Source organism: Sorex araneus, chromosome 4 (assembly GCF_027595985.1).
Source record: "Sorex araneus isolate mSorAra2 chromosome 4, mSorAra2.pri, whole genome shotgun sequence".
NCBI classification, from domain to species: domain Eukaryota; kingdom Metazoa; phylum Chordata; class Mammalia; order Eulipotyphla; family Soricidae; genus Sorex; species Sorex araneus.
In genome coordinates this window covers 204,158,861-204,290,749 of record NC_073305.1, presented here as the reverse complement: position 1 = coordinate 204,290,749, position 131,889 = coordinate 204,158,861, and the positions used below count along the sequence as shown (strand labels likewise).

At 41.9% G+C, this 131,889-nt stretch overlaps 4 protein-coding genes and 1 non-coding gene across 5 annotated transcripts; 3 read left to right on the top strand and 2 right to left on the bottom strand.

Annotated features, from left to right (window-relative positions):
- Positions 1-10,558: 10,558 nt before the first annotated feature.
- On the top strand, positions 10,559-48,507 carry SEPTIN14 (septin 14). The gene is made up of 8 exons (XM_004615970.2): positions 10,559-10,673; positions 11,291-11,486; positions 21,524-21,710; positions 30,548-30,709; positions 38,589-38,685; positions 40,827-40,995; positions 42,865-42,997; positions 48,328-48,507. The coding sequence occupies exons 1-8, from the start codon at positions 10,583-10,585 to the stop codon at positions 48,505-48,507; spliced, it is 1,215 nt and encodes a 404-aa protein (XP_004616027.2). The 5' UTR covers positions 10,559-10,582.
- Positions 48,508-58,014: 9,507 nt separating this feature from the next.
- MRPS17 (mitochondrial ribosomal protein S17) lies at positions 58,015-62,677 on the top strand. Its single transcript, XM_004615909.2, has 3 exons — positions 58,015-58,109; positions 59,521-59,660; positions 62,023-62,677. Exons 2-3 carry the CDS (start codon positions 59,538-59,540, stop codon positions 62,284-62,286), a joined length of 387 nt encoding a protein of 128 aa, XP_004615966.1. The 5' UTR covers positions 58,015-58,109; positions 59,521-59,537; the 3' UTR covers positions 62,287-62,677.
- Positions 62,678-62,992: 315 nt separating this feature from the next.
- LOC129404535 (U6 spliceosomal RNA) lies at positions 62,993-63,099 on the bottom strand. Its single transcript, XR_008629933.1, has one exon. It is a non-coding gene; the product is annotated as a U6 spliceosomal RNA (small nuclear RNA).
- Positions 63,100-67,502: 4,403 nt separating this feature from the next.
- On the top strand, positions 67,503-89,955 carry NIPSNAP2 (nipsnap homolog 2). Its single transcript, XM_055135984.1, has 10 exons — positions 67,503-67,641; positions 76,515-76,654; positions 76,745-76,790; positions 79,757-79,851; positions 80,135-80,205; positions 81,148-81,288; positions 82,766-82,797; positions 85,550-85,644; positions 86,560-86,643; positions 88,824-89,955. The coding sequence occupies exons 1-10, from the start codon at positions 67,556-67,558 to the stop codon at positions 88,886-88,888; spliced, it is 855 nt and encodes a 284-aa protein (XP_054991959.1). The 5' UTR covers positions 67,503-67,555; the 3' UTR covers positions 88,889-89,955.
- A 12,430-nt stretch (positions 89,956-102,385) lies between these two features.
- Positions 102,386-123,747, bottom strand: PSPH (phosphoserine phosphatase). The gene is made up of 7 exons (XM_055136073.1): positions 123,515-123,747; positions 120,850-120,971; positions 110,751-110,909; positions 109,365-109,499; positions 108,792-108,937; positions 105,949-106,097; positions 102,386-102,855 (listed from the first exon to the last, which is right to left on the bottom strand). The coding sequence occupies exons 3-7, from the start codon at positions 110,888-110,890 to the stop codon at positions 102,748-102,750; spliced, it is 678 nt and encodes a 225-aa protein (XP_054992048.1). The 5' UTR covers positions 110,891-110,909; positions 120,850-120,971; positions 123,515-123,747; the 3' UTR covers positions 102,386-102,747.
- Between the last annotated feature and the right edge of the window lie 8,142 nt (positions 123,748-131,889).

The window sequence follows — 131,889 nt, the reverse complement described above, 5'->3', positions numbered from 1 at the left end:
CCCCATCCTGCCGCCTTACACACATAACAAATTTACTTTGTATAGTTTTGTATTGTTCCAACAAAACTTTGTATTGTTCCAACAAAACTTAAAGAAATGGCAAATAGAAAATAAATCAGGGGGTAGGGCATTTGCCTTGCACGCGGCCAACCCAGGTTCAATTCCCAGCATCCCATATGGTCCTCTGAGCACTGCCAGGGGTGATTCCTGAGTGCAGAGCCAGGAGTAACCCCTGCACATTGCCAGGTGTGACGCAAAAAGAAAGAAAGGAAGAAAGAAGGAAGGAAAGAAAGAAAGAAAGAAAGAAAGAAAGAAAGAAAGAAAGAAGAAGAAAGAAAGAAAGAAAGAAAGAAAGAAAGAAAGAAAGAAAGAAAGAAAGAAAGAAAGAAAGAAAGAAAAGAAAGAAAGAAAGAAAGAAAGAAGAGAGAAGAAGAGAAGAGAAAGAAAGAAAGAAAGAAAGAAAGAAAGAAAGAAAGAAAGAAAGAAAGAAAGAAAGAAAGAAAGAAAGAAAGAAAGAGAAAGAAAGAAAGAAAGGAAGGGAAGAAAGAAAGAAAGAAAGAAAGAAAGAAAGAAAGAAAGAAAGAAAGAAAGGAAGGAAGGAAGGAAGGAAGGAAGGAAGGAAGGAAGGAAGGAAGGAAGGAAGGAAGGAAGGAAGGAAGGAAGGAAGGAAGGAAGGAAGAAAGGAAGAAAGGAAGAAAGAAAGAAAGAAAGAAAGAAAGAAAGAAAGAAAGAAAGAAAGAAAGAAAGAAAGAAAGAAAGAAAGAAAGAAAGAAAGAAAGAAAGAAAGAAAGAAAGAAAGAAAGAAAGAAAGAAAGAAAGAAATCAGTAAAAGCCAATTTGTGATTTCTATGTGATTTTAACTGGTGTTGTTGTGCCCGAATTTCAGACCCCCAGTTGTGGAGAGACCAAGTCCACACACGATAACACAAAAGCAAAGGAACTTTGTTACTAGCCTCAGCTATTGCTAGCTCGAGCTAGGGCCCAAGTTTCATCCAACACAGTGGAGTCTTTTTATTTATTTATTTATTTATATATTTATATTTTTGCTTTTTGGGTCACACCCAGTGATACTCAGGGCTTATTCCTTGCTCTGCTCTCAGGAATTACTCCTGGCAGTGCTTGGGGGGCCATATGAAATGTCAGGGATTGAACCTTTGTTGGCCTCGTGCAAGGCAAATGCCCTCCCCGGTGAACTATCACTCCGGGAGTCTTGACAAGGACCCCAACTCCAAATCACAAGCAGTTTATGTAGGGTTCAGGCTAAGACCAGTTTATATACTGGTCTATTTTTAGCATTGCCCTATTACAATAGTGGTCAGCAATTAAAATGGCTAGTAACAGTTTCTAAGGAGGGTACAGTGACCCCCTCATGACCGTCCAGACCCAACTGCCCAATTCCTTATCTTGGCAAATTACTCAACTGGGAGTTTACCAGAAACTGCAAGTCCTGCTCCGGGGAAACAGAAACTGAGGCCTCGTTGAGACTTAGTGTTAGCTGCAGCTTGTCATGGCATCAGTTTGGCCCTCAGTATCCTCCCCCCATACCACCCCCTCCCCCTGCCTCTATGGCAGACAATCTCCCCCATACTCTCTTTTATATTGTTTGTTATGACTAGAATAAGATGGTGCATGGCCACTCGGCCGTGTGCTCCTGGAATTCTAAGATTTTAGATCGTTAGGGTTTGACAACATCTCTGCAATGAGCTGCTCGGTTCAGAGATTCCTTTGTGTATCTCTAGATCATGGCCATGTAGGAGCTTAAGTAGCAGCCAGAGGCAATTTGTGAGCATGACATCCATGTGGACCATGATGTCTCATGTGGACCAGGGGATGAGAAGGACCAGCCCATCCCCTATCCCTTGAGGCCTGGAGTTTGCCGTCAATTGTATTATTGAAGCCCAGGAACCTGCGTACCTGCACTTCTCATTGGGTTTTGGAAGTTGGTGGCCACCAGGGTTTTTAGGGAACAGGTGGAGGGATAACGTCTGTCCCCTCTGAGGCACCCCAGTGGGGTCGGCCTGGCTTAAAGTCTGGAGGCATCTCTGCAATGAGCTGCTCGGTTCAGAAGTTCTTTTGTGTGTATCTGGATCATGGTCCTTTTTCCCATCTTTTTCAGAGAAACTATTGCCATATGCCCTGCAGGGAATGTCCACTTGCCCTCATTGTGCCGGGGGACCGGCCCTAACTGTGGCCTTTGATCTCTATTGAGATATATGAGTCTCTGAAATAAGCTCAATAAATGGCTTGTGGGGGCTGGAGTGATAGCACAGCGGGTAGGGCATTCGCCTTCATGCAGCCAACCTGGGTTCGATTCCCAGCATCCCATATGGTCCCCTGAGCACCTCCAGGAGCAATTCCTGAGTGTAGAGCCAGGAGTAACCCCTGTGCATCGCTGGGTGTGACACAAAAAGCAAAAAGCAAAAAAAAAAAAAAAAAGCTGTGTAGCTGATCTAGAGATGCTTTGTGGGTGTGGCTCCCACATAACTAATTTTTGACCATTTAATTTCTTGCTAAACTTGGCCTCAAAGTATGGGGTTTGGACAAAGGCACAGTGGCAATTTGGTGGTATCAGGTTGACCTGCTGGCGGCACCATACCTTCCCCTTGATTTCCTTTTAGATCCAGCTGTTATGTAGCAGCATGTTGTTCAGTCTCCAAATATCACAGTTTCTCCTTATCTTCCTTTTATGGTTCCTTTTACATTTCCATGACATTGTGGTCTGATAGGATGCTTGGTATTATCCTTATGTTTGTGAATTTATGTAAGTTAGACTTATGTCCTAAAATGTGATCTTTCCTGGAGAATGTTCTGTGTGCACTAGTGAACATGTTTTTGACTTTTTGAGGATGGAAGGCTCTATATAAATCCATTAGTCCTCAGCTCTTCTAATTCCTCATTTAAGGCTTTCATTTTTTACTTATATTCTTCCGAGTGGTGGCAATGGTGTATTAAGTCTCCATCTACTATTATATTTTCCTGAATGTGTTTCTCTAGATTTGTGAGCAAAAGCCTTAAAAACTTTGCTAACCTAACATTTGGTGTATAGATGTTGATAGTTATCATTTCTTAGTCTTTTGTCCCCTTGATCAATAAGTAGTGTCCATTCATGCCTCTATTTACTTGTTATTATAGAGTGAATGCAGTTTGGTCTGATATAAATTCCACCACTCTGCTCCCTTAGAGGGGAGAGAAGGGAAGCACTGTGCTATCATTTCACTGTGTAGGGTTGTGGCTTCTATGGTTGGTTATTTGATTTATACAAGTGGCCTTTCAGAAGTTCATTCAGGGTTGGTTTTGTAATCACAAATGTCGCCAGCTCTAATTTGTCTGAGAGTGTTATTATCCTTAATTCCCATCTGAATGAGAGCTTGTTGGGTAATGGATTCTAGGCTGAAAGTTTCTTTCATTTAGTAATTTGAGTCTCTTCCCTGAGCACCTGGCTGTCTTCCCCGGGGCCCCTCGGAGGGGATGGGCTCCAGCTTCCCTCCCTGCCCCGAGCAAAGTTCCCGGCGGCTGAAGACCTCTGGAACTTAGCCACAGGCCATGCTCAAGGCCCCTCTCCACACGTTCGGACAAATCTCATGCATGAAGGTACCAGCAGAGGAACCCATGTGTGTGTAACCCCATCAATGGTCAACATCCAGAGACTTAAAAACGAGCTCCCAGCAGCGTGCAGCCGCAAAGCGGCCGTGCAATATCTTATAAGCTACTTCTCCCTCTGGGAGAAATTGGCAAGCTACTTCCCACATGGGAGAGCCTCACAAGCTTCCCATGGTGTATTCATATGCCAAAGCCAGTAACAAGCTGGGTCTCACTCCCCTGACCCTAAAAGAGCCTCCAATGCCGCATCATTGAGAAGGCCAAGTAGAGAGAGGCTTCTAAAATCTCAGGGATAGAATGAATGGAGAGGTTACTGAGACCACTCAAGAAACTCGACGATCAACGGGATGATGATGGTGATGATGATGATGATGATGATGATGATTGATGATGATGATAGTAATTTGAATATGTCCTCCAACTCTTTTCTTACCTGTACCATTTTGTATGGGAGATCTGTCGTGATTCTTATCTTATTTCCTTCATATTTAAGGTTTGTCTTCTCTCTTGATGCATTAAGAAGTTCATCTCTGTTGGTTTTTGTCATTTTAATAACTGTGTATCTTGGTGTTGTTCTGTTTGGGTTTATGTTGCTTGGTACCCTTTGGACCTCTTGAATCTGCACAGCTTTCTCCTTGCAGAGAGTGGGGGAAATTCTTAGCTATTATCCCTCCCACCTCTCTTTCATCTCCTTTCCCTTTTTCTTCACTTTCTATTATTCCTATTATTTGGAGATTATTCTTCCTGTCTCTGTTCATTAAGTATTTTATTTCATTTATTTCATTTTCTTTCATTCTTTCATTTTTTTTTCCCTTTATGACTTTTTTCCAATGCTAGCTTTATCAAAACTTTGTTTTTGAGTTTGTGTAAATGGTTCTCCCCCTGTAAAATTCTGTTACTATGACTCACTAGTGTATTCTGCTTCGTTTCCATTTCCATGGAATCTCTCATCTTCTGAAAAAGTCCTTCATGTTGGTTGAATTTCTCATCTTTGGAATGCTTAATTTCAGTGGCAAGTGCTTGTTTAATTTCTGCTGCCAGTTCAGTGACTGTTGGGTTTAGGACTTCAATCAGGCGCAAGAATTTGATGTGTTTGGGGACTTACCTGGGTTTCTATCCCTATCTGCTACTGCTGCTGAGTTTCTTTTTTTTCATATTATCATATTTTTTAAAAAATTTATTAGTGAATCACTGTGAGGTACAGTTACAAACTTATGAACTTTCATGTTTGCATTTGGTTTACATCCCTCCACCAGTGCCCATTCTCCTCCACCAATGTTCCCAGTATCCCTTCCACCACCCCCACCCCAACCCTCACCACCCTACCCTACCTCTGTGGCAGGGCATTCCCTTTTGTTCTCTCTCCTTTTGGGTGTTGTAGTCTGCAATAGAGGTTTTGAGCGGCCATCATGTTCGGTCTATAGTCTACTTTTGGTATGCAGCTTTCAACCTGAGTGGGTCCTCCCAACATTCTCTACTAGGTGTTCCCTTCTCTATCTCTGCTGCCTTTTTCCCCAGCATCTTAGGCCAGTTTCCAAGCTGTGGGGCAGACCTCCTGGTTTTTATCTCTACTACTCTTGGGTGTTAGTCTCCCATTCTGCTACTTTATATTCCACATATGAGTGTGATCTTTCTATGTCTGTCTCTCTCTTTCTAACTCATTTCACTCAACCTGATACTTTCCATGTTGATCCACTTATATGCAAATTTCATGGCTTCATCTTTTCTAACAACTGCATAGTGTTCCATTGTGTAGATGTACCAAAGTTTCTTTAACCAGTCATCTGTTTTTGAGCACTCCAGTTTTTTCCAGATTTTGGCTATTGTAAACAGTGTTGCAATGAACATACAAATGCAGATGTCATTTCTACTATACCTTTTTGCCTCTCCGGGATATATTCTCAGGAGTGGTATTGCTGGGTCAAATGGGAGCTCAATTTCTAATTTTTTGAGACTCGTCCATATTGTTTTCCAAAAGGGCTAAACCAGTCGGCATTCCCACCAGCAGTGAAGGAGAGTCCCTTTCTCCCCACATCTGCGCCAACACCGGTTGCTTTTGTTTCTTTGGATGGGGGCCAGTCTCTGTGGTGTGAGATGATATCTCATTGTTGTTTTGATCTGCATCTCCCTGATGATTAGTGATGTAGAACATTTTCTCATGTGCCTCTCAGACTTTTGGATTTTTTCTTTGGGAAAGTTTCTGTTCATTTCATCACCCCATTTTTTGATTGGGTCAGCAGTTTCTTCTTGTGGAGTTCAACCAGTGCCTTGTATATCCTTGATATCAACCCCTTATCGGATGGGTATTGGGTAAATATCCTTTTCCATTCTGTAGACTGTCTTTGTACTTTGGTCACTGTTTCTTTTGAGGTGCAGAAGCTTCTTAGTTTAAGATAGTCTCATTTGTGATGCAGATCAAAACAACCATGAGATACCACCTCACACCACAGAGACTAGCACACATCCAAAAGAACAAAAGCAACCGCTGTTGGAGAGGATGTGGGGAGAAAGGGACCCTTCTTCACTGCTGGTGGGAATGCCGACTGGTTCAGCCCTTCTGGAAAACAATTTGGACGACTCTCAAAAAATTAGATATTGAATTCCCATTTGACCCAGCAATACCACTGCTGGGAATATATCCCAGAGAGGCAAAAAAGTACAATCGAAACAACATCTGCACATGTATGTTCATCGCAGCACTGTTTACAATAGCCAGAATCTGGAAAAAACCCGAATGCCCCAGAACGGATGACTGGTTGAGGAAACTTTGGTACATCTATACAATGGAATACTATGCAGCTGTTAGAAAAAAGGAGGTCAAGAATTTTGTAGTTAAGTGGATGGGCATGAAAAGTTTCATGCTGAGTGAAATGAGTCAGAAAGAGAGAGACAGACATAGAAAGATTGCACTCATCTATGGTATATAGAATAACAGAGTGGGAGACTAACACCCAAGAACTGTAGAAATAAGTACCAGGAGGTTGACTCCATGGCTTCGAGGCTGGCCTCACGTTCCGGGGAAAGGTCAACTCAGAGAAGCGATCACCAACTACATTGTAGTCGAAGGCCATGTGGGGGAAGGGAGTTGCGGGCTGAATGAGGGCTAGAGACTGAGCACAGCGGCCACTCAACACCTTTATTGCAAACCACAACAGCTAATTAGAGAGAGAAAACAGAAGGGAATGCCCTGCCACAGTGGCAGGGTGGGGTGGGGGGGAGATGGGATTGGGGAGGGTGGGAGGGACACTGGGTTTACAGGTGGTGGAGAATGGGCACTGGTGAAGGGATGGGTTCCCGAACTTTGTATGAGGGAAGTATAAGCACAAAAGTGTATAAATCTGTAACTGTACCCTCACGGTGATTCTCTAATTAAAAATAAATTAATTAAAAAAAAAAAGATAGTCTCATTTGTTTATCTCTGTTTTCACTTGCTTGGCCAGTGGCATGTCTTTGAAGATACCATTGGATTCAATGTCATGGAGGGTTTTACCGACCTTGTCTTCAATGTACCTTAGGGATTCTGGTCTGATGTTGAGGTCTTTAATCCATTTTGATCTGACTTTTGCACTTTTGCTGTTGAGTTTCTTAGTTTCCTCACTGTTCTTTGAGTTTTCTAGCATGGTTACTGTCATCCCATTGTTCAGCGATTTGCTTGAGAAGGCACCAATAATGTCTCCATTGTGAGACTTGTTGTTACTGTTTTTGGCATATTGAATACACCACAGGTAGCTTGCCAGGCTCTGCCGTGCGGGCAAGATACTCTCGGTAGCTTGCCAGGCTCTCTGAGAGGGGCAGAGGGGCAGAACCCGGGTCGGCCGCATGCAAGGCAAAACATCCTACCCACTGTGCTATCTTCAGATCGAATCCTAGAGTCCTTCAGCTAAAACTGCAGTCTTTTATTATTCGCCTTACTTATCTCTATAGCCCTTAACTTCCTCCTACTTTGCAGTGATATTTGTTACTGTGCATTGGTCTCTAAACGGAATACAGCTTCCATTAGGGTTAGGACTCAGTGTTTGTTCACCATAACACCCATAGTATCTAGAACACACCTAGGGAATGAATATAAAATACGAACAAGGGGCAGGAGCGATAGTTCAGTGGGTAGGGTTGTTTGCCTTGCATGCGGCTGACCCAGGTTTGATCACCGGCATCCCACAGGTCCCCCCCAACACCGCCAGGAATAATTCCTGAGTACAGAGCCAGGAGTAACCCCTGAGCACTGCTGGGTGTGACCCAAAAAGCAAAATAAAATAAAATAAAATAAAATAAAATAAAATAAAATAAAATAAACTCCCCCCTCCACAAAGAACCACCATCATCCTTGGTGTTGCATGATCCCTGGCTGGTCACATGCCAAACTCAAAGGGATCCTTTAAGGAGGCCGGAGAGATAGTACAGCAGGTAGGGTGCCTGCTTGCCTATGGCCAACCCAGGATCCATCCCTGGCATCCCATATGGTCCCCCAAAGCACCGTCAGGAGTAATTCCTGAGTGCAGAGTCAGGAGAAACCCCTGAGCACCACTAGTGTGGCCCAAAAACCAAAATTAAAAAGATAACCTTTAATTTTAAGCTCAGTATTCTTGCTTCTAAGATATTTCTCTTACATCATCAGAGAGGCTGAGTTTTTTTTAACAAGTGACATTTAAACCCACTTGACTTAACTGACTTTTATGTCAGTAGAGAGTCTCTGAAATAGGAATGCCACTCCCCACCCCCCACCCCCCAATATAAGGTATATATGTGAAGTAATTTCTTCACGCGGAACACTAGTGCATTCACATATTTGGGGGTTTAGAGGTTAGAATGATGCTAAGCGGGGCCAGTGCTTTGTATGGAGGTGGGGTCTGACTGCAGGGCTGCAGGATCAGGTCCCTGGGATTCCTTTTGTGTGGGTATGCAAAACTTCAGGCTGGGAGGGTGCAGGTCTGGGTTCTCTGTGTTGGTTTTTGTTTTTTTAAATTTTTATTAGTGTATCATTGTGAGGTACAGTTACAAACTTATGAACTTTCATGTTTGCATTTCAGTCATACAGAGTTCGTTTACCCATTCTCCTCCACCAATGTTCCCAGTATCCTTCTCACCACCCCCACCCCATCCCCCACCACCCCACCCTGCTTCTGTGGCAGGGCATTCCCTTTTGTTCTCTCTCCTTTTGGGTGTTGTAGTTTGCAATAGAGGTATTGAGTGGCTCTGTGTTGGTTTTCTTGCAGGTTCTATTTTCAGTTTTGCAGCTACCCTTGGCTGCACTCATCATCTACTCCTGGTTCTGTGCTCAAGGATCACCCCTGGCTGTGCTTAGGGGATCACATGAGGTGCTGGATATTGAACTAGAATTTTCTGCATGAATAACAAGTAATTTAACCCCTGTATGATCCCTCTGGCCCCATGAGCATTGTTGTTGTTGTTGTTTTAAGTCCCTTCCCTTTCTCTGTCACCATCAGATTCCAACTGGTTGAATGCTCCAGATTCTTCAATGTTGACATAAGATGACACCCAGTTTAGGGCCTCCCATAATATGACTATCAATATTCTGATATTTTGCCAATTCTAATACCTTACCTTGGAATTCCTAGAAAAGTATCATCACTCTGGCTATGCTCTGCTTCACAAACACCTCATTTTCTGAGTAGTAGTTTATTAGACTGTATGGTTTATCCAGCATGCTACTCTTATGACCATGCTTTGATTTCTTAATACTTATGCATATTTCTATTTTCACTCATCAACTTCAGACTGCTGTTTCTGATAGTTAGTGTAAGGAGACATCGAGTGCAATGTTACTTTGTTTTGTCTTTTGGGCCACACCCACCAGTGTTCAGAGCTTACTCATGGTTCTGCACTCAGGGATCACTTCTGGCAGGGCTCGGAGGACCACGTGTGGTGCCGGGAACTGGACCCAGGTTGGACACATGCAAGACTCTCCATACCCACTGTACTATTGCTTCAGCTCAATCAAGTGCTAAGTACTTTGATATCACTGTAAGCTAAGAATGTATACATCAAATTGTATTACTTCTTTTTGTTTTTGAGTTTTTGAGTCACATCCAGCAATGTTCAGGGTTACTCTTGGCTCTGCACTCAGGAATTACCACTGGCAATGCTCTGGGGACCATATGGGATGCCAGAGATCAAACCCAGGTAGGCCATGTGCAAGGCAAATGCTCCACCCACTGTACATAGCTCCGGTCCCTGTATTACTTCTCTTACTTAATATTTTGTAATTTTTGAAAGCCTTTTCTGTTATCCAGTATATTCTTTAATGACTTAAGAATGCCCTGACATATAGCACTCTGAAAATGAACATAATAATGGGGTTTTCCCCCCTATTTCTTCAGACAGTGATTTGGGATTTGAGTAGTACAGTGAAACCTTTGACAGGTCTTTAATTTGCTATTTAAAATTTGGTAAAGCAGTGTCATTGAGTATTATAAGAAGTATTATAAGAAGAAGAGAGAACAAGAAGTAATGGGTTAAGAGGCTTCAGGGCTTCAGTTATATCAGTAATATGAGTGAGAGGCATAGCCATAAACCCAAAACACTGATTCAATAGAACTGAAACAGGAGATGTAAGTGACAACCACTGAAATTTTGTAATGTGTCCGTCAAGTTGACTAGCAGGGGTTGATGGGGTTGGGATGGGGAGGGAATTGGGAACGCTGGTGGAGGGAAGTTGATACTGGTGGAGGGATTGGCATTGAATTATTGTATGCCTAAAATATAACCATCAACAACTGTGTAAATCATGGCTCTTTAATAAAAATTCTGAAAAAGAAAAAATTTTTCTATTTATATCAATAACAGAAAAATCTCTGTCTGGACAAATACCATGAATTTGAATTTTACGGAAGATAAGATGATCAAGTAAATGATAAACAACCATAACTCCCTTAACATATTAAAATTACATTTCAAATGGTGTAATTTTCTACTCTAATTTTTTTTCTTTAAGAAAAAAGAAGATAGTGTTCGTAGCTTGACTATGTTTGGTCATTTTGGTTTTGAATGTTTGCCTCATCAGTTGGTAAACAAGGCTATTCAACAAGGATTTTCTTTAAATATTCTTTGTGTAGGTAAGTGTCAAGTTCCTCATATGAATTATGCTTTAATTATCCCAAAACATATTTAAACTTTTCTTAAGAAATGTAACTTAAGTTACATTTACTTGTGTACTTGTGCTGTACAAGTACATGTTTTCATGTTTGTACTGGTTTCCACCTCCTTAGTCAAATTACTCAGATTTTTTTCTTGAAATAATTTTATTGCTATTTAAAATATAATGGTGTCTATATTTTGCTAATGACTAAGGGAGTAAAGACCAATCTGTATATATATATTTTTATTTTATTTCTTATTTATTTTATTTTATTAATTTTTTTTGCTTTTTGGGTCACACCTGGTGATGCACAGGGATTACTTCTGGCTCTGCACTCAGGAATTATTCCTGGCAGTGCTCGGGGGACCATATGGGATGCTGGGAATCGAACCCGGGTCAGCTGCATGCAAGGCAAACGCCCTACCCGCTGTGCTATTGCTTCAGCCCCTATATATCTATATATCTATATACATGTATATATATATAAATTCTATTCTAATTTTTGGAGTATTTGGGATTCTTTAAACCTATAATAGGAATTCAAAGTACTGCTACTTCTTTGCCATCTTATGCCCTGTAATATGTCTATTTTAGGGGAAACTGGAATTGGAAAATCAACACTGATTGATACATTATTTAATACAAATTTGAAAGATAAAAAGTCCTCACATTTTTACTCAACGGTTGGACTTAAAATACAGACGTATGAACTTCAAGAAAGTAATGTTCAACTGAAATTGACAGTTGTCAAAACAGTGGGATATGGAGATCAAATGAATAAAGAAGCCAGGTTAGTGCTTTCTATTTTATTTAAAAGATTTTATGTCTCAAGGAAATTGTTTTATTCCCCATGAACTAAATTTTAATATTATAAAAAAAAGGAATTGAGACATTTTCTCCAGGTTTTTCATCATTTCCTAATTAATGTTCTCTTAAGTCTTTTGATTTCCTTACAAGACTTTTGAATATTTTTTATGTAGACTTTACTACTTTTAGTTTGTTCCCTTTTTTAAATTTTTTTTTGTGCTTTTTTGGGTCACACCCAGCGATGCACAGGGGTTACTCCTGGCTCTCCACTCAGGAATCACCCCTGGCGGTGCTCAGGGGACCATATGGGATGCTGGGCTGGCCGAACTCGGGTCGGCCACGTGCAAGGCAAACTTCCTACCCGCTGTGCTATTGCTCCAGCCCCCTAATTTGTTCCCTTTTTAACTCTTCTGGTTTTAGGAAGGCTTTTATGGCCACTCTACCATATTTAAATTTAATGAAAAATTAAAATAAGCTGTGCCTTATCAACGGTCCTTTTGAAATGTGTGCATATGCTTTAGAGCAAACATGTTTTTCCTATGCAGCTTCTTTGATATGTCTTATGTTAGATGCAGTGGTGTGCACTTAACATTAGATGGTTCATACAAGCCTGTAAAAGCAGAATGTATTAATTTTGTCATAATTATGCATTAAAAGATATAATGTGTGGCTTGAAATCAGCTAATGTGGAATTATTCACACCAGAGAAGTTAGAAAACATTGGGGCTGGAGCAATAGCACAGCGGGTAAGGCGTTTACCTTCCCTTTCTCTCTCTCTCTCTCTCTCTCTATATATATATATATATATATATATTCTACAAATAAGTACAATCTTTCTATGTCTGTCCCTCTCTTTCTGACTCATTTCACTTAACATGATACTCTCCATATTGATCCACTTATACGCAAATTTTATGACTTCATCCCTCCTAACATCTACATAGTATTCCATTGTGTAACATCTGCCCCTTTAGTAGGCACAAAATAATCTTTTCTATTGCTTGTTACAACTAAATTCCTAACGGAATAAGAGAAAAATACTTCAGTAAAAATAAATATGTGAAAATTGTTGCACTTCACCACCGAGTCATTAAGTCCTTGTCTGAAGGTTTACAAAATTGTCATTAATTAAGCCTTCTGTGCTATTGTTTTTGTTTATTGAATTTAGGCGGCCTCTATGTTACTTTCCCATCTGTTTTGGTTTGCTCCTACTGGGATGTCAGTATTGTGGAGTTTGGAGGTGTTGCATGGCTTCGCACTCGAGAAATTCTAGGATCTGTAAAACTGAGCTAATGAGTCTATGTGACGGTGGCCGGGGGACGTGGGTATGGCTTCTGGAAGTACAGGGACATGGGGGGAGGTTGCTCATCCCCACTTCGAGAAGACCCCAGAGTTAGTCTGAGAATCAGGGGCCTGGAACTTTCATCGGTTTGCTGTCTCTGCAGAGATTAGTCGAGAAGCAGTGGCGCTGGGCTGTTGACAGAGTGGCAGCTATGCGGTGGGTGCGGCTGCAGGGCTTCTGTCGGGTGGGGACTCAGCCTGGTGCCCCCCCCACCGAGGGCGTCCCAGAGATTATGAAAGCATTTTACCACATAGACTTCTCAATTCTATAATCCAGGGACCAGGATAATTTAAGAAAGATTGATAAAAGGGGCTAGAGTGATAGCACAGCGGGTAGGGTGTTTGCCTTGCACGAGGCCAACCCGGGTTTGATTCCCAGCATCCCATGTGGTCCCCTGAGCACTGCCAGGAGTAATTCCTGAGTGCGTAAGCCAGGAGTAACCCCTGAGTATCGCCGGGTGTGACGCAAAAAAAAAAAAAAGATCGAGAAGAAAAGAAATTGAGGGGGAAATTAAGTAGAAGTGAAAGGGAGGTAACAGGGAGGGGGCAGGGGCCTTGGGCACATTGGCAATGTCAAGGTGAGGTATATATAGTTCAGATCCATATGTATATGGATCTGAACTACAGAGATAACAGAACTGAAGCACGAGCTCCAAACTACAAACAGCCAAACAAACCAAATGTGCCTGTCAAGAGGTCAGACTGGGCGTTTCGGGGAAATGGAACATTGGTGGAGGGAAGTTGACACTGTTGGTGGTATTGGCACTAGAACATCGTATGCCTGAAACTCAACTATGACTAATTCTGTAAGTCAATGCACCCTAATTAAAAAAATTGAAAATAAGTAAACAATTACGGACCTTACTTATTTATAGCTACAAGAAATTTTTCAGGGACCAAGAAAGGAGTAAAGTTGACTGAACCCAGATACTATCCCTGGCACCACAGGGAAGTCATGAGCCCAAGAAGCCTGAGTATCACTAGCTGATGCTGGAGGCCTCTGAGTCGACATAGGGGTCTCTGAGCACCATAGCGCCATACTAGTCCTGGGGTCCTAGTACTGGACTGTTGACCTCGTTTACCAGTATTACCAGTGGTGGCCCTAGATCCTTCCCATCACTTGGGATGCCTCCACCATCCACAAAAAGACTATTCCCCCCCCCAAGCAAGATTTCATTTTGCAGGTTCTAGATAAGATATTAAATGCATAGGCAGGCTTTTGGGAATCACCATTTCAACCCACTATGTGTCCTTTATATAATAGTGTTGTTTCTGAAATATTTGTAAAATTTACTTTTCTGTATATTTACTTGTTTTATTTCTTTTCTGGACTGGAGCGATAGCACAGCAGGTAGGGCATTTGTTTTGCACGCGGCCAACCCGAGTTCAATTCCTCCGTCCCTCTCGGAGAGCCCAGCAAGCTACCGAGAGTATCCCCGCTCGCACAGCAGAGCCTGGCAAGATACCCATAGCATATTCGATATGACAAAAACAGTTACAAGTCTCACAATGAAGACGTTACTGGTGCCCGCTTGAGCAAATCGATGAACAACGAGACGACAGTACTATAGTGCTATTTCTTTTCTATCATACATGTTCAATATTTTATGTTATGTTCATAAATGAAACTTCTTGTGGACAATTTTAATTGAGGTGATGATCCAGACAGATTACCTTGGCCAATCTTTTTTTTTTAACTGAATTACTGTGTAATACACAGTTACAAAGATTTCATGATTGGCTTTCAGTCATACAGTGTTCCATTACCCAACCCTCAGCAGTACACATTTTCCACCACCAATGTCCCCAGTATTCTTCCCACCATCTCCTCGCCAGCAGCAGCCTCTATGGGATTCTGCCAGTCCCTGTGCCTCCCCCAGTCAAGCCACCTCATGGAACAAGTTCATCCTGGGACTCAGAAGATCTTGCTAGCATTTATGTTTATTCCACCTCCACCCCTAGGGATCTGAAATACCACTGGGAACAACTACTCCCTCTCCCTCAGTCCTAATTGCCATTAGCATTTGGGCCAAAGTATAATTGCATCCACCTCTCATACTGGAGGAAGGAGAGACACAATAGAGTCACAGTACAGGGGAAGAATACCTCCATACATCTTGGGAAACTAAGCAGAGTCCTGTAATATTCAAATACCATTACCTTTTAAGGAAAACAGCCTGATAAACAGAGTTGTAAGCAGTAGCCTGCTGGTATAAACAACTGAGTAGATATAAATACTCAGGTAATTTAGAATCTAAATTCCACCACTTGCATGCATAAAACTTGAAGTACAACAGGGGAAAAAAAGTACCCAGCTATGGTGGGAGACAGGGACAGAAGTCCAGGCAAGTCCCCAAGTTCAACAAGACTCTAGTATGTGGTCAGTGAGGACCTCAGATTAACACTGCAGTGACAATGGAAATTAAGCAAGTATTCTGAACAAAAATTAAGCCATCACTGGAAGAGAAATTTAACCAATTCAAAGAATTGATTCAGAGAATGAAAGATTCCATAAAAATTGAATTGAAGCAGCCAAAAAATAGAATAGCAATCAATAGTAACAGAATCGCATGTGCAGAGAATTGTGTAGATGAACTTGAAGACAAAATACAAGTCAGCATTAATAATAAAGTGGCTAAAGAAAAGAGAACTCATTTGCAAGACATAAAGAAGCATAGTAGGAGAAAAATACCCAGAGACAATAGAAATGAAGGTAAAGAGACTGGTCCTTAGTAGAAAGCTCACCACAATGGGGGAGAGCTGTTAGGTCAGAGAAGGGACCACTATGACAATGATAGCGGGAAGTGATCACCTTGGACAAGAACTGGGTGCTGTATGGAGGTAAAGTGATATGCATGATACTCTTTGAGCAATGGTATTGCAAGCCACAGTGTATAAAAGTTAAAAAGAAAAGTGTCTGCCGTAGAGGCAGACTGGAGGGCAGAAGGGACACTGGGACATCGGTGGAGGGAAGTGGACACTGGTGAAGTGATAATTGCTCAAATATTGTATGGCTAAAACTTAACCATGAACAGCTTTGTAACTTTGTATCTCATGGTGATTCAATAAATAAAATAATTTAAAACAACCAAAAGAAAGAGAGAGAGAGGTAAAAGAACGGAAGAAAATTTAGATACTTAATGAAAGACAGCAAGAAAAAAATAATGTTCACTGTCACTGTCATCCCATTGTTCATCGATTTGTTCAAGCGGGCACCAGTAATGTCTCTCGATTGTGAGACTTATTTGTTAATGTTTTTGGCACATCCAATACGCCACGGGTAGCTTGCCAGGCTCTGTCGTGCAGGCGGGATACTCTCAGTAGCTTGCTGGGCTCTCCGAGAGGGGTGGAGGAATCGAACACGGGTCGGCCGAGTGAAAGGCGAACACCCTACCACGGTGCTATCACTCCAGCCCAATAATGTTCAAATTACATAAAAAAAAGCAAAACAAAACAAAACTGGAAACAATGTGTGGAGGGACTGTGGAGAGAAAGAAATCCTCATTCACTGCTTGATTCACTCTCTGTGGAAAACAACATGAACAATTCTCAGAAAAAGTAAGAATAGGGTTACTAATGACCCAACAAGTCCACTTCTGGGTAGATACCCCCAGGACACAAAAACATTCATTCACAAGAGCATATGTTGGATCATTGTATACCTGGAACTCAACTATGAATAACTTTGTAAATGACGATGCTTAAATTAAAAATTAATTATAAAATTTTAAAATAAATTCCATAAATCTTAACAATTATGCTGTTTTCTTATCACAATTTTTTTCTTTTTGGGTCACACCCAGCAATGCACAGGGGTTACTCCTGGTTCATGCACTCAGGAATTACTCCTGATGGTGCTCGGGGGATCAAATGGGATTCTGGGAATCAAACCCGGGTCAGCGGCATTTGAGGCAAACGCCCTACCTGCTGTGCTATTGCTCCAGATCTTCTTATCATAATTTTAAATTCATAATTTTAAAAAGAATACTGTTTAGATATTGCTCAGAAGGAAGTTTGGGGTCCATTTTACTTCGACTGCCAAATTTTATTTTTTGAAAGCACCATCATTTTATTCTATAAAAGAACTGTGATTTTGGGGTTGGAGTGATGGTACAGTGGGGAGGGCATTTGCCTTGCACGCAGCCAACCCGGGCTCGATTCCCAGCATCCCATATGGTCCCTGAGCACCACCAAGAGTAATTCCTGAGTGCAGAGCCAGGAGTAGCCCCTGAGCATTGCCAGTAAGAACCCTCCCCCCAAAAAAAAGTGATTTTATTTTATGAAAACACCATTATTCATAGTTGTGTTGTAAACATACAATGTTCTCTCACTGATCCCACCCCCAGGTTCATCTTCCATTCACTAATGTTCACAGGCTCTCTTCCCGATTCTCAGCAGGCATCTTTGTAAGTTTGCTTATTGAAGCTTGGGTCGCATGATTTTAGTGTTGTTGACTCTGTGATCTGGATATTCAGCAAAGGTTAAGTAGAGGCTGAGGGGAATGTCTCTACTGCACCAATGAGCAGATTGTGAGAGGAGATAGGATAATGTCATGAATAAGCGCTGCTGGAGCACTGACCTTGATGCTCTAAGGTAGAGACAAGGTTGAAGTATTGCTGGTACCCAAAGATGTCTGTTTCTCATTTGCATCCAGCAATCAAGGCAATTGATCTTTGTTATTCTAAGAAACATCCGGTTTCCATGGCAACAGCCTAGTTCTCAGAGAAGTCAGACTTGGGGCATTCATTCCCTAGAGGCCCAGCGACCTCCAGTGGTCAAGGGGTTGTGCTAAGGAGTGAGCCAACAGTTGGGTTTCAGACAGAAAATGTTTTATCATAAATCCCACCTCCAGTTTCGTCTTTCATCCCCTAGTGTTCACAGCTTGTTGAGCCTTCCATGTGATTTTTGTTTGTTTGTTGAATTTGGTTGGCACCTCTATGTTATTTTCCCACCTAATTTGGTGTGCTCCGACTGGAATTTCAATATTAGGGAATTTGGCAGTGTCACATGACCACACATGTAGTCATGCAGTTCAGAGACTTCAGGATTTGTAATTTGGGCCAATGAATTGACATGGTGGTGGCTGTGGGAGGTGTACGTGACTGTCAGGGCTTCCAGAAGCCTGGGGCAGGGGGTTGTGTTGGGAGGAGGCTGCCTGCCACCACTCTGAGGAGATCTCGGAGTTCTCAGCCTAGACACCGGAGTACCTGCAATTCCTCATGGGTTGGTGACTCTGCGGAGATTATTAGTCAAGTGGCGGAATTGAGACGTGGTGTGGCTGCTGTGGTGGGGTGTGGTATGACTGCTAGGACTTTGGCAGAATGGAGACTTAGCCTACCCCCTCTTGAGGGTGTCCCTGAGAGACGGTGTGTCCAGCTATTTTAGCTGCTTGGTTTGCAGCTTCTCAGAGATTTAGGTGTGAATCAGTAGAGGAGGGCTTGTGCATGAATCAACATAGTGGCAGGTGTGGAAGGTGTGGTTGCTGGGGCTTCAGGAAGCACAGGGGGCAGGGTGGGGAGAAGGCTGCTCACTTCCACTTGGAGAAGACCCCAGGGTTCTGACCCTGGACACCAAAGTACCTGAATTTGCGGTTTGGTTTCTCTGTAGAAATTATTAGTGGAGTGGCGGAGTTGAGCCCTTCGCTTGGCTGCAGCAGTGGGGCTGGGTGCCGTCCTCAGGGTTTTGGCAGGCCAGGGATTCAGCTTGTCCCCATCCTGAGGGGGTCCCAGCATTTTCAACCTGGGAGGCATTGAAGAAGGAGGCAACCAATATTAGAGGGAAATATTTTTTTCACAGACACACACACACACACACACACACACACGCACCTATGCAAACAAGGCTCAATCTTTAACAATATTTTAGTGATCTCATATAGAAGGGCTTAATGGTCCCTGGGTGAAATACAATTTTCACACACTTTCCTCTATGGAAACTTTTTGGGAGCATTTTCAAAGGTTTTTCATAACAAAAAATACAAAAGAAATTATTTAGGTTTCTATTTGGTGCTTGGGTTGGGGTTTGGGATGAAAACATTCAAAATATGGTGGTGGGAAGGTGAAATGGTGGTGAGATTGGTGTTCAAACATTAAATGTAATCAAATATTGAAAGAAAAAGAAAGAAGACAAGAAAAAGGAAAGAAGATAAAAAACCTCAAATGCAAGGTAAATAACAAGAGTCACAACAGATATCTTATATGAAACTGTAAAAGTGAGGAAAGGGTGAGAAAGAACATTCAAAGCACTGAATAAAAACAACTTTGAACTTAGCATTTACAGCCTTTAGAACTCTCATTTAGATTTTAGGCAGCGTTGAAAAAAATGTTCTCAGATAAACAAGATCTGGCAGCATATCCTATAATTAAACCAACTGTCCTGAAACAATTAATGAAAGGTAACTTACATAAATCAAATAGCTAGTTGTAGAAGCAACAAGCATACACAGAAAATGACGATAGGACCGGAGCAATAGTACAGCAGGTAGGGCATTGCCTTGCATTTGGCTGCCCTGGGTTAGATCTCTGGCATCTTATGTGGTCCCCCGAGAACTGGTAGGAGTAATTCTTGAGTGCAGAGCCAGAAGTAACCACTGAGCATGGTTGTGTGTGGCTCAAAAAAAAGAAACAGGAAAAGAAAAAGAAAAATAACCACACAGCTTCTTATATCATTAATATATTTGAATGTCAGTAGATTAAAATCTCCCATAAAAGTATATGGTAACTGGGAAGATCATGAACCAAAATCCATCTACTTGCTGCATACAGGAAACACATCTAAAATCTAAAACACATCTGAAGTTCCCACTCAGAATGATAAGATGGGAAAAAGTCATACAAATCAATGGTGGGCAGAAAGGCTGGGACAACCATGTTTAAATAGAATCAAATAGCATCCAATATTAAGAAAATAATTAGAGATAGGGAGGGACACTACTTATTGATTAAGGAAACCGTCATTTAAGCAAGGTATTAAAGGGGGATGTCTTAATCACCCATGGCTCTAGATTATAGAAAGGAGAATCACAGGAAGGAAAGTAATTGAGGGGGAGGTTAAGAGGTGAATAGGAGGTAACAAAGTTAGGGGTCTTGGACATATTGACAGTGTAGAGGTGTGGCATGTGTGTATGTCTAAAACACACACAGGCCTTCTCCCACTGCACTTGCTCGCTGTAGATGACCTACTTCTTTGCTCTGATATTATATACTTCAGGACACATTTGTTTGTAGTGCCCTGTAGTATCCGTGTGCCACCTGGACCTCCTTGTCCTTGCAGATGAGCATGGAATAGACATTGTATTTCTGTGGCAGATTCTTGGACATCAGGTAAAACCTAATCTTTCTGTGCACATGAGAATTGGGAGTTTCTATATTCTCACTGGGGTATGACCAGTTGGATTCTCCCTATTTTTTTTTTTGTGATGCACAGGGGTTACTCCTAGCTCTGCACTCAGGAATTACTCCTGGCAGTGCTCAGGGGACCATATGGGATGCTAGGAATCGAATTCATGCAGGGCAAATGCCCTACCTGCTGTGCTATCGCTCCAGCCCCCTATCCCTATGTTCTTTGTGAAGTCCTGTTGAAGTGATGATTTTTGCTAGCAGGGACAATGTGCCTTTTGTACACTTTGATATTATTTTCTTCCTCTTTTAATTTCTCATTTCCAACTTTTCCTTAACATGGAATTCTTGCCCTGGGTGTTTCTAGAGAGAAATAAATCTTGTTAGCATAAGTCTGCACCCTGGGTGACTTAGAACTCATAGCCACTCTATTAACTAAGAGAGAAGTGACCAGTTATTCCAGTCCCATTGTGTTACTTTGAGGGAGGGTTGTCAATGACAAAGTTTCTGTAAGCCTGTTCAATACGTTTTTTGTTTGTTTCGGAACACACTAAGTTATAGTTTAGTCTTAGTCCTGGCTCTGTGCTTAGGCATCATCACTCCTGGAGATGCTGGGGCATCATAATTGGTGCTAGGGATTGAACTTGGGTTGGATACATGCAAGGCCAGCACGTTACTCACTGTACTATCTCTCTGGTCCTAATACATTAAAATTTGATTTTTTCCTCCAGTGGGTTTCTGAAATCGGTGTTGAAATTCTACAGATGTCTTACATGTGGTTATCTTCCCAAGTTAGGACTCTCTAGGTTGACACAACTGTCAAGAGAAGGATTGGGGCAGTTTTATTGAATTCTCTTGGTGTCATATCTTATATGGAGATTTGTCTGTCTTTGACATATGCACACAACTGGGGAACACTCCTTCTGCCTCCTGGATAATGAAACTACGTTCTACAAACCATAGAAATAATTTTGTTTTATAAAGGGATGAAGGTGTTTGGTATTTTAAAAGGGGGCAAAAAGTAGAGACATATTTAATTTCACAATACTGACCTCAGTCTTTTTACATGTAGAATGCACCTTTTGACTGGGTTTGGCAGTTCTTAGAGTGGTGGTCATAAGGCCTCAGTGGTAATTAGAGCCACAGCTGTACATGGTGTACCAGGGATGTAATTCAGAGTCTTATACACACAAGGGATGTGCTCTAGCACATGATCTATAAATTGGTTTACATTCATTACCTGTATAAGATCACTATGACATACTAAATAATATCAAATTTTTTATGAAATGTTAAAATTTCAAAGTTCAATGCTATTAATCTGCAATGATAATTTTTTCAGCTACCAACCAATAGTTGACTATATCGATGCTCAATTTGAAGCCTATCTTCAAGAAGAATTGAAAATTCAGCGTTCCTTCTCAGACTGCCATGATACTCGTATCCATGTGTGCCTTTACTTCATTTCTCCTACAGGACATTCTCTGAAATCCATTGATCTATTAACCTTGAAGAACATCGACAGCAAGGTATGTGTCATAAATACAAATATTTTTTCAAAATTATTTTGAGGTATTTTTGAAGGTAGCTGCATATAAGAACTTGCTGGTTTTGAAATGTGGAACCTATTATAAACTTCCTAGTAATCTTTAAGACTTTTATATTAGTGTCATAATTGTGTCACAGCAAATTCCCACACCTAAACATTTCAACACTCCAAATTAATTTTTGCAGACTTCTGGAGCTACTAACCTAAGGTAGGATGTTGGCAAATCTTATTTCTTCTGAAACTTTTCTTTTTGGGTGACAGATAGATGTATACTCACTATTTTGGCACATGATCTTTTCCCTGAGCACATGTGTGTCTCTGTGTTCAAAATTTCCCCTCTAAAATAAATTATTTTTTTATAGTTTAAGTAACATAGTTGCAATACAGTTCATATCAATGGTTTTGGTGGTAGTTACTGCACCTTCACCATCATAAACATGCCCAACTCTGTCCTTATGCCACTTCCAGTCTTCCTGTTATTGTTATTTATTTATTTATTTATTTATTTATTTATTTATTGCTTTTTGGGTCACACCCGGCGATGCACAGGGGTTACTCCTGCCAGTGCTCAGGGGACCATATGGGATGCTGGGAATCGAACCTGGGTTGACTGTGTGCAAGGCAAACTCACTATCCACTGTGCTCCAGCCCCCAGTCTTCCTGTTATTTACTGCTCCATCATCACCTTGCACTTCTTGGAAACCTTAGTTCCACAGAGCAAGACTAAGGATTTGTCATCATTCAATAATGTCTATTCTCTTGGTTTTTATGCAGACATGAATATGATTGTCTGATATTTGTCTTCCTTTTAACTTATTTTGCTTCCCATGATATACTACAGTTATATCCAAGTCAGTGAAAGATGAGAAGCATGTTATTAAAAAAAAAATCACATCCTCACCTACACTGGTTGGTTCCAGTCTTTTGGATATATGCCATTCTTAGCAGTGTGAGGTGATATCTTTTTTAAAAAATTGCATTTACCTAATAAGTGATGCACTTTTTTCATTCCATAGTCATGAACTGGAAGAACTAATATTTGTTTAAAAGACCATCCTACTCAAAGCAATGTCAATCAAAATTCCAACAACATTCTTCAAGGACCTAGAACAAACCCTATGAAAAAGTTTGAAATCATAAAACTTCCCCAAATAGCAATAAAGTTTCTTGAAAAAAGAAGATGGGAAGTACTGCATTTCCTGATTTTCAAATGTACCATAATGTTATGGCAGTCAAAAACTGAGTTAACTTAGTCAGGAGAGAGACAGATACAAAATGATCTTTCTCATATTTGGGATACAAAGAAAAATAGTAAGGGAATATCAAGGGGCTAAAGGTTACAGAACCTGAGAGCCATTCCATAGAACTGAGTTTACTACGGTGGTCGTGGGGTCTGGGGTGAGTGAGGTTTGAGAGGGGAGCTCTAGTAAACCGTGTGGTACTGAAAACCCTTTAACTAACAGTATTGTAAATTCTAATGCTGAAAAACAGTGTGATAACCAGATCAAAAGAGACTCAGACCAATGGAAGAGAATTGAGATCCCAAAGATAAATCCTCAGATTTATGGACAGTTAATCTATGAGAAAGCATATAGGCATATAAAATAGTGTTTAAAAAATATCTCTTTAACAAATGGGGCTAGGAAAATGGCACACATATAAAAATATGATACAAATAAAGAAACTGGACACATATAAAGGTGAAACTGCATCATATCTCACACTATTCATTTTTTTAAAAAATTGAATCACCGTGTGATACACAGTTACAAAATTATTCATAACAGTTTCAGTCATACAATGTAAACACCAGTCCCTTCAGCTATTCCCATTTCCCACCACCAGTGTCCCCATGTCCCCATTTTTCCTCCAGCACAACCCAGCCTGCCTTTATGGACATGGACGCTCTCGCTCTCTCTCTCTCTCCTTATTTTTCTCTCTCTCGTTATTTTCTTTTAGGCACTGTGTTATGAAATATTATTACCAACATAATATCATGCATATCATTTTGCTTCCTTTCAGCACCCAGTTCTTGTCCATAATAAGGATTTCCAACTATCATTGTCATAATTGTCCTTTCTCCATTCAAACTGCACCCTCCACACATACTTGTGATAACAGTATTAGCATCAATTAGTCTCCTGGCCCTCCTTTCTATTGTCTTCGGGTATTATTCTCATATTACGTTTTTTAAAGATATGAGTCCAATTATTCTATGTCTGTCCCTCTCCCTCTGATTCATTTCACTCAGTATGATACTATCCATGTCCATCTGTGTATGAACAAGTTTTATTACTTCATTTTCCCTAACAGCTGCATAATATTCCACTGGGTAGATATATCATAACTTCTTTAACCACTCATCTCTCTCGGGCACTTGAGTTGTCCCCAAATTCTGGCTGCATGAGATGATGTCTCTTTTTATAATTTATAGTGGATAATGCTGCAATGCACATAAGAGTGCAGATGCCTTTTCTGTATTGTCTTTTGGGCCCCTAGGATATATTCTTAGGAGCAGTTTTGCTGGGTGATATGGAAGTTCAATTTCTAGGTTTTTTCTGAGAAATGCTCATATATTTTTCCAAGAAAGCTGAACCAATTGCCATTCCTACCATCAGAGAGTAAAAGCCCCTTTCTCCCCCCACCCATGCCAGTGCTGGTTGTTCTTGTTATTTTTGACATGTGCCAGACTGTGTAACATGATATCTCATTGCTGTTTTGATTTTATTTCATCACTCCCTAATGATTAGGGATATAGAACAGTTTTTATGTGCTTTATGGCCATTTGTACTTGCCTTTTAAGGAAGTTTCAAGTCATTTCTTCTCCCCATTTTTTTAATGGGTTGGATGTTTTGTTCTGGAAAGTTTTACCAGTGCCTTATATATCTTGGATACTAACCACTGAGCAGATGAGTGTTAAGTAAATAGTTTCTACCATTCAGTGGGCTGTCTTTGTATCCTGGTCATTGTTTTCCTTTGAGATGCAGAAGCTTCTTAATTGAATGTAGACCTATTTGTTTATCTCTGCTTCCACTTCCTTGATGTCTGCTTGATTCCTAAGTATTTTATATTTTTGGACAAAATTTTATTTTATTTATGTATTTATTTATTTATTTATTTTGCTTTTTGGGTCACACCTGGTGATGCACAGGAGTTATTCCTGGCTCATGCACTCAGGAATTACTCCTGGCGGTGCTCAGGGGACCATATGGGATGCTGGGAATGAAACCTGGGTCAGCGGCATGCAAGGCAAATGCCCTACCCACTGTATTACCGCTCCAGCCCCCTTCTTTCTCTTTTAGTTTATTTGAATATAGAAATACAACAGACTTGGGCTGGAGCAATATGCAGTGTATAGGGCATTTGTCTTGCAAGTAGCTAACCGGGGTTCTATCCCCAGCATCCCATGTGTTCCCCCAAGCACCGCCAGGAGTAATTTCTGAATGCAGAATCAGGAGAAACCCGTGTGCACCATCAGGTGTGACTCAAGAGGAGAAAAAAAAAAGAAAGAAAGAAATACAATAGACTTTTGTGTGTTGATTTGTAGCCTGCTGCTTTACTATATTGCTTATTGTTTCTAAGAGTTTTTAAGTAGAGAGTTTAGGGTCTCCTATGTATATAATTATTTCATTTTAAGTTAGTTATAGTTTAACTTAGTTTTATATTTAATCCCTTTGATGTATTTTTCTTATCCAATTGTTGTGAATAGGGCTTCTAAAATTATAATAGTGAAGAAAAAAGACATCCTTGTCTGGTCTCAGAGGTTCATCATCGTGTATGATGTTGGTAGTGGGCCAGTCCCCATCTCAAAAGAACATCAATTGGGCCGGAGCGATAGCACAGCGAGTAGGGCGTTTGCCTTGCACGAGGTCGACCCAGGTTCAATTCCCAGCATCCCATATGGTTCCCTGACCATCGCCAGGGGTAATTCCTGAGTGCAGAGCCAATAATAACCCCTGTGCATCACTGGATGTGACCTAAAAAGCAAAAAAAAAAAAAATCAACTACATTGAGTTGAAGATCTGCTCAAAGGCCTTATTTTAATTTTTTTAATATTCTATATATAAATTCAATTGCACTCTAAAATATTGGGATTCAGACCCCAACACACATTGGTTAGAGCAAAGAAACAACTAGTTCTTAATAGTATTTGATAAGTTTCAACTGTATCTGCTTTCAAGAGAAATTAAAATATAAAATGTGTGGCTGGAGTGATAGCACAGCGGGTAGGGCGTTTGCTTTGCACGCGGCCGACCCGGGTTCGATCCCCGGCATCCCATATGGTCCCCCCAAGCACTGCCAGGAGTAATTCCTGAGTGCAAAGCCAGGAGTAACCCCTGAGCATCGCTGGGTGTGACCCAAAAAGCAAAATAAATAAATAAATAAATAAATAAAATATAAAATGTATTATTTAGGAAATGAGATGAAAATAAAAACATTAAAAGTCAGTTATTTTTTTCTTTGTTTTATATTTTTCTTATTAAATAATTTAGATCATGATCCTTAGCTCAAAGTTAAAAAAATTAAACATAGTACTATAATTTAATTAATGTTTATTGGTATTACCTAGTGTGAAACAAAGATTGTACAATCCCAGCTACTTAACCTATCAGAAATTATGCATAATGTAAATACAACTAAATTAAATATTTATTGAATGCAAATTATATATCTACATTAATACACATTTTAAATATGGAAGAAGCTGTTACTAGATTGTTTTCTGTGCTCAGTCTGATAAAATACATGTAGTAAATTTTATTCAATTAAAGAGATGAAAACTCACAAAATACGTTTACGCAAAGAAGGCACTGAAGGTATTTTGCTATGCATTATTTGAACTGAAAGAAACTTTGGCTTAATGTTATGCCATCAGGTAGATTTTTTTCAAATTTTTTTATTTTAGGCACTGTGTTTTACAATACTGATAGCCATAGGTTTTCATGCATAGCACAAAATGCAACCCACCCTCCCCCGGAGTGTCCATTTCCCATCGCCATTGCCCCCAAGTTACCCCTTACTCTAATGCACCCCCACATCCTTCCTTGTGATAAGCTTCCTACCAAAACCCAGTTCTCAGTTGGGTGTTTTTTATTCTCCTATGTCTCATATATCCCATACATGTGAGATCACTCCGTGTCTGTTGCTCTTCTCTTTAACTTCATTCAGCATGATGCTCTCCAGATCTATCTACATAGCAGCACGTTGCTTGATCTCATCTATTCTTACAGCTGAATGGCATTCCATTCCAAATCTTGACTATTGTGGACAATTCTGCAATGAGTATCAGGGTGTAAATGTCTTTTTGAATAGAGTTTTTGGACTCTTTGGGTAGATACCAAGAAGTGGAATTTCTGGATCATATGACAGATGGATCCCTAGTTTTTTGAAAATCGTTCATATTGTTTTTCAAAAAGGCTGGTCAGTTGACTCAGCAGTGAATGAGGGTCCCATTCCCCTACATCCATACCAACACTTTTTGGTTTTGATTTTTTTTTTTTTTTTGCTTTTTGGGTCACACCTGGTGATGCACAGGGGTCACTCCTGGCTCTGCACTCAGGAATTACCCCTGGCGGTGCTCAGGGGACCATGTGGGATGCTGGGAATCCAACCCAGGTCAGCCGCGTGCAAGGCAAACGCCCTACCCGAGCTGTGCTATCGCTCCAGCCCAACACTTGTTGTTTTTGTTCTTTGTGATGAATCTCACTGGTGTTAAATGATGTCTTGTTGGGACTGGAGTGATAGCACAGCGGACAGGGCATTTGCCTTGCACGCGGCCGATCCGGGTTCGAATCCCAGCATCCCATACGGTCCCTGGAGCACCGCCTGGGATAGTTCCTGAGTGCATGAGCCAGGAATGACTCCTGTGCATTGCCAGGTGTGACCCAAAAAGCAAAAAAAAAAATGATGTCTTGTTATTTTGACTTATATTTCATTAATGATAAGTGATATAGAACATTCTTTCATGTAACTTTTGGTCATCTCTATGTCTTCTTTTTAATGAATGTGTGCATTGCTATGAGCTTCCTCTGAACACAGATTTATTATGTCCCTTATATTCTGGTAGTTCATATCTTTATTCTCATTTGTTTCTGGAAATCTTTTTTATTTCCTCTTTGACCCATTGAGTATTCAGTAGTGAGTTTCATTTCCAAGTGTTTGAGATTAAGATTTATTTTTACAGTTTCTATTTATGATTAACTTCCATTTTCAGCACATTGTGGTCTAAAAAGGTAGTTAATATAATTTTTATACTCCTTCATTTTATGGGGGTATCAATGTTTTGTGAGCCAGCATGTGGTCTATTTGGGAGAATACTCCAGGTGCACTGGGGAAGAATATGTATTCAACTTTTGGGGGAATGAGAAAGATATTTTTGTTAGGCCAATCTTCCATTTCTCCCTTTAAATTCAGTGTTTCTTTGTTTAGTTTTAGTCTAGTTGATTTATGTAGGGATGATAAAGTGTTGCTCAAGTCTATCATTACTGTGTTGCTATCAATATCTTTCTTCAGGTCTATTAGCAGTTGTTTTAAGTATTCTGATGGTCCATCACTAGGTCTAAAAACATTTTGGAGTAAGTTCTTCCTGATGTGTATATCCATGATTATTAAAAAAAAAAAATCCTTAATGTAGGAACACTGGTGGAGGGAAGTTGACACTGGTCATGGGATTGGTGCTGAAATATTATATGCCTAAACCACAACTATTAATAACTTTGTAAAACATGTTTTTAATAAAATTGTAAGAATTACGAAAAAGAACCCCATGACTGTACTTCTGAGGCAGATCTAGACACAGTGACACTGTGTCACTGTATACCTTATGTCTAGATTATACACTGTGACAGTGTATAACTTGTGTCACTCTCCCCAGTGCTCAGACCTGTCCAGGTTCTGCTTTATCTGACCTGTGGACAGGAAGAGATGGTGAGTCCCCGGGTCGTATGTTACTCTCTGCAATAATCAGGATGACTAGGCACTGGTGGGTATGGCATGCTGCTGAATTTTTGGAAAAAGTGAGATTTTAATGTAAAACTAAGAGCTATCTAAATTTCTTACTAAGCACTACATTTAGCAGTCAGAAAAATACAGATCGAATGTTAATTTTATTGGTAAATGTTTTTAATGAGTTATTTCCAAGTAGATGAAACATTACATAAAGGGTTGGGCAAAACTGTGTTTTCACTATCCCCACTTCCATTTTGCTATTTTTCCATAGGTGACTTTTGATTCTGATGTGAGCATTTCAGGAATTGTGGGGAATGAAGCTTACATGTCTTATAATAATTCTTTTGTTGATTATAAATTAATGATTATTTTTATCACTAGAGGATCTGTTTCCCAAAGTTTGCACCAGTATGACTCATTGCATTTATGCTATATACTTTAGTCTACTTTCAATATTATCTGCCTTTTATTTAAGCAATTATTTAAGATTTAAGATTTTAAAAGAAAAGGTTTGAGAAGCTAGATTCAAGTAATGAAGTCTTAGATTTTCAAAAGAAATTCAAGCATAATTTAAGTAATCTAAAAAAAAAAGCATCAAAGTACTGATTTGTACTCATCTGAACTCTACCACTAAAATTAATGATCACTGGTCGGAGGCGTGAAAGGCGAACGCCCTACCAATGTGCTATCGCTCCAGCCCAAAATTGATGATCAATAGATATAATTTAATATGATCTATTAGTTTGATAGTAATAAAACAATTTTATATTTTTAATTGGTATACAATAAGGCTGGAGTGATAGCCCAGCAAGTAGGGCGTTTGCCTTGCACGCGGCAGACCCGGGTTTGATTCCTCTGTCCCTCTCGGAGAGCCTGGCAAGCTACCAAGAGTTATCTCGCCCACATGGCAGAGCCTGGCAAGCTACCCATGGTGTAATCGATATGCCAAAAACAGTAACAAGTCTCACAATGGAGACGTTACTGGTGCCCGCTCGAGCAAATCGATGAGCAACGGGATGACAGAGACAGTGACAGTGATTTCCTACAAGGTTTAATTATTAATATATAAAATCATGGAGATGGGATAGGATCATACTGTTACTGGAAAAAATGTTTATGAGTATAATTTTAACCCAAATATGCAATATGGAAATGACTTTTATAGGGAAATTACTAATTGAATTTGTGATGGATGTGCTAAATACACAAGCACAATTTTAGGAAATGTTAAAAATGTACATGTTGGGCTGGAGCGATAGCACAGTGGGTAGGGCATTTGCCTTGCATGTGGCTGATCCAAGTTCGATTCCCAGCTTCCCATATGGTCCCCTGAGCACCACCAGGAGTAATTCCTGAGTGCATGAACCAGGAGTAACCCCTGTGCATCACCAAAAAAAAAAAAAAGCACGTTATTTAAAGTGTTTTTTGTAAGCTGAGGCAAATATATATGCAAAAACATTGAATTAGAGCAAAGGTTTACGAAAATCAATTAAGGTATCTGATGGCAAAAGTGATACAGAAATATTGGTAGTTGAAGAAAATTTGCTCTATAATTTAGATGAAATAAATCCTCTGACTTTTAATAAGTTAAATTAGTAATAAATTAAGTTCGTTTTCTACTAATATTTTTACTACCTCAAGATATGTAACAACATTTTAAGTGAGAAAAATTTGAGATTCTAAATACAAATTCCTATAAATTAATTAATCTTCAAAGTACTGGTGATTTGGGAAACAATTTTGTAAGGAAGACATGATTACAAGTGTTTAATATACTTATACAATTTTATAGTCAGAAAGTATAAAATTCTGACTAAAAATTTCAGGATTAACAAGTTCTAAATGGTGAGATTTTTTTCTTCTTTATAGGTGAACATTATACCGCTTATTGCCAAAGCAGATACACTTTCTAAAAATGATTTGCAGAAATTTAAGTGCAAGATAATGAGTGAATTAATTAATAATGACATTCAGATATACCAATTCCCTATAGACGATGAAAGTACTGCTCAATTGAACTCCTCTATGAATGTAAGTCTTTACTGAATATCAATTATAGTTCAACATGGGAATAAAATGTAATTTTGTAAGCAACAGTATTAATAACATATTGATACTTGTATCTTTCAGAAATACTAGGTAGCTTACCAAAATCCAGCTGGGGTATGTTTTGTTTTGAAATGTGTTTGCTGAAAATCAAATGTTTTTAAACATTTTGTTAATACAGTTTAAAGATAAATCTGAAGATACTGTATAATTCACCCATTAGATTAGTTTATTTACTTGTAAAACTGAATTTTAGAACATTTTTGTTTAAAAAAAATTCATGCAACCTTTGTTTTTTTTTCTGTCAATGTGTCAACTGTTTTCTTGTTCTAGACATCTCAGTTCCTTAAGATTTTTTTTTGTTAATTAGCTAATTTTTTTTAATTTATTTTTTATTGAGTCACTGTGAGATACATAATATACATAGAAAACACTAATAACTATTGAACGGCTTTAAAAATTAAGTATCAAAAAATAAAAAGTAAATAAATAAAATAATAAAAATTAAGTATCAAGCTCCTTGCTTGAACAAAAGTAGCAAAATCACACAAAATATATTGCACATGCAAACTGGTCAGATGAGAAAGAAATAAAAATCTCATTTACATTGATGACTAAACATCAAATGACTAAGTTCAATCCCCAGCACTGCATATGCTCTCTCCAGCAGCGGTAGGAATGATCCATGAGCACAGAGCCTGGAGTAAGCTCTAAGCTCTGCGCAGTGTTAGGTGTGCCTCCAAGTCAAAAATCCCCCCAAAAAAAGATATTATCTGTGGCTTGGGCCTATAATGAATCTAGGTTTTATCAACTGGTTTGTGCTTATAATATCGAGGTAGTTATTCGGTTCCCATCACTGAATGGTGTTGAATACTTTCTCTGCATATATAGAGATGATCATAAGATTTTTGTATGATTTTTAACATGGTACATCACATTGACTGATTTGTGAATATTTAATCACTCTTGAATTGCTTGGATAAGTCCCACTCAAGGGTTTTTTGAAGGCTCCCTTAGGGTGCAATACTTCCACACTCCTGTTTCTCTGCTCTTGCTAGATATTTTTTTAATTATTATTTATTCCTTTCTTCACCCTTTATTTTACTAGCTAACGTTATTACCTTAATTCAAAAGTTATTTGAATTATTTGAATTATTTTTCTGAGTTTTCTCTTGATTCTGAGTTTCTTCATGAACGTCTTTTGAGTTTTCTATTCGGCCATAATCTTTTATGTCTTTATGTTGGCTTTTGTTGATATTATCATCTTTATGTTGATATTATCATCTTTGGATACTATAGTGCTTAGAGTATAAATTGTCCTGTTAGTATGTTATTCTATCTGGCTTGTTGTATACTCAGAATTATAAACTGTTTTTCATTTTTTAAAAAATAGGTCAGTAATCTAGTTATAACTTTTTCCAGTATATGGTTATGTGGGTTTATTTTTTGGCTATCCAGGGTTGGTGGATGTGATGCTTATTTCTTGGTGACACAGCTTTATTTTTGGCTACCCAGTATTGGTGGGGGAGGAGATGCTTCTTGGAAGGGATATTTAACTGTCAATAATGTGCTTGGAGAGATCTCATTTGTATGCATGACCCTGGTGCATATCTGTCTTCTCTGGGGTTCTGGATCAGAGTTATCTATTGACCCTTATAAACTTAAAAGCTCAAGAAGTGGGGCCGGAGCGATAGCACGGCGGGTAGGGCATTTGCCTTGCACGCGGCCGACCCGGGTTCGATCCCCGGCATCCCATATGGTCCCCCAAGCACTGCCAGGAGTAATTCTTGAGTGCAAAGCCAGGAGTAACCCCTGAGCATCGCTGGGTGTGACCCAAAAAGCAAAAAAAAAAAAAAAAAAAAAAAAAAAAGCTCAAGAAGTTAATCCTTGCTGAAATCTTAGCTTGGGTTGCACCTCTCTTTCTTGATTTAACATTAATTTGAGCTAAGAATGTGAACCGGTGAAACATTTCTTCTATTCCATCTCCACAGTCTTGTCATCACCCCCAGAAAGCCCATCAATGGGTCTTCTCCTAACTTTCATCACGTAGTGTGTGCCCCTGCACAATGTCTAATTAATGTAGTCAGTGTTGATCTTCAAGGTCAGGATCTGTTTCAATTTCATCACTGGCTTGTAAAATTCTCTTAGTGGAGCCTTACTCTTAAATAATTGCTAATTATTCTTATGTGGAGAGCAAAGTAAGGAAAGAGCTACGTTGTCGTGTTGATGACATTACTATCCCCATGTAGTATTCTATAAGGTAAATACATTTTAAATGAGCTTATTCCTGCCATTTTTCAAAAAAATGAAAATACAAACTATTCTCAGGGGATTTTTCTTTTCTCTCTCATTAAAGTCAGGTATAATATGAGAAATACATAGTCTATATAATGTGGTCTTGGGGAAGAAGTTGATATGACTAGCTGTGCCTTTGCCTGTGGTAATGACCTCCAGATTAATTCTACCAGCATCTGAGAGCATAAGGTTTTTTCAAAAGAACTAAGTATGTTTCCTAGATATTTCCAATGTTTATGAGAATATCTCCAGGACACTTTTATCCTGCATACCTATTACCAAGACATTATGCTTTTCTGCCCTGAATTTGATTGTAGAATAACGTATTGTTTCTGTGTGACTGACTTATTTTCATTTTGAATAATGTCAAGGTCTAGCATAATAGAATTTCTGTTTTTAAAGAATAATATTCCATTGTACGTATATACCACATTTTATCCATTTATCCAATGTTTATCCATTTACTCACTGATTAACATTTAAATTTATTGCATGCCTTAAATATTGTACTAATGTTGCAGTTAACAGGAGTGTAGAAATGTTTTTCAAAGAGCTTACCTCAAATGTTTCAATACTTCAAAATAAAATCCTGGAAGGAGGATTGTTATATCATATTTCATTTAAAAATGTTGATTCAAAATCAGTGTAATGGTGAAGATATTTCTATATTTTGTACACCTCTCTGAGGATGAGTAGAAAAGGAATCACTGTATGATCTTTGTGCAAATGTAAATTGATGTGGTCTCTATGAAAAATAGTTAATTGAGCCTCCAGACAATTCTATAAAAATAAAATTACATGACCAAACAAGCCCACTTCTGGGAATATAGCAAAAGGAACCAAGACACTCAAAATTTTAAATTTTATCAGCATCTTCAATGTTCACTGCCGCATTATTTACAATAGTCACAATATGGAAACAACCTTAGTGTTGTCTTTATCAAATGATGAATAAAATGTGATATAGAAATCTTATATGATAAAGATATTTGTCTATATGTATGTCTCTGCTGTTTATCTGTAGTTATACACTATATTATTCAACCATAGGAAGGAAGGAAATCTTGTGATTTGTGTCAGGGTGGATAGCTGTTCTATGTGAAATTAGTCAGATAACAAATGATAAATATAATATCATGTAACATATGTGAAATGTAAAAGAAACTAAAAATGGGCTAGAGAGAAAACTCAAAGGGTTTTGCATGCATATGGGAATCCCGGGTTTGATCCCTAGCACCACACGGTCCCTTACGCACAGCCTCAAGCAATCTTTAAGGCTAGAGCTGGGTTTGGCTCCAAAAATAAAAAACCAACGTAAACCAAAATAAAACATTTGATTTTTTTTTCTTTTTTGGGTGACACCCGGCAATGCACAGGGGTTACTCATGGCTCATACACTCAGGAATTACTCCTGGCAGTGCTCAAGGGACCATAAGGGATGCTGAAAATCGAACACCGGTGTGCCAGGTGCAAGGTGAACGCCCTACCCACTGTGCTAACACTCCAGCCCCCAAAATAAAACATTTGAAGCTCTGAACAAGAGTACCCTGGCATGAATTTAAGAGGAACAACATAAGAATCATCAGAAACCCAGGAAAGTAATTTTGATGAAGAGACATTAATTAAAGAAATCATCACTGAAAAGTTTCCAGAATTGGAGAGCGCATGCACCCAGATTCAAGTGGTCCTAAGTAGCTAAAAGGGATTTAAATAAAAAGACTCAAAGACACATCTGAATCAGAATAACAAAAGCCATATAAAGAGATAAAATACTGAAAGCTGCATGATGAGCAAAGGAAATTACTTAAAAAGGAGTGCCCTTAAAATTTATCAAATGAGACACTGCAGGCCTGAAGACACTTCTAAAGAAATAGATCAGACACTTCTGAAATTTGTATGAAAATTTTCCCACCCCTCATAGACAAAGCAACCCTTGAAAATAGATCAGAGGCATCATTTTCTCCACTTCAAGCTATACTATAAAGTGGCAGTAGAAACAGTGTGGTACTGAATAAGGATAGGCACTCAAATCAATGAAAAATAATTGAAAATCCAGAAAAGAAAAGATATGTGATCAGTTAATCTTTGATAAAGAATAAAAAAATATGAAGTGGAGCAAAGAATGTCTTTTCAAGTGGTGTTGGGAAAACTAGTAGGCTACATGCAAAAACTGAACTCAGATCTCTTTCTAATACCATCATAAAAGTCAAATAAAAATTGATTAAAGACTTTGATATAAAACTTTAATACATAAGATATACATAGAAAAATATAGGGACTGGAGTGATAGAACAGCGGGTAGGGTGTTTGCCTTGCATGTGGTCAACCCAGGTTCGATTCCCAGCATATCATATGGTCCCCTGAGCACTGCCAGGAGTAATTCCTGAGTGGAGAATCAGGAGTAACCCCTGTGCATTGCCAGGAGTGACCCAAAAAGCAAAACATATATATATATATGTTTTATATATATAAATATATATACACACATATATACATATATAAATATATGTACATATATATACATATATATACATACAGGCAGAACTCTTGCTTGACATTGAAGCTAGAGTCATCTTTAAGAATAAAATGCCCCTGGGGCTGGAGCGATAGCACAGCAGGTAGGGCATTTGCCTTGCACTCGGCCGACCCGGGTTCGATTCCCAGCATCCCATATGGTCCCCTGAGCACTGCCAGGGGTGATTCCTGAGTGCAGAGGCAGGAGTAACCCCTGTGCATCGCCAGGTGTGACCCAAAAAGCAAAAAAAAAAAAAAAGAATAAAATGCCCCTGACCAGGCAAGTAGAGGCAAAGATAAACAAATGGGACTGCAATAAATTAAGAAGCTTCTGCACCTCAAAGGAAGCAATGACCAGAGTACAAAAAATGCTCACAGTTTAGAAGAAATTATTTACCCACTTATCTGATAAAGGGCTAATTAATGCCCAAAGTACATAAAGCACTGATACAAGAAATTTAAAAAGTCCAAACCAATTCAAAAATGGGGAGAAGAGATGAACAGAAATTCTCCAAAGAAGAAATACAAATGGCCAAAAGGCATATAAAAGTGCTCTGTATCACTAATCACTATGGAAAGGCAAATCAAAACACCAGTGAGATAACATCACACCCAGAGAGACTAGCAGTCATCACAAAGATCAACAACAAACAACCACTCATGGGGAAGACCAGATCTTTATTCACTACTAGTTGGGGTGTGGACTGGTTCAGCCTTTTTTTGGAAGACAACATGGAATACCCATCCAAATTCAGATGACACTCTTCAAGGACCTAGAAAATCCAGTAATAAATTTTTTGAGGGATCAGAAAAGGCCAAAAATAACCAGTCATATTGAAAAATAATAAATTAGGAGATATTGCATTACCAAATTTGGAACTGTATTATAAATTTATAGTGTGTATTATAAAGCATGGTACTAGAATAAAAATAGGCTCTCCAGGGAACTGGAGTGATAGCACGGCAGGTAGGGCATTCGCTTTGTGCACGGCTGACCTGGGTTCGATTCTCAGCATCCCATATGGTCCCCTGAGCACCGCCAGTAGTAATTTCTGAGTGCAGAACCAGGAGTAACCCTATGCATTGCCAGCTGTGACCCAAAAAGCAAAAAAATAAATAAATAGGCTCTCTGATCTTTGGGTCATAATCAAATAACCAAGGATAAAACCCTATCTATATGGATAGTTAATTTTCAATAAGGTAGCTGAAAACATGAAATGGAGTAGAGATAGCCTCTTCAACGAATGGGGCTGGGAAAACTTCACTGCACTGTAGCACTGTTGTCCTGTTGTTCATTGATTTGCTCTAGTGGACACCAGTAACGTCTCCATTGTGAGACTTGTTACTGTTTTTGGCATATCGAATATGCCATGGGTAGCTTGCCAGGATGGGAAAACTAGAAATTAAAAATTAAATAAAACATTAAGAAAATAAAGGAAAGTAAAATAAATTAAAAGAAAGTAAGAAATTAAAACTGGATCCTTATCTCACAGTTTACACAAAAGTCAATTCGAAGTGGATCAAAAACCTTGAGATTGACTGGAAACTATAAAGTACATTGAGAAAAATATAGGCAGAATTTTCCAATATTTGTGCCTCAAAGGCATCTTCAATAATCTGATACTACTGACAAAAGCGACAAAATTAAACAAATGGGACTATATTAAATTAAAGAGGTTGTGTGTGGCAAAAGAATATATAAAATACTCACAAAGATCAGCAAAAAAATTTTAAAACCCTATTTAATTTTTTTAATTCCCTTTTAAATACCCTATCAAAAATGGGGAGAGGAAATGAATAGACATTTCTCAGAGGGAGACAGGTGATTGGCTAGTAGATATATCACTTACCGCTAAAGGAAATCAAAATCAAGATGACAATGAGATAAAATCACACACCAGTGAGAATGACACATATCAAAAATAGTAGGAACAATCTTTGTTGGTGGGGATGTAGTGAAAAAGGAAATCTCACCCACTGCTGGTGGGAAAGTTGTCTGGTTCAACCCCTGTGGAAACAGTGTATGGAGAGTCCTCAATAAGCTTAGAATTGAGCAGCAATTCCACTTTGGGGCGTGTGCCCGAGGACAAGAAATCATTCCTGCAAAATAATGCACACCACTAGTCATTGCAGCGCTTTGAACGATAACTAAGATATGGAATAAACCTAGGTGTCCAATGACAGGTGAATGGATTATGAAGATGTGGTGTATATATGCACAGTGGAATACTATGCAACTTCAGAGAATGATGAAATCATGCAATTTACTGCAACCTGGTTAGAACTCGAAGACATCATGTTGCATGTAGTAAGATAGAAGAAAAAAGACAAACAAAGGATTGTTTTACCCATCTGTGGTATGTAGAATGATTGGATAAGGAAATGTAAGGTAGTAAGGAGATGACGGCCAGCTCACCCTAGACCCCACAGTTTAGGGAGAAGGAAGAAAACGAAAGAAATCAAAGAAAGAAGAGAGAGGGAAGTATTTGAGGAAAAGGGATCAGGACTTCAGTTACACTGATGATGTGGGAGAGAGATATATATCCAAAGCACAGACTCAACAACACTGAAAACTTGAGATCTAAACTGCAATCACCAAAGTTTGTAAAGTGCCTGTGAACATGGCAGGTGGGGTAGGGAGGGGGGCAATGTAAACTGTGTCCTCTGTCTCTAGTTCTTCCTATGCTGTTGTCACAAGTATAGTGGAACTTGCAGTGGGTTGGTGCCAAAGACATGAAGGACTGTATACAGGCAGGATCCAAAGGCCGTTCAGGAAGTCAGGAATGTAGGTGCAAAGGGATATGCAGAAGGTTGGGACCACAGCCACTGTGACACAACTGGGATTGGCATCACTGGGTGTTGAGGCTGCAGACATGCCGGCCTTATTAAGAACAAGTCTTGATTAGAGTCAAGACATGCCATAGAAAGCTGTATGCATTGAAGATACAGGATAAGTGTATTATGATATTTGCATTATGATACTCTTATCTGAAGATTGAATAATGAGCTGTATTTTTTACAAGGAAAAATGATTGATACTGTTCTTATTTTATAGGGGTACTTACCTTTTGCTGTAGTCGGGAGTATGGATGAAGTGAAAGTTGGAAAAAGAATAGTCAGAGGTCGTCAGTACCCTTGGGGAGTTTTACAAGGTAAATACAATGAAACTGTGCAGGGTTGTTTTGAAATTATTTTAATGTACATATTAATATTTATTTTAGCAATAACTAACTTGGGTAACTTGATAAATAGTAAAATCACATATCCTATTGTATTTAAACGGTGTACATTCTATGATTTATTCTTATAGTTTTCTGGATGATACTTTTTTTTTTTTTTGCTTTTTGGGTCACACCCGGTGATGCACAGGGGTTACTCCTGGCTCTTCACTATGGAATTACTCCTGGCGGTGCTCAGGGGACCATATGGGATGCTGGGATTCGAACCCGGGTCAGCCGCGTGCAAGGCACACGCCCTCCCCGCTGTGCTATTGCTCCAGCCCCTCTGGATGATACTTTTGAAAGAAAAATCCATAGAGCTTCCTCATTTATTCTATTATGTCTCCCGCATACTTTTTATGCATAAACTATCATATTTAGAATGCTGGTAAATGCTTTGAGTAAAGTACTTTTTAAAAAACAGATGGATTAAAAAGTATTGTTTTAATCACATTACATGAATGTTTGTAAAATATATTTAACATGTTTCTAGAAAAAGAAGGATGTCAAATAAGGATAGTTATGGATAAATTATATCTGGGTATTAATATTACTTAATTTCTACATGGGTCTGGTTCATCTGTTCAAATGAGTTATTAAGGATTAGATTCTCTCTGCCTGTAACAGTTTAAAAATTTTTATAGTTATTTTTCTCTTCTTTGGGGGGCATCATATTAGCAGGTTTTAGGGGCTACTCTTGATTCTGTACATCGAAGCCACTGTAAGTGGTGCTTGGGATAGAATTGGGGTCAGACATATGTCAGCAGGACACTTCTACTATTTCTCTGGCCCCAGATATTTTTAACAACAGTTTTACATATCACTGTTTTATACTTAAAATGCATTAGAGGGGCTGGAGCGAGAGCACAGCAGGAAAGGCATTTGCCTTCCATGAAGCCGACCCAGGTTCAATTCCCAGCATCCCATATGGTCCCTCAAGCACTGCCAGGAGTAATTCCTGAGTGCAGAGCCAGGAGTAACCCCTGAGCATCACTGGGTGTGACCCAAAAAGAAAAAAAAATGCATTAGAAATTTGGCTTGTCCTAGAGCTGTACTGGGAGTGCTAGTACATGATGACTACTACTGGCTTGGTGCTTGGAGGTCATTACCAGCACTGCTTGGGGTGACCATGTGGTGTCAGGGATTGAATCCAGGCTCTGAATGCAGATTATGCACCCTATAATCCTTTGAGTTATCTCCCCTACAACAATATATTAGAAAACTTTTTAATTCATGGAACATAATTTAAACTATACATTTTAATGAATATTAAATTTAGTTACAATATCAGACATAGCACTGTATAACACTGTTATCCCATTGTTCACCCATTTGCTCGAGCAAGCACCGATAACGTCTCCATTGTGAGACTTGTTACTGTTTTTGGCATATCAAATACACCACGGGTAGCTTGCCAGGCTCTGCCGTACGGGCGGGATACTCTCAGTAGCTTGCCTGGCTCTCCAAGAGGGATGGAGCAATCGAACCCACGGCCGCGTGCAAGGCAAATGCCCTACCTGATGTGCTATATGCATAACATATTGTGCATAATATATGACAGGCACAGGAGAGAACCATGTGAGATTTTTAATTGACTTTAAATATTCACTAATTTAGTTTTAGGAATGTGATATATACATAAAATTTGATAACAAAGCTATCCATAATTATTAAGACTTTATATTTACAAGTTTTATGGAATTGTTTACTTCAGTGAAATTCTATTGCATATTTGATCTATATCTGTGAAATGTGCTGAAATAATTTTATAAAATGCTAACATAATTATCTGTGTCATATGTTATCCCAACATGTTATTTCACTTTTGTCTATTATTAAAGCAAATTTTCTAGTCTATCAATATTCTATTTAAAATTGATTTTACCATGTAACCTTATTTTCATGGTGAAAAGAATTATAGCTACTCATCAGAATAATACTTTGTTATTATATAATAGCCAAATTATATACTTATACATTTATATAAATTATTCTTCTCACATTAATTTAATTTGAAAATACTTATTGAATGCTAGAACTTACTAATAAGTTCTCTGGTTTAATTTTCTGCCTAGTGGAAAACGAAAATCACTGTGACTTTGTTAAGCTTCGGGATATGCTTCTTTGTACAAATATGGAAGACTTGAAGGAACAGACTCACATTAGACATTATGAACTCTATCGGTACTACAAATTGCAGGAAATGGGTTTTGCTGAAGTGGGCCCAGACAACCAGCCAGTTAGGTAAGTGGTGATCTTGCAAGCATCCATTTCTCTGCATTTGTAAACACTATGGAAGCAAATAGAAAAGTCCCCTTAGTCGTTTGGAAGTGAGAATAACTATACTTCTTAAATAATAAGTGGGAAATCTTAAATTTTGGGTTCTTAAAATTATCTTCAGACTTATATGGAAAAAGTTAGTAATATGAATATAAGACAACATAATGTTTATTATATGCTGAAATACGTGTGTCAAACAAATGAATATGCTAAATTGTGTACTGTGAAGAAATATGTTTAACATTTTGTATATTCTTATTTTTATCTTGTTTCCAATCAATGCTCATAGGACCAGTGGTGGTTTTTTTTTCTTTTTTGGGTCATACCCAGCGATGCTCAGGGGTTACTCCTAGCTCTGCACTCAGGAACTACTCCTGGTGGTGTTTGGGGGACCATATGGGATGCCGGGGATCGAACCCCTAGGTCTGCCGCATGAAGGCAAATGCCCTACCGCTGTACTACCAGCCCCCAGTGGTGATTTTTGGTGTTATTCAGCTCAGTAGGAGAGATGGCTCAATGTTTAATGAAGCATCTCATAATCTATGATTTTTAAAGTCTGTTAGGATCACAGCAGGCAGTGATGAGGGTGCAGAGATCAAACTCTGGCTCAGGCACTCGCAAGGCATGTGCTCTAGCATGTTGGGCTACCTCCCTGGTTACTTTTATTATATTGTAAATGGATATGTATGTATCAGAAAGTGATGAGAAAATATTAGCAGATAGAAAAAAGTTGGAAGGTATCTTAAGAACCATTATTTGGTAGGAGAAAAGTAAAAGTTTCAGTGCAACGTATGGTCGCTGTATTAAAATGGAATGAAGGTGGGGGTGGCAGGAGGGAAACTGGGGACACTGGTGCTGGGAAATGTACACTGGTAGAGGGATGGGTGCTGGAACACTGTATGGCTGAAACCTAATCATGAACAGCTTTGTAGGGGTCTATCTTACAGTGATTCGATTAAAAACTCTATTTAAAAAAATAAATAGTGTAATGATTTGTATTGCAAAAGTGTGACAGTTCCTGTATCCAGTTATATCAGCTATGATTCTTTGAAGTCAATCTAAAATGAATCTGTCTTACTTAAATCATATATTGCAGGAATAGGAAATCACTGAGGGTTAGAGCAATAGCACAGTGGGTAGGGCATTTGTTTGCTTTGCACACGCCCGACCCGGGTTTGATTCCTCTGCCCCCTCTTGGAGAGCCCAGCAAGCTACCGAGAGTATCTCACCCGCATGGCAGAGCCTGGCAAACTACCCGTGGCATATTCGATATGCCAAAAACAGTAACAACAAGTCTCACAATGGAGATGTTACTGGTGCCCACGCAAGCAAATTAATGAGCAACTGGATGACAGTAATACAGGAATCACTGATAAAAGTGCTTCAAGAGTGGGGCTGGAGTGATAGTACAGTGGGTAGGGCATTTGCCTTGCACATGGCCAACCCGGGTTCGATTCCCAGCATCCCATATGGTCCCACAAGCACTGCCAGGAGTGATTCCTGAGTGCAGAGCCAGGTGTTAGCCCTGAGCATCCCTGGGTGTAACCCAAAAAGCCAAAAAAAAAAAGTGCTTCAAGAGTCTAGAACTCATAATACGTACACATATTAATTATTGTGCTCTAATTTTATACTTTTGTGTAGAATTTCTAATTTTGTACATACGAAAATATTGTAAGTGTACTTATATTGTATCACTTGTCATCCCATTGATCCTAGATTTGTTCGAGCAAGTGCCACTTATTTGTACTTAACAGAAATGCTTAACAGAAATGCTTATTTGTACATTCTTATTTATGAGGCTTTTAATGTGAAAATAACAAAATTCCTTCTTAGTTTTCAAGAAATATATGAAGCCAAAAGGCAGGAGTTCTTGGATCAATGTATGAGCGAAGAAGATGAGTTGAAACAAAAGTTCATGCAGAGAATAAAGGAAAAAGAAACAACTTTTAAAGAAGCTGAAAAAGAGGCAAGTACTGCTGCTTTGCTATATTTTTTAGTATAAGCCCACACTCCACAGAGATAGAGGATGTTAGACTATTTCTAGTGATGTTGGGCCTGGTGCTTTGGACCTTATGAAACAGGTACTTTTGGACCCAGGAATGTTTGCCACATCCAGTGATGCTTAGAGGACCACAAAGTTACATTGTATAGTGCATGATGGATGGAGTAGGGAGGAGGGGGTATGTGTCACTTGGGACAAAAGTCAAGAGTTGCACATCTTCTCCCCAGTGCCCAATTTTAATTCAATTTTAGGTGTTCTATTAATTTATGGGTTTACTTTCAAAGTTTAGTTACTAGTTTTAGATAATGTTTCTTACTCTTCCAAAATCATTGCATTCACATAGGTTTTTGGAAAAAGCTATCATTGAAAAATTAAAAACCCTATCAAGTATGAAAAGATATTTTTACATCATTGTATGACAAACAATTGTTTTTCAAAATATATGAAGACTTATAAACCTCAACAGCAAAAATTAAGAGCATGATCAAATGGGCAGATAATGTATGTATTCAATTTGTGTATTGAATGCAAATATGTATTAAAATAAAATAGGCACATGATAAGAGGCCCAGAGAAAGAGTACAGAAGTTGGGGCTGGAGTGATAGCACAGAAGGTAGAGCATTTGCCTTGCATGTGGCCGGCCCAGGTTCAATTCCCAGCATCCCATATGGTCCCCTGAGCACCGCCAGGAGTAATTCCTGAGTGTATGAGCCAGGAGTAACTCCTGAGCATCGCTTGGTACGACCCAAAAAACAAACAAACAAAAAAAGAGTACAGAAGTTACCGTTGGATCCCAGGCATGCTTACGGGCTCCTGAAGACCAACATAAGTGACACCTGAGCAAAGAGCTGGAAGAAAACCCTGAAAGTCACTGTGTGAGGTGCACCCCCAACCAAATTGATTATTTTTAAAAAAGGAATTTTTCATCTCTATTATAAGATAGATTTCATGTAGATGAAAACAAAATGATATATCATCTAGGACCTGAAAAAATGACCTTTATCCCAAACACAGAAACAAAAAAGTGTTGAAAAGGTAACCTTAGTACACTATTTACACTAAAAATGAAAATTCTTCATCATCATCATTGTCATCATCCTGTTGATCATTGATTTTCTTGAGCAGTCTCAGTAATGTCTCCATTCATCCTAGCCCTGAGACTTTAGAAGCCTCTCTTTACTCATCCTTCCCAATGGTGCCGCATTGGAGGCTCTTTCAGGGTCAGAGAAATGAGACCCATCATTGTTACTGGTTTTGGCATATGAATATACCACGGGGAGTTTGCCAGGCTCTCCTATGCGGGCAGGAAACTCTTGGTAGCTTGCCAGGTTCTCCGAGAGGGAGAAAAATGCAAATTGCTGTAACTAATATAGAGATCTTAGAACAAGTGTGTGACACCTCTTCCCAGGGTGGGGTGGGGTGAAGGTAGTGGTTGTAGGTTCAGGTGCAATGGGGTCAGTGAATAAAACTCAGAGATAAGTGGAAGCATAAAGAAAAAGAAGAAAACAATTTTTTGGAATACTTCATATTTGTTTCATCCTATTGTATAACATAGAATTAAAGTCACTGAAGAAGATATAATTCCAGAGGACACACAGTAAAGTTTTATCTGAAAAAGATGGTAGGTCAAGTAAGTTTGGGAATCTCTGTTTTAGACTATAAGACAAAGTTAGTGGTTAACAGAATACTGGGGGAAGTTAATTGAGGATATTGGGTCAATTGTATGGTTAAATTTCAATTAGACATTTACATTTTTATTTTTAAAATTTATTTATTTTTTTAATTAATGAGTCACCATGAGGGTATAGTTACAAATTTACCCATCTTCGTGCTTGTTTCCGTCATACAATGTTCGAGAACCCATCCTTTCACCAGTGTCCTTTCTCCACCACCAGTGAACCCAGTATCCCTCCCACCCTCCAATCCCGTTCCCCCCAGTTAGACATTTATTGTGGATATAATAGAATATATCATCATCATCATCATCATCATCCTGTTGATCGTTGATTTTCTTGAATGGTCTCAGTATCGTCTCCATTCGTCCGAGCCCTGAGATTTTAGCAGCCTCTCTTTACTCATCCTTCCCAACAGTGCCGCATTGGAGGCTCTTTCAGGGTCAGGGAATGAGACCCACCATTGTCACTGGTTTTGGCATGTGAATACACCATGGGGAGCTTACCAGGCTCTTCCATGCAGGCAGGAAACTCTCGGTAGCTTGCCAGGTTCTCCAAAGGGGAGAATTAGGCTATAAAATGTTGCGTGGCCACTTTGCTTTTGGGAGCTTGGTTTTATAGTCTCTGGATGTTGGCCATTGATGGGATTACACGGTGCCAGGAGGAGTTTCTGAGTGTGACCCCGTAGCTACTGGAAAATGGGGGATCTGGGCGAAAGAGGCCCAGTCCAGATCCGAGCAGGCTTGGAGAACTCAGCTCTGGGTCCCACACACCTGGTTTCCTCTGCCAGTTCCTTCATGCATGAGGCTCGTCCAAACATGTGGAGAGGGGCCTTGAGCATGGCTGTGGCTGGGTTCCAGAGGTTTTCGGCTTCCAGTGCGCTGTTCGGGGTGGGGAGGGAAACTCAACCCACACCCTCTGAGGGGCCCCGGTGAAGACAGCCAGGCGCGGGGGCAAGAGACTCTGCAACAGAATATACACAGATGTTAATATTTAGTGATTCCTAACTAAAACATATTATAATCAGTGCAACTTCAATAATTCATTGTGTTCTCTTCAGAGAATTATCTACCTGCATAGCTTATCCTTTTACCAATTTATAATTATTTATATACTAAAGAGAAAACTAGTTTGTTTTTTAAATACTTGAAGTACATATAGTGTTTATCAATATTATAGTGTTTATCAAGACCTTAATTGTTTTGCACACACACATGTTCCCTGGGGGTCATCTGCTGGCTGAGAGTGCTTAGTTTGTTGTTTTAACACCAGAAGTTCCAAGGAAGAGAACTGTAGAGAGTATACTCCACACATCTTGGTAGCTTTGATGTTTTTTGTTGCACTTGAGTCATTATCCCTGGATCCTGGTTCAGACTTCCATCCTGAGATTCTGTATATGTAATATAAAATTCTCATACGCATTGTCTAGATGGGCACTATTAAGATAGAACTGGAAGATGTGGCACTGTAGCACTGTCATCCTGTTGTTCATCAATTTGCTTGAGTGGGCACCAGTAATGTCTCCATTGTGAGACTTGTTGTTATTATTTTTGGCATATTGAATATGCCATGGGTAGCTTGCCAGGCTCTGCCATGTGGACAGGATACTCTCGGTAGCTTGCTGGGCTCTCTGAGAGGGGCAGAGAATCAAACCTGGGCCGGCCACATGCAAGGCAAACGCCCTACCCGCTGTGCTATCGCTCCATTCCAGAACTGGAAAATATCATGTTAAATTAAGTAAGCCAGAAGAAGAAGGATAAATGGGATGATATCACTTATATGTGGTATTTATAATAACTGAGTGAGGAAATGCAAAGGTATAAAGGGAGGATGTCCAGATCACCCTTAGCCCCAGAGTATAGGAAAAAGGAAAGAAATAGAGTGGAGGGGAGGGGCTGGAGTGATAGCACAGCGGGTAGGGTGACCTGGGTTCGATTCCCAGCATCCCATATGGTCCCCTGAGCGCCTCAGGAGTGATTCCTGAGTGCAGAGCCAGGAGTCAACCCTGAGCATCGCCAGGTGTGATCCAAAAAGCAAAAAAAAAAAAAAAAAAATAGAGTGGAGGGGAGAAGGAGAAGAGGCAGATGAGAAACAGCGAGGGGGGCAGGAGTCAACCACTTGATATATATTCAGGTACACTGGTAGTGTTAAGGAATGAGAGAACTAAATATCGAAATCACAGAGTCATCAACACTGAAGTAATGAAACCCAAACTTTAACAACTGAGCTTTAAAAGATGCCTGCGGGGAAGGGAGGCTATGAGGGCAGGATGGGGGAATATTGGTGGAGGGAAGTTGACGCCGGTAGTAGGCTCAAGTGCTGGAGCATCGTCCAGCTAAAACTCAGCTATGAATAACTTTGCAAGTGATGGTTCTTTAATCATCAATGACTATAAATATATAGTCATTCACTCTATTTTTTAGATTGGTAAATTCAGCCTATTATTATTTATGCTAATTATTAACATATAGAAATTGCAATCTATTGGTTGTAGATTAGCTTGTATTTCCTTTTTTTCCCCATGTTTTTGTTGCTATTTGCTTCTATGTCCATTTTCATTTAAATATATCTTCCTCGGGGCTGGAGCAATAGCACAGCGGGTAGGGCGCTTGCCTTGCACACAGCCTACCCAGGCTGACCCAGGTACAATTCCCAGCATCCCATATGGTCCCCTGAGCACCGCCAGGAGTAATTCCTGAGTGCAGAGCCAGGAGTAACCCCTGTGCATCGCCAGGTGTGACCCAAAAAGCAAAAAATAAATAAATATATATATATATATATATATATATATCTTCCTGGGGCTAGAGGGATAGCACAGCGGGTAGGGCCTTTGCCCTGCACGTGCCCAACCTGGGTTTAATTCTCAGCATTCCGTATAGTCCCCCAGCAGAGCATTGCCAGGAGTAATTCCTGAATGCAGAGCCAGGAGTAACCCTTGTGCATCACCAGGTGTGACCCATAAAGCAAATATATATATATACATATATATATATATATATTTCCTATTTACCTTAGTCTCTCCATTGATCATTATTTAATTTAAATGTTACTTATCAAGATTTTTTATTGCAATGCTGGGAATGCAAAACTGGTAATGCTTGAGGATCACCTGTGGTACTGATTGGGGACAGCACCGATCACCACTTGGGGGTTGCACAGTGCTCTTACACCCAGTGTCTTTTGTTACTGTAGCATCAGTACTGGTGGTGCTGAGAATTGAACCCAGGACTCACACATGCAAAACTTATGCTTTACCACTTGAACTATATTCCCAGCTCAGATTTTTTTGTTTTGTGATTACCTTCATCATTGTATAAAACGGTATTAAAGAGGTATTTTTTAGAACTAGTATTTTGACTCATAATTATTTAACTATATTAATTCTGACCTTTGCTTTCTATCCATTATGTTCTATTATTTCATATCACTATTTTTTCTGTTTCTGCATTACTATTTATCCCTTATAAAATTTTTTGTTCTTTTGTTGTTTTACATATAGAAGAACTCCATTCAGTATTTCTTATTTGATAGTCCATGTCGGTTGGCTAAATAAAAACCAACATATTCCTAGGGATGTGTCATTTCATTGTTTTTGAGTCACAATCACATTTGTTTTATAGCTACAGGATAAGTTTGAACATCTTAGAAAAATCCAACAAGAGAAGACAATGAAACTTGAAGAAGAGAGAAGACAATTGGAAGAAGAAATAATAGAATTTTATAAAATGAAGACAGCCTCTGAAACACTGCAAACTCAGATCGGCGTCAATATGAAAAAGGACAAAGATCGTAAGAAATAGTCTTCTTTTATCAATTTCCATGTAAAGCCCTATAACTCTTGGATGTATCTTCCTGAAAACTCATCTTTATAGCACTTAATTTTCTTGAGCTTTACAAAATTTAAGTATTATTATCATTTATTTAGCCTAATTGGAATAGTAAATTCCCTGTAAGAGTACCTTGTTAATCTAACTAATGGTATAGTCTCAATATTTACCAAAAAATCTGCTCTCAATCACTGTATCACTGTCATCCCATTGTTCATCGATTTACTCGAGCGGGCACCAGTAACATCTCTATTATACTCAGCCCTGAGATTTTAGCAGCCTCTCCTTACTCATCTTTCCCAACAATTGGAGGCTCTTACAGGGTCAGGGGAATGAGACCTATTGTTACTGTTTTGGGCATATCGAATACACCACGGGTAGCTTGCTAGGCTCTGCCGTGCAGGCGGGATACTCTCGGTAGCTTGGCGGGCTCTCCGAGTGGTATGTATACCTGTTATGTATTTTGGATATGAATATGCCACGGGGAGTTTACCAGACTCTCCCAAGTGGGAAATAGACTTTCGGTAGCTTGCCAGATTCTCTAAGAGGGAGAACTAGGCTATTAGATATTAGATGTGGCCTCGTGCTTCCGGGAACTTAGTTTTATAGTCTCTGGATGTTGGCCATTGATGGGATTACATGGCACCAGGGGCAGTCTCTGGGTGTGACTGCCTAGCTACTGGAAAATGGGGGATCTGGGTGGAAGAGGCCCAGTCCCGATTCAAGCACCCTTGGAGATCTCAGCCCCGGGTCCCACACACCTGGGTTCCTCTGCCGGCTCCCCCATGCGTGAGGCTCGTCCAAATGTGTGGAGAGTGGCCTGAGCATGGCCATGGCTCTCAATATTTTTCCAACAGAAAAAAACAAACATACAGAGTAGTAAGATGTGTTTATTATCAATGGTAATTATTTATAATCTTCCTTGTGGTTCCAGTGCACAAGTATGATTATTTATTTTCATATATAAATAGATGCTGGGGCTTTGTTTGGGAAGTTTAGGAATAAAATATTGTTACAAAAAGCTATTTTAAAGCCAATTTTTTATATCAAACTTGACATAATTTTTTAGAAATATTTTTACAATAAATTATCAAGTTCTTAATTAGAATGACTGTTTTTATGCCAGGCTTTGCAAATCTAATAAAATAAAAGTGTCAGAAGCTAGAAGAGAGAACAGAGGGAAAAGATGTGGTAGTGTGGGAAACAGTCCCCGTAATAAAAACCCCAAGGTTGGGTAGGTTTTTTAAGTGCAACAAGCTTAGTTTAGTGTAGACCATGAGGCTGCAAATGTTCATCCAGGCAGGAATAGAACAAAACAAGTTTAAGCTAGTTTAGACAATGAAGGCTACAAATGTGTGCCCAGGCAAGGATAGAATAGGGATTTATCTTGCTTTTATAGCATGTCCTTATTATTATTATTTATTATAAAATGATTCTTTGTGCAATATTAACATTAAGTAATTTAAGAACTCTTTATTTAAACTATTAGTTAAGAGTAGAATGTAAATAATAGACTTTATGATACTTGGAACACTGTCACTGTCACTGTCATTCGTTGCTCATCGATTTGTTCGAGTGGGCACCAGTAATGTCTCTCATTGTGAGACTTATTGTTACTGTTTTTGGCATATCCAATATGCCACGGGTAGCTTGCCAGGCTCTGCCGTGCCGGCTCGATACTCTCGGTAGCTTGCCGGGCTCTCCGAGAGGGACGGAGGAATCAAACACAGGTCAGCTGCTTGAAAGGCCAACACCCTACCTCTGTGCTATCACTCCAGCCCACTTGGAACACTTGGAACACAATAGAAATAAATCAATTTCTATCTTAACTGTATAAAGAACATTTTATAATCAATGACCCAACAAACTATTAGAACAATGAAAATAATTAGAATTAATTCCTTTACAGAGGAGGAAATGCAAAGTATTATTATTGATAATAATGAATAAGTACTCAGTCACAGTAATAACTAAGGGAATACAAATTAAAATACAATAATATTTTTATGTTCACTAGGCTAGGAAATTATTCAAGCTTGAACAAAAAAATTTTCAATAATCAAAGCAATGAGGAGTTGATATATGTTTATTTAAATGTAAATTAAACTAACCAGTCTAAAATATAGCTACCAGAATATAAATAAGACTTATGATAGCGACTTTGTACTTTGTTTCTAGTTCTGACTAGAAACCTCCAAGTATCCATAAACAAAGGAATCAATGAATTTTGATCTATGACATATTAAAAAACAGTTTAATAAAATTAATTATAACTATATAAAAAGTAAGAATAATTTCAATATAATTCCATTTCTATGGGTTGGAGCAATAGCACAGTGGGTAGGACGTTTGCCTTGCACACGGCTGACCCAGGTACAATTCCTCTGCCTCTCTCAGAGAGCCCAGAAAGCTACCGAGAGTATCTCACCCACATGGCAGAGCCTGGCAAGCTACCCGTGGTGTATTCAATATGCCAAAAATAGTAACAAATCTCACAATGGAGATGTTACTGGTGCCCGCTCAAGCAAAACAATGAGCAACAAGATTGCAGTGATAATTCCATTTCTATATGGTTAAACTATAAAGGTACTTGCTGATTGTTTATCACCCTTTGGTCATAGCCATGTAACTATCCCAGCCTTTGCTTTTAATGTACCTGTTAACTTTTGATGTATGTATTAAAATCTTTATTTATTTATTTTTGCTATACCTGGCTGTACACAGGGCTTACTCTTGGCTCTACTCCTGACTAGGGGTCAGGCTCAGGGGAATATTTTGGTGCCAGGATCAATTGATTTAAACTGTCTTTAATATACCTGTCAACTTCAAGGCACACATGTCGGGAGCCAGGGCGGGAAGCTATATTATACTGAGTAAATGGCCAGCCTGTAATCTCACCCCTGGATGTTCAGGCGACCCTAACACTTGGACAATCCTCGTGTGTTGTTTGATTTATTCTCTGTGACTCCTATATATTTGGGGCTGTATTTGGTAGCAACGATGACGTCAACATGATCAAAGAACATGAAACAAACAAAACAGAGAAGCAACCCATCAAATTGTTTAAAAGGGCAAAGTTCAAGGCTAACCACCTCATAGAAGACATCTCTTGGTGAGAAAGCAAAACTACTTATTACAAAATTTGTACCTAGTGGGAGCAAGAAATTAGAAAAGTAGCAAAACAATTATATTTTAGTGCGACTGGAGCGATAGCACTGTGGGTAGGGCATTCGCCTTGCACGCGGCCAACCTGGGTTAGATTCCTCCGCCCCTCTCTGAGAGCCAGGCAAGCTACCGAGAGTATCTCGCCTGCATAGCAGGGCCTGGCAAGCTCCCAGTGGCATATTCGATATGCCAAAAACAGTAACAACAAGTCTCAAGATGGAGACGTTACTGGTGCCCACTCGAGCAAATCGATGAGCAATGGGATGACAGTGACAGTGATTTTAGTGTGTCAGACTCTTGGCACCACTGCCAGTGCCAATATTCAGACTATAGACATACTAAAGTTACCATCATCTGTTCAACAGCACTTCCCTTGGTTTTCAGATTATGGAAACTTTGATATTCAAATATGGGAAAGAAGTGGGTGTGTTTTAAATGAAAGACATTTTCCACACAGGAGAAGTTCCCCTGAAGTTGTACTAATTTGGTCCATAGTATGTTCAATAGATGGGTCAAACAGGTGAAAGTGAGGAAGCCATGATAATGAGTGCCCGAGAACAGATGACTGGCTAAAGAAACTTTGGTACATCTACACAATGGAATACTATGCAGCTGTTAGAAAAGATGAAGTCATGAAATTTGCATATAGGTGGATCAACATGGAAAGTATCATGTTAAGTGAAACGAGTCAGAAAGAGAGGGACAGACATAGAAATATTGCACTCATTTGTGGAGTATAAAGTAACAGAATGGGAGACTAACACCCAAGAATAATAGAGATAAGGACCAGGAGAACTACTCCACAGCTTAGAAGCAGGCCTCGAATGCTGGGAGAAAAGACAGCTCAGAAAGAGAAGGGACCACCAAGTAAAGGGTACTAGAAGGGCCTGCTCGGAATGGGAGATGTGGGCTGAAAGTAGACTATAGACCGAACGTGATGGCCACTCAATACCTCTATTGCAAACCACAACGCCCAAAAGGAGAGAGAGAGAGAGAGAGAGAGAGAGAGAGAGAGAGAGAGAGAGAGAGAGAGAGAGAGAGCGCAAAACGGAATGCCCTGCCACAGAGGCGGAGCGGGGTGGAGGGTGGGGGTGGCGGAAGTGATGATGGGACCATTGGTGGTGAAGAATGGGCACTGGTGGAGGGATGGGTACTCCCATCATTGTCTGACTGAAATGCAAGCACAAAAGTTTGTAAATCTGTAACTGTACCTCACGGTGATTCACTAATAAAAAAAAAAAACCAACAACAGTGTCTTGAGCAAATGGTGCCAGTAAAATTGGAAAATAGCGTATAAAAATTAAAGTTGGGTCCACATCTCACTTACACAAAAGTCAATTCAAAGTGGGTCAAAGACTTTGAGATCAGGCAAAAATCTATAGAGTACACTGATAGGCAAATCCAGAGACTATAAAACAACACTCCTGAAAGAGAGCGATGCAGAGTCTCTTGTCCCCGCGCCTGGCTATCTTCACTGGGGCCCCTTGGAGCAGAGCGAGTTGAGTTTCCCTCCCTGCCCCAAGCAGATCCCCGGCAGCCGAAGACCTCTGGAACCCAGCCACAGCCATGCTCAAGGCCACTCTCCACACGTTCGGATGAGCCTCACGCATGAAGGAACCGGCAGAGAAACCCAGGTGAGCGGGACCCAGAGCTGAGATCTCTAAGCCTGCTCGGACCGGGACTAGGCCTCCTGCACCCAGACCCCCCATTTTCCAGTAGTTTTGCAGCCATACCTACAAACTGCACCCCCCCCCAAATGCCATGTAATCCCATCAATAGCCAAGACCCAGAGACTAAAACAACGCTTCCGGAAGTGCCTCTTATAACCTAGTTCTCCCTCTCAGAGAACCTGGCAAGTTACCGAGAGCATCCTGCCCGCACACAGAGCCTGGCAAGCTCTTTGTGGCATATTCGATATGCCAAATACAGTAACAATGATGGGTCTCATTTCCCTTACCCTGGAAGAGCCTCCAATGCGGCACCACTGGGAAGAGCGAGTAAAGAGAGGCTGCTAAAATCTCAGGGCTAGGACGAATGGAGACATTACTGGTGCCCGTTCAAGAAAATTGATGATCAGCGGGATGACACTGATGACAGTGATACAGTGATACACTGATAGGCATATAAAGGCAAAATGTTCCAAGATTTGGACCTCAAAAGTGTATCCAATGATAGGGTGCCACTGATAAAGGTGACAGAATCAAAAAATAACTAAATGGGAGTGCATCAAATTAAAGAGTTTCTACATGGCAAAAGAAATGGTAGCTGAAACTAAAAGACAATTAACTGGATGGGAAGAAAATATTCACATTCAACACACATGGAATATTTAATTGGGCAGTTCAGCCAGAGGCATGGCGGTGGTTGTTGGGATGTTAGTGCAGCTGGCTTTGGGAGGGAGGGAAATTGCCCCACCTCCCACCCCCAGATCACCCCAGAGGTCTCAGCTAGGACTGGGTATAAAGTAAGTAGTTATAGATAGGTATGGAGACTACTTATTGGTTAGGGGAACATTCAACACATCAGATAAAGGGTTGAAATCCAGGACATATAAAATACTCACAAAGAGAACTATCAAAATCCCTATCAAAAAGTAGGGGGAGGAATTTAAAAATAGGAAGAGGAAATAAACACACACAGCTCAAAAAAAGAGAGACAGATGAGCAGAAAGCCAGGAGTAAGCCTTTAACACCACTGGGTATGGCCCACAACCAAACAAAAAATTACAAGTCCTCATCAGTAACTGACCCATATAGCAACTGAATCTAAGGTTTGTAGTCTCCAAAACTGTGAGGAAGCAGATTTTTTTGTTTTAAGATATGCTGCCTGTGGAATTTTATCATGGGAAACTACTACAATATTAATTCTAGTACTGGTGTTATTATCTGCATGGACACATTTACCCCCTCCTCTGCCCCTTTGACTAACTGGGTCAATTTCCCTGTCACCTCTCCACCCCTCCTGCTCTTTCATTCCCACTGCAGTTACCTTCCACTTTCTCCCACCTCTATTCTTCCTCCCCAGCCCTTACCAGAATGATTGTGAAAACTATAAATAGCAAAACTATTCTCCCTGTGATATATGGGGGAAGTCAGGGGTGTGGGTGGGGGTGGGATGGAGAGTGGGGAGGTGTTCAGTGCTGGGGACAGAATCCACGACCTTACCTGCAAGACTGCAAGGCCAGCACTCTACCACTGAGCTGTGCTCCGGCCCCAAAAGTCAGGTTCATAATGAGAAATGCTTCCTGGGTGTAGGTATATCCTTCACTAACCTCAGTCCCTGCCACTATTCCTTTACTCCTTTATTCTGTCATACTAGACTCTTACTCCATCATACTACACTCTCTTGTGCCCCTGGCATCCCTATGAATGCTCTCGCTCTGCCTTAAAAGCCCTCACCACATCCATGGCCCTGTCTTCTTAGCCCATTAACCCTGAACAGGACTTCTATATTGATCAAACCTATTTCTCCCCAAAATTAGGCTCTCCTTTCTCAAGGTTCCCATTAGTCATCATCACATCATCACTGTTATCCCATTGTTCATCAATTTGCTCTAGCAGGCGCCAGTAACATCTCCATACATTCCTGTCAAGTGCTAGTATAGCCCGATGGCATATTGGGGGCTCTTTCAGGATCAGGGGAATGAGGACCGTCGTTGTTACTGTTTTTGGCATATCGAGTATGCCATGGGTAGCTTGCCAGGCTCTGCCATGCAGGCGGGATACTCTTAATAGCTTGCTGGGCTCTCTGAGAGGTTTTTCCCCCCCTATTTACCTATTCTTACTAGACTGGACTTTTGGAGAATGGGGATCCTCTTTGATATTTTCACCCTCAGTGCTTCCCACTACCTGAGACTAAATGATCTGTAATTTTTTTTTTGCTATGAAAGGAGAATTGGGGACTAGAATGATAATTCTAGTAAGGTGCTTGCTTTGCATGAGACCAACCCCGGTTCAATCCCTAGCATCCCATATGTCCCCCATGCACTGCCAGGAGGGATTCCTGAGTGCAGAGCCAGGAGTAATTCCTGGGTACTGTCAATGTGGCACTAAAAGCAAGAGGAGGAGGAGGAGGAGAAGGGGGAGGAGGAAGAGGAGAAAGAAGGAAAAGGAAAAAAATTTAAAGGAGTATTGGGAAAATTAAGGTTTGGATAAATTCTTATTTTCTTAACCTTCTTTCACCAGTTGCTAAAGTGTTTCTCAGTTGTCTTCAAATTATGCTACTGTGCCAACTGATAGCCAACTATTTTATTTTCCTTTTGAGAATTTTCAAACAATCTTCCTGTTACCCTAGAAGGCGTTGTTAAGCAGCGGACTCATTGCCCATCTAATTCCTTTATAACCAGCACATTTAGATATAATGAACCACACCAGACTTTTCTCAGAGTCACTAATACTGAGAAAGAACTTCTAAAATCACAGTTCCCCAAGCACCTAAAGATTCTCTCACCCTTCTTTCTCACCTTGTAACTATAATTTGGACAAATTATTAGTACTACTTTCCCTGCAGCATTGTATCCTAAGCTTGTTAAAATAGAAACCAAATATAACTGAAACGGATTTCCTTCTGCAACCTGCCTCTGAGTCTTTTCTTAGGAAATAAATGTAGCGACTGTGATCCTTGAACCAAAGACAGGACAATGGGCTCTCCCATTCCCAGGGCAGGAGATACAAAAAACAACTTTCAAGATGCCACAAAGTTTGATGAACCAAAATCCTGTGACCAATGACCCCCCCCCCTTCACAACTTGTTCATGAAGTGGTGAAAAATAATTTGCAGTTCCTTGTACCTACTTTAAAACAACCTGCAAAACAGATAGTACAGGGTTTACGGTACATGCTTTGTAAGCTGCTACACTATTTTCAATGCAGCAGGACCCAGAAAGTAAGAATCCTCTGGAACTCTCACCACACGCCCCCCCCTTCCTGAACTCCTCTTGAGAGTCCAAAAAAGAAAAAAATTTTCCAGGGGGCTAAGTTTTAACATCTTTTATTATTTTGTATGTGAGAAGCAAGCTAGTATTTTATATTTAACAAAATGTACTTAGAAAGATGCGGGGGGGGGGGTGGGGGCTGGCGGGGAGAGTTGCAGGTGAAGGAAAAAAATTATGGTCCCTCTTGAACCAGAGCTTGAAAGAGCGAGCAAGCAAAGACAAACAAAGCTAGTGAGATAAGAGACAAGCATGTAAGAACAGTCCCTTGAAGAGCAAACAGATTGGACATTTTATTTTTTATTTATTAAAAAATATTTATTGAATCACTGTGCGATAGTTACAAAGCTGTTCATGACTGGGTTTTTAGTCATACAGTGTTCCAACACCCATCCTTCCAGCAGTGTACATTTCCCAGCACTAGTGTCCCTAGTTGACCTCCCATCACCCCCCTCCCCCAATCTCTCCCTTGGTACTATTTGCTGTAGAACAAATAAACCCTTCCCCATGCTCCAGAAATTCCCCATGCTCTGCAATTGGCTTTGTGAGGCTGAAGTGGAGCCATGACAGCTTCCTGGGCAGATAAGTCAAGCTGCTCAGAATTTGGAGCCGGGATCCTTGTCAAGACTCCACTGCGTTGGATGAGACTCAGACCCTAGCTTGAGCTAAATTTAATAAAGGGGCCCCGCATTTTCATCCTAGCTTCTGGTCTGGTCAATGTGCCAGCGAAACTCCCTTCCCGGGACATAACGGCTTCAGAACACAAAGTGGTAGAGTTCAGATACCAAAATCATTGTGGATATTTAAAATCTATAGAAATTCATTTATTTGTTTTTGCGTTTTGGGTCACACCCAGCAATGCTCAGGATTACTCCTGGCTCTGCACTCAGGAATCACTCCTGACGGTGCTGGGGTGGGGGAGAGTATATGAAATGCTGGGAATTGAACCCGGGTCGGCCGCGTGCAAGGCAAACGCCCTATCCGCTGTGCTATCGCTCCAGCCCCCAGAAATTTATTTTATGACCACTTCAATCCCCGCCCCGTGAGATTAACAACGATTCAAGTGCTTCCCTTTGAGTTAAGTTGCAGATTTGATGTCTTTATTTAATGAAATAAAGTTCTTTTAACTTGGAAAGCTCAGTGCCTAGACTAGGAATGGTTAATGAAGAAAACGAAACGAAACGGAAAGGAAAAGGGAAGGCGGCGCCGTCCCAAACCTGGGATACCCCAGAGAAAGGAGACCACCCTTGCCTCGGAGGAACCATCCGCTCCTGGAACACGCCTTTCTCGGCGGAGGGGGCGGGGCCTTCACGTTAGCCCCGCCCAGGCAAAGGAGCCCGTCCCCGCCCCGGCGCCTTTCAAGGCGGAAGGGGCGGGGCCTTCACGTTAGCCCCGCCCAGGCGAGGAAAACGGTTCGCTCCGCGGTGCGCCGTGACGCCATCACACTGGCCGGCTGCGAGGCGGAGAAGGGGCGCTGGAGGTGAGCGGGGGTAACGGGGGCTCAGGATTGGGGGCCGGCGATAAGTGAGAGCTGCAGATGGACGAGGCGAAGCGAACCGCTTCTGGGCAAAGCGACTCTCCGGGCCCGGCGCTGTGAATTAAAGCGCCGGCGGGTTCGAGGGCGTGGGAGGCGGCGGCGCCAGGGCCGGAGATTCGTGGTTTGCCTCTGACCCACTTTGAATTGACTTTTGTATAAGTGAGATATGGACCCAATTTTAATATTTACACGTCATTTTCCAATTTTCCCAGCACCATTTGCTGGAGACACTGTTTTTATTGCATTTCTTTTCACGCTCCCATTATTTGTAAATAATGAGCTGACCGTGTATGCAGAGGTTTGTCTTTGGGGATTTGATTCTGACCCGTTGGTCAGAGACTTTATCCTTATTCCCTACTGGAATATGCTATTTTGATCCCTAGAGCATTGTAGTATAGTTTCAAGTTTCATAATGAGATACCTTCCAATTTCCTGTTGTTCAGTGTGGTTTTTGCTATTCGGGGTCTTTTATGATTCCAAAAAACTTTATTCCTGAAAACACTGCTTTCGGGTATGGTTTGTTCCCGTTTGGAAAAAGGAAAATGAGCTTTAGAGAAGTTAAAATTAGAGCTTTGTGAGCTATGAAAGTGGACTCTGAGCCGGGAATAGCCCAGAGCACTGGTTGTGCCCATCCCTAGAGGGGGAAAAAAAAGGTGAAATCTTGTAGTTTGCAGTGACGTGGATAGAACTGGTGGATAACGTATTAGGTGGAATAAGTGAAGGAAAGAGGACAAATAAAAGATGTTCTCATTCACCTGTGGGATATATAGAAACAAAACAAGGGAATAGTATCAAATAATGACAAAACACTGAACTACAAAACTCAGATTACGGCACAGCATGAGGAAAGGTGGGAGAAAGTAAGAAAGAGAAGCAACTTAAGGGTGCTATGTTGGTGCTCGTGCAGTAAACGTGTACATGTAGCACTGTCGTCCCTACAGCAAAGCCCCATCGATTTGCTTGAGCGGGCACCAGTAATGTCTTCATTGTGAGACTTGTTACTGTTTTTGGCATTTTGACTACGCCACAGGTAGCTTGCCAGGCTCTGCCGTGGAGGCGAGTTATTCTCAGTAGCTTGCCGGGCTCTCTGAGAGGGACGCAGGTATCGAACCCGGGTTGGCTGCGTGCAAGGCAAACACCCTACCCGCCGTGCTATCACTCCAGTCCAAACGTGGATGTCAGAACCATAAATGTTAATAGTATTACAAACATGGTACCTAAACTATAAAAATAGGACCCTCCCCCCCAAAGAAAGGTATTTCCAGAAAGCCAACAAAACTGGATTTGAGGAGCTGTAGTGACATTTATTGAGCCATAACTGCCAGAATATTAAACTCCGAAATTTGTTTCTCAGATTTTCAAAGCCACATTATGTCAGTAGCTCGTTCATCCGTCCATGCCAAATGGATAGTGGGGAAGGTGATTGGGACGGCAATGCAAAGAACAGCGAAAGTGAGAGTGACCAGGCTTGTTCTGGATCCCTATTTATTAAAGGTAAGGAATGTCTCCTATATTTCCAAATGACCTTGATAAATCAGTGTGTTCTATATTATGGGCAGAAAAACACTTTACTGTCAAGATGTTTTGAACATCTGTGTGAACCAGGTACAAAGGTATATAGCAAAGTAAATTAATCACGATGTACAAATACAATTGATTTCAGTTCCATGTAATAGCCTTAACCGTGTTTCTGTGTGCAATGTCCCAGGTCATGAAAAAGAGCATTGTAGAGTAAAAGAGATTCAATTAATTTATTTTGGTTTGCAGTGCACACCCAGCAATGCTCATGGGTTATTCCTAGCTGTGCGCTCAGGGATCACTCCTACTAGCAATGTTTGGGGCGTCATATGGGATGCAGAGATTGAACCCAGGTGGACATGTGTTGCACACGCCCTACTCACTGTACTATCTCAGCTGGATTAAAGAGAGATGTGAGTTGAATACCTAAAAGAATTTTATCCAGAGGAGTGAGTGGAGAGACGTTATTTTAGCCCTGAGTAGTTTAGGGGAATTGAACTCAGAGTTTGCCACTTAATAGGGACTTTTATTGAATGACTACAGGATCAGATGGACTGAGAAGTCTTTTATCATTTTAGATTTCTTCCTAGAAGAAAGGAAAGACAAATTTGAAGACATAGGGGTAGGAATGGATGTATGAAACTGGTAAAGGATATTATTGCAAAAGTTTTTAACAATAGGGAAATGAGCAGTTCTTTGTGCGGTGTTAGTGGATGAGGAAAGATTTTTTTAAAGAAGTCATTTGTTAAGGAGAAGGATGTGTGCCAGGGATGTTTCTGCATTTAGGATTGAGTGTTTAGGAAAGTAGAATACCTTCTGTCATTGAAGGTCAAAAACATAGGTGCACCCTGAAGAATGAGAGCATGATCTTAGACTTTATTTTGAACACTAACTCTGTTTACTAGTGTTAACATTACCTAACTTACCTGAATCTGTTTCTTTCTGTAAAATGAAAATACCTGCTATAGCAGTTTATTAGGGGATTCTGGCTATTATCTGTGACTCAGTTGCAAAACCTGAGCAGAACATCTATGTGCTTTATTTACATTGTAAAAAGATATATTGTGTGTACACACATATGTTTATATGTGTATATGTGTGTGTGTGTGTATATATATATATATATATTCATATATATATATAAAACTTTGAAGTGCCGGTGTTGGTGCCTGGTTTTATGTTATTGAAAAATTGGGCTTGAAATGGTTAAGTGCCCAGCCATACAGCTCATGGTGGGAGTGGCACCTGTAGGCTATAAAAAAAGCCAGTGGGAAGGAAGTGTAGGTAAAGGGACAAACATAGTAACCTTTCAGTACCTGTGTTGCAAACCATAATACCCAAAAGGGGTGGGGGGCAGTGAAGAGGACTAGAGGGGCAGAAAGGAAACCGGGGACATTGATGGTGAGAAATGTACACTGGTGAAGGAACATTGTATGATTGAAACCCAATCATGAACAACTTTGAAGCTGTTTACCTCACAGTGATCAGTTAAAACATACATACATACATAAATAAATAAATAAATAAATAAATAAATAAATAAGCCAAGATAGTGATGGAGGACTGTGGGTACTTAGTGGGGGTAGATGTAGTTTGTATATCAATGCCATAAATTTTGACACTATTGTAACTTCCCAAACTATAATAAAATAATGTTTTTCAATTAAGAAAACATTTAAATAGCCTAGAGAAGTGTTGATCAATAAAGGCTAGGGGATTGAAGGAAATAGACTAGAGCAAGACTTTTAAAACTTTTCCCACTCACAGCCCTTTTTCACTCAAGAAATGCAACGTTGGCAGGTGTTGCCAGAAATACCTCAGATTCATCATGCAGTTGATTTTGAATTAACTCTTGGTAATTGTATATCCAGAAACCATTTGCTTTAGCAAATTTTTGTTATCTCACATTCAGTTCTGTAACGCTATCTGGGGCCATGATTCACTTTAGTAAGCTGGAGAGGGGCCGGGGAGATAGTGCAGCAGGTGAGGTGTTTGCATGCACAATTCCCCACACCCCATATGGTCCCCTGAGCCCGACAGCAGAGCCAGGAGTAAGCCCTGAGCACCACTGGGTGCGGCCCCAAAACAACAACCAATAAATAAATAGATAAATAAATAAATAAATGCTAGAGAGCTTGGAGACAGGAGCAGCTCTAGAACAGCCATTGCAATATACCGGAAATAGAATAGCTGACTTTTAAATATACTGCCATTTCTCAAGACTTAGCTTTTTCCCATGCATTACTTTTTTGAATATTTTGTATAGCCATGCCAGATCATGGATGGGATCAACTGGTTGGTTTCTCCTCTCAACAGTGTATTTTTTTTTCCCCCACAGTATTTTAATAAACGGAAAACCTACTTTGCCCATGATGCTCTTCAGCAATGCAGCATCGGAGATATCGTGCTACTCAAAGCTTTGCCTGTTCCTCGCACAAAGCATGTGAAACATGAACTAGCTGAGATTGTTTTCAAAGTTGGACAAGTCATAGATCCAGTGACTGGAAAACCCTGTGCAGGTACTGCCTACTTGGAAAATCCAGTCAGCTTGGAAACCACCGAAGCCAAAAACCTGAAAGAACTTTCCAGCTCTTCACAATAAAGGAGTAGAAAGAGACGGGTGGTTTATTTTTTTAAGGGAGAAAGTATCACCTCCAGCTATTTCTTCTGTTATTTATGAGATAGATAAAAGCATATGATTAAATACTTGTTGTCATTTTTCATAAAAGTTTCTGGTCATCTTTCAGAATTTCTCAGTCAACATTCTTATTGTACATTCTTATTGTATTCCTCACAGTCTCCTACATTATTTTGTCCATTCACTGTATCTGTATATTTTACTTCATTTTTAAGAATTTACAATATTAGGAATATCAGGGATTTAGCTCCATTGGTTTGTTATCATTCAAAGAATTGTGTATATCTTAAAACCTTTACTTGAAGGAAAAAAACCTTTTTAGATTAAACAGACCAAACCACATTAAATCATTAAATATATTTTTTGTGTTATATGTTCAAAGGTAATTTTTTTTTTCTGCCTTTTGGGTCACACCTGGCAATCCACAGGGGTTACTTCTGGCTCATACACTCAGAAATTACTCTTGGTGGTGCTTGGGGGACCATTTGGGATGCTGGGAATCGATCCTGAGTTGGCCGCATGCAAGGCAAATGCCCTACCCGCTGTGCTATCGCTCCAGCCCCAATTTCTTTTAAAAAAAATTTAACCAGTATCAAACAAATAATCCACATATTTGGGATTTTACCTTACTAAAAATAAAGACCTTATCAGATTTCTTTTAATTTTTTTTTTTAATATGGAATGCTTCATGAATTTGTGTGTCATCCCTATGCAGGGGCCATGCTGATTTTCTCTGTATCATTCCAATTTTAGTATATGTGCTGCCAAAGCGAGCACAGTTTGTCTTTATTTTATCTTGGGAAAGCCACACATATGCTTGGGGAACTGCATGGTGCTTGGGATCAAACCAGACGCGCATGCTGTGCATCAAAACCGCATGTAAAGCCAGTTTTCAACCCCTTGAGGCATCTCTGTGGCCTCATAATTGTCTTTAATAATATGAATGTTGACACATAGGAAATAGAACTTCGAGTTTGTTTTGCTTTTATCGTAGGCTCTAAGTTAAACAGGAGTGAGTCTTGCTTTGTATGGAGCTCACCCAGGTTGATCCCTGGTACCACATGGTTCCCTGAGCACCACAGCTGTGACCCATAAACCAAAAAAACCAAAAATCGCTTAAAGCGGTGGTAGGTTCTAGTAGACCAGAGGTGACAAACTATTTTGCCTCCCACCCTATTGCAGCAACACTGCCCCAAACCTGGAGTCTACCTTCTTCAAGGAAACAGAAAGCACCCTCACCAGTTACACCTGAGGTCTTTACTTCCTCCATCCTCCCCCATCATTTCATCACCTACTTTGGGAAAGCATTGGTTATTTTAAAATGTTTTTTACTGGAAATCATGGTGTAAAAATGAGGGCCAGGGCCAGAGCAGTAGTATAGCAGGTAGGGCACTTGCATGGGGCCAACCTTGGTCAATCCCCGACACCACATGTCCCCAGAGCCCACCAGGAGTGGTCCCTCGGCACCCCCAGAGGTGCCTAAAAAATGAACTCCCAGAAGTTACCCCACATTCATTCTAAGGCACTGAGTATTCTAAGCCACACTGTGAAAGAACCCCTCACCTTTCATTCCCTTCCCTCCCTCAGTAAAAAGCAATGAGCTAACGAACTCCAGAGCAAGGTAATAGCAGAGGCAGAGAAATGCAGAATAAATCACTGTCACTGTCATCCCATTGCTCATCGATTTGTTCGAGCGGGCACCAGTAACGTCTCTCATTGAGAGACTTGTTACTGTTTTTGGCATATCCAATACACACGGGTAGCTTGCCAGGCTCTGCCATGCGGGCTCCATACTCTCAGTAGCTTGCCGGGCTCTCCGAGAGGGGCAGAGGAATCGAACATGGGTCAGCTGCGTGAAAGGCCAAAGCCCAACCGCTGTGCTATTGCTCCAGCCCGGAGAATAAATAAGAATAAAAAGCAATGTCAGCAAAGATGTGGATAAACATTACATTTCAGAACAGATTTTAAAGCATTTGTTCCAGAACTACGCCTGAGAAATCCTTAGACTTAAGAAATTCAGAGGGTTCATTGTCACGACTGGCAAGGAGACCTCCCTCCGCTGTGCAGAACAAGGACCCTGCTTTCCTTTGGGGCAGAGTCTCCCTTCAGGTCACCAGCGTCTCCACTCTATAGCAAACCACAATCAGAAACTCCCCCAGCCTCTTATGTCCTGTCCTTGTGCTTCTTGTGTTCCTTTCCACTGGCCTCCAAAAATCAACACTTTACATCCCCCCATTCCTCTGCAGGATCCACTTCTGTCATCCCCTGTTATCAGTCCATATTTAAGTATTGCCCCAGTGGAAACTGAGTCAGTGAAAACTTCTGCCCCGGGCTTCCTCTGTCTAGAGATCACTTAGGTAAACTAGCTTCAAAGAACCTCTCAGTCCACAAACTGAGTTCCTGACCCCACCCCTCCTGATGGCCAGGAAAGCCAGCACACCCCCCGGATGGCATTGTCCTCCTAGCTTCAGCCCTCCTTTCTTCCATTTCTCATTTTCTGGCTCCCTTTCTGCTTTTATTTGGTCAAAAGTTTTGGGGCTGGAGTGATAGCACAGCGGGTAGGGCATTTGCCTTGCACACAGCTGACCCAGGTTCGGTTCCCAGCATCCCATATAGTCCCCTGAGCACTGACAGGGGTAATTCCTGAGTGCCGAGCCAGGAGTGACCCCTGTGCATTGCCAGGTGTGACCCAAAAAAAAAAAGTTTTAATGGTTAATTCCTAGCTTTCAGGAACCTCTTTGAAGAATACCGTCCTGCCCAGACCTTCATTTCCTTGGCCAAAAATGTCCTTTCTACTTCCTATCTTCCACTCTCCTTGGGTTGAGCTGTCACTTGCAGTTAGTTACTTGCTCTGCTGCCTTATCCCTCTCCCATCTCATGACCAGCAACCGTAGCCTCACAGCACAATACTTGACTCCAACAGTTTCACCTTCTGCCAGCTTGAAGGTAAGAGAGGGGCAGGCTAGTGCCACCATGTTAAAATGAACGGGAATTGTGCAGCGCAAGTTCCCGTTCATAAGAATGGGATTCTCGTCATAAAGAGAATGCCTTTGCAGGGCTGGAGCAACAGCACAGCGGGTAGGGCGTTTGTTTTGCACACGGCCGACCTGGGTCCGATTCCCAGCATCCCATATGGTCCCCTGAGCACCGCCAGGAGTAATCCCTGAGTGCAGAGCCAGGAGTAACCCGTGTGCATCACTGGGTGTGATCTAAAATGCCAAAAAAAAAAAAAAAAAGAATGCCTTTGCTCCCACCACGAACACTTTTATTAATGAACTTTATTTTTCCAGAAAAACATAAGTATATGATGTCATGGGGGTCCCAGGTTACCAGGTTACCTCCTGTAGGGAGGAGTGAGGTGGCAGCCTGGAGAAGAGACTACACGGAGAAGAAAGCAGGGAGACAGGGAAGCCCCCACCCACCCCTCCATGGCAGTGAATTCCTGGGAAGAAAACCGATAGCCCCAAGGCTGTGAAAACCCACCTTGTGAGCTCGGGAACTAAGGCCTGATGAGATGTTTACCTGCAGCAACACAGACCCCAGGAAAGCTGGACCCCCACCGCCACCAGAGAGAAGCTCCAGCTGGAACAAAGGCCAGAAAGAATTGTGCATATCTTTCCCCCAGCCCGTGTGCCACCTGTGCCCATATGTTGCTGCTGAGCACATGTGGTGCCCGAGCACATGTGTCGCTCACATCACCTCGAGATGTGGACTTTCATCTCATATTTAACACTGGAATCTGGGATGTGTGCTGGGGCTCTCTTTAGCCTTTGGAAAAGCCTCTGATCTCTCGAGCACCTGCCTCTCTCTCTCTCTCTCTCTCTCTCTCTCTCTCTCTCTCTCTCTCTCTCTCTCTCTCTCTCTCCACCCTCCCCCCCTTAAAACCTCCAAATAAAATCTGGTGTTTTCCTTGGTTGTTTGTTTTGAACTTTACTGCTCGTTTCCTCCTGAAATTCTTTCCTCAAAGAAAGATGAAGGACCACAAAGCACAAAGGCTTGGGTCAGGTAGAGGACTGATTTGCCTGTCTTGCCAAGAGTAACCCTCACTTTTTTTTTCTTGGGGAGCCTGCGTCCACGGCTCCCCAAGAAATCAGGCGGTGGGGCGGTGGGGATTAACTCCAGTGCCTCAAAGAACAAGTGGACGTCAGGTGTGACTTGGCGGCTGCCTAGGGAGGGTGGTGGGAGGGTGGTGTAGGGGCTGATCACAGACCTGATCAGTCTTAGATTTCTCAGCCGTTCTCAGGGTGGCAGAGGTACACTGGGGAGAAAGCTGCAGGCTGCCTTCTTGAGGCGTCGTCTCTCTCCACTTCACATAAGTCACCTGCAGCCCCCACTGGCCTCACTGCTTTCCCTCTATCCACCTTCGCCACCCCAGGAACGGCTGGGGAAACGTCGGGCTGGTAAGAGTCCGCAGCGGGTCTTGCTCCCCGCGGGGCAGTCAGTCCTAGAGCTTCCCCAGTCTGAGACCTCACAGAGGGCGTGAGATCTAGGACTGGGTTCCCTGGAGTAGAAAGCCCAGGACCCATCTCAGGAGGGGGAGAACCAGATACATGGGCTGGCCACACCTGTGCACGAGCAGCACGTGGACTCTGGCCGCTCCTGGGTGCCTGCCCCGCTCACGTCGGCTTTTACAGGGTTTCGCAAACGCGGGGGCAGCCCTGCGAGGGTGGCCGCTAAGGGACTGAGCTGGGAGCAGCTCATGGTCCCTTCCTGGTCTTTTTCCAGCTGGAGCTTCTCTCAGAAGTGGGGGTCCCTCCTTCTGGGGGTGCCCGCAGTGGGCCAGGTCAAGGTCTCATCAGTTCCCGGGTCCACAGATGGGTCCTGGCAGCCTTCGGGCGAGCGGGTTTCATTCATTACTTCCCAAGAACCCACTGGCCCGGGAAGTCTCCGTCTGCTGCCAGCGGCTTCATGCATCTGCATGGCCCAATGCCAAGGGTCTCCTTGCCCAAGCCTTGCCCACTCCCCCGGGACGCCCGGCATCCCCGCGCTCCAGCGCGACGCTTTTCAGAAGCGTCCGTTCCCGCCACGCTCCCAGCGCTGCCCCGGAGCCCCGCGCCGACAGGCCGCTCCCCTGGGTTCCGGGCTCCCGTCCCCGCGGCGGCCGCGCGCCCCGCTCCCCCTGGCGGCGGCGCCCCCGTCTGCAGGCCCCGAGCCCCGCCCCAGGCCCGCGGCCGCCCGGGTCGGGGAGGGGGCGCGGCGGCGGCGGCGGCGGCGGCGGCGGCGGCGGAGCAAGATGGCGGCGCTGGTGCGGTGCGGCCACCGAGCGGCCCGCGGCCTCCTGCAGCGAGCCGGGCCCTGCAGCCCGCCGGCCGGGCTCCGGTGAGCAGCGCCGCCTTCCCGGGAGCGGCGTTGGCGGGCGCGGGGCGCGGGCGCGGGGCTGTGTCCCGTGGGGGCCGGGCCTGCGGGGCGGCCGAGGGGCCGCGCTGAGGCGGCGGCGGCGGCGGCGGCGGCGGCGCTTCCGGCGGGCGCGGCTCAAGGTCGCGGGGAGGACGGCGCCCCGGGGCCCGCGGACCTTGACCTTGGTGGGGCCGCAGCGGCCCGGAGCCGGGGCCGGGGCTCCCGGCGCGCACCGAGCGGTTCCTCCGCCTGGCGGGGTGAAGAGGCTGGGAAACCTGCGGGGGCCGCGGGGGGCATCGATGCCCTCGGGCTCGTGCCCTCGGGCTCGTGAGGCGTGGTCGGAAGTCGGGGTCCGCGCGAGTCCGGACCCCCGTGTTTTAGATCGCCTTGGGTTCAGGGTTCGATTTCCCGATTCTGTCACTTGGCAGACACACAGCGGTTTTCCTTACAGGAGGTCATTGCACTGGCTCCCCCCCTCCCCATTCCTCCATTCCCCCCCTTTCTTTTTTTGGGGGGGTTCACACCAGTGGTGCTCAGAGGTTACTCCTGGCTCTGCACTCGCTGGCGGTGCTCAGGGCACCATATGGGATGCCGGGGATCGAACCCCGGTCGGCTGCGTGCAAGGCAAACGCCCTGCCTGCTGTGCTATCGCTCCAGCCCCTCATTGCAGTGTTTTTTTTACGCTGGCTTATTTTCAGTGAAGTAATTAGCCTTTAAGAAATGCAGGTGGCCCTTGAAAATGAAGAAAGTTGCAGTGGTAGTGCAAGGATCCAGCCCACGACCTCCCTGGTTGTGAAACTCCTAAGATGGCCCAGGCCTTGTACTATGACATGGTGTTTGAATGCAATCCAGACGGGATCTTAAGCAATGGGATCTGCAGAAAGATGAGGGGGAACCTCAGGAAGAACAGGCGACACACGGACTTCTCAAGCAGTTTGAAGGCTTCAGGCCCAGTGCCCTTCCTGCTATTTATAAGTTTTGTTATTTCCAAATTTCGTCTGTTTCCAAGTGCATTAATAAATTATTTTCATTTTTTAAAATTCTGTTGAATTCTGCAGGTCATTTGTGTCTAGACATGAAAAACAAACTCATAAAATTTCTATTTTCTTCTTTCCAAGAAAGCTGAATTGAAGATAATGAACATGAGCTAACATGTTCGACCAAATTGCCCAATGTCAGGAAAGCTGGTGATTGGAGATTTGAGCTGGCTGAGCCCAAATACTCCTGACACAGGAGACTGTCTCTGTTCAACCTGGGGGTTCTTAGCTTACCCCTGCAGTCCCCTCTACCTTTTGACTACTTCCTCCCGCACCCTAGTCTGCCTTAACAGTAGATATTCTCTGAGAACTAGTGATAACTTCATTGACACATTCCAAGTACAAGATAATTTTTCGTTAGTTGGGGGTATTTTTTGTTTCAATGTTGAAGATAGATGGAGTACTTTATATTTGCAGGATCATTTCTGCTTTTTCACACCTTACAGTTTATGGAGTTCATGGATCCAGAATACCGTCGGTATTTGTAATTTCTTATACAAAATATTTGTTTCATACCCGTGCCGTATTGGGTATGCTAAAAACAGTGACAATAAGTCTCACCATGGAGACGTTATTGGTGCCCGCTCGAGCAAATCGACAAACAATGGGATGACAGTGCAACCTTTAAGTATTTGTTTCCTTTGATTGAAATTTCCTAAGCCTACCTAAACAATTCCTACTATTTTGTTCAGAGTCAACTCAGCATCTTTATCTCCAAAAATGCTTGGGAATCCTTCTTCTATACATTGTAAGCATTTTCACATGCTATTAAGCCTCTCTGTGTTTCATCTTAAAAAAAAAAGTAGATATTCTCTAGGGCGTGATGCAGACCTAGTGTATTGACTAATTTGGTGAAATATTGAATGTAAACAATGTATTAGAAAATCTGTAGAATAGAGCATAATAGCCATAGTCTACCACTGAGCAGTTATGAATCTGGTAAAGCTTGGTGAAATCTGGTAAAATCTGGTGGCTGTGAACTATTCAAATAGAAACGCCAAATAGGCAATTTCCTGCTTGACCGGTTACTTCCTACCTTAAAGGAAATATCTGAATTCCAGGTAACACTGGAAGTTATCCCAGCAGATGGGAATGTTGACTGTTCATTGTTGGCCGAAACATAAATTTCTTGAATTCTTGTATTTGGTTGAAAGCTCTCATAATAAAACTTTTTAAACTATAGAAATATATGAGATTGCTTAAAAGGGACTAGAGAAAGAGAAGAGACTGGGAAACAGACCTGTGATGTGTGAACATTTGCACACTGTATAGGACAGAGAGGTGGCACAGTGACTGGGGAAGGGCCCGTGAGGTCAGTGTGACTGCCTGGTGGGGCGTGGGGGGGTCTTGCAGAGAAGGAGTGGTCAGCTGTGCCAGATGATGGGAAAACGAGACTTGCAGTAGGGAGGTTGTCAGTGACCTTGCAAGAGGGTTTTCGGAGAAGTGGGAACTCTTCCTGGAAGACGAACTCGCCAGAATTTCTCGCTCAGCATTCTGTGCCAGGGACAGTAGTTCAGCTGCTCGGACATTGTGTCCTTGAGGTGCTCTGTATCTAGAATTTAGCTCCCCTTTACCTTTTTAGCTTGCTTACTCCTACTGGCACCTCTCCCGATGGTCCCACTGGGACATCTCACATTCATTGGTGCCAGCCAGAAACAAGGGCTTCCCCCAAGTGCATGTCCCCTGCTGTGTCCCTTCTGGTCTGTTGCCAGCTCTGCCAGTTCTGTCTCTAGCAGGTCCGGGTCTCCATTGCCATGGGCATCACATCCGGATTCCTGTGAAGAAAGTGGACTAGAGCTCACTGGTGAAGGGGGCAGCTAAGGACTTCTAAGCATGGGGCCGGAGCGATAGTACAATGGGGAGGGCGTTTGCCTTGCACACAGCAGACCCAGGATTGATCCCTGGCATCCCATATGGTTCCCCCAGCAGGCGGAATTTTTGAGTGCAGAGCCAGGAGTAACCCCTGAGCATCGCCGGTATGACCCAAAAAGAAAAAGAAGGAAAAAAAAGAAAAAGAATTCTGAGCATTATTTTTAATTAATTAATTTATTTTTGTGGGAGGGGTTTAGGCCTCTCCTGGGCTCTCTGCTGGGGAAGGAGGGTATATCCCACAGTGCTGGGGGCCTGTGGCGCTGGGAATAAATGACCCCTACACTTAGGGCAGAGCGTTCACTCCTGTACTCTCTCTCTAGCCCCAACTTCGGCATTAGGAAGATCCTCTGTGATTAGCCCTGATCTCTGTCCTTTGACACTACCCCCTTCAGAAAAATAAAATGTACAAAAGAAATTTGGTTTTCTTTTTTCTTTTCCCCTTCCCTTTGTTTTCTGCAATAACCAAGGTTCGTATTCTTCATTATGCTACACCAGAGGCAGCAGGCTTAGCTGTAGCCCCCTGTATACCAAACAGGATTGTACTTTAGCATTGACGCAGTACTAGGAATTGAACTCTCAACCTGATAGCGTGTAAGGCAGATACTCTCCCTCTAAGCTATCCACGGGCCCTAGAAATTTGATTATAGTGTGGGACATTTTAATATGGAGTAACGATTGGATAACTGTAAAATTATTTTTCTTCGATGTAAGAATGGTATCATGGTTTTGCCTCTGTTTTTAGGAAATGCATGCTCATTTAATGAAGTAAATGGTGTCTGCATTCTGCTTTAAAATGGTTTGGTAGGGGGTGGGCAAAGAGATAGTAGAGGAATTATGGTACTTGTCATGCATGTGACTATCCACAGTTCAATCTCCAGCACCATATGGTCCCCCAAGCACCATCAGGAGTGACCCCTGAGCATAATCGGGTATGTCCTTCTCCATTAAGAAATGGTTTGGGGGCGGAGGGGGGAAGCACAAAAAAAAAAAGAAAGAAAGAAATGGTTTGGGGGGTTGGAGTGATAGCACAGCAGATAGGGCGTTTGCCTCGCACATGGCCAACCTGGGTTCGATTCCCAGCATCCCATATGGTCCCCTGAGCACAGCTAGGAGTAATTCCTGAGTGCATGAGCCAGGAGTGACCCCTATGCATTGCCAGATATGACCCAAAAATTGAAAGAAAAAAAATGGCTTGGTCAGGCCCAAGGATAACTCTAATGGTTGAGCCACATATTTGGCATACGAGAGTTCCAGGTTCAGTCCCCAGCACCCATGATCCCCCGGGCACTGCTGGGCATGACCCCAAGAGACAAAAAAAGATGAATTTAAAGTCAATTAAAGAAAAATAATTTGATCAAAGAGTAACACAATATAGAGAGATGATTAAAAATGATAATTATTTAATCAGTTGCTGTGCTGGTGGATCATCATATTCATTGAATTAAGATGAGGGGCTGGAGTGATAGCACAGCAGGTAGGGTTCGATTTCCAGCATCCGATGTGGTCCCGTGAGCACCGCCAGGGGTGCAAGAGCCGTGCTCCCTGATGTTTATTGCTGTGGTCCACTCGCATTCCTGCCAGGCTTCCTTTTACACTTAGGTCTTTTATTTGGGAGGTGCGCGGGGCTGGACAGCTGGCGCTGCTTAGGGGTTCTTCTGCCTCTGCACATGGGAATCACTTCAGGAACCTTGTCAGGTGGGGCTCTCACTGGGTCGACTGAGTACAGGGTAAGTGCCCTACCTCCTGTACTATCGCTCTGCCCGCCCCACGGCCCCCCACTGTCTTAGCATTTCACTCCGTACCTGATAAAGTGCAGTTGATAGCCTGGTACACAAGAGCCTGGCGACCCTGCCTCCCTCTGCATTCTGTTTTCTCTCCTCCGTTCGTTATCTCTCCTGGGCCCTGTTCTCTTGCCTAAATAGATTCTTTGCGGTTCCAGAAATGCGCCATGTATTTCCATGACTCCATGCCCCTGGATGTTTTCCTTTTGACTGGAATTATTACTTGCCTTGTCCACCTCTCTTTCTTCTCTTCCAAAACAGAATCAGACTGTCTCCACCGAAATCCCTCTTGCTCCTTCCTTGGCCAGGCCAGTGGGGTTTTCCCTAATTTATCCCCCACTGTGTGTATAAGGCATCGTATCTGTGACCCCTCTTTTAACCGATTCCTTTTTCTCCCATAACACTAAATAGACTAGACGCCTGGTTCATCTGTGTATTCATAGAGCCCGGAACAATGCTGCTGCTCTCTAAGGTCTACTGTAACGGAATGTGATTTTATCCATCCTTTGCAAAAGTATCATAAAACCTAAGTACAGTCTGACCATGATTTGATCAGAATTTGTAAAGAATTACTTCCCAGTTCGTATCACCATGCTAGGTGGATCTGGCACTATAGGCAGTTTCAGTTATACAATTTATACTCAGCAGATTTTATTTTATTTATTTTTTATTTTATTTATTTTTTTATTTATTTATTTTTATTAATTTATTCTTTTATTGAATCACCATGTGGAAAGTTACAAAGCTTTCAGGTTTAAGTCTCAGTTATACAATGCTCAAACACCCATCCCTTCACCAGTGCACATATTCCACCACCACAGTATACCTCCCCCCCGCAGCAGATTTTAGAGTTTAATGGTCCATTGGGAGTGATGCCAGATTTCTCCGTTTGTCAAGACAGTTGTGAACAGTGCTGTGGCTTAGCGCACCTTCTGTGCAAGCGAATGATCACAAGTTCAAATCCCTGGTGTTCCTCATGCACAGAACTCGATCCTGGCAACTCTGAGGTACCACACACTATTTCCACAGCCAGGTGTTTGAACGCACCACAGAAAGGTGAGCCCCATAACTAAACAGACGCATAAGGAACACAGGCAGGAAATGCACCTCATGAGCACTTCTGTGACTACCGCAGTCTGCACTCCTTGCAAGCACCACAACCATAAGCATGACTCAGCTGTCCCGAGAGTCCCATGATCACATGTGCAAGCACTGCACCTCGAGGAGGGCTTAGTAACCCCAGTGAGCACTGTGGCCATGATGTGCAGTCGCTACTGAGCACCCAAGCTAAAAATATATTAGCACCTCAACCTGGCCTATGTATAAATAACCCAGTCATGTCAACAGTAAACTCAGCAGAGGAGGGAGTGGCGGTGGCGGGGAGGGGGGAAAGGAGGGGAGTTAAAAAAAAAAGCTAAGACTTTGTATTATAGAGTCCACGTTTATCTTGTGGGACAGTTGGAAATTTGCATCACACGAGAGGCTTTTTTTCCTTCCCTCTTACTTAAATTCCAAATCTCTTCTTTCGTACCAGAGGTGGTTCTTTTCCTTGGCTCTGTGTGTTTGAGTAGGCCTGCTTAGCAGATTTGAAATAGTATACAAAATCATCTGTGTTTAGAACTGTTTCCTCTGGGCCTCCTCTATATCCGCATCCTGACCTTATTTTGAAAAGATTCTGCACATTTATAGTGGCTACTTGGGAAAAGTCAGAAAAGGTTATTTATGTGCGGAGCAAAGATCAGAACTATAAAAAGCATGTTCTCAGAAACCTGAATGGAGATCACAGCTATCATTTGCAAAGGGGATTGCTCAGAGGAATGGGTGCTGACAGCAGGCTGTGTTGTGTGCAGTTCCATATGTAAGACGTTCTGGGAAGGGCAAAACTTTAGCTACATACAGCAGATTTATGGGTGCTAGTAACTAGAAGGAAGAAGAGCGACTATGAGTTTTTGGTTTTGCGGGGCCATATCTGGTGGTATTCAGGACTTAGTATTTGGGACACCGTATGTAGTGCCACAGATGAAACCAGGTTTGGCTGGATGTAAGGCAAATGTTTTACCCTCTATACTGTCTCACTCGAAAAGGACTGAATATGAATGAAGGAATTTGGGTGCAGTAGAAGAACTTCCATATCTTCTATTAGTCTAAATGGTCTTCCACCCCAAAGTGAATTTTACTGTATATGTTTGAATTAAAATATAAAAAAAATCCACCCTTTGACAACAGAACGGTGATTAGCAGAGGAGAAGGATAAAGGGAGATGGAACAGATGAGTAGAGGGGATAGTATGAATGGTTGGATGGTCTGGTAACTAGAACTTTAGTGGTGAATGCAGTGTGGTGTGCTATACAGTTAAGAAGCTATATTCTTTTTTTTTTTCTTTTTGGGTCACACCCGGCGATGCACAGGGGTTACTCCTGGCTCTGCACTCAGAAATTACCCTTGGCGGTGCTCAGGGGACCATAGGGGATGCTGGGATTCGAACCCGGGTTGGCCACGTGCAAGGCAAACGCCCTACCCGCTGTGCTATCGCTCCAGCCCCAAGAAGCTATATTCTTGAAACTGATAGAGTATTTGAATAGACTAATGGTCTGTCAACATTTTAAGAGGTGAAATGGCTGTTATTGATTATCGTGATATACAGTTAAGAAGAGAATGATTTATTTATTTATTTGTTTATTTTTGGGCTTTCTGGGCCACACGCAGCAATGTTCAGGAGTTACCCCTGGCTCTGCACTCAGGAATTACTCCTAGTGATGCTTGGGGGACTGTATGGGATGCCGAGGATCAAAACCGGGTTGGTCGCATGCACGGAAAGTGCCCTACCTGCCTTGGCCTCCCCCTAAAGTTCATGATTTCTTAGCATTCACTTTTATTGTGTTTGGGGGCTAACCCAACCGTGATCAGGGTTTACTCCTAACTTTGTACTCAGGGATCACTCCTGGTGGCTTTGATGGGCCATATGAACTTCCAGGGATTGAACCTGGCCCACTTTTAAATATTTTAACTAATGTAAGTATGAGTATATGGGGCGAGAAAGATAGTACACAGGCTAAGATGTTTGTCTTGCATCTTGCGCGGCCACCACCAGGGAGCACACTTGAGCACAGAAACAGGACTAGGCTCCAGTAGCCCACTGAAACAAAATAAATACTCCATGCAGAGAGAAATAGTTCAGATATTCAGGAGCTTATGTGATTTGTATTTGTGTTGATGGTACGTACTACTCTGTGACAACAATTTCTATATGCTTTTCTCATATCAACCATGCATGTTGATCTACCTCTGTTAATGAATAGTATTCTGATTTTTCATATTCTTATAATCACAAGTTTCTCCTTTTTGCAATTGACTCTGCTTCTGCCATTTCCACTGTGTGTTCTCTTGGAGCCAGGGAGATAGGTGAAAGGACTTTGTTTTCAGGAGACCCAGATTTGATTCACAATGCAACCTGGTCCTCCAAGCAATGGATAGAGCAATGACTTAGGTGCTCACGGCATATTCAATTTGTCCAATGAATTGATAATTTAAAAGATAGTATACTATGGAAGAAGCCGGGCGTTCTGGTGAGCAGTGCAGCCGGAGAATGCTCCGGACCCGAGACTGGGCCAGCAACACCGGGGATCCAGACGGAGGAGGTACAGCCAGCACACCTTCTCCAGATGGAGCCCCGGCGACACTGAGCAGCAACTAACATGGCTCCGGGATGCGGGACTGGGACAGCTCTGAACCTTTTCTAAAAACTGAAAATATAAAATCTTTTAATGGAAAACTAATTATCAAATGCTTCCTTGCTAGTAGGGCTGTCTTTCTTGGGGGGAAACTCCAACAACAATAGTGAGTTTTTTGTTGAAATATGGAACGTAATCAAGGTAAAGAGAAAATGAAGTGAAGTTCATCAGTTATACAGTTGGGGGTGGGGGGCAGGGGTATACTGGGGTTTTTGGTGGTGGAATATGGGCACTGGTGAAGGGATCAGTGTTTGAATATTGTATAACTGAGACATAAACCTGAGAACTTTGTAAGTTTCCACGTGGTGATTCAATAAAAATTTAAAAAAAAATTCTGACACCCCAAAAAGATAGCATACTATGTGATACTACCAAAAGTCACTGAAATATTTGAATCACTGATTAAACTAATTTTTGTAATTATTGTTCCATAGGGGATTGACCTCTTCAAGTAATAGACGTCGAGAAGATAGCTGGTTAAAATCCTTATTTGTCCGGAAAGTTGATCCAAGAAAAGATGCTCACTCCAATCTCCTAGCCAAAAAGGAAACAAGCAGTTTATACAAATTACAGTGTGAGTGATGAGTTTGATATTTGCATATTTGGTTTTTTTTCCTTTGTTTATAAATTGATCATTGAATTTTTGTTTTGTTTTGTTTTTCAGTTCACAATGTTAAACCGGAATGCCTAGAAGCTTACAACAAAATTTGGTGTGTATGCCAAACTGTCTTTTACTTAGGAAAAATTTTCATATTTGTTGGTTCAGCTAACATTTGATAGCACAGTGAGATCTTTGATTCCTCTTCTTAAAACCAAATGTTTAAATTGAGTGCTGCGTGGGACTATCAAGGGCACTGGGATTTTAAGCACTCAGAGTGAAGTCATTGCTTAAACTATATCGAAAAGATAATAAGGTCTTAGAATGTTACTTGATTCGTAAGATGGAAGGAACCTTGCAAAGCTGTCTAGTCCATCTATTCATCCAGTTTTTTCTATAGACTTCCTGACTGCCTATGCTTAAATATGTTCAGATATTTCATTTGTCGATAGCTTTGAGTGTCAGAGTTAGAGCTCATATCTCTGTCTTCTGCTGTTCCCAATTTTACTCCTAAGTAAAAATGCCTCTTGGGAGTCTTACGTATATTTGAATTCAGTTGCCGTTTCTTCTCGAATCTTTCATTCCCCAGGATCCAGGTCTCTTTAGAAAATTATATGCAATTAGATTCATGCATCCTTAGAGCATTAATTAACCTTAAGATCAAAAATAGAATTCAGCTCATCAATTCTTTATTAACAAAAATGATATATGATGCTCAATTATGAACACAGTTCAAGCAATTTTTTTCACCTATAATAGCTGCTTTGGTGAGAAAATAAATTTGTCACCAGAATTGGCATGATTTACAGAATCAAAGATCTTTTATTGTGTTGGGTTATTTTTTTTTTTAAGGCAGTTTGGGGAACTGTAGTGTAGATTTCTTAGCAATTTTTTTAATGTTGAGATTATTCTTTTTTTAAAAAAAAATGCTTCTAAGTCTTTTCTTATAAAATGAAATTTTTCTCAGTGCTGATGTTTCCCTGGATTTTCTTTTCTGTCTTGCTTTTGTCACTTCATCCTGTCTTTAGATTTCTGTCTCTTCATATTTCTGTTTCGATATCTTGCTCTCATTTCAAACTCAGCATATAGAATCACCTTGCTCTTTCAGCTTCCTGTATATGTCACTCACCATGGTTCTTTTTTTTTTTAACTCTTCCCTTAGTTGTTTATTATTAAGTAATCACTAAGGGTCATGTGTCCTTTATTTGATAAGTGTTTTGGTTCTCTTTGTTTTTTCATCCTCCATCTCCCTCCATCTCACTCGTCCGTCGAAGTCCTATTTCCAAGTAGCCTCCTCTCTGAACTGCCTTTCTTGGTTTGAAGCTGTACCTGTATCTTTACTCCACCCTGAAATCCATGACCCAAAAGTCTGTCAGATTGATCTGCTTGAGTTCTATTTTCTCATTCATCATGTTTTTTCTTTTCTCTGAAACTTTCAGCAGCAACCTGTATCCAGTACATAAAGACTTAACTCCTGCCTGGTTTTTAGGGGCCCAAATAATGAGGTTCTGCCCAACCCATCCAGTTCTGGGTACAAGTACTATCTACATTACAACCTCTATTCAGGTAAGGCCAGGCTTCTAAGAGCAGATTTGGCCCCCCCCCCGCCCTTTAAGAAAAAAAAGAGAGAGGATTGATTTTTGTATTGGTGAAAAACCGAGGCCCCATTGATTGCTCAACCCTCGCCCCTTTCTGGACTCAATCTGGGTCCTCTTTAAAGGCTTTTTCCTTCCCTGTGACTCTAATTCAGGAAGAAAGAGAGATCCATTTCCATTTTCTCAACATAATACATCTTTCTGCACCCCTGATTTCTATCAAACCCATGTCATTTCTAAGAATTCAGTTAATATCATCTTAATTTTTTAAAATAAATGTCACACTTCAAAATATAGACAGTGTGGTCATTGTAACTGGGTTTTAAAGATGTTTAAGTATTCATTTAGACAGAACACCATTCAGAGATTTTTTTCTCTGTTAATATCCCATCACATACACCCATCCTGATGCCCCCAGCATCTGGTGGTTAGCCAAATATCATTCATTATCAGCAAATAATTTGAACCGGTTTCATCTCTGACCCATTTTGTATACTTCTGCATCCATTACCGAATCTGTTGTGCTCTTTCATCATTATTTTTCTATTTAAAATGGGATGGGTTTCAGATATTCTCTTGGTGTAGTATAGTCATCCCCGTTCCCTTTGCACTTCCCTATACCTTCGAGTCTTTAGAACCGGAAAGTTCATAAGGAGGGAGACGACTCCTCTGATAAGTTGACACACGGCCATGCCCTGTCACTGCTTTGCTCCCGCACATGTGTAGTCAGTGGAAATGAACTGGGTGATTGCGTGTTCATTGTGGGATTATGTGGTACCTCTCAAAGGTCCTCAGCTGGTTGAATTGAATAGAACCTAGTTTATGCTTCATGTTGTGTCTTTAATTTGTCTTCTTTCACCACGTTGATGCCCTGTGAGACTGTCGGGGTTGGGCTGTTTCCAAACTGTTGTGTTCTGTCTTCCCCCTTCCTGAACTCAACTTGTTTTCTGCCCTGTTGTCTCTCTGCCTGCACACGCCAATTCTGTTGTCTCTCCCATCATGAACATTCTTCTCTTTTTTTTTTTATTTCCTTCGCATTCTTTCTCTACTATTCCCAGTTCTTTCATTTGTCCTCTATTTGAAACCAACAGAACATAGCTTTTACAAACACTGCCATTTCTAAGTACTTCTTTTTTGTTTTCTGAAATGAAAAATTGGCGTATAGTTCCCGGAATCTTGGGACCTTGGACTCATCTTTTGTCATTTTTTAATCACTATTCTTGAGCTGCTTACAATTGTTGTAGAGAGTTAGGACATCAGAAACATGAGAGTCTATTAAGTGAGATGTGAGGATACAACAGAATTCAATTAAAAGATTAGTTCTGCACATTATTGTAGTATAAAGATAAGCTGTTGCCAGTTGTCAGGACATAGGAAGATGACCTTTCTCCTGTTACTAATCATGTGTTGTCCACCTGGTAAAATTTTTTTTCACTTGGTAAATTTTTGTGTGTAATTAGTGTTGGTATTTCTTCTCTTTAAGTCAAGAGATATTGCCAAAGATTCATGAAGATAAACATTACCCTTGTACTTTGGTGGGGACCTGGAACACGTGGTATGGCGAACAGGATCAAGCTGGTAGGAAGCAGAAGTGTTTAGAATGAGCACTTGTTCCCTAAGCCTTTTCTGTAATAATTTCATATTTGATTTGTTGCTTGTTTTTTATTATCAAAGTTTTCCTATAACTCATTGCAAAAACTCCTTTTGTAAATTGTAATATTGTAATCTGTTCTCGAAGCTTTATGGTGTAATCCATAGGCCAGCATCTGAAACACTGCCGTGTGTACCTACCTAGAATATATTTAAGCTCAAAGTATCATGAAACTCTTAAGTATATATTATCTTTTAAAATATATTTCAGTTCACCTCTGGAGGTATGAGGGCGGCTATCCAGCTCTCACAGAGGTCATGAATAAACTCAGAGAAAATCAGGTAATGATTGTGTGTGAAAACTGTTTACTTAGACTAGATGATAATGATAATAGATCTTTGTACAATTAAGTAACTTTTCTGTCAAGATTCTTGTTGGTGTTTTATATAAAATATCTTATTATTTGGACTTGAAGTTATAAAACAAAGTAGTTGTAATATTATTGAAATAGCAATTTTTATTGTAAAAATCAAGTGGTACTTTGAAACTGATTAAGTCAGCCTCATGGACACAATAAATCCTAAATTACCTAATATATTTTTCGAAACTGCCAACCACATATTCATAGCCTTTATCCCTGGCTGACTTTCTCGTTCATCTCATTATGCTTGTTAATGAAAAAAATTTTAATAGCATGTTATTAGGAAAGAGAACCTTTTCTGTTAGACTCCCAGTTTAAATATAAATGGCTTTGGATCTTCTGATGTTTTGTGGTCTCCACAGTACTTCTCTTAATAGCTGTCAAACACTGTTAGGAGGACCTATAAGTGTCCAAAATTATATTTGTTTTCATTGTTATTTAGTTTGGATGGCCACAGAGTTTTTCATCTAAACAAGAACACTTTTATTGTTTGGTTTTGAGTTTGGTTTTGAGGCCACACCTGGAGGTGTTCAGAGCTTATTCTTGGCTCTGTGTTCAGGGATCACTATCAGCTATGTTCCAGGAATATACGTGATGCTGTGAATCAAACCGAGGTCGGTCACTGAGCAAGGACCATACCCGCTGGACTATCTGCCCAGCCCTAAACATGATCCTAAACACTTTTGAAAGTATGAGGAAATCTAAAAGTTAAGGTTCAGTAGAATGTGAACTGGGATTATCTTGGGCCAATTGGGACTCTCTTTGTTATAGGGAAACAGAATATCTATAGTAGGAACAAGATGTTACTAAAGATGTGTATATAACATTTTTAAATTTTCATGAGCGAATTTTTCACTCCAAGGAATTTGTGGCATTCCGGAAGGCAAGAAGCAATATGCTTCTCTCTAGGAAGAATCAGCTGCTGCTGGAATTCAGTTTCTGGAATGAGCCTGTTCCACGGCCAGGACCTAATATTTATGAACTTCGATCGTACCAACTCCGAGTAAGTACTGAGATACAAGTACCTGTCCTCCCAGTCTTCTGTGAAGAAGCATGAGAGCCCTCCCAGGACTGACAGCGAAATTAATCGTACACTCTGTGATGCTGTGTTTGATGTTACAATTTGGTCAGCTTGTTTTATCCCCTGCCCAATCCACCTCTTCTTATTTTTTTCCTTCTTTCTCATTCATTCTCTTCTGCTAAGTTCCTCTTTCAAAAACAAAAACAAACAAAACTGGGTCTTTGCACCGCATCTGACTGTGCTTAGGGCTTGCTCTTGAATCTATGCTCGTGAATCATTCCTGCCGGAGCTCAGAAGACTAAATAAGGTGCTGGGGTCAGAACCATCGAAAAGCGAGCACCTTCCCCGCTAGACTGTCCAGTCCCGCTTCTATCTTTTATCATCTTTCCCATAGTTTCTGTGTTTATAATTTTTTTAGGTTTTGGTTTTGAGCTATACCCAATTGTGTTCAGGGAACTGTGCAGTGCCAGGGATCCAGCCCAGGTCTCCTGCATGCAGAGTGTGTGCTCAGTTCATTGAATAGCTCTCCTCAGCCACAGTTAAGAGTATGAATGAATATGTGTGCACATATATATGTATGCATAATATATATATATACATATATATATATTTCAGGACTAAGACATATAAATATTGCACTTGGACTAACTCAACTAACACGTGCGATTATTGAATAAATTTAACTATATTAAGATAAAAAGGAACATTTTGTAAGAGTTGCTAGACATTTGCTAAGATCTTGGTGAGCTAATACCATTTCATTTTACTGTGAAAAAAACTGTGATATCTTTGTTACATTGACTTAAACTGGGGCAATAGACTGGGCACATGTTTTACATGCAGGAGGTTCAGGTTCAACCCCCAGAACCATCAAGTTTGTTGCATTCTGCCGGGAACAACCCCTGCACACAGAGCCAGTAGTAGTCTCTGGACACCACTGGGCGTGGCTCCAAGACAAAAAAATAAAGGAATAAAACAAAAAGTATGTTTATATTGAATCTTTTTGTGTGTTGTTTGGGACTACACCTGGCAGAGCTTAGGGCTTACTCCTGGCTCTGCACTCAGGAATTACTCCTGGCGGTGCGCGGGGAACCGTATGGGATGCCAGAGATTGAACCCAAGTCTGCCGCATGCAGATGCCTTACCCACTGTACTATCCATTTGCCCTTTCCTCTCTTTTTTTTAATTTTGGGTCACACCTGCCTATGCTCAGGGCTTACTCCTGGCTCTGTGCTCAAGAATTATTCCTGACAGGTTCAGGGGAACGTAGGCAGTGCTAGGGATTGAATCTGGGTTGACCATTTGCAAAGCAAATAAATCCTTACCCACTATGCTATCTCTCCAAACCAAAGCTAATTATTAATGTGGTAGTGTCGTTCGTTTGTTTTCTTGCTCATTTGGTTTTTTACTGCTATTTCCTATTCACAAAACAACTAACAAAATCCCTCCCTCTTTTCAGCCAGGAACTATGATTGAATGGGGCAACTACTGGTGAGTATATTACCAAATGGTAAGTTTATGAGTACTATTAATAGATTTTTTTGTTTGGGGATTAAAAATTATATTAGGCTATAGTGTTAGCTTTAGTAATAAAATCTGGGAATAATGCCATGATGTAATTCTAGATTTTTTTTCTATTGAACCTTCATGTTATGTAATATTTCAAGCACATATAACAGAAAGAATAATACCATGGATTCTCTAACTGTATCTTACAGTGATTCAAAAAACAAAGAATAATACTATGGATTCTTCCCTTGCCTGCTTTTGTATTTGTTACTTCACTGTCACTGTATCACTGTCATCCGTTGCTCATCGATTTGCTCGAACAGGCACCAGTAACGTCTCCATTGTGAGACTTATTCGTTACTTAGCTTCAGTAATTTTTAAATACATGACCAATCATTCTTAGATCTACCTCCTCTGACCCAGATTATTTGGAAGTAAATGGCAGACAGCATAGCACTTCATTTATAAGTATTTCAGTCCATATCTCTTAAGAAGTAGCACTGTAGTACTATTGCCCCGTTGTTCATCGATTTGCTCGAGCAGGCACCAGTAACGTCTATCTCCTGAACCCTATGTGGTCCTGTTTTGATTCTGGGGCTAAAATTGGCAGTTCTCAGGGCTTACGCCTAGCTCTGCACTCAGTGATCACTCCTGGCAGTGCTCAGGGAACCATATGTGTTATTGGGGAATGAACTGGGGTTGGCTGTGTGCAGGGCAAGCCCGTGAACAACCACAACAAAATTGCACCAGTATGAGTTAAAGACCACGAAGACGACTCTGAGAACATTTATTAAAGATTCAATACCAGTTTGAGGTGTTTTGTGGGGTAGGGAGGGATACAGCACAGCTCACAAGCACTGTTCAGGGGCCCAGGAGCCAACTGTGCTGAAAACCCTAAAGAGAGCTTAATGCAAAGGTCCGAAGTTCTGAGGACCAGCAGTACTATCACCCAGCTCCAAACTAAGATATCTTTTGACTTGAAAGTTAATAAACCTGTATTGATATATTGCTAGTTTTTCTCTTGGTTTTGGGTGCACAGCTGGCAGTTACTCGGGCTATTCCTTACTGTGTGCTAAGAAGTGACTGACCTTTGGCAGTGCTGGGGAACCACTGGTGGGACCGGGACTTAGAACCAAAGTAGGAGGGATGCAAGGCAAGCACCTTACCCCAGTACTGCCTCTCCTGCCCCAGGTATACTATTTTGTGGGTGTTGTGGGATCACATTTGATGATGTGTGACAGTTATGGGGATCAAACCCAGGTTTCCGAGCCACATCCCCAGGACCTTTCACTGTCACTGTCACTGTCATCCCATTGCTCATCAATTTGTTTGAGCGGGCACCAGTAATGTCTCCATTGTAAGACTTGTTACTCTTTTTGGTATATCGAATACGCCACAGGTAGCTTGCCAGGCTCTGCTGTGCGGGTGAGATACTCTAGATAGCTTGCTGGGCTCTCCAAGAGGGGCGGAGGAATCGAACCCAGGTCAGCCGTGTGCAAGACAAACACCCTACCTGCTGGGCTATTGCTCTAGCCCGCCCTAGGACCTTGTAAAATTATAATAGGCACAAAATTACTAGGGGATTTTTTTTCTTAGGTGGATTTTTTTTTTTTCTTTTTGGGTCACACCTGGCGATGCACAGGGGTTACTCCTGGCTCTGTACTCATGTACTCAGGAATTACCCCTGGCCGTGCTCAGGGGACCATATGGGATGCTGGGATTTGAACCCGGGTCGGCCGCGTGCAAGGCAAACGCCCTACCCGCTGTGCTATCTCTCCAGCCCCATTAGGTGGATTTTTTTTGATGTAGTAATTTAGTGTCCATAGAATAGGATTACTCAGTTCCATTTTTTTCATGTTAATAGTTAAGACTTTCCCACTATGGAATCTGCAGTGAACTTCCAGGATTATTCAGTTAACTTTAAAGATTACTAATAAAGCTAGTTCAGCATTCCATTTATATTTTGGTATATAGGTAACTATTTAAGATGCTGATCTTCTCCACAGTACATTCTTCTGATTATTACCAGGCTAAGGCAAGTATGTTTTCTCTGCCTATGTAACTGCATTTTTAAAATTCAGAATGAAATGAATAATCTCAAATGGTTATCACTATCAATAAGAGACACTTTCTATCCCGAATTGAGCTGGAATGCAAATAAAAGTGATTTATGTAATTTCACCATTTTGCCAATCAGATGTGTAATTTTTGTGAAGATATTGATCAATGAATTCTAAATGTACAAGGAAAGTATCCTTTGGGGTAACCAGTGGCGCCGTAGCAAAACATCCTACCTTCACAGAGTTGAGCTGTCTGAGGATGAGAGCAGAGACATGCAGTGATCCCAGGGACACTGGTTTGTCCCTTCTGCCACAGATTACCCCATCCTCTGATTCCAGTGCTCCCGCCCTCACCTTCTAATTCATATGCACTGCAGTTCCCCTCCATGAGGAGGACTACTGGTCAAGCCTGTTCCGATACCTTGTTCTTCAAGAACTGTGTTTCACTGTAGTATAGAACCAACAAGATTCAGATCCTTGTTGACAGACCTCCAACTCTTTGTTGAATGCTTTTCCCAAGTGCCATAAATGTCAACAATGTTATATACACATAATCTCAGCAACAGTCATTTTTTTAATTAGTTTTCATTCTGAACATCTTGCCCTGAGAATGGAGGAAATTTACTGTTTCTGACATACCTAGTTTAATATCTGAACATTGCTTTCTCCTGCAGGGCTCGTGCAGTTCGCTTCAGACAGGATAATAATGAAGCGGTTGGAGGATTTTTCTCTCAGATTGGACAGTTATATATGGTGCATCATCTCTGGGGTATGTATTTGTGTGTGTGTGTGTGTGTGTGTGTTGCCAGGATTTCAGAGTTCATTACTAAGTGACATTTACTAGGCAGCAAAGCATATCTCCTCTCAAGTGCCTGAAATACTGCAACAAATCCAAACATTATAGATAAGGATTGGTCTGTCTAGAATGAACAAGGTTAATGGTGAAAGACTTGTAAAGATTTGTAGAGCGTTATTATATATGTGTGTGTTAAGCAATATATTTAACATATGACCTTTATCAAAATAAATCATGTAGCACTGCACTGCAGCACTGTCATCCCGTTGTTCATAAATTTTGCTCGAGTAGGCACCAGTAACGTCTCATTGTGAGACTTGTTGTTACTGTTTTTGGCATTTCGAATATGCCACGGGGAGCTTGCCAGGCTCTGTCGTGCAGGTGGGATATTCTCGGTAGCGTTCCAGGCTCTCCAAGAGGGAGAGAGGAATCAAACCTGGGTCGGCGAACCGGGGTCGGCCATGTTCAAGACAAATGCCCTACCCGCTGCACTCTCGCTCCAGTCCAAGTCATGTAGACATAGATTATTTAAGTCTTATCTGAAAATAACAAAATATAGTATAGGTGATAGTTTAGGAGGTATTTCATTAAATGTTTTGTATCTTCTGGATTTTATTTTTTTTATCTGGGTATGCTTTTAACATGTGAAGAATTTCATTTGGTTTGTAAGAGTTTGTCTTGGATCTAGTAGACTGTATAACTTGAGAGCAAAGTTACATCTCTAACATGATTTTGTTCAGATTAAGCAGCTCGTATTTTATACTAAATTCCCAAAATAGAATTCATGAGAAAAGTATATGAGCATCAGTATAAAAACTTACGTATTGGTGAAATATAGGTCATTATGTTTGATTGAAATCTCGCTTCTTCTGTGTGCTTATTTTGAAGCATACAAGGATCTTCAGACCAGGGAAGATATACGGAATGCAGCTTGGCATAAGCATGGCTGGGAAGAACTAGTATATTATACAGGTAATAGTTAATAAACATAAAATATTTTCATTCTCATTTTTTTTTCAACATTTTTTCTCATTCAACTATTTTTTTAAAATAGTATGGTGAATTACAAGGTTTATGGGGAAAAAACAACATTCTTAAAAAAAAACTCATTTTAGGCACTTGTAAATTTTATGTCATTCCTTTTTTAATAGACTTCTCTATTCTCCGAAATGTATTAAACAGATACATTTTTTTTTTTTTGCTTTTTGGGTCACACCCATCAGTGCTTAGAGGTTACTCCTGGTGGTGCTTGGCAGACCATATTGGATGCCAGGAATTGAACCTGGGTCAGCTGCGTGCAAGGCAAAAGTACCCATTGTACTATCACTCCAGCCCCACAATGTATTTTTTTGTAAGCTTTCCATTTCTCATCAGAATCAGTTGTCAAGACCCATCAGGAGCATCAGGTTGAGTTTCTAATAGCAGAAGTATCTGTCACCCAAGTATCACCAGGAGTGACTCCTCGGCACCATCAGGTGTGACCCCAAAACAGCAACAAAATGGTCTAAGAAAAGATCTGTTCTGACAGTTTAAGGGCCAGAGAGATAGTAAAGGGGCTAAAGTGCTTGCCTTGAACGTAAGCTGACTCCAGTTTGCTCCCTGGCACCTCAATAAAAATGAGCTTTTTTAAAAGGATAATAGTTGGGCTGAATACAGCCCCACAATACCGATACAGATGATGGGACTGGAGAGAGAGCACAGAAGGTGAGGCACTTGCCTTGCACACAGCTGACCCGTGTTCAGTACTCAGGCCCCTTTCGTGCCCTGAGCTTAGAGCCAGAGTAAGCCCTGAGTCCTGCTGAGTATAGCCCACAAGCAAAAAAAAAAAAAAAAAACCCAAAACCCAGTTACTATCTTGTTTTATTATTATTTTTTTTCTTTTTGGGTCACACCCGGCGATACACAGGAGTTACTCCTGGCAGTGCTCAGGGATCATAGGGGATGCTGGGAATCGAACCCAGGTCGGCCGCGTGCAAGGCAAACGTCCTACCTGCTGTGCTATTGCTCTGGGCATCCCCCCTTTTTTTTTATACTTTTAAAGTTATTTAATTTTATGTGACTTTGCTGCTTGAGTTTTTGTTTGTTTGTTTTTTGCTTTTTGGGTCACACCCAGCGATGCTCAGGGGTTACTCCTAGCTCTGCACTCAGGAATTACTCCTGGTGGTGCTGAGGGGACAATACGGGATGCTGGGAATCGAGCCCGGGTCAGCTGCATAAGGCAGAGACACCCTACCTGCTGTACTATCACTCTGGCCCATATTTTTATACTTTCATCAGTTCCCAGAGGAACTTTAATGTTTTTTTTCTCAGTGACAGTTTCGCAAGTGCCCTTCGTCCAGAATGAGGTCACATGAAGATGTTTAAGGAAGTGGCCTGTGGGCCCGGAGAGCTAGTACAGAGGTTAAGGTGCTTCCCGGGCTTGCGGCTCACCCCAGTTCAATCCCAGATACCACATGTGTTCCCCTGAAGACGGGAACCTTGAGCACCGAACCAGGAAAAGCCCCTGAACACTGCCAGGGTGGCCGAAAAAAGTCACCCCCCCCCCCCCAAGAACTACCATAGTCTCACCTTATGAGCTTTCCTGATTTTCCATAAGTGAAACACACTTCCAAACAGAATCTGTTTTCATTTACTGATACTATTATTAACAGATACTAGCACACGCACAAAAAGGATATTAGCACATCTTTCATTACCTTGTATATTCCTTCTCCTGAGATCAGTCCTCAGTTTCCCGTACTCTTTTCTGATACCAAGTTGCAGGTCTTCTGAACAGACTCAGCAAACTATTTATTTTATTTTTATAAAGTAGGTCACAATATTTGATTACAGTTAATGTTCAGAAACCAGTCCCACCACCATTACACCTTCCCACCACCATATTTTGGATGTCTCCATCCTGAACCCCAACCCCTGCCCCAAAGCAGAACTGAAATCATTTATTTTGTATTGTTTGTTAGGAGTAAACCGCTGAAAATGCTCCAAAGAACTTTCCTTAGGGGAGAGTGTGTGAAGATTGTGGTATTTCACCCAGGGGCCATTAAGCCCTTCCATAAGAGATCACTAATAGTTCGGCAAACTGTTTATTGCTGTCTATTCACTCTGATCTGTTTGGAAAAGAACAAACATAGTAATCTTGGTCCTGTTTTAAGTCCCACTTATTCAGGAAATGGAATCCAGAATCATGATCCCATTGAAGACCTCCCCCCTCCAGTAAAGCATCGGAATTTAGATATGCCTACATAAATGTATGTGACAAGTATTTTTCATAAATTAATTTTAATTGTATATCAAGTGAAAAGCAAGTGTAAACTGCTGTAAATAGCTTACGAAAGACCTCTTTTTCTTTAAAATTTCCACAATCACCAGAAAGGAAACTACTGCAGGTTTATTGTGGCCGTGCTTTGTAATGTCCCTTAACACACCTCTTTGTCAAATTTACCTTATAATATTGAGGCATCCCTTTCCACCATCCAGGAAAAGAGGGCCCCAATTAAAACCTGATTCATTTCCAGACAAGAATCCAACCCTGGGGAAAAGCCAACTGTTACTTCGAAGGAGAAAATCTGTTTTATAATTAGATTTTTAGACAAATTTCTTAAATCAGGAGGAAATACCTATTTTGTTATGTTCTCAAATATTTCTGAATTTCACACTAGGACCAGTAAGGAGTCCACCAATACTTGAAATTGCTTTTGTTCACTCATTGATTTTTTTTTTTTATCAGTAGGCAAAGTGAACAATTTGTTATTACTAAGATAGTAGCAATTGTCAAGATATATTTAATCAGAAATTCACTTTTCACAAAATATAGTGGGATGTCTCTATTTGAAAGGGGAAGAAATGAATGGCTTGAATGTGTATATCATATGTGATTTTGAAATGAATATCTTGAATAGCACTAATTTTTATTTATAATATTTTTCTAACAAATAAGTTGCACTAGAAAAAGAGGTTTTATTTTGTAAACAATCATTTGTGACTTCATTTTCTATTGAATATTTCAGTAAGCTCACAGCAAATACTTCCAAGATCATGTGTGATGCATGTTGAGATTTAAATTGGCCTAAAGCTTTGTACTTTGTTTAGTTCTGTTTGATTTTTTTTAATATTAGTGTGCCAAGTTTGTGATTTAATCATGTGAAAATCCCATTGAAATGAAAAATTATGTCTAACATTCAAATAATTTTTGTGTATAAATCTCATTTCGAATGTCAAACTTTTACATGTGAATGGTTTTCTCCAAGAACATATAAAAGTCAATAAAATCTTAATTTTCACATACTCAATGCTTGTGATTTTTTTATGAAGTTGTGTCAATGTATCATCATCATCATCATCATCATCATCATCCTCCCATTGATTATCGAATTTCTCGAGTGGTCTCAGTAACGTCTCCATTCGTCCTGGTCCTGAGATTTTAGAAGCCTCTCTTTACTCTTTACTTCCCAATGATGCCGCATTGGAGGCTCTTTCAGTGTCTGGGGAATGAGACCCAGCATTGCTACTGGTTTTGGCATATGAATACACCATGGGGAGTTTGCCAGGCTCTCCCATGTGGGCAGGAAACTCTCGGTAGCTTGCCAGGTTCTCTCAGAGAAAGGAGTAGGCTACAAGCAGCATCGCGCTTCTGAGAGCTTGGTTTTAAGTCTCTGGATGTTGGCCATTGGTGGGATTACACAGCGCCTGGGGCAGTCCCTGGGTGTGACTGCCTAGCTACTGGAAAATGGGAAATCTGGGCGGAAGAGGCCCACTCCCCATCCAAGCAGGCTTGGAGGTCTCAGCCCCGGGTCCCACACACCTGGATTCCTCTGCTGGTACCTTCATGCGTGAGGCTCGTCTGAACGTGTGGAGAGGGGCTTTGAAAATGGCTGTGGCTAAGGCTCTGGAGGTCTTCAGCCGCCAGAGCTCTGCTTGGGGCGCGGAGGGAAGCTGGAGCCCATCCCCTCTGAGTGTCAGTGTAACACTCTTGAAAGTCTAGAGTATTAATATTAAATAAATATGTTGTCTTTCAGTTGAAAAAAATAATGCAGGTTTTATCTTTCTGAAATAAAAAGAAGGTAGGTATTTTGAAAAATTAAATCAGCTCATTGGGCTGTGTTCTGACATTCACAGGGTGACTCTGCACAGTACTCTGGCTTTGGGGATTGAGGCTGCTGGTTGAAGTGGTTCTCTTAAATTCAGTTTCTCTCCTTAGCAAATTACTTACTCTTTGGTTTCTGTATGCCTTAAGATGTGGAGGTTGAGCTTTTTATTTTACTTTTTTATTGAATCACCATGTGGAAAGTTACAAAGTTCTCAGGCTTATGTCTCAGTTATACAATATTCAAACACCCATCCCTTCACCAGTGCCCATATTCCACCACCAAAAACCCCAGTGTACCTCCCGCCTCCGCCCCCCCCGCCCCAACTTCATAACTGATGAATTTCACTTCATTTTCTCTTTACCTTGATTACATTCCATATTTCAACACAAAACTCACTATTGTTGTTGAAGTTTCCCCCCAAGAAAGACAGCCCTACTACCAAGGAAGCATTTGATAATTAGTTTTCCATTGCTTAGGATGAAGAGATATGTAGCCCCACTGCTCCAAGTACATAACTCTTTTTTTCTCTTTTTCCTTTTCCTTTTTTCTCCCCCTCATCCCCCTTCCCGCGCACCTCATAGTATGGTGGACACCACGCTGCCTTTCTCCCCGAAAATGGGAAACAACCGGGAAAGAGGGATATTTCCTCTTCTCGGCTGGTGTGGGGCTATTGTTTAGTTCACAGTCTAGAGAAATGGCTGCTACTTTGATTACCTTCAATATTTCAACAAAAAACTCACTGTTATTGTTTGGAGTTTCCCCCCAAAGTCAGACCTGCTAAAAAGGAACCATTTCACATTGCTGACAATTAAGAGATGTTAGGTCGGTTTTGGATTTCTGTATAAAGTCCAGGGAAAATTCTGCCAGAAATTGCATAGCCCAGCTCACAGTCCCAGTGCATTGCTGTTAGAAGCTGCTCTGGATGCCAAAATGGGTTAGAAGGCCTCTGGAATCAAAGTCTTTAGGCGCAGAGGGTCCGTTTCGCTCTCAGCAGCTCCGGATTTATCTGGGCCGAGGGTGTGCTGGTAACACCCACTTGCCATGATTGCCTAGGAGCCCCAAAGTGTAAAAACCGTATACCTCTGGGTTAGGACTCTTAGAAGGTGGCTCCCACCACGTGGATATTGCTGCCGCCACCATTTTCTATGCAGAAAAACAGGGTGGAGAGGAAAGATCCATCCCCAGGCAGCACGGAGTTGTAGCCCAGCTCACAGTCCCAGTGCATTGCTGTAAGAAGCTGCTCTGGATGCCCAGGTGTATTAGAAGGCCTCTGGAATCAAAGTCTTCAGGCACAGAGGGTCCTGAGGTTGAGCTTTAAGGTCCCTTTGCTCGAATTTCTTTAACAGGATCTTGAAGCTGTGGAAGCAGTGGTAGTTAGAGACAAAGCCTTGCGCTCAGGCACCAACAGAGGCATTGACTTGCCAAGGAACCTTAAACAGCTCTTCATTTCTCTGTGCCTATATTCTGATCTACCAAATGAGGAAAAGTACATGTGTTCCAACTTACTCAATGAGTTTTTGTGGCAGTTGTTCATTTTTCCTTATTTCTGAGAAAAAACACTAGAACTTGAAATCAAGGACTGTGTCATCTTGGCCTCCTCAAACAGCAACACATATTTGTAGGTTGGGTTTTTTTTTAATAATTATATGTGTGGGTATACATATGTATAGAATTTCTCTGATACTGCTTTTTCAAATGTTTTTTGCGGCGACTGGATTGCCATCTACACAGCCAACCCAGGTTCGATCCCCAACACACAAGTACCTCAAGGAATGATCCCAGAGTACAGAGCCAGGAGTAAGCCCTGAATACTGCCTCCCCTGCAAAAAATACTATATTTCTACTACTAGAAGAGGAAATCTTGATAACTGAAAAATTTTTTAAAAAGATTGTTTATTCTGAATAGAGAAAATTTTTGCTTACACATTGTATGGATTTGTAAATGAAATGAACCCTGTAAAAGGAGTTGGTATGAGTTTATAGGAGTTTACTCACATAGAAGCCAAAAAGGGCCATAATCAGCCACCAGAAACTAGAACCAACTCTGTCCATGTCCAAAGGTCTGGGAATCTAAGTCACAGTTCAAGCCAAAAATTAAGAGCTATAGTAGGAGACTATGGGTGTTTCTCAGCAGCATAGCTCTTGATTTTCCAAGGGAGCCCCTAGGTTTGAACTTCAGATTATTAAAAAAAATTAAAAAAGAATCAGCCCAGTTTCCCAGAATAAAAGGTGAACATCCCGGCCCATGAAGAGAATAAATTCCGTCTTTTCTTACCTTTATCAAAATCCCCGGTAGATAAAGCCTACCCAAACTTAGTCTGCTGAGCCAAAGGTTGATCTGTTACAGAAACATGTTCACAGACACACCAAGAATTAAGGTTTTACTGGCTGTCTGAGCATCCCTCGGCCGGTCAGGTTGACATACAAAATTAGCTGTAACAATTGGGCTCTAGATTCCACAAATCCACCACTCAACTCCTCAGCGGAGAGCCATTTAGTATCTACTGACCACAAGAGGACCCAGGTACCAGACAGAATCTTAAAGTAAGATGTTTTCTTAGAAGGACTGACTGCACTCATTTGTGGAGTATTAAAAGAACATCACATGAGGCTAACACCCAAGGGCCAGGGAAATTGTCCCATAGCTGGAAGACTGCTTCATGAGCAGAGGGGAGAAGGCACATGGAATAGAGAAGGGATCACTAAGAAAATAGATGGCTGGAGGAATCAGTCTGGGAAATGTGTGCTGAAAGTAGATAATGGACCAAACATGAAGACCTCTCAGTGTCTGTGTTGCAAGCCATAATGCCCAAAAGTAGAGAGAGAGTATGGGGAATATTGTCTGCCATAGAGGCAGGGGGAGGGTGGGAAAGGAGGGATATACCCGGAATATTGGTGGTGGGTAATGTGCACTGGTGGAGGGATGGGTGTTTGATCATTCTTTTGATTGTATTGTAACCCAAACATGAAAGCTTGTAACTATCTCACGGTGATTCAATAACATTTAAATTTTTTAAAAATATATATAAAAATAAGGCCGGAATGATAGCACAGTGGGTAGGGCATTTGCCTTGCACACGGCCGACCCAGGTTTGATTCCCAGCATCCCATATGGTCTCCCACGCACCGCCAGGAATGATTCCTGAGTGCAGAGCCAGGAGTAACCCCTGAGCATCGCCAGTTGTGACCCAAAAAGCAAAAAACTAAAATAAAATAAAATAAAAATAAAGTAAGATGTTTTCTTTCAGAAAGAGTTGCTTGTTTTTCTCTTGCTTTCTTGAAAAGACCTTTCTTAGGGACTGGAGTGATAGTACAGCGGGTAGGGCATTTGCCTTGCACGCAGCCGACACGGGTTCAATTCCCAGCATCCCATAAGGTCCCCTGAATTGCCAGGAGTAATTCCTGAGTGCAGAGCATGGAGTAACCCCTGTGCATCGCCAGGTGTAACCCAAAAAGGTGAAAAATAAAAATAAAAACCTTTCTGTTGAGAAAAGCATATAAACTTGACTCTTTAAGATGTAGGGGTTTTTTTGTTTGTGTGTTGGACCACACCCGGCTGTGTTTGTTTGCTTACTTTACTCCTGGCTCTGTGGTCAGGGATCACTCCTGAGGACCTCAAAGACCATAAGATGGTGCCAGGGATCAAAGCCAGGTTGGCCATGTGCAAGGCAAACGCCCTACCTGCTATATCATCTCTCCAGCCCAAGATGGAGTACTTGCAGAACATATTTACACTCAGAAGAGAAATTTTTTAATTGGCTGATTGGGTTTCCAGGTAGACAGATGGTTTTGTCTATAATTCAGGAGAGCAGTGTCATCTGGAGATAGACATTTGCAAATTATCTGCACTGAGTTTAAAATTATAACAAGATAGTGGCTGGAGTGATAGCACAGCAGGTAAGGCATTTGCCTTGCACGCGGCCGACCCGGGTTCGATTCCCAGCATCCCATATGGTCCCCTGAGCACCACCAGGGGTAATTCCTGAGTGCAGAGCCAGGAGTGACCCCTAAGCATCGCTGGGTGTGGCCCAAAAAGCAAAAAATAAAATAAAATAAAATTATAACAAGATAAGTCTAGAGAAGTAGATGAGCAGGTAGGGTTTTTGTCTTGCACACTGCCAACCCTGGTTTGATCCTCAGCAACCCATATGATCCCCCAGGCACAGCCAGGAGGGTCCCTGAGCACAGAGCCAAGAGTAAATCTTGATTCCCCCAAAGACCAAAAACAAAATAAAGTCACATGAGGAGTAAGAGTATGATGGTGAGGACAAACCAGGAATGAAGAGTTAAAATACACCAGGAATATAGAAGAAAGAATCTCGCTCTTTTAATTTGCATTTCCCTGGTGATTGGTGATGTAGAGCATTTTTTCATGTCCCTTTGGCCATTTGTATTTCTTTGAGGCAGTTTCTGTTCATTTCTTCGCCCCATGTTTTGATGGGGTTCAATGTTTTCTTCTTGTAAAGTTCTACCATAAAGTTCTTTATATTTCTTTGGATATTAACCCTTTATCTAATGAGTTGTGAGCAAAAAATTTATCCCAGTTTGTGAGTTGCCTTTGAATTCTGGTCTTCATTTCCTTTGAGGCGCAGAGCTTCTTAATGTAATATCGTTCCGTTTATGCTTGCTTCCACTTGCATGGTCAGTGGCAGTTCATCTTTAGAGATACCTCTAGTTTCAGTGACATGGAGAGATCTGCCTGTGTTTTCCTCTACATACCGTATGTTTTCAGGTCCCCTGATAACAAGGTCATTACTCCATTTTGATTTGACTTTTGTGCCTGCTGTCAGGACGAGGTCCAAGTTCATTCTTATGCATGTGGCTGACAAGTTTCCTCAACACCGTTTGTTAGACAGGCTTTCTTTGCCCCAGTTTTTTGTTTTTTCGAGGAGTAACCAATCATACACTTGAAAGTCTGTGAATTTTCAATTCTATTACATTGATCAGAAAGTCTTTTATTTTTATTTGTTTATTTATTTATTTATTTGCTTTTTGGGTCACACCTGGCAATGCACAGGGGTTACTCCTGGCTTATGTACTCAGGAATTACTCCTGGCGGTGCACAGGGGACCATATAGGATGCTGGGAATTGAACCCAGGTTGGCTGCGTGTAAGGCAAATGCCCTTCCTGCTGTGCTATCACTCCAGCCCTGATCAGAAAGTCTTTATTCCAGTACCATGCTGTTTTAATTACTACATCTTTGTAGTAATCATGAGTGGGGTGAGCGCTATGTTCTATAGAATTTGAGAAGCGTTTGATCTATTTCTTTGAAAAATGTCAAGGGTATCCGTATAGGAACTGCATGAATCTGTTTAATGCTTTGGGTAGTATCGCTGTTTAGACTATGTTAATCCTCCCAATCTGTGATGTGTTTCCATATCCTTACATCCTTTATTATTTCTCTAAGTAGTGTTTTGTAGTTTTCTTTGTATAGGTCTTTTACCTCTTTGGTTACGCTGATTTCTAGGTATTTGACTTTCTAAGGCACGGGATTTATTTTTTATTTTTCTCTTCTATTTCATTGCTTATCTACAATAAGTAATCTCCAAATGCAGCAGTTATGTGTACCTAGGTCAAGAACTCAACATGACAAATAACCTGGCACCTGAGCTGCACAGTAGGAAGAGAGCCGCATGGAACGCCTTCAAAAGCGTTGAAGAAGTTGCTAAGAGGATGAAGAACCTCCGGCTCCGGGCACATATTTTCGACTCCACCTTTCTTTCTGCACTAAAATATGTCTTAAAGACCTGGACCCTACAGAAACAGGATAAAAATGCTACTCGGGTCTCCCGAAGAGGAATCGAAAGAGCTATGCTTGGAATATCACATTTCACTCAAGTGAGAGAAGGAATCCAGAGTTCCGACCTCTGTCGACGACTGAGGATCAGGGACACTGTCTAGTTTGCCAAGGTGTCAAAAATCAGATGGGCCGGACACGTAATGCAATTTAGAGACGACCACTGAACTAGAGCTGTTATCGACTGGATTCCACGGAACATCGAAAGAATGAGTGGCCACCCACCCACGACATGGTCAGACTTCTTATCAAGACCCTGAACGAATGGTTTGAGGCTCTTCCTGTTCCTGGAGCAAGCAGACGCCATTGGGCTACACTAGCACGTGACAGGGATGAATGGAGACATTACTGGTGCCCACTCGAGCAAATCAATGAGTAACGTGATGACAAGTGATACAAGTGATTTCATTACTCACACATAGGAAAGTTATGGGCTTTTGCATGTTAATTTTGTAGCAGGCCACTTTGTTGTAAAGATGTTGGGTTTTTTTTTGGGGGGGTTGCGGTTTTTTTGCTTTTATTGGGTCACACTCGGCAATGCACAGGGGTTACTCCTGGCTCATCCACCCAGGAATTACTCCTGGCAGTGGTCAGGGGACCATATGGGATGCTGGGAATGCAACCCGGGCCGGCGGCGTGCAATGAAAACACCCCCTAGCCGCTGTGCTATCACTCCAGCCCCTAAAGATGTTGTTTTAGAAGCTTTGTTATAGTCGTTATGCTCCTACCACTTTTTAAAAGCCCTCCGGAAACCCACACTCTATTAACCCCCAAATAAACACTCACTAGAACCTGCTTCTTTAGTCTCACAATTCCCTGAGAATGATCCAGCCTTCTTTCAGTTCTAAACTCTTCATTTCTTGGTAAATTTATATTTTCAGTTTCTGACTAGGACATAACTGTTCAATAATAGTTGTTTTTGCTTTTGGGTTGGGGGGAGAGTCACGTCTGGTGATACTTAGGGGACCAAAGATTGAATTTGAGGCTCCTGTATGCAAAGCATGTTCTTGAACGCTTTGTGATAATCGCCCCAGCCGTTCAGTGTTTGATGAATAAGATACAAGGGAAGAAGAAAGCAAAAAAGGAAAGAAGAATAAAAAGTATGAAGACATCCCTTGTCATAAAACACGGATAGGGGCAGAAGATGGCTACAGATAAAGCAGCTTCCTTGCGGGAGTGAGGCCATGAGTCTGATTCCTGGTGTGCCACATGCACTGATGTGCTCATGGCAGCTCCGCTGTTCAAGCCTGGCCACTCTGCTGGGATCCTGGTATTGCACGGGATTTCTGGCCACCCACAGCAAGTGTGTATGAACACCATAACTAAAGGATGCAACCCCCAGCAAGCATCACAGCCAGGAGTGTGACTGCCCCAACTTCCCTATAAGTACATGCGGCCTACAGTGAGCACTTTAGCCACAATGTACACAACACTCTAAGCTAAAGAGTGTGAGTCAGGGGCTGGAGCAATAGCACAGCGGGTAGGGCGTTTGCCTTGCACGCGGCCAACCCCAGGATTCGATTCCCAGCATCCCATATGGTCCCCTGAGCATGGCCAGGAGTAATTCCTGAGCACAGAGCCAGGACGAACCCCTGTGATCACCAGGTGTGACCCAAAAACCAAATAAATAAAAATAGAGTGTGAGCCCAAGATCCGGAGGCCAGCTAGACTACTTTTGGTCCCAGCAAGTGCTTGCAGCCATGTCTCTAGACTGTGAACTAAGCCATTGCCCCATGCTGCCCCAGGAAGGGAAATGATGCAATTTCTGACATAAATCTCCCTGGACTTAATTACTAAAATACCGAAATACAGAAATCCTAAACCGCGCAGCCACTACTGCGGCCATGCAACTGCATATCTCTTCACTCTTAGCAATGGAAAACTAATTATCAAATGCTTCCTTCTCAGTAGGGCTTTTTTTGGGGGGGTGGGGGGGAACTCCAACAACAATAGCGAGTTTTGTGTTGAAATATGGAATGTAATCAAGGTAAAGATAAAATTAAGTGAAATTTATCAGTTACACAGGGAGGGTGGGGGATGAGGGTGGGAGGTATACTGGGGTTTTTGGTGGTGGAATATTGGCACTGGTGAAGGGACGGGTGTTTGAGCATTGTATAACTGAGACATAAGCCTGAGAACTTTGTAACTTTCCACATGGTGATTCAATAAAATTATATATATATATATATATTTACAAAAAAAGAGAAGAAAAACAGCTTATAAATTAAGAAAAAAGCAAAAAAAAAAAAAGAGTGTGAGCCCAGCTGGTATGCAAGCACCAGACCTGACACGCAAACCCTCAGGGGCTGGAGTGATAAGCTCCACAACCAAGCATGTCTGTGACACCAGATGACTGTGACAAAAGCATCAACACAAGGGAAGGGGCAGAAATGGACAAAAATAATACATGGAACTCTCATAAGGCTGGATGGTGTCTATTTTGATGCAAGCTCTGAAAATAGTTACAAAGATGATGTGCCTAGATAAGTTCAGTAAAACAATTCAAAAGAAAAGAAAAACATGTGGAAGTATGTTCAGAGGTAGACATTCTGATCAGCAAATTGTTGAATTCATTTATTAAATAGTATGAAAATTCATACTTTTTCCAGAGTTTAGTGACCATTAAAATCACTTTGATTGGTTATTTGGGTTTTTTGGTTTGTTTTTGGTTTTTTTTTTTTTTTTTTTTTGCTTTTTGGGTCACACCCGGCGATGCACAGGGGTTACTCCTAGCTCTGCACTCAGGAATTACTCCTGGCGGTGCTCAGGGGACCATATGGGATGCTGGGAATCGAACCAGGGTTGGCCGCATGCAAGGCAAATGCCCTACCAGCTGTTCTATCACTCCAGCCCCAACTTTGGTTTCGGTTTTTTTTTTTTTTTGGTTTTTTGGTTCTGCTTTGGGTCATACCCACTGGTGCTCAGGGTTGGCTGCTGAGTGATTGGGGGACCAATATATGATTAGATGTAACCATATATATATCGTCAAGCAAGGCAAGTGCCTTGCCCACTGTACTATCTCTCAGGCCCCAAAAACTCATGAGTTCTTTTCAGAACAGGCCTCCATTCTCAGATATTCTCAGATATTTCAATACTTGTGATCACAACACTTGCCAATATTTGTGATCACAGTATTAGTATTATCAGCTCAAGGTGTACTTTGCCAACCACTAGTAAATTAAGTCTCTAATACTGCATAAGAAAACACATGCTAGGAGTTTGTTGGCCTCAGTTCCATGTTGATCTTGCAGCAGTCTTTGACTTTTGTGAAATGGTTTCCCATCTGTTAAAAAGAGAGTCATTGCCCTCGGCCCAGATAAATCCGGAGCCGCTGAGCGCGAATCGGACCCTCTGCGCCTAAAGACTTTGATTCCAAAGATGTAACACATTCGGGCATCCAGCGCAGCATCCGATAGCGATGCACTGGGACACCAAACTGGGCTACAACTCTGTGCTGCCAGGGGTGGATTTTTTTTCCTCCCCACCCTGTCTTCCTGCACGGAAAGCGGCGGGCTGGCGGCACCCATGTGGCAGGCGCTATCTTCTGTGACTCCAAACCCACAGGTATTTGGATTTTACTTTTGGGGCTCCCAGGAACTCATGGGAAGGGGACATAACCGGCACGCCCTCAGCCCAGATAAATCCGGAGCCGCTGAGCACGAATCGGACCCTCTGCGCCTAAAGATTTTGAATTCAGAGACTTCTTACAGCAATGCACTGGGACTGTGAGCTGGGCTATGTAATTTCTGGCAGAATTTTTCCTGGACTTTATACAGAAATCCAAAACCGTGCGGACGCTACCGCGTCCGCGCGACTTAACATTTATAATTGTCAGCAATGTGAAACGGTTCCATTTGAACAGGTCTGACTTGGGGGGGAAACTCCAAATAATAACAGTAAGTTTTTGTTGAAATATTGAAAGTTTTTAATGTAGCAGCCACCTCTGGACTGTGAACTAAGCAAAAGCCCCACGCTGGCCGACGCGGCGTGGAGTACACCATACTATGAGGCACAGGAAGGGGGATCAGGGGGAAAAAGAAAAAAAAAAAGGGGGGGAAGGAAAAAGAAAAAAAGAGAGAGAGAGAGAGTTATGTCAACTATAGTGAGTTTTGTGTTGAATTATGGAATGTAATCAAGGTAAAGAAAAAATGAAGTGAAATTCATTAGTTATACAGTAGGAGGTAGGGGGTGGGGGCGGGGGGTATACTGGGGTTTCTGGTGGTGGAATATGGGCACTGGTGAAGGGATGGGTGTTTGAATATTGTATAACTGACATATAAACCTGAGAACTTTGTAACTTTCCACATGGTGATTTAATAAAAATTTAAAATTAAAAAAAAAAAGAGAGTCATAGCTATACTGCTGACTGCAGGACTATGAGAATCACATGAAAGAATATGTGAAACTGCCTTTCACAAATGTCAAAAATAACTACTATGACCTGTGGTCAGTTCACTCTTCAAGATTTCTGTTTTGGGTTTTTTTTGTTTGTTTTTTTTTCCTCAAAATTTCTGAACCTTTCTCTATTGATTCAGAAGTCAGAGGGCCAAAAGTTATCCTGCTCATGCCACCACTTGAATCTCCAGAATCCTTTCTATGTTTCTATCTGGAATGCTGGCCCTGTTCTTAGAAGCGGCAGTTGAACTGGAGTTCGTGTCCTGGAAAAATCACTTGTCTCCAGCAGGAGAGAAAAGCAGTAATCCAACTCTGACCGATTCCTATTTGTTTCCACTGGATACCGTTTCCACTGATAAACTTTCCATTTTATGACCATAATTCTGCACTTTTTCTTCTTCTGTAAGCACATAATCAAAGTGGAAAAGAGTGTCACAAGGGGAGGAAGTCACATGACACTGGCATCATTTCGAAATCCAGTTCTATGACTGCCAGGTGCATAACGCCTGGGAGAGACAATCTGTAGTTTTTCCTAATGAGTCCAGAACTAGAAACGCATGAAAAGAGTTGGTACAATTTTTGCATCATTTCAAACTCACCCTCCCACATAACAAAGAACGGATTGTAGATGCAGCTTTTATGCAGCTCAGTGAGCAGCCAAAAAAGGAGGGTTTGTGTAACTAGTTTGGTTTTTTGCTTTTTTTAAAAAAAAGTTTCTGTGTTAGCACCCAGTTTCTCAATGGGACAGAATTTCTGGGTCAAATTCAGTGTGCATCTTCTGTTCAGGCCATCGCCCTGCGGATGGCAGTGTCTGGCATCAGCTAAAACAGCTTCTAGCACTCCAGCCAAGGCTTGATCTAGTTCTCCCACAACGGGTGGTAGCAGTGTGCAGCTTGCTTCACTGAGCTGGCATGCCTGGTCCTGCACAGAGCATGACGCTGCTGAAAGTGCAGATGCCACCGAAGGCTTCCGGGAGCGCTGCCAGTGAGCACTCAGTTATGAAACAACCGTTTCATTGTCTAGGATCTCATTTAAGTATTGCCAAATTTATTTCATGCCTCTCCTATAGAAACTCTGATTTTGAGGGAAATTCGATTTATTTCATTTGGCTAGAGAATGATATCATTTGGTACCATTTGGTTATTTGGTTAAGCTATTGTTTTTTAGGGTTTTTTTTTTTTTTTTTTTTTTTTTGCTTTTTGGGTCACACTCGGCAATGCACAGGGGTTACTCCTGGCTCATGTACTCAGGAATTAACTCCTGGCAGTGCTCAAGGGACCATATGGGATGCTGGGAATCGAACCCGGGTCAGCCACGTGCAAGGCAAACGCCCTACCCGATGTGCTATTGCTCCAGCCCCATTATTGTTTGTTTTAACTTGGTGATTGGTTTAAACAAAGTACTTGAAACATTAAAATACATCATAGGCAGAACTGCAAACTTCAAAAGGATAAATTTTTATTCATATATTATAGGGAAAACAAATAATCATTTAGAGTGTGCTTTGTCCAAATTTTCAATAGGAAAGGTGTTTATTGTTCACTTTTAAAAGGCTTCAAGTAAAATACAGCTAGGAAAATAAAAAATTCAAATTACAAAACTTTTCATGTAAGTAATCATGAATTAAAATTAAAAAAAAAAACAATAATTTTCTAGGAGCCCTAATTGTGGTTTTACTTGAAGTACAGATCAGCAGAACCAAACATTAAGTTATAATAGGCATTGTGAGCAGTGTTACACTGTGTAACTTTTAAAAAATTAACCTGAAGTTGTTATAAACTACATAAAAATTTGCATTATTCTTCCAGTGCCCCCAAAAGCTCTACAAAGTCAGTGATGTACCATTCGGCGTTGTCCTTTACTTGTTGCCTGATCACATTCCCACCAAAGCCAATGAAAACGTCCTAATAAGGAAAGAAAAAGAGGAAACAGTTAATGCACACACACACACACACAGTATATACAGCTGTTACAGAGGTATGTCCAGTCACCCCCAGGCGCCTCCAAGCTCCCATGAGCCTCCTCCTATCCCTGAATGACGCTCCACTAAGCTGCAGACACACTAATAATGATCCCTGTTCTCTTACTATCAAAACTGCTGCTGAAAATACAGTCACCTCTGGTGGTAATTGTCTGAGTTCTCTGTTCAGTGACAAGCACACTCAGGCCTGGCAATTCAAAGATCAAAGAGAAGCCTGGAAGAGCAGGTACCATGGGTGACCTTAGTGACCTTCCAGGGAAGGGTGTTACTTGGGAAATAAAGTAAATAAAAACAAATAAAAGAATAAACTAAGACAGAGAGGAAACACTACTTTTGTCCTCTTTTCTTTCTTTCCTTCTTTCTTTCTTTCCTTCCTTCCTTCCTTCCTTCCTTCCTTCCTTCCTTCCTTCCTTCCTTCCTTCCTTCCTTCCTTCTTTCTTTCTTTCTTTCTTTCTTTCTTTCTTTCTTTCTTTCTTTCTTTCTTTCTTTTGCATCACACCTAGCAATGCACAGGGCTTACTCCTGGATCACGCACTCAGAAATTATTCCTGGCGGTGCTCAGGGGACCATTTGGGATGCTGGGAATCGAACCTGGGTTGGCTGTGTACAAGGCAAACACTCTACCCGCTGTGCTATAGCTCCAGCCCCCGTCCTGTTTCTTTTCTTTCTTTTGGGTCACACCCACCAATGCTCTGGGGTTACTCCTGGCTCTGCACTCAGGAATTACTCCTGGCGTTGCTTGGGGGGGCCATATGGGATGCTGGGAATCGAACTCAGTTCGGCCTCGTGCAAGGCAAACGCCCTACCCACTGTGCTATTGCTCCAGCCCCTGTCCTGCTGCTTTTTTGATGTCAAAGTAAGAACTCAGAACCTCAAAACATACCAAAGTATAGGCTCTATCACTGAGCTTCGTGGGGGCAAGCACCTTCACTTTTTCTTAATAAAACTGTTTCAAGCTACATTGTTTCATTCATTTCTACCAAGTAATACCTTAAACAAAAAATCTTTGTTTTGGGGACCACACCTGGCTCTACTCGGGACCCCATGGGGTTCCACTGCTAGAAGGAAAGTACCCTACCAGCTGTGCTCTCTCTCTCTCTGAATTCTTTCACTTGTTTCTAATACTTTTGTTTTCTGGTCTGGGAACCACATCTAGCAGTGTTCAAGGACTACTCCTGGCGTTGGGGTTGCCCCTGACAGTGCTCCAGGGGACCATGAGGTGCCAGGGACTGAACCCCGACCTTTCACGTGTAGAGCATGCACTTCAGCACTCAGAAGTGTCCCTCTGGCCCTGTGAATAACCTTTCAAAATGGTATTTTTCTTTTTTCTGCCAGGATACAGATGAAATACATACTCATTCACTGTATCACAGTATCACTGTCATCCCGTTGCTCATCGATTTGCTCGAGCGGGCACCAGTTACATCTCCATTGTGAGACTTGTTGTTACTGTTTCTGGCATATCGAATATACCATGGGGGGCTTGCCAGGCTCTGCCGTGCGGGCGAGATACTCTCGGTAGCTTGCCAGGCTCTCTGAGAAGGGCGGAGGAATCGAACCTGGGTCGGCCATGTACAAGGCAAACGCCCTACCCACTGTGCTATAGCTCCAGCACAAGGATGCATTATCTATTTAAATTTTTTTCCTGCTGGGATGGGTCTTCCTGTCTAGAAATGCAGTTTTGATGTAATAATTATGCAATTGTTATGGAAATTCCCATTAGTTTATTTATTTGTTTTTAAGTGAGTCACTGTGAGATACATAGTTACAAAGTTTTTCATGCTAGGGTTTCAGTCACATAATGTTCCAACAACTATCCCTCCACCAGTGTACATTTCCCACCACCAAAGACCCCAGTTTCCCTCCACCACCCCCAACCCCCAACCCACCTCTATGGCAGGCACTCTCTTCCTCCCTCCTTTTCTCTCTCCCCCCTTTCTCTCTCCTTTTCTCTCTCCCTCCCTCTCTCCCTGCCCTTATGGGCATTATGGTTTGCCATACAGGTAAAGAGAGGTTATCATGTTTGTTCCTTTATCTACTTTCATCACGGATTATCCAGAGTGATCATTTCCAGCTATCCTAAGGATGCATTATCTTGAACTGACTCAAACAATAATGTTAACTTGAAAGGATCCAAAGGACTCTTTAACCACTTTGAGTTAGTCATTCACAAAGAAATTACTATTTTTAGATCTCATGAAACTAGGTACAGTGTTTACTATATTTTTTGCTCCCTTTTTCCTTAAAATGATAAAGGCAACGTCCTACATGGAATGGAAACATTGGATACTTAGACACTTGCTGTATAGAATTTGTTTTCTACTAGTCTCAGGAAACAATTATTAATTCAAAGGACAGGGGCTAAGGTGCCTGCCTTCTACTCAGCCAACCTAAATTGATCCCTGGCACGACACATGGTCCCCTGAGCTCAGAGCCAGGAATAAGCCTTGTTGGGTACGGCCTAAGCAAACCCTAGTATATTATATATGTTGACTAAAATTGTTGGTACATTATTATTGTGCACATTTTATGTACATTATTATTTGTGCTATTATTTGGGGAAATAAATCTGAATCATGTTGCAATTTTAGTATATGTGCTGCCGAAGGGAGCACAACCTGAATCATGTTGAAGCCACATTTGGGCTCAGAAGTGGCAATTATACCTGGGGACTTTAAATTTTAATAGTTTTAATTCATTACTTACAACCCCTTTTGAATTAGCAAAAGACTCAACTGACCTTGATATCTGAATTTGAAATAGCTATGTAGATCCATTACAGTTTTCTAAAATCATGATATTTAGATTACAAATCCTCATAAATCTGGGGCTGGAGCAATAGCACAGAGGGTAGGGCGTTTGCCTTGCACGCGGCCGACCCGGGTTCGATTCCCAGCATCCCATATGGTCTCCTGAGCACCGCCAGGAGTAATTCCTGAGTGCAGAGCCAGGAGTAACCCCTGTGCTGTCTAAAATCAAAATACAACTGGAAAAAAAATGTACATTTCATACATACAGCAGGAGGACAAGCTTCCATATCTGTGGCTCCGTCTCCAATCATGACTACTTTCTTAAAATGGAATTTTTCTTTTAAAAATTTAATAACTTTTCCTTTTCCGCCAGATTCGGCTGTCGGCTGCAACTCGTCAAAACCTGCATATTCACCTTAAGAGAGTAGTTAACAGTGTTACATAAGATCTGTAACAGGCCGACCATCTTTTGCCACAGACAATACACTCATACACATGTCACTGAGGAGATTCAGTCAGGTGACTCACCCTGGGCTTCCACGCCAATGCTCACAATCAACAAGCACTGTGTTTGGGTTTGTTTTTGGATTGATTTTTTTCACTTTTATTGCAGTACCATGATTTGTAACAAATGAGAGTGTCTCATGCACACACTATTCCATGACTGCCACCACCATCAATGTCAGCGGTGTCCTTCACACACACAATCCCTGATCACCCCACCTCCACCAAAGTAACCAAGAATTTGACCAAGATCCTTACTAAACAAGCTTTGTTTTTTAAATTACAAATATCTCTTGTCAAGTATCTCTCTTGGTATTTACCTTGGGGCAATTAATTTTGCAATCTCAGCTTCCTGTGCAGCAATTCTCAAACATTAAGGTGCCAGAGTACAATAAAATATTGAAATAAGCTAATGAATAACTTTATCTAAAAGGAGATTTCTACTTATATTTGCTCTTTTCCATTCATAAGGTAATTGCTATGCTTGTTTTTTGTTTGGTTGGTTGGTTTTGGGGCCACCCCTGGCAGTGCTCAGGACTTACTCCTGGCTCTGTGCTCTGGAATCACTCCTGGCAGTGTTTGGGGACACCCCACTTTTTTTTTAAACAACTCTACAAACCCTTTAAAACTGTTTACTGGGTTGGAGAGATAGTACAGCAGGTAGGGTACTTGCCTTGCACATAGTCAACCAGGGTTCTATCTCTGGCACCCCATATTGTACCCTGAGCCCACTGAAAGTGGATTTGTGAGCACAGAGCCAAGAGTAAGCCCTGATGAGCTTACAGTGGGGCCCCAAAACAAAATGTTTACTAATACATAAAATTAGTAATTAACTTTATTTTAAGAATATCCACCACCTCTTGACATAATTGGAAACATCTTAGGGCCTGGAATATGGCTCAAAAGACTAGAGCACACGCTTTGCCTGTCAGAGACGAGGGTTCAACACCGGGCACTGCATGATCCCCCAAGATCCACTGAGAGTGACCTCCGAACAGAACGAGGTGTTGCCACTAGATGGGAGCCAAAAACTGGAGACATCCTAAAAAATAAATACTATATCTATGGCCCTGTAATGATCCAAGAGGGTCCAGGGGCAGCCTCAAAGGTAGATATATGGGAGAAGTGTGCCGAAAGTAGCTAATGGACCAAACAGGATGACCTCTCAGTGTCTGTGTTGCAAGCCATGATGCCCAAAAGTAGAGAGAGAGTATGGGGAATATTGTCTGCCATAGAGGCAGGGGGAGGGTGGGAAAGGGGGGGTATATCCGGGATATTGGTGGTGGGGAATGTGCACTGGTGAAGGGATGGGTGTTTGACCATTGTGAGAATGTAACCCAAACATGAAAGCTTGTAACTATCTCATGGTGATTCAATTTAAAAAATAATAATAATAATAATAATAAAAGATAGATATAGGATAGCAACTGACTAATAAATCTTCCTTCTTCAGTCTAAATTGGTTCAAATACATGAGAGCTCACATAAAGTAAAATTCAGCATATAACAAAATTAGTCATAGGGGTAACAGTAACATAGGATCCAACATTTTATTAAGCACAGACACATACACAGGGAGATAATTACATGGATCCTAAAGCTAGAAGAGATAATGATCTCAGTTCGTTTTAAAGAGCCAGGATACCAAAAAACCAAAAGGCAGAATGGGCACTGGTGGAGGGATGGATCACTGTATGACTGAAATGCAAACACGAAAGTTCATAAGTTTGTAACTACCTCATAGTGATTCACTAATAAAAATTTTTTTAAAAAAGGAAAGAAAAGAAACTCCCTACCCATTCTCCATAATTACCACACCATATCTGATGGGGTTCAGACAGTAGGCAACAAATCATAGGGGGATATACATATGCATATATACATATTTTCATATGTATATATATACCAAAGCTCACATCATCCAAACTTTAGCATGTTAATGATATCCTACAGAATGTCTTAATGGCTCCTGCCAAAATAAAACAATCCTCACACTGTTTCCTATAGGAACACTCTTTTTTAAGCACGTTCAGCAGTTCTTCATAACAGACAATACGAAATATATTCTTTCAGTTGTGTTTTCGGACAGGGCTTGGGGCTTGGGATGGAAACATCCCGAATTTGCTGGTGGGAAGGTGTAATGGTGGTGGGACTGGTGTTTGAATATTAAATATTGTGAACTAACTTATAAAATAAAAAAAAGTTTAAAAAAAACTGTAAGAGCTAACAGTATTGTAAACATGTGACTCAAAGTATAATAATTGAATTTAAAAATTGAATGTGATAAGGAGGCAGAATGGGAGCCAGGAGGGAATCTTGGGAATACTGGGGCATAGGAACACTGACACCGATGATGGGATCAAAGTTAGAACATTGTACACCTGAACCCCTATTCGCAGCACTGTAAATCACAATGTCTAAATAGTTTTAAAATAAACAAGTAGTAAAGTACTATGGGCCAAAGAGCTAGTACAAGGGTGAAGGTCTTGCATCCCATCAACCCCAGTTCAATCCCATTACCATACATGGTTCCCTGAGCACAGAGCCAGGAGTAAACCCAGAGCACCTCTGGGTATGGCTCAAAGATAAAATAAAGTATGATTACCATTAAAGTAGAATTTTAGCCTATTGGCAAATACATTGGTTGATGGAATGTTGAGCTTCGAGGCGACATGCTCTACAATGCTTCTAAAGCCACCGGATATAAGAAAAACTTGAACATTTCGTTCATGTAGGCGACTTACAAGCTCCCTGCAAAAAATAAAAAGTATTACACACTGATTTTTATATAAGCTAGAAGACATGCAAGGGCATCTCTAACACCTTTTTTTTTTAACCTGAGTGGCATCAAATAAAATATATTGCCTGCTGAACTCATGTTTTATGTGTGTCTTTCTAAATGTACTCAGAAATTAATCAGTGAGGCCTGACTGCATTAACAATTAATTTCTACCCATGGCTCTGCAAAGATATAAGATAAAGAGGAGATTTAAGTGCTTCCTTGAGAAAAGATGAGGAAAGACTCATCCAACCATACACAGTGTCTATGGTCCAAGAGCAAATCCAAGGGCTGGAAAGCCCACACAAATAACATTATGGTGAGATAACGTCAGGGGGGCAGGCCCCCAAATAGGGGTTCTACCAGGGAAATGCAGACAGACAGCGGGGTTCCTCTTACCTTATGCCCGGGGTCAGATGAGGGGGGTGCTCTGCTATGAGCCGTTGCACCTGCTCCCTGGAGGGCTGAATCAGAGCTAAGCGCTCTGTGAGGGCAGCCTTGAAAGGCACTGCTCCACCCATGGCTCGCCGCGTCCTAGGAGGAAGACCCGCCATCAGGCCCAGCTGTCTTCCAAGCTCCTGACAAGGAAGGAGCTGCCTGGCACCCCCCTATATGAGGTACTCTGCCATGCAAGGGAGTGAGGCCTGGGGATACATGACTGAAAGTTTGCTTCAGACATCAATATTTGTTCTTTAAAATATTGGCCCACGGGCTGGAGCAATAGCACAGCGGGTAGGGTGTTTGCCTTGCACGTGGCTGACCTGGGTTCAATTCCCAGCATCCCATAGGGTCCCCCAAGCACGGCCAGGGCGTAATTCCTGAGTGCAGAGCCAGGAGTAACCTGTGCATCGCCGGGTGTGACTCAAAAAGCAAATAAAATAAAATAAAATAAAATATCGGTCCAGTGGCTGGAGAGATAGTACAATGTTAAGGCACTTGCCTTGCACACACACCAACCAAGGTTTGATGCTCAGCATTTCATATGATTCCCCGAGCACCACCAGGAGTAACCCCTGAGCATTACCAGGTAGGGCACTTGCCTTGCATGGCCGACCTGGGTTCAATCCCCAGCACCCCATCTCGTCCCTGGAGCACCACCAGGAGTAATTCCTGAGTCCAGAACCCTGAGCATCACCAGGTTTAGCCCCCAAACAATAAATAAATAAATAGAAGTAAATAAAATAGAGGTCACATATGGCAGTGCTCAGAGGTCACTGGAGCTATCTGTAGCAATGCTGAGAGGTGTCACAGCAAGAAGCTAGTCAGGGCTCAAACATGCTGGCCTGTGCTCTCCCACTTAAGCTATCTCCTGGCCCTCACACCAGAATTTTGAGGGGTTTGTCTTGTTTTGTTTTGGCTTTTTTGGATCACACCCTAGTAATGCTTAGGGGTTACTCCTGGCTCTGCACTCAGGAATCACTCTTGGCGGTGCTCGGGGGACCACATAGGATGTCGGGGATCAAACCTGGGTCAGCCATATGCAAGGCAAACGCCCCACCTGCTGTAATATCACTCCAGCCGCACATCAGCATTTTGGAGTCACGTGCTTTGCATCCACAAATATAACATTTGATCATCTGGAAAACCACCTATATTAACCACAGGCACCTTCCTGAATGTCAAGGAAACTTGACTTTTTATCAGTCAAGAATGAAACTGCTGAATATCTGGGATTTTTGCATTATCTACAGCTGAACGGTCTGGGGGCAGCAGATTCCACATCTGACCGGATACTCCGTCTGCAGTATCTCATCATTTTATAAAGTGAATAAATATTATTCCTACATTTCTGACACAGCATCCTCAACTCCACAGAACTTGGCCAGCTCATCAATTCCTTCTTCTCTGATGACTGTGCTATCAACATCAAAGCACACAGCATCCGCCGAACAGAAGAGCTTCCTCAACTCTGGGTGGGAGACCATCCTTGGAAGAATATTCCTCCTACAACCGGGGGCAGAGGGAGGAATATATAAATATAATGTATATATATAAGAGAGATACACACACACATAAATATATACATATATGACAAATATATTTAAAGACATAAAATACAATTATAAAAAGATGCAGCTGTGCCTACCAATTCAGTACCAATAGACTTTGATTTGTTTCAGTGTAGCCTACATAAGCACGTATTCCCATTGAGTTGGGAATTGAACCCAGGGCCTCACACATGCAAGGCAGATGCTCTACTACTGAGTCACATTCATACCAGACCCACCTTTTCTTTCTGGACGACTCAAGTGGTGCTGTTCCCCCCACACACACACACAGTGATTCTCAGCTGAGTCCGTAATTCAATGCAAGGTCCCACAGATGCAGTGCAGTTCAGGCCTGTGGTATTGGGGGACCCGGGCACCCCAGGGCTGCACCTGGTGATGGTCGGGTCGCACACTATCCTGGGGATCAAACCAGGGTCAGCCACAGGCACTTAACCTCTATCCTACCTCTCCAGACTCTCACTTTTTTTTTGGGGGGGGGTCACACCCAGCATTGCACAGAGGTACTCCTGGCTCTGCACTCAGGAATTACTCCTGGTGGTGCTGGGGGACCATATGGGATGCTGGGAATCGAACCCAGGTCGGCCGCGTGCAAGGCAAACGCCCTACCCGCTGTGCTATAACTCCAGCCCCATCACTTCTGAGCATAATGAAATGTCTTCTAAATTAAGTGTTTCTGTAATGTTGAGATTACAAACACAAACAAGACCTAAACAACTAGGGACTCACTTTAGTCAAGTACTAACTTGCAAATATATCTGATGGTCAGCCCATATTCCAGTATATTTTTGGACATAATAACTATAGCAATAAGACAAGTGCTAAAATAGAAATGTGCCAATATACTATGGAAATATGAGAAACTATTTAACTTTGTAGATGAAACGGGGCTTTTCAGAAGCACAGGTATTTGAGCTGAATCTTGAAGGGTAAATGGACCTCTGCATGGAATCTCCAAAGGCAGGCTATCCGTTTAGGGATGCTGGGAAGAGGAGAGAAATAGATGGAAGCAAGAGAGAGCAGTGACAGCTAAGGGCACGGCTGAGGCGTGAAGGAAGAAGGATGGATGACATGCTGGCAGCTGCCCGCAAGCCCACTCCAGCTGCTAGGGCTGTGAACATGCTAAGGAGCTGGATTTTAACTTCAAGATAAGGTTAATCTTGAAAAGCTTCGTGCTTCAGCAGAGAAGTCAGAATGAAACATACACACTTGTTGGTCCCCAGTGTAAGGTGGTAACTGAAGGCACGGCCTGGTGAAAGTTGCCGGAGTGAAGAGAGGAAGGCTCAGGACAGAGACCTGATGAACAGAATGTTTAGGTCATGGGGCTGGAGTGATAGCACAGCGGGTAGGGCGTTTGCCTTGCACGCGGCCGACCCGGGTTCTAATCCCAGCATCCCATATGGTCCCCTGAGCACCGCCAGGGGTAATTCCTGAGTGAAGGAAGAGCCAGGAGTAACCCCTGTGCATCGCCGGGTGTGACCCAAAAAAAAAAAAAAGAATGTTTAGGTCAGGACCTTAAGAAGAAAAATGAAAATCAGAGTCACAGGAAGAAACTGGGAAATCACTGGGCAGCAGAGAGTATGGAAAGAATTCAAGAAAAACTTTAGTATTTATTTCTTAAAATCAATGTACTTGAGGGCTGAAGCAATAGCACAATGGATAGGGTGTTTGCCTTGCACGCGACTGACCAGGGTTCGATTCCCAGCATCCCATATGGTCCACTGAGCACCGCCAAGAGTAATTCCTGGGCTGGAGCGATAGCACAGCGGGAAGGGCATTTGCCTTGCACGCAGCCAACCCGGGTTCTAATCCCAGCATCCCATATGGTCCCCTGAGCACCACCAGGAGTAATTCCTGAGTGCAGAGCCAGGAGTTACCCCTGTGCATCACCACGTGTGATTCCCCACCCCCCAAAAAAAAGCAAAAGAGGAAATCAATGTACTTGAATGATGGGGGTCACGACAGTGCAACAGTGTGACTTGAAGGGGGTCAAGGGTGTCCTGAGGTCTCCTAGAACAGTCTTACCTAAGAGACTGATAGGTCATGTCCAAGGGCACATAACTGATGCAAGTAATCTATATTTAGAATAGCTATCGGCTGAAAGAAGACTTTAAGGAGCAGGCCAACAAACTGTGATATCTAATCAATGATTCTGGCAGAATGATCCAATTAGAAACTGACCTGGGAGGGAAACTGGGAACCCACACCAGGAAATACTCAGAGGCTATGCCTGGCTCTGTGGAGTTTTCTTACTTTTATATCTTTCTTGAGATACTATTAACGGAGGTTTCATGCACACATCATTTCTATGCCAACAGAATGCCCAATTCCCTCCCACAAGATCCCAAGGCCTCTCCCATTAAGCTCCCCATCCCCTTCGGCTCTCCAGTTCTGCTGCCTCTAGCCATTTGTAATTCCCTTCCTGTGTATCTTTAAATCCCACATCTGAAACAGAGATCATTTTGTATCTATCTCTTTCCTCTTCTCACTCATTTCACTCCCCCCAACAAACTCAGTTCCATGAGTTTCTAGTTGTGTTGCCTTTGGTCCTTTGTGTATCATTAAGTGCCACATAAGAAAGAAATCATTCTGAATCTATCCCTTTTATTCTGTCTGACTTCATTCAGCATGATACATTCTAGTTCCATCCATGTAATGGTGAATTAAATGATTTGATCCTTTCCTACAGTTGCATAATATTCCACTGTGTATATACTTCTTTTTTTTTTTTTTTTTTTGCTTTATGGATCACACCTGGCAATGCACAGGGGTCACTCCTGGCTCTGCACTCAGGAATTACCTCTGGCGGTGCTCAGGGGATCATATGGGGTGCTGGGAATCGAACCGGGGTCAGCCGCGTGCAAGGCAAACGCCCTACCTGCTGTGCTATCACTCCAGCCCCACTACAACTTCATCTGCAGTTGAGCATCTGTTTTTTTCTGTATCTTGGCTATTGCACCACAATGAACATAAATGTGTTTATATCCTTCTAAATTAATGTTTTTTATTTGGAGGGGTAGATGCCAAAAAATCATATGGTTGGATCATATGGGAGCTCTACTCTTACTTTTGGAGAAATCTCCATATTGCTTCCCATAGAGGCTGAAACAGACATTCTATCCAACAAAGACTGAGGTTTCTTTTCTCACCACATCATCACCAACACTGGCTATTTCCAGACTTCTTGATACATGCCATTCTCACTAGTGTGAGATGGTATCTCACTGTTGCTTTAATTTGCATTTTCCTGACCACACGTGGTAATGAACAGTTTGTTTCATATGCCTATTTATTGGCTCCATATTTAAGGGACCAAATGTGGTGCCAGGGATTGAACAAAGATTGGCCACATGCAAGCGTCTTATCTCTCTGGTCCTCTGTGTGGGTGGGGAAAAAAAAACCTCTTAAGCCAGAAATTGGCTAACTATTGCCAGTAAGCCAAATCCAACCTGCCACTTCTCTTTGTATGGCCTATGACAAAAGAATATTCTGTCCACTTTTGTCTTGCCTATCATTCTACCCAGACCCAAAAATTAGGGGCCCGGGCTGGAGCGGTAGCACAGTGGGTAGGGTGTTTGCCTTGCACACGGCTGACCGGGGTTCAATCCTCAGCAATCCAAATGGTCCCCTGAGCACTGAGGAATTCCTGAGTGCAGAGCCAGGAGTAACCCCTGTGCATCACAAGGTGTGACCCAAAAGGACAAAAAAAAAAAGAAAGAAAGAAAGGAAGAAAGGAAGAAAGAAAGAAAGAAAGAAAGAAAGAAAGAAAGAAAGAAAGAAAGAAAGAAAGAAAGAAAGAAAGAAAGAGAGAGAGAGAGAGAGAGAGAGAGAGAAAGGAAGGAAGGAAGGAAGGAAGGAAGGAAGGAAGGAAGGAAGAAAGAAAGAAAGAAAGAAAGAAAGAAAGAAAGAAAGAAAGAAAGAAAGAAAGAAAGAAAGAAAGAAAGAAAGAAAGAAAGAAAGAAAGAAAGAAAGAAAAACTTAGAGGCCCACAGGAGACACAGTGTCACCATGATGACACCAAGTGGGCAAGCACTGGAAGAACTCAGGAGGTTGGGATGATACTGTATCACCACAGAAACAACTTTGATAAATACCACCAGGTTACTGGGAAAGTTCATACAATGGATTATCACTTAAGGAGATACCAGCGCTTCTGTCCAACTGTCTATAGGTTCAATTACTCTATTATAAAGGATGCAATTTAGAAAGGCATGTGGGGGGAGGCACAGACCTGTCAGACTCTAAGGGTAACATTCTCCCTGCAGCCCTAAGTGTGACTGGATTCAACCTTTAACCCCTGGTCCCTCCCAGAAAGTTAAGGAGGGGTGGGACTTTAATTCCAGCCCTCTAATCACATAGTTGGATCTCCAAGCAAACAGTCCCATTCATTGAAGGGTCCCCCAAGTAACCATTAACATAACAAAAGACAACTTTATTGCTCTAAATTCCAAGGGTTCTAAGAACTAGACCAGAGATTCTTATCTCCTGGGTCTAGTTCTTAGAACCCTTGGAATAAAGACCAAATATGTTTCTTCTTATAAATGATAATATCTTACTCATACCTTCCATCTTCCCTCATTATCACAAAGCAAATCTTATGATCTCATGAAAAAAAATCTCAGTACCTATTTTTTTTTTTGCTTTTTGGGTCACACCTGGCAATGCACAGGGGTTATTCCTGGCTCTGCACTCAGGAATTACTCCTGGCAGTGCTCAGGGGACCATAAGGGATGCTGGGATTTGAACCTGGGTCGGCCACGTGCAAGGCAAACGCCCTACCCGATGTGCTATCACTCCAGCCCCTCAGTACCTATTTTTAAAAAGCAAAAACTTTTTAAAAAACCTGGTTGTCCTGTGTTGTAATTTTTTCCCTCTTGCACAACCCCTATCTTGCAGCAGTCAGAATCATGTGCAGCATGTGGACACCCGAATTAATCCGAGAACCAGGGATTATTCCAGGCTCTTTCTCATCAGGGATCACGAAGAGCAAAGCTGTCCTACTCACCTGAGTGCATGAAATGGCACCAGAGTTTCAACCCAGGACCAAGCAGGAGCTATAACCCAAAAAAGACACTTTCGAGGTCTCCATTTTATTTTTGGTTTGGGGCGGGGATGGGAGCACATCTAGTGGTACTCAGGGATTACTCTCAGCTCTGGCGCTGCTCAGGGAATCGTGTGGTGTCCAGGATCAAATCCAGACCTTCTACATGCAAAGCATGTGCTCCATCTCTGAGGATATTACCTCTGTCCCTCCCCCCACCCCCATTTTAACTCTACTACTGTATTTAGCATATTCAGATTTCATTAAACTCTTGCTAATTCATTTCCCACTGTCAGTATATTAACATAACCTTTTATTCTTTTTCACTCTCTGGATGTGTTTCTTAGGAGAATCATCTCTATCCTGCACTTCAACCCTTTTGCTATTTTGGAAATCCCAAATATCACATCCTTTCCATCCACAGATAAGACTTTAAAAATATAAATACACACACAAGTAGAAAAAATAGGAACACAATTTATATTTAAATTTAGATTTAAATACAAATATATTATGTACAATATTATATATTTATTATATATTAAACACATATTAAATATGTTTAAATATATTAAAAATCCAGACGGGAGCAATAGCACAGCAGGTAGGGCATTTGCCTTGCATGCGGCCGACCCGGGTTCGATTCCTCTGTCCCTCTCAGAGAGCCTGGCAAGCTACCGAGAGTATCCCGCCTGCACGGCAGAGCCTGGCAAGCTACCCATGGTGTATTCAATAGGCCAAAAGCAGTAACAACAAGTCTCACCATGGAGATGTTACTGGTGCCCGCTCGAGCAAATCGATGAACAACGGGACGACAGTGCTACAAAGCTATTTTTGTTTGGTTTTGGTTTGGGGACCACACCGGCTGGTGCTCAGAACTTACTCTTGGCTCTATTCTCAGATATCATTCCTGGTTCAGAGGACCACATGTGGTGACAGGGACTCAAACAAGAGTTGGCGGTAGATGAGGCAAGAACTTGACAACAAGGTGGAAAGTTTGTTGTCTTTACTGCAATGTAAGCACTGGAGACTTTGCTCTGTTCTCAACATACATATTTCTTATACCTTCTCACTTCCCAGTGGCCTTTGCCCTGTCTCACTGGGGGATGTTCTTATGTATCATGTTTAATGTTAAACTAGGTCCAGTCACTGATGGGGGGAGAAGAACAAACATCAGGCCCTCCAGAAAGATCCCTGAAGGCTGCCCAGTACAGCCCCTCGGGCAGATGTTATTGAATGACATTATCAAAGACTTTATGAGGCATCTTCCATCCCTCCCAGAGATTCATTACACCACTGAGGGTCTGACCAGACCCTATCTCCCCCTAACCTATTACCCATCTTGTATTCTGACGTTTTCCCAACCAGCCCTATATAAACTCCCAGCCCCAAACAAAGAGTAAGACGGTTGTTCTGGTTTGTTCTGTGGCCACCCAAGGCTCCATACAGCTCTGTGCTTAGGGATCACTCCTGTTGGTGCTCAAAGGACCATACGTGGTATTGGGTACTAGAACTGGGGTTGGCATGTGCAAGACAAGCACCTAATCCCCGAACTCTCTCCCTGAAAATGGTTTTTAGGTACAAGAAGTCCACCATCTTCTTAGACAGCCACCACTCGAATAAACCATTTTTTCTCGGCCAGCTCTTTTCTCTTGAATATCTAGCGCAAAAGAAATGGATCTTGGATGTGGTAACAACTCCAGGAGCCTGGGAGATAGTACAGTGGACAGGGCGCTTTTCCTGCATACAGGCAACCAGATTCGATCCCTGGTATACTATATGGTCCCCAGAGCCTGCCAGGAATGATTCCTCAGTGCAAAAGTCAGGAGTTATCCCTTCACACTGCCAGGTATGGCCATTCCCCCCCCCAAAAAAAAAAAAAAACAGGAAAACAATCTCAACCTACTATTCTATTAGTTTAAAGTTAAAATGCTTACGTAGCAATGATGACTATATGAACATCAAAATCAGTACCATATTCTGAAAGAATATGGGACTGGAGCGATAGCACAGCGGGTAGGGCATCTGCCTTGCATGTGGCCGACCCAGGTTCGATTCCTCCGTTCCTCTCGGAAAGCCCAGCAAGCTACCGAGAGTATCCTGCCTGCACGGCAGAGCCTGGCAAGCTCCCCGTGGCGTATTCAATATGCCAAGAACAGTAACAACAAGTCTCACAATGGAGACGATACTGGTGCCCGCTCCAGCAAATTGATTATTCTGAAAGAAATCACAAAGCCAACATCTGAGTCTGGTCACACCTATCTTTCTCAGGAATGCTAGCATGTTCACTTCATAGGTTAACAGACAATATATGGTAGTAAAACGTTTTAAGTTTACACAGCTAATCAATGCCTACATACCTAAAAACCTAGGCTGGAAAGACACTCAACAGACTGGAGCACACTGAAAGAGGCCTGGGTCCGAGCCACAGCATCACCAGGAGTGACCCCAAGAAATACAGGCTGTGAACTCCCCTCCAAAAAAAAAAAAATTCAGACCGGGGGCTGTGAGAAAGCTCAAAGGGTTGGAGCAATGCATTGCATGCACCAGGCCCTTAGTTTAACTTCCGTTGCCTCCGACAAAAGAAAAAATTCAGACCAGAGGTTAAAACGAACACGTTTGGAGAAAACAAAAGGTCAGATGTTGTTACTGTTCATATAGTAAAATTTTAAATTTTTATTTCATTCTCTTGCTCTAAAAAACTGTTATTTTTAAATATGTATATTTATTATTCGGGGGGTGATTGGCGCGATAGCACAGCGGGTAGGGTGTTGGCCTTGCATGTGGCTGACCTGGGTTCGATTCCTCTGTCCCTCTCGGAGAGCCCAGCAAGCTACCAAGAGTATCCCACCCGCACGGCAGAGCCTGGCAAGCTACCCATAGCGTATTGGATATGCCAAAAACAGTAACAACAAGTCTCACAATGGAGATGTTACTGGTGCTGGGTTCCCCGAGAGAGATGGAGGAATCAAACCCCGGTGCAAGGCAAACTCCCTTCCCGCTGTGCTATCGCTCCAGCCCCTACTACTGGGTAAAAGAGAGAAAGAAAAAACTTCCTCACTTAAACTTTTTCAAATTCTCCATTTCTATATCTTAGAAGAGGTAGCAAAGTTCTGCAGCAACGGCCCTTTGTGACTATCGATCTCTTGCCTTCCTGTGTCGGAACAAATAAAAGCTGGTACAGAGGTGATGGAGGTCAAGCTAAGCCGGAGGGAGCTGCGTTTCTTCCCAGTGCATTCCATGAGGGTCACAGAAGAAACTTTGCAAAACAGTTTGGGCGGAAGCGGGCGAGGGGTGGAGGGGGTGGTGGGCAAAGCACAAGACTAGAGGATCAACCAGTTGGACAGAGGGGCCACAGGGAGAAAACAATGTGGAAAGAGGCCAGAGTCAGGAAAAGGCCGCAGGGCTGTGGAGGTAGTACAGTGCTCACTCTGCGCACCGTTGACCAGGGTTCAATCCCCATCACCTAAGCCCTGCCAGGAGAGATCCCTGAGCACAACGCCGGGAGGAAACAGTGAACACAGCCAGGGGTGTCCCTCCCACACTCATAAAAGAAAAAGGTTGAGGGGGCTGGAGCGATAGCACAGAGGGTAGGGCGTTTGCCTTGCACTCGGCTGACCCGGGTTCGATTCCCAGCATCCCATATGGTCCCCCGAGCACTGCCAAGAGTAATTCCTGAGTATCAAGCCAGGAGTAACCCTGTGCATCACCGGGTGTGACCCAAGAAGCAAAAAAAAAAAAAAAAAAGGTTGAGAAACGTTGGCTTAGAGAAGAACAAGGCAAAATCCTTAACAGGTCTCATCTGGAACACTGGCAGTAAGTGCAAGCCAGTTGAGAAATTTCTTTTTGTTGTTGATTTTATTTTTTCTTTTTTGGTTACACCCGGCGATGCTCAGGAGTTACTTCTGGCTCTGCACTCAAGAATAACACCTGGCAGTGCTCGGGGGACCATATGGGATGCCGGGGATTGAACCTGGGTCGGCCTCGTGCATGGCAAATGCCCTACCCGCTATACTATCACTCCAGTCCCCAGTTGAGAAATTTCTAAGCACTGTAGCACTGTCCTCCGGTTGTTCATCGATTTGCTCGAGCGAGCACCAGTAATGTCTCCATCATGAGACTCGTTGTTACTTGGGCTGGAGCAATAGCACAGTGGGTAGGGCATTTGCCTTACATGCGGCCGACCCGGGTTCGATTCCCAGCATCCCATATGGTCCCCTGAGCACCACCAAGGGTGATTCCTGAGTGCAGAGCCAGGAGTAACCCCTGTGCATGGCCGGGTGTGACCCAAAAAGCAAAAAAAAAAAAAAAGAGAGAGAGACTTGTTACTGTTTTTGGCATATCGAATATGCCACATATCGATATGCATATCGAACATGGCAGAGCTTGCCAGGCTCTGCCATGTGGGCAGGATACTCTCGGTAGCTTGCCTGGCTCTCCGAGAGGGATGGAGGAATCAAAGCCAGGTTGGCCGCATGCAAGGCAAATGCCCTACCCACTGTGCTATCGCTGCAGCCCCCAAAAGCCAAAAAAAAAAAAAAAAAGCAACCAAACAAAGGAAAAAGAGAAAAAGAAGGAAGAAAGGGAGGTGGGGACCCAGAGCCCAGAGAAATTTCTTAGAGAAATTTCTAAACAAGAGAAAAATAACCTCTGTAAAAAGGACTAGACTTCCTGGTGTATCCCCACCTATAGGATATTTTATGCTAAAAAGTAATAGATATTCTTCATAGAACCTGAGATATTATGTAGCAATGGTTATAATAAAGTCATTTTTTACAGGTAAAAAAGTAAATAGCTAGTGATACACGAATAAGAACAAAAGACAAATCAGACTCACGTTTATCCAGTGCTGTACTCCTAAAGATTACACTCCTTCCCCCTTCCTGAATAACAATTCAACATAAAGTTCTGACTTTATGCCTTAAGATCTTGAACAGGTTCTGCAAGAGCAACAAAAGCCTAAAAAGAGAGAACAAGGAAATGAACATCAAGATCCTGAAGGGAAACTGGCTTCACGCCCCTCCTGCCACGGTCATGCAGGCGGAATAGCAGAGGCAGTTTTCTAAGACAGTTTCCCGAGGAAAACGCTCGACTTCTCCCTCCTTTGAACATTAACGGAGTAAACACATTCTTTTCTGTGGTTGCTTTTGACTCCACAAATGCTTTAGGCTTGCTAGGTGATCTACACCTGCTTTTTTTTTTTTCCTTTCTTTTTCTTGGTGGGGGGTGGGGGGGGGTGGCACGGACTACACCCAACTGTGCTCAGGGCTGACTCCTGGCTCTGCACTCACGGATCACTCCTGGTGAGTCCTGGGAGACCACATGGGGTGTCAGGGATCAAACCCAGGTCAGCCATGTGAAAGGCAAAGACCCTACACTCTGTACTATCTCTTGAGTCCCAGTTTGTCAGTTTCTTATTTAAAAAAAAAAAAAAAAAAAGTACTTTGGAAGAGCCCAGAAAAATAGCGGGTAGGGTGCTGGGCTTGCAGATGGCTGGTGGCATTCAATCACAAATGGTCCCCCCACTCTGCGCTCAGGAGTGATTCAGGATAAGCCCTTAGCACAACTGGGTGTGTCCCCAAAACAAAGATACTGGTTGGGAGAAATGATTTTTTTGGTTTGGGTGTATGCAGGGCGTCAGGATTCAATACCTGCCATCACGTGATATCTCAAGCACTGCTGGGAGTGACTCCCAAGCACTGAGTAATAAACAGCTCCAAGCACCAGTGAGTGTGGCCCATACCAACAACAACAACAACAACAACAGAAAAGTTAAGCATATGATTATCCTAAAACTCTGCAATCCCACTCCAAGAGATTTATCTAGAAGAAATATAAACATACATAGAATATAACAACCCAAATTCATCAACAGGTAAATGGGCAAATAAATTGTGATATAGCACTACAACTGAACACTATTCATCAGGAAAAATCAACAAGTTACTGATATAGGATAAAATATTTTTTTTTTTTTTTTTTTTTTTTTTGCTTTTTGGGTCACACCCAGCGATGCTCAGGGGTTACTCCTGGCTTTGCACTCAGGAATTACTCCTGGCAGTGCTTGGGGGACCATATGGGATGCCGGGGATCGAACCCGGGTCGGCCGCGTGCAAGGCAAACGCCCTACCCGCTGTGCTATCGCTCCGGCCCCAGGATAAAATATTTTAAACATGATAAAATACCAATAACATGGATTAAAAAAATTAAATACATGGGGCTGGAGCAATAGCACAGCAGGTAGGGCGTTTGCCTTGCACGCGGCTGACCCGGGTTCGATTCCCAGCATCGCATATGGTCCCCTGAGCACCGCCAGGGGTGATTCCTGAGTGCAGAGCCAGGAGTAACCCCTGTGACCCCAAAAAGCAAAAAAAAAAAAAAAAAAAAATTAAATACATACAGGACTGGAGAGTAGAGTATAGTAGGTCAGAGGTTTGCTTGCATAGACCTGGCCCAAGTTCCATCCCTGGCTTCTGATATGGTCCTCAGAACCCTACCAGGAGTGATCCCTGAGCACATAGCCAGGAGTAAGCCTGAGCACAGCCAGGTTTGGGTTCAAAAACTGATGGAAGAAGTCAGACACAAGGGAGTACATAAGTTTTCATGAAAGCCTAGGAAATGATGCAAATAAAGGGGCCAGAGAGGTAGCCAAGGCCTTGAGTTCCAGCCTTATGCGCAGGCAAAAGCCACAGGTTTGATCTCACACCACATGGTACCTGGAGTGACCAACCGCCGGGCAATGAGCTGGGATGGTCCAAAAAAGAAAAAAGAAAGAAAGGAAGTACAAACAAATGATTTAATGACAAAGGTCAGTAGAGCCAGGGGTGGTAGCTCTAGGGGCGGTCGTAGAAAAGAAATCAGAGGAAACTTCGGAGGTATGGAACTGTTGTAGTGGATAAGTATAAATTTGCCAAAATCCAAAATGTCACTTAAAATAGGTACATTAAAAAAATTGACTTAAAATACAGGTTATCATGACAGAGATAGGACCATGATCGATTCTATATTGGAAACCCACCTTTAGTAAAATACAAAAACCTTTCATTTTATTCCTTTCTTCCCAGATCCTCATTCCAGTGTCAAATATTTAAAGGGTAACTAATTGGGACGTGCAATGCATATGAGGAAAACTTACTGCCTGACAGAATTAAACTCCAAACTTGAGGTTGCGGTACCTTTACAACAATACGAGCTGGGTGCTTTTGAATATTCCAATTCAAAAAAAAAAAAAAGATGACAAAGTCAAGTCCCTGCATTTTGGAGACTTTCCTATTCTTGTAACGAAGACCGCCGCTGCAGGATTGCATCATTCATTCATGCTGTTTGGACAGGCAGCCGTGGAATAATGAAATGCAAGCTGATGAAATAAAGCCTTACAGTTTCGGAAATGCGCTGCCTGTCTCGGTTTGAAGCATAAACACAGAATCACGGGAGCATGTGGAAAAGACAGACCGGCGATCGCAAAGTCGGGCGCACTGAGTGAGACACATGCTGGGGCTTACCCGGCGCCGCTGCTCCTCCCTGGGCCGCAAGCCACCGCCACCAGGACGCCTGCCGCCGCAACCTTCCGAGCCGGGGAGGGGGCGGGGGGCTGCAACCGACGCTCAGAACTGGAGTTCCGACCGAGATGACCTGTGCCGACCCGCCGAGCCTTCCCCAGACCACCGCCAGAGGTCTGGCCGAGGAGCAGAGAGGGTTTCTGGTCGGTTTTGCAGAGTGGAGGCTGCAGAGCTTGGCTCGGTGGAACAGGACTGAGGAGTCCTTGTTCCCGCCCCGGGGGTGGGGCGCCCTGGGCCCGCCCCCTCCCCCCTCCCGGGGATCAGCGCGTGCGAACTTACAGACGCGCTCGGCTCGCACCACCTGCCCTGGGCAGAAGAGCGAAGGGTCTTCAAGGGGCTCCTCCCCGCCACCGCCACGTGGGATAAGGGGACTTGGGAGAAACAAGGGCCCCCTGGCACTGGTTTTGTAATGAGAGAAAACCCTTTAGGGGTCTTTTGAGGTCCACATTCAGCTTTACCCTCCAGAAGAACTGTGGGTCCCAGGAGAACTCCCCACATAACTTTATTAGGGGCCCGAGCCATAGTACAAAGGGTAGGGCAGGAGGCTTGCGCGCAGCCAACGTAGGTTCGGTCCCCCGGCATCCCAGGGATGATCCCTGAGTAGAGAGCCAGGACTAAGTCCTGAGCATCGAGCCAGGACTGATCCTAGATCACATCTGGGCACTGCCGGGTGTGGCAAGAAAAGAACGTACTGGAAAGCAAAATACTGCAAACTTAGACCAAGTGAATCTCTGCACTCTTTGTTTCCTGTTTGCTCTCACCACTTGATTTTTTTTTTCTCTCATTCCGGGACTTTTACATTGGTCACAAGAAGCAAGGTCTGATTCTCCCAAATATTTACCCGTGGGCACAGCGGGATAAAGCTGAGCAGCAAGACATGGACCCTCGGGTGCCTCATCCCTTCCGTCTCTTTCCAAGCCGGTCACCCATACTAGTGGACACTTGGTTCAGAGCATCCTGCCTTTTGCTCCAGAACCCCTCAGGAGGGGCAGGAGCAATAGCACAGTGGGTAGGGCTTTTGCACGAGGCTGACCCCGGTTCGATTCCCAGCATCCCATATGGTCCCCTGAGCACCGCTAGGGGTGTGTACAGAGCTTGAGTGCAGAGCCAGGAGTAACCCCTGTGCATTGCCGGGTGTGACCCCCCCAAAAAAGGAAAAAAAACCCTCAGGAAACAACACTATCCAGAAAAAGAAAGTCCTGTTCACTTTGATGTGCATTCAATGTTAAATATTCCCAGATTTCCTACTAGCTGTAGAGAGCTTGCCATCCCCATGTGAGGCCCTGGGTTCCATCCCTGGATCCATGGGAAGAAGAAGAAAAAAAAAAAACCCAAGAGATAGTAAAAAGGTGGTGCATCTTGCCTTGCATGTCACCAACCCTGGTTTGCTCAATCCCAGAACCACCAGAAGTGGCCCTTGAGCACAGAGCAGTTCCTATGACAGTGTCAGGCATAGCCCACGGGCAACACAGGTTGTGGACCAAAAATCAAAAGGAAAAAAAAGGGGTTCCATACCTAGTTTAGTTTCTCCCAACTATGCTGAAGAAGGTTCTGACAGAAGAATGAATAGTGTTAGGTTTTTTGGTGTTTTTTTTTTGTTTTTTTTTTTTGCTTTTTGGGTCACACCCAGCGATGCTCAGGGGTTACTCCTGGCTTTGCACTCAGGAATTACTCCTGGCGGTGCTTGGGGGACCATATGGGATGCTGCGGATTGAACCCGGGTCAGTTGCGTGCAAGGCAAACGCCCTACCCGTTGTGCTATCGCTCCAGCCCCTAGTTTTATTTTTTTTAATGAGGTGATTTTTTAATTAATAGGGTAAAAGTAATAGGGTACTCTAAAGTAAGACCTAATCAAGAGCCTATTTTTTCTTTATCTCTTTGTTTATTTCTCCTATTTGGGGAGATAAAGAGGAGGAAGCCATACTCAGCTATGCAGCCTAATTCCTGGCTCTGTGCTGTAGACAGAACCAGAATTAGCTGCAGGCAAGGTAAGGATCTTACCCTGTACTCCCTCTCTGGCCCAAGAGTCTATTTATTTTGTAATAATTTTAAATTAGTATAATAAAGAAAACAAACTGTTTAACATAAAATGCTTGTATATTCAAGTAATAAATGAGAATTTATTTCAACGAAAAGAAACACAAATACAATAAATGTGGAAGACTAGAATAGCGCATTTCTGCTACTATTCATAGTTTTCATTTTTCATTTCTGTTACTATTCATATTAAATTTCAGATGAAATATTTAAACTCATGAACCCTGTACCCACTTCCTTCAAACCTGTACATACTATACTTGTGGACATGAGAGGGCAGTGTAGTCCATAGTCTAATTAGAGCACACATCACATTTAAAAAGAAAAAAAATTGGGCAGAGGAAACTACCAGTTGGCCGTATATAGAGAGCAATATATGCAGCAAGATATATGTAATAATCAGGAGATAATAACTATATAAACATATTATAATGTTTCATTGCTATTCCTCTGGAATAATGTTAAATACATGAACCGAGTGCAATACAGCAATGAATAAAGTCATAATGAAAAGGTTAGCTTTTTTGCATTTTTAATCATAATTGGTTATTAAAATATAATGTAGTTATTCATAGTGATCCTGGAAAGCTTTCTGTAGATATGGTTATAAGCTATCATATCTCATAAATAAAATGATTAAATTCAATAAAAGCTGAAGAGGGGATTCTATGCTATATAGCTAGTTGGTGAGAAGCGCAGGTGATAGTCTGGTCTTGCAATTAGTATCTACAGTCAAAAATGGTCATGCTTCCAGCTTCACCCCATGGAATCTAACACTCACAGGTAGATAACATCAGAATTGAGCTGAACTGAATTGGATTTTTCAGGCCCCTCTGGTATCTGAAAATTGCTTGTTGCTCTGGGAGAGCCTGCACACTGAAGCGTTAAAATTGTCCCAGGAACCCTTTCATCATAGTGTTGATGTCATTAATATAATGAAGACCTGTGTTCCACTCTAGTCACCACATATGGTCCTGGGCACTGCTTACAGTGGTCCCTGAGCAGAGTCTAGAGTAAGCCCTGAATACTTCCGGGCATAGCCATCAAAAACAAATAAGTAAAATAATCACATTACATTTCATATGATTTTTTTTACCACAGTGGGAAAAAATATCACTGAGGACATAAATTTCAGCAAAGCACATGCTTCACATGTATGAGCTCTGGGTTCAATCCCTAGGATGTGTGCACGGGCGCACATACACACATCGCATCATATCACATATATGCAAAACATACTTCTTATTGTCTTCATACTTCAATGCTAATATTAGCACTAGAATGAACTTGTCCAGAGACAACCCTATTATACAACTCATGGGCTCACTTGTGTCTGTGGTTCTTGAAGGATCAAATTCTTTTTTTTTTAATTTATTTTTTATTGAATCACCATGTGGAAAGTTACACAGCTTTCAGGCTTAAGTCTCAGTTATACAATGCTCGAACACCCATCCCTTCACCAGTGCACATATTCCACCACCAAGAATCACAGTATACTTCTCCCCTTCCCCCCACCTACCCAGCCCCCCATCCCGCCTGTGTAACTGATAAATTTCACTTTACTTTCATTTTACTTTGATTACATTCAATATTTCAACAAAAAACTCACTATTATTGTTTGGAGTTTTTTTCCCCCAAAGTCGAACCTGCTGAAAAGGAAGCATTTGATAATTTGTTTTCCATTGCTGAGAATGAAGAGATATGAGGTTGGGCGGCCACAATAGCGGCCGCATGGTTTTAGATTTCTGTATTTTAGTATTTTAGTAACTAAGTCCAGAGAAAATTCTGTCAGAAATTGCATCATTGCAAGCTTGAACCTCTCTGCTACCTTATATTCCACATGTGAGTGCAATCTTTCTATGCCTGTCTCTTTCTTTCTGACTCATTTCACTCAACATGATACTTTCCATGTTGATCCACTTATATGCAAAACCCTCCACGACATTGAAGCCAATGGTATCTTCAAAGATGACATGCCACTGGCCAAGCAAGTGAAAACAGAGATAAATAAATGGGACTATCTCAAACTAAGAAGCCTCTGCACCTCAAAAGAAAGAGTGACAAAAATACAAAGACAATCTACAGAATGGGAAAAGATATTTATGCAGTACCCATCTGATAAAGGGTTGATATCAAGGATATACAATGCACTGGTTGAACTCCACAAGAAGAAAACTGTCGACCCGATCAAAAAATGGGGTGATGAAATGAACAGAAACTTTCCCAAAGAGGAAATATGAATGGCTGAGAGGCACATGAGAAAATGTTCAACACAATCATCAGGGAGATGCAGATCCAAACAACAATGAGAAGGATCAAATTCTTAGTGGAGGGAAAGATAGTTCAATGGGCCTCTCGCATGCATGCAGGAGGCTGAAGTTTAACCCTCTGTACCACATGGCTCCCCAAGCACAAAGCCAGGTATAGCTCCTAAGTGTGCTCACTGTGACTCAAAAGTCAAACAAAAACAGGTATAACACGTATGTTCTTCATGATTTGGCCTCTAGGCATGTTACTTCGTCTCCTGTCACTTCTCCATTGTCTACCAATCCAAAAATATCTAAGTGTTTCAGTGTTCCTCAACCTTGCATGTGTTCTCAGGTGTCTGAGTCTTGGCACATGCGTAGTCCTTTAATTCCACATTGAAATACCTAGCCAACTATCTTCTCTCATCAAACTTTAAGCACAACAATAAACATGTAAAACACAGACGAGGAAATAGAAATAGTTGGCTCTATTATGAAATGGTTAGCACTCTGAACACTGAACAATAGAAGTAGTAAGTCCAGGACATGCAAAACATCTACTTGGCATCATTGAAAAGGAAAGAAAATTCAAATAAAATGTCATACTAATCATCACAATGATATAGTTAAGTTTAATACTATGAATCAATATCCCGGAGAGGCAAAAAGGTATAGTAGAGATGACATCGGCATTTTTATGTTCATTGCCACACTGTTTACAATAGCCACAATATGGAAAAAACCAGAGTGCCCAAAAACAGATGACTGGCTAAAGAAACTCTGTTTCTTTAGCTATATACACAATGAAATACTACATAGCTGTCAGAAAACATGAAGTCATGAAATTTGTATATAAGTGGATCAACATGGAAAGTATCATGTTGAGTGAAATGAGTCAGAAAGGAAGAGACAGACGTAGAAAGATTGCACTCATATGTGGAATATAAAGTAGCTGAGAGGTACAAGCTTACAATGTTGCAATTTCTGACAGATATTTCTCTGGACTTAGTTACTAAAATACTAAAATACAGAAATCCAAAACCATGCGGCTGCTAGTGCGGCCTCTCGACCTCATATCTCTTCATTCTCAGCAATGGAAAACAAATTATCAAATGCTTTCTTTTCAGCAGATGGACTTTAGGGGGTATACTCACAAATTAATAATAGTGAGTTTTTTGTTGAAATATTGAATGTAATCAAAGTAAAGTGAAAGTAAAGTGAAATTTACCAGTTACACATGCGGGGTGGGGGGCTGGGGAAGTGGGGGGAAGGGGAGAAGTATACTGTGATTCTTGGTGGTGGAATATGTGCACTGGTGAAGGGATGGGTGTTCGAGTATTGTATAGCTGAGACTTAAACCTGAAAGCTTTGTAACTTCCCACATGGTGATTCAATAAAAGAATAAATTAATTTAAAAAATTTTAAAAATAAAATAAAAGTTGATGCACAATCTGGAGGACTGTGAATTACAAAAAAAAATACTATGAACCAACTGGATATGATTGATATATATAAATTAATTCAACCCATAACAGCAGACTAGACATTCCTTTTAAGTTCACATGGAAATTCACAGAGATCACACACTGAGCAATACTATACAAAACTTGAAAAAGAGAAAATTTAATAAAAAATAAGCAGAAAGTAAAAAGTAAGAATTAAAACAGAAAACAATAAAATTCGTAGACAGCCTTACAAATTAACATTACCTAAAAAAAAAATAAACAGAAACTGGGAATGTTGCTCATCTGTAAAGTGCATGCCTTGCACAGGTGAGGCCCTGGGTTTGATTCCCAGTAACTGTTGCTGCCACTTTTGCCTTTTTCTGGAAGCTTCTGTTGCTGAAGGGGAAGAAAGGAGTTTTCTGGTGATGTAAATATGGAGCAATTAGAAAAAAGGCTTCTGCTGTTGGGTGCTATGCTTACACTCCTTTCACAGGAACCACCGGGAGTGGCTATTTCACTTTAACAGATATTTGGTGTCCCTGACCTAGAGCCCAACAGCTCTCCTTTTCTATTTGTTTTTGTTTTGTTTTGTTTTTTGTTTGGGGGTACACCTGGCTTTACACTCAGGAATCACTCCTGTGTGGTGCATGGGGTCCCATATGGGATGCCAGAGATCAAACCAGGGTCAACCGCATGCAAAGAGTTTGAACACCCTATTCACTGAACTATCACTCCATCCTCTCTCCCCTTCAGTCACTGTGACAACACTAGGTTATGGATAGCCCCTCTGCCCGGTCTCTGACTATTGGGCCATGCCGACTGACTTCTAAGGAGGAGGGCAGAATACAGACAGGAGATTGGAAAAACCTGTAAGAAGAGGAGGGTGGACTGACAGCTACAGATTCAGGTGCAGCGGGGTAGCATCTCCATCCCCGTCCAGGACAGAGACTCGAAGAGCTGAAGGACTGTTATAATTCTATTTATTTATTTTGGGGGCCTGTTCTTGGCTATGCTCAGGGTTTACACCTGGCTCTGTACTCAGAAGTTACTCCTGGCAGTGTTCCGGGGACCATATGGAATGCCAGGGATCAAACCTGGGGTTCGCTGAGTGCAAGGGAAAAACCCTACCCTCTGCATATCGCTACAGGCCCCTCTTTTTAAATTTTTTACTTTTTTTTTTTTTTTTTGCTTTTTGGGTCACACCCGGCAATGCACAGGGGCTGCTCCTGGCTTTGCACTCAGGAATTGCTCCTGGCAGTGCTTGGAGGACCATATGGGATGCCGGGGATCGAACCCGTGTCGGCCGCGTGCAAGGCAAACGCCCTACCCGCTGTGCTATCACTCCGGCCCCTAATTTTTTACTTTTATTTTAGCTTTACACCCTGGCCTGGTACAGTTTTGAAGGGAACAAGGTCACTTTGTCCTTTCATATCTGATTGCCTGACACTAGCCTGTCCCCAGTGGACTATCAAATGTTTGGCCAGAGACCAGGATCGCACAGACATCAAGAAGCAAATGTCTCCAAAGGACCTGAATGATTTACTAAATTTGAGATATCAATCTCTCAACATATGAACAGAGTAATATGCTAACCCCCAGTCTGGCAACAACAACAACAACAACAACAAAAACAAAAACACACAAAAGAGATTACCATAACAAGGAAGTGGAGAAATGCATCCACACTGATGAATGACAGCAAACACTTTGAAACCACTACCAGGAATGCCCCAGCAAAAAAGGAAAAAAGAAATCATCAAACTGAAGAGCATAGTAAGAGAACTGAAAAGTACACAGTAAAGGGAATAAGCGACAGAATGACAGAACAGAGGAAAAAGTGCTTAAAGACAAGAGGCATGAAACCATCCAAAAAAGAACAAAAGAACAAAAATATTAAGAAGAAAACATCAGAGATCTATGGGCAGCCTAAAGAGGATTAAAAAATATGAATTTTAGGATGTTAGAAAAAGAATAAGAAAGAAGTTTTGTGGGAAAAATAACAGCCAAACATTCCGCTTGTGAGGAATGTTCATATATCATATCAAGATGCAGGAAATTCAAAAAGTTTCTAACAGAATAAAGGCAAACAGAAAACATTAGGATACATTGTAATTAAAATGACAAGAGATTCAGTCTTAAGAGTAACAAGAGCAAGGTGGCATGATAGCACAGCGGGTAAGGTGTTTGCCTTACACGTGGCCAACCCAGGTTCAATTCCCAGCATCCCATATGGTCCCCCGAGTACCGCCAGGAATAATTCCTGAGTACAGAGCTAGGAATGATCCCTGAGTATCGCTGGGTGTGACCCAAAAAGCTAAAAAAAAATTTTTTTTAAAAAGAGAACAAGAGCAAACCAAAATTTTGTGGTTATAGTAGGCCCCATAAAACTCACAGCAGATATTTCAAATGAAACCATACTGGATAGAAGGGCATGGAATTCAGTCAACATACTGAATGAAATAGGCATCCTGCTCGGTTATCATTCAAATTCAAAGATGAAACAAAACTTTACTGACAAACAACAGTTAAAGAAGTTCGTGGGGAGTCTGGTGAGCAACGCGGCCGGAGAAATGATCCAGAGGAAATGATC

Bases quoted from the DNA above. Each gene is read 5' to 3' on its own strand.
- SEPTIN14 (XM_004615970.2), top strand. From the start codon at position 10,583: ATGTTTGGTCATTTTGGTTTTGAATGTTTGCCTCATCAGTTGGTAAAC. The intron at 30,710-38,588 runs GTAAGTCTTTAC...CTTATTTTATAG, and splicing joins AATTGAACTCCTCTATGAAT to GGGTACTTACCTTTTGCTGT. The intron at 38,686-40,826 runs GTAAATACAATG...TTTTCTGCCTAG, and splicing joins CCCTTGGGGAGTTTTACAAG to TGGAAAACGAAAATCACTGT.
- MRPS17 (XM_004615909.2), top strand. From the start codon at position 59,538: ATGTCAGTAGCTCGTTCATCCGTCCATGCCAAATGGATAGTGGGGAAG. The intron at 59,661-62,022 runs GTAAGGAATGTC...TTTCCCCCACAG, and splicing joins TGGATCCCTATTTATTAAAG to TATTTTAATAAACGGAAAAC.
- NIPSNAP2 (XM_055135984.1), top strand. From the start codon at position 67,556: ATGGCGGCGCTGGTGCGGTGCGGCCACCGAGCGGCCCGCGGCCTCCTG. The intron at 67,642-76,514 runs GTGAGCAGCGCC...ATTGTTCCATAG, and splicing joins AGCCCGCCGGCCGGGCTCCG to GGGATTGACCTCTTCAAGTA. The intron at 76,655-76,744 runs GTGAGTGATGAG...TTTGTTTTTCAG, and splicing joins CAGTTTATACAAATTACAGT to TTCACAATGTTAAACCGGAA.
- PSPH (XM_055136073.1), bottom strand. From the start codon at position 110,890: ATGGTCTCCCACCCAGAGTTGAGGAAGCTCTTCTGTTCGGCGGATGCT. The intron at 108,938-109,364 runs GTAAGAGGAACC...TATTTTTTGCAG, and splicing joins CATCTGACCCCGGGCATAAG to GGAGCTTGTAAGTCGCCTAC. The intron at 102,856-105,948 runs GTATGTATGAAA...TTTCCTTATTAG, and splicing joins TGGAAGCTTGTCCTCCTGCT to GACGTTTTCATTGGCTTTGG.